The 144179-nt window shown below is 44.0% G+C and overlaps 1 protein-coding gene across 2 annotated transcripts; it reads right to left on the minus strand.

Annotated features, from left to right (window-relative positions):
• Positions 1–2965: 2965 nt before the first annotated feature.
• LOC126428250 (1,5-anhydro-D-fructose reductase-like) lies at positions 2966–65007 on the minus strand. Of its 2 annotated transcripts, none has more exons than XM_050090163.1 (8): positions 64865–65007; positions 59818–59992; positions 56380–56547; positions 24325–24525; positions 17836–18092; positions 9194–9353; positions 7964–8061; positions 2966–3188 (listed from the first exon to the last, which is right to left on the minus strand). In XM_050090163.1, exons 1-8 carry the CDS (start codon positions 64939–64941, stop codon positions 3146–3148), a joined length of 1179 nt encoding a protein of 392 aa, XP_049946120.1. In that variant the 5' UTR covers positions 64942–65007; the 3' UTR covers positions 2966–3145. The 2 variants fall into 2 exon arrangements, with proteins under 2 accessions (XP_049946120.1, XP_049946121.1); XM_050090164.1 differs by lacking the exon at positions 64865–65007 and adding an exon at positions 64618–64758.
• Between the last annotated feature and the right edge of the window lie 79172 nt (positions 65008–144179).

Here is a 144179-nt window from a genome sequence, read left to right on the forward strand (position 1 = left end):
CTTGACGTGGCAATCACATGAGGTCATGATGTCTCCACTCTGGCCCCTCCCACTCTTTGATGGCAGTCCTCCTGAGATGATCCAGTATGTGGGAAGGATTTCAACTGGTCACAAGTATGTTCCAGAGGGTTTGTGTTGGCATATATTGCAGGCCATCCCACTCGGCGCATTTCTACCTCCTGGACAAAAGTGTTCACATTGTGCTCATGCATTATTGTTTGAAAGACATATGCCTCACTGAAGTGTCAACTGCGAGGCTGGATAATTGGTTGGGGCCCCTGTCACGATGCTCCACGGTCCTCAAATTACAGAAGAGGACAAACAACCAACAAACATTGTTGTTTCTGAGCTGTTCATTCTCAGGCACTGGGCAATAAAAATTTGTCCTCTGTCACAGTTGCTTCTGTCAGTGGCATTCTCCATTTGTGGCCCCTATCATCACTAGAATGACCCCCAGTCCATCTCTGCTCCCCTCATACACTTTCCTTGCCTTGTTATGAACCCATAATGCCACCAGCTACTATTCAGTCTCATGGTGGGCAGTTGTCATAATATTTTGGCTCCTCTGTTTCATTGACTGAACTACTCATTTCTTATCATCTTATCCCTTTGACTGCTGGGAACAAGTGAACCTGTCATGCTCTGCCATTCCCCAGGTGCTGAGGACATGTTTACATGTGGCCTCTGTGTTTGCCTTAAGCACTACTGACACATTTACACATTCTGCACTGCCGACCCTCTCACTGTTGCAGAAGAGTTCTCTCTGTGAATAAAAAAAGTTTTGCTTATTTATCATACAACATACATGCCTCTTTGCATGCTACCATTTGTAAAAAATCTCTGTCATATCTGGAACCATTTACGAAATATGGTAACTGTTATGACCATATAATTCCTGATGCACAAGGACGGCATGTGGTACACCACACACAACCATGTGCCCCATATGTGAAAACCAAGATATCAAGAATGAAATAAGGTTCTGTTCTCAATTTTAAATAAAATTTTGATACCTTATCTATATTTCACACATAGTAATGTAGGAGCTAAAATCAACTTTATAAAAAGTCTACCCACCATTGCATTTTTATCTTTGCAAACTCTTTGAAATTTCATGCAATGCTTTTACTCAATTTGATGCAGCACAATAACTATGACAAATAACAAAAAGAAATTCAGTCTTTATCAAGTGAATACATTGGATGGTAAGATGAGCAAAAATCAATTTTTTTCCACCACTGTTTTCTTAAAATAAGTATTCCACAGCAGCCAGAATACCATCACTCAGAACAGGTACTAGCATTAGCCAAGTTATACACTGACAACAAAGCCACACTCCGCACAGAATACAGATATTATGTCTGCAGCAGTAAAAGTGTCAATACATTTTTTCCTCATCATCTCTGGACTGAAGCTGATACAATGCTAACTGATATACTTCTTTGACCACTTCTATGGCGTCTGTCCCCACCCACACACAGCCTTTCAGCTTTTGCTTTCCCTCATCCTCAGACCACACGAGTTGTTCTCATCTGGGGTATGACTAACTGCTCTTCCCTTTAAACCTTCCCCAATATATCACTCTCCCTGAATGAGAAAGAAATAGCTCCAAAAGTTAGGATTGCGTCATCACTTTTGCTTTCATTTAAATATATAAGCAGTACTAATATTATGATATTCCATTTCCTCAAGATATTTGTCTCTCATTATTTACACATTTTAATTAGAGGTACTAAACTTGATACTGACTTTTTAACAGCAAGAAACTGCCATGTTTGTTGCTGTAAACTCTGCCACTCTGTTACCTGAATAACAATGAACGAGCGGCAATCAAATAGTTTCTGTTTGAGGGCATTGCCACTCCATATATGCGATGAAGCGCAGCTCCGATGCAGGTGTATAAGTGCCAACATGTAGCCAACGGATTATTGCAGCATTTGTGCCTTTCTGATGTGCATGCAGTAAATTCGGAAAAGTGAACTACGATGATGTTATTACCAAATGTCTGGTACCGCGTGCCGCGGAATTTGAATCCGCACCAGACGTCATGGACGTCAAACATCATCACGCTGTAAGCCGTGGCGGCACACACCTCCTGGCCCACATTTAGTGTGATGGAACCACAGTGGAACACGTGGTCCCAGCAGCCAAAAGCGGTACCCCGATCATGTATTTAAGCGCCTGCCTCTCACTCAGCCAGCGAGTGTAATTGTTGTTTGCATCTTGACATATCACCTGTTCTTTGTTTTCATTACTAATGGACATCTTGGATTCGTTTGGTTGTCTCTGTCACTCCGTTGCTTCTTGCATGTTGTTGTCGTAAGGTCTCTCTCGATCGTTTGTCATTGATTTGTGTCCGTTCTTTCCGTTTGTTTGTTCATGGGCTGCTCTCCGTTTGGTCCCGATGTGCTTTCTCGGCCACCCCGCGACCAGAACAGTCACGGTTACAACAAAATGCATCCTAGGACCAACAGTGGTAGATAAGAATGTGTAAGGGGTAGAATGTCTGCTGAAGACCATTCCTGTGGAATGGTGTGCCAAGTTCCGTACTGGTCACAGTTTGACAGAAGGTGGCAGTTGGCCTGGGAGGCCAGCCTGATCCATTACAGGCAATTAATAGGCAGTTGATTAGTCCTGATCTCTCCCGATGTAACTGCCATGCCTTCAGACCTTTAAAAAAATCTTAAGGGCCGAAGATTCCTGTTTGACCAGAATGTGCAGCAGGCAGTTATAGACTTCTCCACACAGCAGGACACCCGGTGCATCTATGGGATGACAGCCTCAATGCTCACAGTGATTTTGCCCAATTAGCATACCTATTCTGGACTGTACAGCCTTTGAAAGAAAATTATTTGATCACAACTTACACATCACACTGTCAAATGTGAAAATGTTATATGTATCTCAAATAACAAAGAAAACAGCAGGAAATAACAGGTAATGTCACAGAATGAAAACAACTTGCTAGAAACATATATTTGTAATTTTTTCTGAAAGAATATATACATATTTATATCACTGTTACAAATTTTTGCAGGGAAGACAACAATCACAAAAAATGGAGACCCACACACATGCTATCAGGCATTTCTCCAGATTTCCCTGTTAAAGCCTTCTGACAGTACCTTTTGCGAGTACTGAAGGATCAGTATCTTTCATGGTAAGGATACTCTGGATGCTTGGCTCGTCTGGAAAAAAAAAATGAGTGAGAAGGTAATCTATATTACTTACACATACTAAATGAAACTACAAGGCATATTAGAAAATTAAAGGCCTTTCACTAATAGTAAAATATAAACTTTTAAGGCCAGAAAAATCATACTTATTAAAACAGTCTGTGCTATTCATTTGACCATAGCATAATAGTCCCAAGTATTGTAATAAGTGTAATATTTGCTGAAATTTAAATGTGTGCAACTCAGAACAATGTTGCAGTACTGTAATGCCATCTACTGCTTACTTACAGAGCCACAGAAATCATTTTGAATTAGCTTTCCACTGATGTAGGGACAAGCAAGGCAATACTGATTTAAAACACGTGGATAAAAATCCTATGGCAAGATCGCAAATTTTCTTTATGGATTACCAGTTTCGCTCATGGATGAGCCATCTTCAGATCAGTCTAAAATGTTGTTGACTGAATTACAATCTTTACTCATCATCATATTCTTATAACCAAGTTGCCCTTGAGCAGTTTTCTATAATCTCCCTTCACCTGACTAGACATTTTTGTGTTATTCTTTGACATTGTCAATGAAGAGATTCATAGAAAACTGCTCAAGGGCGACTTAATTCTAAGAATATGACAATGTGTAACAATTGTCACACACTGAACAACATTTTAGATTGATCTGAAGGTGGCTCATCCTTGAATGGAAACCAGTGATCAATAAAGAAAATTTGTAATCCTGATGTAGGACTTTTATCCACGTTTTAAATCAACAGATCGCACACTTCCCCACTAACAGTGTCAAGAATAACACAGCAGTATTGATCCTGACTTATATTGAATACACTGAAGAAAGAAAAACCAAACTTACAGCACTTAGATTAAGTGATAGCTTTTGACAAAGGTCACTAGAATACAAGTACATTCTGAAATTTTGAAGGTAGTAGTGATAAAATACAGGGAGTGAAAGGTTATTTGCATTTTTTACAGAAATTGAGTTGCCATTATAAGATTCAAAGGACAGGAAGGGAAGCAGTGGAAAAAAAGGGAGTGAAATAGGATTGTAGACTATCCCTGACGTTATTCAATCTGTACACTGAGCAAGCTGTGAAGCAAACCAAGGAGAAATTTGGAGAAGGAATTAAAGTTCAGGTGAAAGAAACAAAAAGTTTACGATTGACTCATAGCAGCGTAATTCTGTCAGACAGCTAAGGATTTGATAGAGCAGCTGAACAGAGTGGACAGTGTCTTGACAAGAGGTTGTAAGATGAACTTCAACAGAGTGTAAAGGTAATGGAGTGCTACTGAATAAAAATCAGGTGATTCCGAGAGAATTAGATTCAGTAACTAGGCACTAAAAATAGTAGAGGGGTTTTGATATTTCATCAGCAAAATAGCTGATGTTGGCAAAAGAAAAGAACATATAAAATGCAGACTGGCCATAGCAAGAAAATCTTTTCTGAAAACAAGAAATTTGTTAATATTAAATATAATATTAGATGCTATGAAGTCTTTTCTAAAGAAGTCTTAAGTGTGGCACTGCATAGGTTTCTTATGAGGACGATAAACAGTTGAGATAAGAAGAGAATAGAAACTTTTAAAGTGTGTGCTACAGAAGAATGCTGAAAATTAGAAGGGTAGACTGAACAACTAAAGAAGAGGTATTAAATCAAATAAAACACAATGCAAGAGAATATTGCCATTGATGAATCATTAACGAAATTTAAGGGGCGCTCATCCTACAAACAATTTAACCCATCAGAAAGAGCGAGGTCTGGTATTAAAATTTATAAATTGTGCGAGTCAAGTTCAGGATACTGCTATTAATTTAACATATAAAAAGGTAGTGACAAACGTGATGCTAGTGGTGGTGCCTCTGAAAGTGTAGTTCTAGAACTATCACAGTTGGTATTACACAAAGGGCATACTCTACATTTAGATAACTGGTTTTCTTCACTGAAACTTTTCAAAACTCTCCTCACCAATAAAACTAATGTGATTGGAACAGTGCGCTCAAACAGAAAAAATATGCCCACAGACTTCCTGAAGGCAAAATAAAAGAAGGGAGAATATACAGTGAGGAGTTGCTATGGCACTAAAATGGAAAGATAAACAAGACGTTTACATGCTTTCCACAAAACATTAAACAGCAGAAATGATTGCCACAGACACACCTCTCCACAATGCGTCGTGGAAACCAAAATGTGTCGTCAAATACAATAGAGGCATGATTGGAATTGAACGCCAAGATCATATGCTCGCATGCTTCCCTGTGATGAGAAAATGTATGAAAGGATACCGCAAGATATTCTTTTACCTATTTGATGTTGCTTTATTTAACACGTAAATTTAGTATTACAAAATACATTGCGGCAAACAACAGAGCCACGCAGAATATAGGATTCACATTGTAGAATCATTGTTGAAAACTACACGTTTACCGGAATATAATCGGAAGGGACGATTAGCATCCGGCGATATACCACAAAGACTGCACGCACAGCATCGGGCACATTTTCCCAAACATACTGATCCAACGCCATCAAAAGTAAATCCTGCGAGAGCTTTTGTAGTGTGCAGAAAGCATAAACGACGCAGCGGAACAATGTGGGAATGCAAAAAGTGCAGGGTTGCATTACGTGTGCCAGAAATAAAACGTTTGTGAATATACCGTTGCGTTTGAGACAATGAATGTTTCATTTCCAATGGGCAACTAATCATCATTATTTATGATACCTGTAGAAGTGTCACATTACTGGTATCTCACACAGGTACCTACAAATCCCGAGAGCGTCTGCACGACTTCGGACGCCACCAGACGTAGTGCACCGCAGACTTAGCATGTGTAAGCGCCGGGAATCGTAAGGCGCATCCGTACCTTGCAGTCACTTACGGCTCACGCTATCCGAACTTAAATCGTAAGGCAAAGGGTTAAGTGAGTTTGAACATGGTGTTATAGTTGGCGCATGAGCTATGGCACACAGCATCTCCGAAGTAGCGATGAAGTGGGTATTTTCCTGTATGACCATTTCACAAGTGTACTTTCAATATCAGGAATCTGGTAAAACATCAAATCTCTGACATCGCTACAGCCAGAAAAAGATCGTGCCCAAACGGAACGAATGACGACTGAAAAGAATCATTCAACGTGACAGAAGTGCAACACTTCCGCAAATTGTTGCAGATTTCAATGCTGGGCCATCAAGTATCAATGTGCAAACCGTCGAATGTAACATCATTGCTATCGGGTTCGAAACCAAAGGCCCACTCGTGTACCGTCGATGACTGCACGACACAAAGCTTTACGCCTCGCCTGCCACATCGTGTTGCAGCACTTCTTTGCGCTCGCGGGGGCCCTACACGATATTAGGCAAGTGTACCAGTTTCTTTGGCTCTTCAATACATGTATACATGGTGCCTGTCCCTTCAGACCTGTCCGAAAGAACAGACACTGTACAAAATCCACACCTGTGATACATATCATGTAACTGAATGTGGAGGGGGAAGAAAGGAAACAAAGGGGTAGGAACTAATGATATCAGCTGTGTTGAGACTTTACGCAGACTCAGTAGCAATGAGTAAAACTTTTACTGGACTAGGAGTCTAACTCATGATCTCCTGATTACTATAACCACTGAGCCACTCTGACACAGTGTATATTGAAAATGTGTTGACTATCTTGGCACACTCCCCGGATGACCCACATTCCCATGTAGTGCCACTTATCCACAGTCCTCCATGTTCGTTAACTGTAAATTCCTGCTAGAGGTTGAACGCATTCACGTAACTGATTCGCGTCAATGGGTAATGAATCACAACCTCCAGTGTGGATGCACATTTGTGTTTGACTTCCAGTGGGAACTTAAAATTAGCGAGCACAGAGGAAATGGATGGGACCTACGGATAGGGTACTCTAAGGTGGTAGTGGGAAACAGCTGGGGAGTGTACCGAGAGATTCTACGCATCTGCGATAAGCACTGTGCCCTTGTGACGCAGTGCTTAACTATCTAGTAAGCAAGCTATTCCAGGTTCGAGTCCTGGTCCGGCACACATTTGCACTTGTCGTCACTGATTCTGCATAAAGTCAAGATGCACCTGATACCATTAGTTCCTTCCATTCCTTTTCCTTTCTCCCCCCTGCACCTTCAATTACATAATATAAACAGGTTTACTAAGACCCACTGGTCTTGATGCAGTCACCCTCATGTCCGACAGTGCCGATTCTCTCGCCTGCAAATCAAATCCACGATGCTTGGGTGGGGAGTGGCTATGCCATCCTGACAGACTGAGGCAACTCTCTCTCCTGCCTCCCGACAACAGACTGTGGAACCTGCCTGTTACAACAAACGGCAAAGAGCATCCGGCAGATGAGTATTTTTCGATTGCTATTCACAAGATGGAGAGGATTCATTTTCTAAACTCATTACAGGCAATTAAGGTTCTGATGTGTGTTAATATTTAACCTTGTGGAAAAAAAGAAAAGACACAAGCACCAAAATCATGGCTGCCATTTTCTGGAATGAGAAAGGTTGAAAAATTTAGTGCTGTATCACAAAAAGTGTTTCTAAGTCAAAAGCAATTATCTAGAGCAGTAAAGGATGTTTGTTGAAAATCAAAACCCATTAATAAAAGCTTTTTCTAGTGGGGATTTTGTTTTCTCTTTATGACTGTACGGCACTCACTTTTTGAATATGCCTTGTCTTATTGTATAAAGGTATGAAACTACATACCACGCTGCTACAGGCACAACAATATACTTAGCAACAAATACAGCAGTAATAGGTGAATACTTACTCTGGTGCGATAACATCATTAAACATTCGGCCCTTTGGTCCTTTGTCAAGAGCATCTAGTTCATCCATATCTTCTTGCGTCAGTTCAAAGTCAAAAACCTGAAAATTTCACAAGTGGTAATGTTATACTGTCATAATCAAACAACATGTTTTCATTTAACTGATTATTTGAGTCAGAAGATGACCTCAGAAACAGCATAAAAGTGTGTACAGCAGTTCGGGGGGAAAAGAGTGAAAACTGTGCTACAATGCAGGTATGCTAGTATGGGCAGCAGTAAAAGCACAATTGTGTATGGAGTGGGGAATATTGTGCTTATTTAGAGCTTTTGAGGTTGAATACTGATCTTGTAAATGCAAGCGTTAAAATGTTCGATCAGCATGACACATCAATGTATCTCAAGTGTTGCATGTTGAGTCACAATTGGTGTGGAAAGTTTATTCACAGAATGTGGAGTACAAGAGATTATATTTTTGCATTTTGAAATATTACAGTTTTAGTGAAGGAGTTGAAAATACCAGTGTGGGAGATACAAACTGTTATTATCTAAGATTACCCCACATTTGAAGCAACTGGTACACCACACCACAACAGCCTAGTGTGGAGAACCGCATCGAAACCGTCTTTGGACTAACAACAACCATGTGGAATATTCTCTCAGCCTTATAGAGCTAGTGTGCCTACTGCAGAGTACGTGAGAGAAGATCCCTCACAGCTGCAGTGGGCTTAGTATGGTCGCTTCACACATCAACCCATCACATAATGCGATTCTGTATACATTTCTATGGGAATGCCTCAGTGTTGTCACAGCTCTGCAAGACAAGTATTTTTTTGCCTACACCTACTCGCATTTTGCAGCTGAAATGCTGACAACTGTGTTGCCAGGTGTCAGGGATTGTCTCTCAGCAACTGCACTACAGCCAGTCCCAATTATACACACGTTTGGTACAAAGCTGAGGACACTGAAGAAGTCAATGCGAGCACCTATTGCCAGGTCCCCATAGACCAACACATAATAACCCACTGATTTTGCAATGGCAGAGCAGACACTATGCACATGTTTTCTATAATTTACAGCTGCCTCCCCCTCCCCTCCCCCCCCCCCCCCCCCCCCGCGCACACACGCGCACACACACACACACACACACACACACACACACACACACTCCTTTGAGCAGCACAGCCTGTGTGCCAGTTTCTACTGCAACCAGTACACAAGGTATGATCACTTACATCAAAGTTCTGCTTGATGCGGTCAGGGTTGACACTTTTTGGGATGACCACAATTCCTCGCTGCATGATGTGTCGTAGCAACACCTGGGCAGTTGTCTTCTTGTACTTCTCTGCAATACGTGACACTACCGGATCACTCATGGGACTCAAGCTCACTATCCTGAAAAGGAAAGCAAAAGAAGGACATCCACCCATTGATCTCGTTGAGGTTTCGACTCTAAAATGTTTTGCTTTCTTACAGAAAAGCTAGTATAACAATGCCTCTAAAGCATTATCAAGGGGTGTGGAGGTGGAAGTTGAGGGTTCACTATACAGGTACAGATAACTGGAAGCACAGAGAATACCAATGCTTCAGTTACTCACTCGTTCTCTCTAACCACCCGTCCTGACCAAACCAAAGCTGCAAAAGTTTTTCTTTTTCAGTTTTTATCCCATGAAATGTGGAAATTTGTGGTAAGGACTATGAGACCAAACTACGGAGGTCATCAGTCCCTAGGCCTACGCACTACTTAATCTAACTTATGCTAAGGACAACACACACACACCCATGCCCGAGGGAGGACTCCAACCTCCAATGGGGGTGAGCCCCGTGAACCGTGACAAGACGTCTCAGACCACACGGCTACCCCGCACGGCTTTATCCCATATCAACACCTTATTTGAACCTTATATTCCATGCAATACTACCATGTAGAAGAAAGCACAAAAATAAAATTTATCTACAAGCAATATTAGGGATGGTGTGTGAGAGTACAGAATTTCTGCAAAATTAAATTCACAACTATATCCTTAAGAGTCAGATGTGTGGAGTTTACTGTACCTTTGTCACCTATCAATGAGTAAATCTATCCATAGTTAATTTTATGTTAATGGCTATGCCTTTTATGTGGTAAGGAGGCATGCAGTTTCATACATATATCATATGGTTGCAAATATTCGTTTGACGGACTCCTTGGGTGGCATGCAGTGGCTGCAGTTAGCCAGCAGTCACCTTTACATCACAGCAAGTATGGTACGGAGCTTCTGACACCGCATGGACTGCTTAAGGATGGCCTCAGATTATAAATGTTCATGGTTATAAGAACCCGATGAATGCTATTTCAAGCATATAAGTGGAAGAATAATTAAGTAATACCTGTATACTGTAACTAAACCTAGATCAAGAATGTTTTACAATTTTGCCACCCAGAACACTCTCAGGTGCTAGATTACTCTATCTCCAATTCATTTCATGGTTATTATTCCTCAATCAATCAATCAATCATAATAATTATTTTATTATAGCTATTGTTTTCTGAACAACTGTAGTATCTATTTCACAATAAAATTCAGTTATCAGTTGCATAGATACTGCTACTTTGCTTTACTGATTTCAACAAGTTTATTATCTCCAGAAACCAGCCCGATGAATCTTGGACCTTGTCGACTGTGTGGTGGCTTGCATACCTCAGCAATATAGGTATCTTTACCATAGGCACAACCACAACAGAGGGGTGTCTGTTCAAAAGATTGGTTCGTGAAGAGGGGCAGCTGACTTTTCAGTTGTCGCTGGGGCAACAGTCTGGATGACTGACTGACCTGGCCTTGCACCTTTTACCGCAACCAAAACAGCCTTGCTGTGCTGGTATTGCAAATGGCTGAAAGAAAGGAGAAACTACAGCCATAATTTTCCCCGAGGTTATGGAGCTCTACTGTATGGTTAAAATTCGACATCCTCTTGGGTAAAATATTCCGGTAGTGAAATTACTGTTGTTCGGTCGGCCGCACTTTCAAATACGCACGCCACCAATTATGTTGCTGGATTTCCTACAGCCACCACCACAACATGAGGGCACTGCCACGAACAATTAAGTCGCTGCTAATGAGAGAGATGCAGGCACCCCCTCTCCGGAACTCCAGCAACGGGTCAACTGAAGTTCAAACGTTCATGCACTGACCTCATTTGTGTGTTTGCAAGTTGAGTAACATTTACAGACTTTCATAGTGGCCAGGACTCAACACCTTCAGAATAGACATTGTACTGAAGAGTGACAAGCTTATAAATCTTGTGTGTCTACAAATATTTATACATTCAAATTTACTGTTAGCAACGTGAGCTGCAACGGAGTTATGTATTATTTTTGCTATTTTATATTAAATATAAAATAAATTAACATCTGAACTCTCTGTTCATGAGCAGCATCCGTTCCTCACTCCTGTATCCACTAAAGAATCACAGAGCATGTCAACGAAGTCATAAAAAACAGTGCTCCATTTAAATCTCCAGGCAGGGACTACTTAGGAAAGTCATCGTCAGGAGAAACAAAGGTGCCTTTCTAAAGACTTGAGTGTGGAATGTCAGATCCCTTAATCAGGCAGGTAGATAAGAAAATTTAAGAAGGGAAACGGATTGACAGAAGTTAGATTTAGTGGGAATTAGTGAAGTTCAGTGGCATGGGGTAAAGGACCTCTGGCCAGGTGAATACAGGGTTATCAATACAAAATCAGATACGGGGAACACAGGAGCAGGTTTAATAATGAATAAGAAAATAGATGTGGGTAAGTTACTATGAACAGCATAGTGAAAATACTATTGTAGCCACGTGCCGCAGCAGTACAAATTTAAATACCAACTAGCTCCGCAGAGGATGAAGAGATTGAGGAACGGTATGATGAAATAAACAAAATTATTCAGAGAGTTAGGACAGACAAAAATTTAATTGTGATGGAGGACTGGAATTAGATAGCAGGAAAATGTAGAGAAGGAAAAAAAGTAGATGAATATGGACTTGGGAAAGGAATGAAAGAAGAAACTGCCTGACAGAATTTTACACAGAGCACAAATTAATCATTGCTAACACCTGGTTTAAGAACGATGAGAGAAGGCTGTGTATGTAGAGGGGACCTAGAGACACCAGAAGATCCAAGATTGGTTATATAATAATAAGACAGAGATTACACAACAAAATTTTAAATTGTAAAGCCTTTCCAGGGGCACATGTGGACTATGACCATATTTATTAATTATGAATTACAGATTAAAACTAAAGAAATTGCACACAGATAGCAAATTAAGGAGATAGGATCTAGATATGTTGAAAGGACAAGAGGTTGTTGAGGATTTCAGAGGGAGCATTAGGCAATGGTTTACTAGAACAGGGGAAAGGAATACAGTAGACGATGAATAGGTAGTGTTAAGAGATCAAATAGTAAAGGCACCAGACGATCTAATAATTAAAAAGACAAGGCCTAGTAGAAATCCTTGGATAATAAAACACACATTGAATCTAATTGAGGAAAGGATAAAATATAAAAATGCAGTCAATGAAGCATGCAAAATGGAATACAAACGTCTAAGAAATGAGACTGATAGAAAATGCACAAATGTGGAGCAGGAATGATGGCTACACGACTATCAGTTTAATAAATTGTGTAAGACTAGCATCATATTTTACTAGTGGAAAAATAGACACTGCCTATAGGAAAATTAAAGTGACTTTTGGAGAAAAGAGAGGCAGCTGTACGAATATCAAGAGTTCATATGGAAAACCAATACGAAGCAAGCAAAGAATGGAAAACCGAAGGTGGAACGAATACATACAGTGTCATAGGAAGATGAACTTGAAGACAATATTATAGAAATGGAAGAGGACATAGATGAAGACGAGACCAGAGTTATGATACTGCCAGAAAAATTTGACAGGGCCCCCTGGAGTAGACAACATTCTGTCAGGACGTATAGCGTTGGGAGAGCCGGCCATGACAAAACTCTTCCATCCATGTGCAAGGTGTATGAGATAGGCAAAATACCCTCAGACTTCAAGAGGAATGTAATAATTCCAATTCCAAACAAAGCAGGTGCTGGCAGGTGTGAAAACTACTAGTTTAATAAGTCATGTTTGCAAAAATACTGACATAAATTATTTACAAAAAAATAATGGAAAAACTGGTAGAAGCAAATGCCAGTAAAGACCAGTCTGGACTTCGGGGAAATGTAGCAACATGCATGGCAATACTGACCCTATGACTTCTCACAGAAGATAGGCGAAGGAAAGGCAAACCTACATTTTTATAGCATTTGTAGACCCGGAGAAAGCTTTTGACAATGTTGACTGGACTACTCTCTTTAAAATTTTGAAAGTAGTGGGGGTAAAATACAGATAGCAGAAGGCCATTTACAACTTCTATAGAAACCTGAAGGCAGTTATAAAAGACGAGCAACATGAAAGACAAGCAGTGATTGAGAAGGGAGTGGAACAGGGTTGTCTGTACACTGAGTAAGCAGCAAAGGAAACCAAAGAAAAATTTGGAGTAGGAATTCAAGTTCAGTGAGAAGAAATAAAAACCTTGAGTTTTGTCACTGACATTGTTGTACTCTCAGAGACAGCAAAGGGCTTGGAGGAGCAGTTGAACAAAATGGACAGTCTCTTGAAAGGAGGATACAAGATGAACATAAACAAAAGCAAAACAAGGATAATGGAATATAGTCAAATTAAATCAGGTGACGCCTGAGGGAATCAGATTAAGAAAAGAGACACTTAAAGTAGCAGATAGGTTTTGTTATTCGGGAAGCAAAATAACTGATGATGAGTGAAGTGGAGAGAATGCAAAATGTAGACTGGCAACGTGAAGAAAAGCGTTTCTAAAGAAGCGAAATTTGCAAACATTGAATATAGGTTTAAGTGTCATGGTGTCTTCTCTGAAAGTATTTGTATGGAGTGTAGCCATGTGTGGAAGTGAAACATGGATGATAAACAGTGTAAACAAGAAAGATAATAGAGCTTTTGAAACGTGGTGCTGAAAAGAATGCTGAAGAAAAATGGTCCAAATGGCTCCAAGCCTTATGGGACTTAACATCTGAGGTCATCAGTACCCTAGACTTAGAACTAAGAGGTGCATTCAAGTTCTAAGGCCTCCGATTTCTTTCTCCAGACTGGAAAGAGATAGAAACATGTGCATTGTTTTACAATGAGGCCGCGTTCATTGTCAATACGTCCCAGAGATGGCAGCACCGTACGGCAGATGGAATTTTACCACCAGCAGCAAGAATGAGAACTGTTTTAAATACTTAAAATGGCGATGTTTTCCTTACTTGAACAGCGTGCAATCACTCGTTTTCTGAATTTGCGTGGTGTGAAACCAATTGAAATTCATCGACAGTTGAAGGAGACATGTGGTGATGGAGTTACGGATGTGTCGAAAGTGCGTTCGTGGGTGCGACAGTTTAATGAAGGCAGAACATCGTGTGACAACAAACCGAAACAACCTCGGGCTCGCACAAGCCGGTCTGATGACACGATTGAGAAAGTGGAGAGAATTGTTTTGGGGGATCGCCGAATGACTGTTGAACAGATCGCCTCCAGAGTTGGCATTTCTGTGGGTTCTGTGCACACAATCCTGCACGACGACCTGAAAATGCGAAAAGTGTCATCCAGGTGGGTGCCACAAATGCTGACGGACGACCACACAGCTGCCCGTGTGGCTTGTTGCCAAGCAATGTTGACGTGCAACGACAGCATGAATGGGACTTTCTTTTCGTCCATTGTGACAATGGTTGAGACGTGGATGCCATTTTTCAATCCAGAAACAAAGCGCCAGTCAGCTCAATGGAAGCACACAAATTCACCGCCACCAAAAAAATTTCGGGTAACTGCCAGTGCTGAAAAAATGATGGTGTCCATGTTCTGGGACAGCGAGGGCGTAATCCTTACCCATTGCGTTCCAAAGGGCACTACGGTAACAGGTGCATCCTACGAAAATGTTTTGAAGAACAAATTCCTTCCTGCACTGCAACAAAAACGTCCGGGAAGGGCTGCGCGTGTGCTGTTTCACCAAGACAACACACCCACACATCGAGCTAATGTTACGCAACAGTTTCTTCGTGATAACAACTTTGAAGCGATTCCTCAGGCTCCCTACTCACCTGACCTGGCTCCTAGTGACTTTTGGCTTTTTCCAACAATGAAAGACACTCTCCGTAGCCACACATTCACCAGCCGTGCTGCTATTGCCTCAGCGATTTTCCAGTGGTCAAAACAGACTCCTAAAGAAGCCTTCGCTGCTGCCATGGAATCATGGCGTCACAGTTGTGAAAAATGTGTACGTCTGCAGGGCGATTACGTCGAGAAGTAACGCCAGTTTCATCGATTTCGGGTGAGTAGTTAATTAGAAAAAAAATCGGAGGCCTTAGAACTTGAATGCACCTCGTACTTAAGCCCAACTAACCTAAGGACATCACACACATCCATGCCGAGGCAGGATTCAAACCTGCGACCATAGCAGCAGCATGTTTCCGGACTGAAGCGCCTAGAACCACTCGGCCACAGCGGCTGGCTATGATGAAGATTAGCTGGGTATACCACTTAGTTAATGAGGAGACACTGAACAGAATTGGCGAGGCAAGAAATTTGTGGGACAACTTGACTACAAAAATGAATTGGTTGATAGTACACATACTGAGATATCAAGGGATCACCAACTGAGTATTGAAGGGTATAGTGGGAGGGAACCAAGAGATGATTACAGAAAGCAGATTCAGAAGGCTGTAGGTTGCAGTAGTTACTCGGAGATGAAGAGGCTTGCACACGATAGAGTAGCATTGAGAGCTGCATCAAACCAGTCTTTGGACTGAAGACCACAGCAACGTTGTCTTCAGAAGCCTACAAAATTAGGGCTATTACATATCATTAGTCCTTGGCCATACATTTATGTAAAATATGAGTACTGCATTATAGAAACTAACTTATTATTGGTTTAGCAAATGTCAATATCTTCTTCACAGAAATGTAACACTATGACCTGTCCAAAACAGTACATTCTGTATGTGATTATATTGTAAGCACAGATTGATAATTTACAGCATCCAAACAACGTGTGTATACATGTCAAACTGTTGTGTCAGCAGCAAAGACACATACAAAAAGCTCAAATAATAAGTATAACTAAGGTGTAAAATAAAGTTATCTATAATACATTTGAAAAATATGGCACATAGTATTAATATCTAAAAGGAATGAGCTAATTCGTTTTATAAGACATGCTATACAATCAAAATTGTGTGTATTTTTCAATGCAGGCTGACATCCAACAAATCTTTTGAATGTAACTAGGAACGTTTAGAGGACAGACTTTCCATACGTGGTATCTGTTGTTTTGTTAACCTTTATTTTGTCAAAGTGACATAATGAATCCCCGACTATCATAATAAATAAGTATACGGGTCTTTATTTATTTTTTTTTTTTTTTGGCTTCTCCCATTCCACATCACGGTGGCTCTGTTCGCACTCGCAACTCATGCGCTGTACACTGTGCTTCACCACCTAGCTCGGCATGTGCAGTGCGGCCACTACTGGTTGTGGCTCACCCAGTGGCTCTGTGTTGTGCTGAGTTGTTGGCATGTTCTTGTTACATGGCACAGGATGTCTTTCATCGTTCAACATTTTTTTCCCTGGCTACCAGCCCTACTGACATTATGGTTTTAGCTATGACGGTTGGACATTCTATACTGTTTACAGTGTTTTTAACATTTATATGCACCTGATGATATGGCTAAAAGGCACAGAACCAGTAGTGCCTTTATAATATTGGTTCACAATACATTGTCTGCAGAGGTTTTGCTATAAAATGTACTATCATAGTGGTGGATGCCCTGAACACAGTGTCGTTTGTGGCCTACATTATTTGTTGGGTATATTTCTAACTGTCCTTTCCTACAGTTTCCGCCCTCTACAGCTCTCACTAGTACCATGGAAGTTAGTCATTGATGGCTCAACATGTCCTAACATTCTGTCCCTTCTTCTTGTCAATGGTTTACACGTTCCCCTCCTCACTGGTTCTGCAGGGATACTCCTCATTCCTTACCTTATCAGTCGACCTAATTTTCAACGCCCTTCTACAGCACCATATGTCAAACACTTTGATTCTCTTTTTTCCCATTTTTCCCACTGTTCCCAATCCATTTCCATACAATGTCTATGGAATAAGAGTGAAATTATGTGGGGATATCAAACAATATTTGTGGCTGGGTTCTCGGTAGACAAGACACAGCACGTGTCTTGGATAGTGTGTCAATGACAGCAGTAGAAGTAACGTCAGGTGTGTCCCAGGAAAATGAACATTCTCAGATGTACCTTCTTGACTATAAGTCAGATGCCAGCAGGCTTCTCTTGGCCACGAATGCTCTGTTTGCCTGTTCTAATCCACTTTTCACGTCTTCCTTGCTTTGCCTTTCATGTGTTACTTTGCTCCCTAAAAACAAACTTAAATCCACCTGAACAGGCCATGAAGGGCCAACGGTACTGACCAGCCGCCGTGTCATCCTCAGTCCAAAAGTGCCACTTATTTGGATATGAAGGGGCAGCATACCGCTCTCCCAGCTGTATGTCAGTTTACAACACCCGAGTTACTTTGCTTCCCAGGTATGAGAAATCCTTCGTTTCACCTATTTCATGGTAGTCCCCACGTTCGTTTGTCTCCTAAGCCATAGTGCATGCTCATTAGACAATTTATTCCATTTAAAACAGCCTGCAATTCTTCATCACTTTCACTAATGATAGCAATGTCATCAGCAAATCTCATCATTGACATTCTTTGACAATGAATTCTAATACTACTCCTGAATGTAACACTGGCAAAGTGTGCAATAAAGTACTGTTTAAGCTTACTTGCTAACATCACCTCCTCTCGCACGGACTAAGTTGGCCATCTGCGGAGAGCCCAAGGGAGCGTACGCACAGACTGTCACGTCGAGTGCTTTGCAAAAGGCTGCCAGCTCCCGCTGCTGGAAGTAGATGTGCAGCTCCACCTGAAGGTTGGCAGGCTTGATGCGGGCGGCCTGCCAGATGCGCTTTATCTGACTAGAGCTGAAATTTGACAGCCCGATCGAACGGGTTCGACCAGCGTCTACTTGAGCCTCCATTGCCTGGGAAATGACAAAAATCGTACAAGAATTAGTGACACACAGAATGCTGAAGTGATGTCTTTCACCCTCATGTACATTACTCAGTGTTCCCACAGAACTACGCATTTGTCAAATTTAGTGCAGTAATAATGGGCTTCGGACTCTCTTCACCAAATTATTTCGATTTCTGCTGAATGAAGAAAGTAATTAAATAAACTGCATAAAGCTGCATCTCAAATCCAGTTCATTTCACCCACATCCAGTGTAAACAGTCACATATTATTACTACAAGAACTCTCTAGAGCAGGCTGTTTACAGTCAAGCACTCCTAAACAGGCAGCTGAGTACCTGCTGTAGGTTTGCTAGCAGACTCTCAGCACACAATAAAATAATTTTGGCTAGTGAGAAGGCTATGACAGAATGTGCAACTGTAACAGAATGTATTTAAAGTTCTATCTCAATAAGAAACACCAACATTTTATTATATCTGCTGAATGCAACATTCGTTTTTATTCAACAACAAAGAAGTACTGGGAACAAACAATGTATACTGAGATTTCATGAATGATTGAAAGATTGATTATGTTCTTTTATATTATATAATTACAAAACACACTCAAATGAGTATTTTACAATGCCATAATCAATTTCAACCAGGCAGTTAGTCTAGTGGTTAGTGTTGCTGCCTCTAGATCCAGGGTCCCAATTTCAATTTCTGGCCAGGTCGGAGGTTATGTTACCCCCATCACCATCGACACGCAACTTACCAACATGGCATCAAATAAAAGGATCTGCACCCCAGATAATGTCTCCCGACCGATAATGCCTTATGCACATTCCATTTCAGTGATTATCTTCAGACCAGCACCCACTGTCATGGACCACTTCAGTGCTTCAACCCACTTCTGCAAAGCAATGACAAAAGCCAAGGACACCGACTACCCTTCAAGAACTTCGACAGAATGGGGGAATGTGGCATAATCAGCTCCAGGGCCAGACTTATCACAGCAGAGCTAAGTAATGAAGTGTAGCCCTTGTTGGACACAACTGTGAAGATGGCGAGGTACCTGTGATGCAGCTGTCAACACCATCACTGGGCCTCAAACCACTGACTGCTGCCCGACTGCCCAGGCTCTCAGAAGCACTGTACTCTGCCACCACTGTTGGTCTACTTGCAGTAGTCAAGCCAATTTCGCGTATTTTGATACTCGAGTCTAGAAGCATCCGTCCCTGCATTGCTAGTGTCTGGCACATTCAGCCACAGCTGTCAACCTGCAGGTATGGAGTATGGGTTATTGGCACACCTTGCTGCCTTCTTTGTAATGACAGCAGTCACTGCAACTAGGTCTGAATACGAGTTGGTTATTCGAGACATAGCCCAGCCCGACACAGCACCGGCAGGCACACACTGCACTAACAATGGTGGCACTGTGAGGTCAATGTGAAAGCATATTTGCCACACTCACTAAATTCCACAGAGATCGACAACTGTGGCCAAGAAGATTGAACATTTGTGAGTAATAACCAATAAAGGGCACTTGAATCTATGGACTGCTTACTTCTACTGCAGCTGCATCCATCTCTGGTAGAGAACCACTCTCCCACACCAAGCCACCCCTCACCCATACCAAGCCATCCCATCACCGTTATAATACACAGAAAGAGAACACAAAGAATCATCACAAAATCTAGAAAATCTGTCTACATATACACATACATATTCTAAGAGCCAATGCAAACACTTTTGTCAATGGATGTCCATTTCAATTCCATGTTATTGTCACATCCTAATCTTCTTCTAAATTTTAATTTTGTGTGTGTGTGTGTGTGTGTGTGTGTGTGTGTGTGTGTGTGTGTGTGTGTATATCTGGGGGGGGGGGGGGGGCCCTCTCGCGTGTATGCTCATGGTGAATATTTGATGTGAAACATGTCATCTCAACAAACATAGAACACACAAAAAAATGAAAAAAATGTTTATGTGGCTACAAGCTGACCATTTAAAAGTTTTCTCCTGAGTAAATGATTAATTACTCCTATTCAAGAATTTGTCTATGGTATGGGATAAGTTTCCACAGAGGAATATCTTTAAATTACATTTGAAAACATTTCTGCTATCTGCCAGACACTATATCCCTGGGTATATAATCAAAGAGTTTCATAGCTACATGTTCACACGTTCTGCTTCACAGTTAGATTCACTGAAGTGTAATTCAGATCATGTTTCATTTGAGTGTAGTGCTTGTGGATATCTGTCACTCCCAAACCCAGATGGACTGTAGACAACAAATTCCAAATTCCATTTGTGAAAGAATGTACTGACAGACTAAGGTTAATAACCCAAGCTGCTTAGAGATGCCTGAAAAATATACATGTGTACACCACACACGTACTTCTGATTATTTCTTTTTCAAAATAACACTTTTTGCTTAACTTACTAGTAACCCACTTTTTGCTTAACTGACTAGTAACCACAGATCATCATCCTGTAAGATATCAGTGAATGAAAATATGCAAAATATGCTTGCTTATTAACTTTTACATCCCCAAATGTGGTGGCTATTCTTACGCCAGAAGTAGCTGAACCTAAACTTTTAGCAAGTCTGGTGTCTGTTTTCTCCAAGTTACGTTTTTCTCAATATGCATCTCTAAAAACTTGAACTTTCTACCTCATTTATTGTTTCTTATTGGTATACTGTGTTAATAGGAGACGTTTGCAAACCACTGAAGTGTGTGGCAAAGGGTAACTTTCGCAAGGACATCATTTACTATTTTCTCTGTTCATGGTTGTTTATTTGGCGCCACATCAATACTTGTATCATTTGCAAAGAGGTTTAATTTTACTTCCTGCTTCATATAAAATGACACTGGAGATCATCAGCTGCAGGCCACAAGCTCTCTCTAGCACTAACTCCCAGCTAGCCAGGATGTGGTTCCTTCCTTTGCACTCTTTAGTTCCATAACAATGAACTTACTTCTCAAACATGGCATCTCTTGGCCTTGTGAAGACTGATTTGCCTCGTAAAATAATCTGTGTGCTAATTCGTGTACTCCGAACAGGGAATAATCTTTCTTTTCTTCACAAAAATCCTCATCTTACAATTTAATACCCTCTAAAGGAACATTACGTCTTTCAACAGAACTTGGAAAATCTGACACTGAAATGTCCAGCAATATCGCAGAACACAATACATGAAATTAATGTGCAACCTGATACATGGGAATATTTCATGTTCCTAATTTGTCTCTTCAGTATTTACACTGTCTTTTGGTTTTGTATGCTTAATTTTCACTTTTCATTATTTTTCCCATTGCTGATTTTGCTACAAAGTCAAACTGACTGTTCCTTAAAATGTTTTGGATTGTAATGTGGGTTGGATACTTTTTACCTGCTACAATAATCAGAAAATTGTACCAGACTGTGTGAACATTATTCCTGTTTTAGAACTGGTACCAACTGATCAATCACAGAAATCAAATAAGTACTCTAGCCACTATTTCTAATATTGTCCAGATATTAGACTGTGCCCACCTGTCAAAAGCCTGAATAACCAGCTTTTGCAGAGTTCATGCGGTTCTGGATGGTACTGACAGGGATGTGGAGTCATGCCAATTCCAGTGCTGTGGCAACTGTACCAAGTTGAGGATACGGGGTGCAAACAGCCCAATTGAGGGGGTTCCACAGATCCTCAACTGAGTTTAAATCCAAGGAATTTGGTGGCCACAGGAGTACAGTAAACTCATCCTGCTGCTCTTAAATCCATGCACACGCACTGCAAGCTGTGTGACATACTCCAGTGTCCTGTTGGTACATCTACATCTACATACATACTCCACAATCCACCATACGGTGCGTGGTGGAGGGTACCTCGTACCACAACTAGCATCTTCTCTCCCTGTTCCACTCTCAAACAGAATGAGGGGAAAATGACTGCCTATATGCCTCTGTACGAGCCCAAATCTCCCTTATCTTATCTTTGTGGTCTTTCCACGAAATGTAAGTTGGTGGCAGTAAAACTGTACTGCAGTCAGCATCAAGTGCTGGTTCTCTAAATTTCCTCAGTAGCAATTCACAAAAAGAGCGCCTCCTGCCGTCCAGAGACTTCCACCAGAGTTCCTGAAGCATTTCCGTAACACTTGTGTGATGATCAAACCTACCAGTAACAAATTGCTTCTATGTCCACCCCCAATCCGACCTGATAGGGATCCCAAACGCTCGAGCAGTACTCAAGAATAGGTCGTATTAGTGTTTTATAAGCGTTCTGTAGATGCCAGTGTGCTCAGGGAAAACAAACAGCATAAGAGGACGGTGGGGGGCAGTGGGAGAGGGGGTGCGGGAGGAAGGGCCATAGTCCCCAACAGTAGATGCTTACTTTTCTCAATCCATTATACCTTCCATAATGACAAGATTACCCAGTAAATGTCACAAAAACATTCTTCAGACTGTAATTGTTGCAAGGTGTTAGCTTTCAGACATTTCACACCTTACACACCAATGGCACCTGTTCAATGGAGCATAATACATGATTCTTCTGAAAAGGCCAGCTTTTGCCACTCAGTTGACGTCCAGTTGCAGCCTTCATTGCCGATGAACAGCAGGCAGCATAACTGCATGAACCAGGTGCCTGCTACAGAGGCCCATGCACAGCAATGTTTGCTGAATGATCTTTGAGAAGATATTGTTTGGTAGACCCTCAGTTCACCTGGGTGGTTAGTTGCTCAACAGTAGCACACCTATTAACTTGTACACATCTCTCTAGTACCTCCCGCTGCGGAAGTCGAATACACGCCAGAACACATGGACATGGCCAGCCCATAGAGGGCTCCGCGTCCGTGGCGGCTCTTCCGCGCAGCGGCTCTCGCCCAGCGAGGGCACCACTGCTACACTACGTGCAGACCACAGCCAATAGCCGCTCCCTCCGGTTTCGTATATAGGGACCCGCTCTGCCCTAGTCCAGTCAGTCTGGTACTCGCTCTAGATTGCGTCTCTATCTCGGCGGTACTGCATTCTCGTCGTTGCTCGTTGTTGACATTTGCCTGGCTCTGGTTCCGAGTGGATTTACTGTTGGTGTTTGGTGTTGTGGTTTCTACAAGCCTCCGTTGTTTACCTCTTTCTTCTTGTGTCGGTCATGGTCATTGTCAGTTGTCATTGGTCTGTCATCCGACTCGTCCTTGTGTTTACCCGGTGGTGCGTGCTCCACCGCCGGCGGCTTCCACGCCTGGCGGCTCCAATCCACAGCCCAAGGCGTTCCCGCGGTTGGTTTTGGTTACTACAAGCTCCACAGCCATCGTTCACCGCTTTCATCTACGGCCCGCAGTACACCACAGTTGCCTCAGTGCTGCTTTTGGATCGCGCTATTTTGCCACACACGGTATGCTTCGATCGCGGCACCGTGTGAACAATTTACAAACTTACCCGTACCAGAAATGCTTCCATCCTTGGCCCGAAAAACCATGATCAGGCCCTTTTGGACGTCACACAAATCGCTCCGTTTCCGCATTACAACACTGACTGCAATGTTTTCCGTGTCCTACTGACACACTATATATACCTTCAGCTGGTAGTGCTGCCACCTGGTGTTTGTTAGTGGCTATTGCATGCTGATGCTGAATAAAGGTGGTGGTTCATTAAAGTGACTGGCCTGTGTATTAGCATATTTGCTACAAAAATCTCCTTGTTGAAGAAATTCATATATTAAAGTAATTAGTTTGTGTGATGAAGTGGTAATTTGACAGAAAATTCGTGCTTTCAACACCCACAATAGAACAGAATTTGCAATAACTGTTTAACAGTAGCCATGTATGGAAGTGAAACATGGATGATAAATACTTTGGACAAGAAGAGAATAGAAGCTTTCGAAATGTGGTGCTACAGAAGAATGCTGAAGATTAGATGGGTAGATCATATAACTAATGAGGAGGTGTTGAATAGGATTGGGGAGAAGAGGAGTTTGTGGCAAAACTTGACTAGAAGAAGGGATCGGTTGGTAGGACATGTTCTGAGGCATCAAGGGATCACAAATTTAGCATTGGAGGGCAACGTGGAGGGTAAAAATTGTAGAGGGAGACCAAGAGATGAATACACTAAGCAGATTCAGAAGGATGTAGGCTGCAGTAGGTACAGGGAGATGATGAAGCTTGCACAGGATAGAGTAGCATGGAGAGCTGCATCAAACCAGTCTCAGGACTGAAGACCACAACAACAACAACAATGTGTAGCAGCAGCAGCAGCAGCAGCAGCAGTAATGAACCTTACCTTCCATAGGCTGATGAGGTCAGTTTTCATATCCAACAGAACTTTCCCATCCTTGTCTCTAGGGAAAGTATCGCCACCCACATCCTGGAAGCCCACCGGGTGGTGTATCAGGTACAAGTCGACGTAACTCAACTGCAGATTCTCCAGTGATTTCTTTAGATACTTTTCTACAGACTCCGCACGATTTCCGACAGGTGGAAGCTGAAAGACAACAAGAATTGTAAGGTCAATTTCTCACTGTGCTTAACTTCTTTGATAAGGAACAAAATCAGTGCAAGGCAGATTTCCTTGCAGGAATCCATAGAAAAATAAGTAGGGAATAGTGTTCATGGTACATTCGTTCTTTTTCACGCATTACCTGTTCGCTTTCTTCTTGGGATCTTTGGCCAAAATTTTTGTTTAATAATTTTTCTGACATTTCCCCAACAGTGGCTGGCACTTAGAGACACATTCTCTGTCACTTGTGATGACTGGAGTTGAGCCCTAACTCAGAGATTGTATGCTCTTGTCGCATAAGTGTCCGAAGGCCTTCCCCATGTCATTACCACTGTGGTGCTCCCCTTGTCTTTTCCTCATCATTACCACAGTGTTTCTCCCCTTCCTACATGCAATCGTAATTTGATGCAGCAGGGGAATCTGGGATGCATTTAGTTTGAGACTTTCTAGGATATATTTGGTTTGAGACTTTCTTGGTTGTTGATAAAACTACTGTTGCGTTTGCTTCTTAACTTGCAAATTTTATGAAGTGGTCCATCTCTCACAGCATGTGCTCTGCTGTGGCCCATTTCTTCACATATTCCAGTCCTTAATACCGTTTGTATTTGTTTTTCATCGTCCCGGTAATGACAGATTGTCCAGTCATTCCAACATAGGACTTTTCCATACGTGCACTGTATACATTGTACTCCTGACACTGTGATTCTCTTTTGTCCTTTGCCAATCTGAGAAACTCCCTGATCATCACTCAGTTAATTTATAGCCTTGTGCTTTGTGTGAACAATATAAAGGAAATTCTGTCTGTCACCCTGGGGATGTATGGCATAAAGGCCTTAGTGCTTCTGGCATAACCTGGTGTTAAAACTTGACACTTTCCATGTAATTGCTTGAGTGCTAATTGGTCCAGGTATTGCATCTGAGATATGAGATATTGCAGTTCACATGTTCACCTTGCACACATACTAGTGTATGAATCATACGGTTTTCTGAAGCCAGTAAAATCCATGAACATGATCACAGTTTCAAAAAGAAAGAGGAAGGCATCAGTGCAAACATATCAAATTTCTAAGTTTCAATGAATGAGCATTGTAAGTAGCAACAGAAGAGCTACAGCAGTAATTAACAGGAAAATGCCCAGGCCTTTCCCTCCCCTCGCAGATATGAAATATAACTACTGGCTTTTGGCTCAAGCCCTGTTCATCACCACCAACAGAGGGTGCATTCCTGCAACTTGTGCTGATGAAAGGTCACAAACATCAGTAAGCATATGTTGGCTGAAGATACTGAAACAAAAGTCTTTTTTTTTTTTTGTGTGGTTTTCGGGCGCACAACTTCAATGGTCATTAGCGCCCTGACTACTCTAAGAATGCACCGCGAGGCACAAGTTGACAACAACAACTAAAAGGGAAAACACAATAAAAGACAGACTGACAGGCATAGGATTAAAAAACATCATCAAATGTCCTTAGCGAGGTGTGTCAAATTGATAAAACAAAGAACACGAGCAGCTGCTCGTGTGTCATCCGCTAAAATGGCATCGAAAGTATTTGGCAGGTTAAGATCGAGGCGCAGTGTGTTAAGATCAGGACAGGACATTAAAATGTGTCTAACCGTCAGCAAGTGCCCACATGGGCAGAACGGCGCCGGCGCAGCCGTCAGCAGATGGCGATGGCTGAACCGGCAGTGTCCAATTCTTAACCTTGCTAAAACGACCTCCTCCCGCCGAGAAGGGCGTGAGGAGGACGTCCAAGCCACGGGAAGAGGTTTTAAGGCCCGAAGCTTGTTGTCGGTAAGTGCAGCCCAATCGGCATGCCACAGCGACACAACGCGCCGACAAATGACCCTGCTAAAATCGGACGAAGGGACACAACAAGAAGCTGTCCGAGGCTGGAGGACCGCAGCCTTGGCCACGGCATCTGCAGCTTCGTTCCCAGGGATACCGACATGGCCAGGAACCCACATAAAGCTAACCGGCGTACCGACGTCCACCAGCTGCTGAAGAGAGCGTTGGATCCGGTGTACGAAAGGGTGAACCGGGTACAGATCACTGAGGCTCTGGATGGCGCTCAGGGAATCTGAGCAGATGACATAAGCAGAATGTCGGTGGCGGCAGATGTAAAGAACAGCCTGGTAGAGGGCAAAGAGCTCAGCTGTGAAGACCGAACAATGGCCATGGAGCCGGTATTGGAAACTTTGTGCCCCGACAATAAAGGAACACCCGACCCCGTCATTGGTCTTAGAGCCATCTGTATAAATGAAAGTCATGTTTTTGAACTTCGAACGAAGTTCCAAAAAACGGGAGTGGTAGACCGAACCGGGGGTGACCTCTTTTGGGAGCGAGCTGAGGTCGAGGTGAACGCGGACCTGAGCTTGGAGCCAAGGTGGCGTGCGGCTCTCGCCCACTCGAAAGGTTGCAGGGAGTGAAAAATGAAGGTGTTGAAGGAGGCGACGAAAGCGAACTCCAGGGGGTAGCAAGGCAGAGACATACAACCCGTATTGAAGGTCAAGAGAGTCGTCAAAAAAGGAACGATAAGACGGATGGTCGGGCATTGACAGTAGCCGACAGGCATACCGACAAAGCAGTATATCGCGCCGGTAGGTGAGTGGCAATTCGCCAGCGTCAGCATGAAGACTCTCTACGGGACTGGTATAAAATGCTCCGATCGCAAGTCGTAAACCCCGATGTTGTATGGAGTTGAGGCGGCGTAAGATGGATGGCCGTGCAGAGGAGTATACGAAGCTCCCATAATCCAGCTTGGAGCGGACGATCGACCGATATAGACGAAGTAGAACGGTTCGATCCGCTCCCCACGACAGACCACTGAGAACACAGAGGACATTTAAAGAACGGGTACAACGGGCGGCCAAATATGACACATGTGGAGACCAGCTAAGTTTCCTGTCAAATGTAAGGCCTAAAAATTTGGTTGTCTCCACGATTGGGAGAGCAACGGGACCGAGTCGTAAGGACGGTGGGAGAAACTCTTTGTATCGCCAGAAGTTAATACAGACCGTCTTCTCGGCAGAAAAACGGAAGCCATTGGCGACACTCCAGGAGTAAAGACGGTCAAGAGAACGCTGAAGACAGCGCTCCAGGACACGTGCACACTGCGCGCTGCAATAGATGGTAAAATCGTCCACGAAAAGGGAGCCTGATACATCAGCTGGGAGGCAATCCATTATTGGATTGATCGCGATGGCGAAGAGAGCGACGCTCAAAACTGAGCCCTGTGGCACCCCATTCTCCTGGCGAAAGGTGTCGGACAGGACAGAACCCACACGTACCCGAAACTGTCGATCCATTAAAAAGGAATGAATAAAAAGAGGGAGGCGACCGCGAAAGCCCCATGTATGCATGGTGCGGAGAATGCCCGCCCTCCAACAGGTGTCGTAAGCCTTCTCCAAATCAAAGAACACAGCCGCGGTCGGGCGCTTCCGCAAGAAGTTATTCATAATGAAGGTCGACAAGGTAACCAGATGGTCAACAGCAGAGCGGCGCCTACGAAATCCACATTGTACATTGGTAAGTAGGCGTCGAGACTCGAGCAGCCAAACCAATCGAGAGTTAACCATTCGCTCCATCACTTTACAGACACAGCTGGTAAGCGAGATAGGTCGATAACTGGAAGGCAAGTGCTTGTCCTTCCCCGGCTTAGGAATCGGGACAACAATAGACTCGCGCCAGCATGAGGGAACATGTCCCTCAATCCAGATGCGATTGTATGTACGAAGAAGAAAACCTTTACCCGCAGGAGAAAGGTTCTTCGGCATCTGAATATGAATAGAATCAGGCCCTGCAGCGGAGGACCGTGATCGGCCAAGTGCGGTTTCGAGTTCCCGCATGGTGAATGGGGCATTATAACTTTCACAATTCGAGGAGCGGAAGTCAGGTGGCCTAGCCTCCTCTGCCTGTTTGCGGGGGAGGAAGGCAGGGTGGTAATGAGCGGAGCTCGAAACCTCGGCGAAAAAGCGGCCGAAGGCATTGGAGACAGCCTCAGGGGCCACAAGGACTTCATTCGCGACCTTCAAGCCAGAAACTGGGGAGTGGACCTTAGTGCCAGATAGCCGGCGCAGGCTACCCCAGACAACAGAAGAAGGAGTAGAACTGTTGAAGGTGCTTGTGAAAGCAGCCCAGCTGGCTTTCTTGCTTTCTTTAATAATACGACGACACTGAGCACGTAATCGTTTATAATTAATACAATTCGCCACTGTAGGGTGGCGCTTAAAGGTGCGTAAAGCACGTCGACGAGCACGTAAAGCGTCTCTACATGCTGCGGTCCACCAGGGGACCGGTACGCGACGTGGAGAAGAAGTAGGGTGAGGGATGGAATATTCAGCAGCAGCGAGAATGACTTCCGTGAGGTGTGCGACCTGACGATCGCAGCTTGTGAAGGTTTGATCCTGAAAGGTAGCCCTGGAAGAGAAGAGCTCCCAGTCTGCCTTGGAGATGGTCCAACGAGAGGAGCACGGAGAGGGAGTATGCTGCAGGAGATGGATAACACACGGGAAGTGGTCGCTCGAATATGTATCAGAAAGTGCATACCACTCAAACCGGCGTGCAAGTTGGGGAGTACATATAGAGAGGTCTAAATGGGAATAGGTGTGAGATGTGTCCGAAAGAAAAGTAGGGGCGCCAGTATTGAGGCAGACAAGATCGAGCTGGTTGAAAAGGTCTGCTAACAAGGAGCCCCTCGGGCAGGATGTTGGAGAGCCCCAAAGGGGATGGTGGGCATTGAAGTCTCCAGTTAACAAAAATGGTGCAGGTAGCTGAGCAATAAGTTGCATCACGTCTGCCCTGGTAACGGCAGACGACGATGGAGTGTAAACGGTACAAAAGGAAAACGTAAAAGTGGGGAGAGTAATGCGGATGGCAACTGCCTGCAGGCCGGTGTGCAACGTGATGGGATCGTAGTAAATATCATCCCAGACCAGCAACATAACCCCTCCATGAGCTGGGATACCTACCACAGGGGGTAGGTCAAAACGCACAGAGGTGTAGTGTGCCAAGGCAATTTGATCGCAGGGGCGTAGCTTCGTTTCCTGGAGGGCTACGACAAGCGGACGGTGCAAGCGGAGCAGCAACTTCAAGTCCTCTCGGTTGGAGCGAATGCTGCGAATATTCCAGTGAATAAGTGCCATCGTAAGAAAAGAAAGATGAGAGAAGTGGTCACCTCGAAGGCCGCTTAGGGCCTGGCTTCGAGCGAGCACTGCCGCCGCTATCAGTAGGCGGACAGTCATCGTCCATTGGGTCTATAGGGTCATCGGCCATCTCGGGAGGATGGCCGGGAGGGGGAGCTTGCTCCGCCAGTGAACGGCCAGATGTACGGCGACCAGCGGTGCGGCCAGGCGAAACGGATGACGGCCTGGGGCGGCAGCCGCTGGGTGGCGCAAGAGAAGAAATGCGCCGTGGCGGGGAAGGAGAACTGTGCTTCCTATGCGCCTTTTTGGAAGGACGTGTAGTGGAAGTACCGGTAGAAGGCTGTGAGGTCGAGGTACGGAGGAAGTCTGCACGGGATGGTTCCTTCTTGAAGGCCCGTGCATCTGACTTCGGTGTCTTCGTTTTAGCAGAAGCTGAAGAAGGTGTTCGTGTCTGTGGGGTGATGGGAGGAAGAGGAGACGTCGACCGCGCGATCTTAGCACTGGCCGAACGGACGACCGTGGTGCTGAAGGTCAGATCGCATGTCTGGGTTGCTACCTCCCGGGTAGTCCGAGGAGAGGCGAGGACAGTACTGTATTTCCCCGCTGGGAGCAGCGTGGGCTTCCTACTAGCCAATAGCTTGCGAGCAGCCGAGGTGGACACTTTCTCTTTGACCCGAATTTCCTGGATACAGCGTTCTTCCTTATAGACAGGACAGTCGCGGGAGGATGCTGCATGGTCACCCTGACAGTTCACACAACGAGGAGACGGAGGTGGACAGTCACCCTCATGGGCATCCCTGCCACAGGTGACACATTTAGCCGCATTGGAACAAGACTGTCGAGTGTGATTGAAACGCTGACACTGGTAGCAGCGCGTAGGTGTCGGGATATAGGGGCGAACAGAAATAACCTCGTAGCCCGCCTTGATGCGCGATGGCAGCTTAACACTATCGAAGGTCAAGAAAATTGTCCGGGTCGGTACAAGGTCATTGTTGACCTTTTTCATGACCCTATGGACAGCCGTCACGCCCTGCTCAGCGAGGAATGATTGAAGCTCCTCGTCAGTCAATCCGTCGAGGGAGCCAGTATAGACCACACCACGAGACGAATTCAAAGTTCGGTGGGCCTCCACCCGGACAGGGAACGTGTACAGGAGGGTGGCCCGAAGCAGTTTTTGTGCCTGAAAGGCATTCTCAGTTTCCAGTAATAAGGTGCCGTTACGCAACCTGGTACAGGATTTGACAGATCCGGCTATGGCATCTACGCCCTTCTGAATAACGAAAGGGTTGACAGAGGAAAAATCCTTTCCGTCCTCAGTTCGAGAAACTACGAGGAACTGTGGGGCAGGCGGTAGTACTTTTGTCACTGTTGGCTGGTCACGTTTCCGTTTTTGGGTCGAAGTCGAAAGAGATGGAGTAGAATCCATTGCGGAGGAATCCCCCATGATTGCCAGCGTCTCCGATGGCGCGCTCCTTCCTTGTGGGGACCCTCTCAGAGGGCACTCCCGCCTTAGGTGAATGTTTACACCTCAGGTCACACCTCCCGAGAAACAGACGGAGGGACCAATCGGCATGGTCAGAAGGTATCAGCTCAGGCAATCACCCCTCCCCGGGCCTGGCCTTTACCAGGGGGTACGCGCGTGCCTTACATGTCTACCCAGGGCGGGGACTTACGCGTTACCCCGTCACCGGCTACGCGTGCGAACGCGTGGGTCGGCCTTCAGGCACGCACAGGGAGGAAGGAAGAGGAGGAAAAAGAAGAGAGAGAGGGAGAAAGAGGACAGACTGTCTCAAACGCCGAGGCGGAGACCAGAGAAGGCAAGGAGAAGAAGGCAATGAGAAAGCAAGGGGAAGAAGGCAATAAGAAGGCAAGGAGAAGAAGGCAATGAGAAGGCAAGGAGAAAAAGGCAATGAGAAGGCAAGGAGAAAAAGGCAATGAGAAGGCAAGGAGAAAAAGGCAATGAGAAGGCAAGGAGAAGGCAAGGGAAAGAGTAAGGAAGACAGTGAGGTGGAGAAGAGCAAAGAAAGGAACCAACAAAAGGAAGGAAGAAACGAGAAGTGAAAAAACCAAAAGGACCACGATGATAGGTCGTGGAACCGTCCGTCTCCGGACGCAGGCGCGAACTACCCCCGTGAGGGGGATGGACTCCTTTTAGTCGCCTCTTACGACAGGCAGGAATACCGCGGGCCTATTCTAATCCCCGGACCCGCAGGGGGGAAACAAAAGTCTATAGGCATTATGTGAAAAAGTGATCATTAAAGCCACACCAATATTGTATCCTTTTTTTCTCATATCTAACCTTCTAATTTAATTACATAATGCAATTGGATAGGTAAGAAATCTACTCACCAAGTGGTGGCAGAACACACATATAAAAGGTTATAATTAGACAAGCTTTTGGAGCCACTGGTTCCTTCTTCAGGCAGAAGGGTTGAAGGGGATGGAGGACGGATGAAGGAAAAGGACTGAAGAGGTCTAGGAAAAGGAGTAGATTTTGGAAAAGTCAGTCAGAAGTGTGGGTCAGGGGAGGCTTACCGGACGGGATGAGAAGGACACACTGATTGTTGGGGAGTGCACTGGACGAGATTTAAAAACCTGAGAGCTTGAAGGTGGAAGACAGGGTAATATGCAAGATTACTGCTAAAACACAGTGTATGATCTAATAAAAGTGAAAAGCTAAATGCACCACCTTCTTTTATGCATGTGTCCCGCCACCGCTTTGTGAGTAGGTTTTTTATCAATACAATTGCATTATATTGTCAAAAATTCATTGTTTTTGTTCTTCTAATTTAAGTGGCAGAATTCCCCTGCCTCCCCGAAGGATTACAGTTCGACATCTGTTCTGAACTGCCACTTGAATTGCTGTATTTACTATTTATGAGAAAAATAAAATTGGTAGTGGCTCAGTACCTTGTTTGGAGCATAGTTGCTGACCGTAACATAACACAAGTACACTGAAGTGACAAAAGTCATGAGATAGCGATATGCAGATGGCAGTAGTATCGCGTACACAAGGTATAAAAGGGCAGTGCATTAGCAAAGCCGTCATTTGCACTCAGGTGATCCATGTTAAAAGGTTTCCGATTTTATTATGGCTGCACGACGGGCATTAACAGAGTCTGGACACACAATAGCAGTTGGAGCTAGACGCACGGGATATTCCATTACAGAAATCACTAGGGAATTCAATACTCAGAGACCCGCAGTGTCAAGAGTGTGCCAAAAATACAACATTACAGGCATTACCTCTCACCACGGACAACGCAGTGGCCAACGGCCTTCACTTAACATCCGAGAGTAGCAGCCCTCGTGTAGAAATGTCAGTGCTAACAGACAAGCAACACTACATGAAATAACCACAGAAATCAATGTGGGATGTACGACAAATGTATCTGTTAGGCTAGTGCGACAAAATTTGGCATTAGCAGGCTATGACAGAAAGACAACTGATGTGATTGCCTTTGCCAACCGCACATCACAGGGTGTATACGGGGACAAGGAAAAAAATTCCCAGATTTCCCGGTTAAAAGTACACTTTCTCCCAAGTGAAAACACACGTTTTCTCTGTTTAAGTGGCAGTAAACTTTCCCTCAGAACTGTAAAATTTATCAATCTTTGAATGGTTTAGGTTTTACAGACCGGCGTAGAACTTCCTGGCACTTTTAGAAAACGAACACACACTGAGGTGAAAAAAAACTGCGCGTTTTGGGACAAGCTTCTACGTGCAGCAACATGTACACTGCCTATTTTCGTATCACGAAAGTGTATATTTGAGTTCCACCAATCAAAGCAGTTTAGTGAAATCGAGATTGCGATGCTTTTGTAAGTCAGTCATAGCTCGTATCACATGATCTCGCCAGCAGATGACAGCAGATCTTCAGAGGACAGGGCACGTCATGTAGTCAGCCAATAGCAACATCAGTGTTAACACACAAATAGGAAAAGTTAATGGTTTAAATTAATGTACACAGTGTAGCTACAAGAAACGCTAAGATTTCACGTATAGTATTTGTCTTCTTCATGTGTGTTACACTTTAAGATACATCACGCAAATGTGCCAGTAAAATTTTAAATAATGACGTAAATGTTTGGCCTTCAAAGTGTTAAGCTTTAAATGAGAGTCAAACGCTCTGTGATTTAAGAAACTCAAAGGACATTGTTGTACGTAACATAATTCATTTCGCATAAAATTATATTTATTTTGAAAGTAACACTTTTCAAACCACCATTCGCAATATTTTCCTGTGACCTGTTAGAATTCATTTCACCAACTATCAGACAACACCAGAAAACAGGTGTTACTGCCCATGCGCAACTACGATGATGTAGGAAGCCCGTATGTTCCTTTACAGATCTTGCATAGCATTAAGAGATCTTAAATTTCATCATAAACGAAACAGGACATCACATGATACTCCAAAAACATTGGAATTTCGTAAATAATACTAAAATACGTAATTCGGCTTAAAGAGTGTCCAGATTCACAAAGATGTAGGCCCCAACCTGATATAAAGTTTTCGGGATGCAAATTTTCTTGGAGTACCAGTACTGTATTATCTCATGTTTGGTTCTTTATTATGGCGTAATGCTATATGTGCCAGAAGATGAAATTTTGCAAATAGTTGAAACTAGCCAATGGTGTGGAATGAAACACTTTGTTTCAAATAAATTTACTGCCTCTTCAAAAAAGACTAATAACAGACAAATTTCTTTAGCAGATTGACAAAAATAACTTCACTGTTCAGCAAGGCAATTAATGCTTAACTGCCAAAAACGTGGAAATAAAATAAAATCGGAAAACTGAAACTAATAACATATTTTAGCCTTCCGTATTATGTGAATTATTTTAGTTCACTTGATAGCTCCCGGCCACAGAATTATATTTTGTTTTCATTTAACATGAGAGCTGTAAATAAAGAGTAAATAGCAAAATCACTAAAAGTGGAGACTATTGCCCCACCCCACTAAAACTCTGACTGCTCTGCGCACGTGTGAATTTAGTAGCTTGCGTTCGCTAGAAAAAATTTTCCCGGTAGCGTCTGGCAGCTTGTTGGTACTGCTGATACAGCTAACACTCCTCCAGTCACACTTCAAGTAGGCACAAGCGGTAGAAGGTACTGCTCACATGCAACTCAACAGCGCACGCGCAAGAGCCCGCTAGCAACTCTTCAAACGAACCTGATGTGAACAGTTGTGACGTCACGGTCATCAGAAGCAGTTTGTTGTTATGAAGAACTGCATAGTCTTCGTCCTACAGCCTTTGGCACATTTCACTGTTGGCAGACACTTGTGTGTGCAGTGTTTCGTTGCTGTAAAGGGCGCATTTCCTTTGTAACTTAGGTTTTATTTTAATATTTTTGTCTCGTTTATGCTTTGTGGCAGCAGTATTGTTCTGCAGTCGCAGCATACAGTAAAATTCTTTGTCACAGTGTCAGTTCTTACCAGTCAAAATTACAAAAATTTAACTGAAAACTAAAACAATGAAAAATTCCCGAAATTCTAAAAAATTCCCGGATTTTTCCCAGTTTTGTCTCGGATGAAAAAATTCCCGGGTTTTTACCAGTTTTCCCAGTTGCCCCAGAGTGTATACATCCTGCATCAGCACCTGCAGCACCTCTCCTTGCCTTGTGTCTATATCGGTTGGACCCCAGACAACTGGAAACCGTGACCTGGTCAGACGAGTCCCGATTCCAGGCTGGTAAGAGCTGCTGCTAGGATGCTAGAGTGTGGCTCAGACCCACAAAGTCGAGGAGCCAAGTTGTCAACAAGGCACTGTGCAAGCTAATAGTGGCTATATAATGGTGTGGAGTGGACTGCATCCTGGTTGTGTTCAGTTACTTGGAGACCATTTGCAGCCATTCACGGACACGATGTTCCCAAATAACGATGGAATTTTCAGGCACGGCAATGTGCCACGTCACCAGGCCACGACTGTTCATGACTGTTTTGAAAAACATTCTAGATGATGTGGGAGAATGATCTGGCCAGCCACATTTATTGACATGAATCCATCAGACATCTTTGGGACATCACTGAGAACCAGCTCTTGCACAAAATCCTGCACTCACAACATCTTGGCAATTATGGATGGCTATAGAGGCACCATGGCTCAATATTTCTGCAGGGGACTTACAAAGACTTGTTGAATCCACATCACATCAAGTTGCTACACTATGCCCGGCAAAAGGAGGTCCGACACGATATTAGGAGGCATCTCGTGACTTGTCACATCATTGTTAAGCTCTTTGTGTGAACAGTGTATCCTATTCATGTCAATTTCTGGTGTTATCGCTTTTTTTTTTATTTCTTTCAAATCATCACGTCCCCTTAGCAGATATTTGTCACAGAAATGAGAAAAATACAGCACTGTAAAACTGTTACAATAATCCTACACAAAAAATATCTAAGATAGAAGAAACTGTACGTAAAAGCGGGTTTCGCTTAAAACCTCTTTCTATAGTACAACTGAACAGAAATCTTAGTTATATGTATATAGCCCTAACCATTTACATAATTGTTTAGTTTATGGATTTCTTCTTTTGTACTTATATTGCACTTTGTATTTCTTTCAGTGATCATTTGATGCCTCATTACTTCAAGATTTGTCATACACAAAAATTTATCTCAACCTAATGTACCAGCCATTTGTCACTCTGTCTGCTTTTATTTATCGGCAGTTTGTGCGCTTCTGTTACGCATTTCTCTACCATTCTTTACCATGCATAATACATGTTCTATGGCAAATTTACATATAATGAGGCACGAGTTGTGGACTGAAAACTTTAAATGCTGTCCAAAGAAAAGTAAATAATGATACTAAAATGCAATGATACTAAAATGTAATGCACGCATCTCTTTCGAGTCCTGACTGTTGAACAATGGTCAAAGTGGATCCGATCAAGAAATAGTGAAATCAACTTAAATTGTGTGAGGGGAATGAACTGTGTGTTAATTCTGTCAATCATGTGCTTTCTTATTTTTACGTATCTTGTGGGATACTTAAGGACAATGTGCTTCTTCCACAATCAGCATACACCCTCCTTACCAGGTGCGTAAACCAAAATAATATTGCTCACTATGGTGCTGCTGCAGAAGCTCTGTGGGCTCTAGTATTCATGCATGGAAGAGCACCAAATTCCCTGCTGGCTATCAGCAATAAAAATTTTAGGAAACAGTAGGCTGACGGATTGGAGATATAAAGGTAGCTCATGTTTGGATCTGGAGGAAAGACTAATGGATAATACATATGAAATGGTTTAACTAGTTAAAGAAAACACTAATCATCATCATCAATTACAAAACAAATTAACAAAACATGCTGAAGAAACATATGCACAGAAACAAAACTTTATCAAGCCATTCATGCACAAATAATGCTGTATTGATCACATCATTAAATAATATCCTCATGGAAATGGAACAAGTCAAGGAAAACATTATCAGATGAATGCAGTTATTAAACATTTCCTCTCTACATTATTACTCCCTCACTCCAAGAAGACTCTCAGCACTGTAGCTGATTGGATGCGCTAGATCTACATTCAATCATTCATTCACCATGTTTGGTAGTGCCCATCAAGAAGGATCACAAGCACGGATATGGAATGAGAGTACGCATTCATTACGAAAATGAGTAAATTAATAAGAAAGATGCTGCCTCCTCAGTCATACTCTATAACAGCTGTCCACATGCTAACATTACTTTATTACAGAAGTAATTATCAAAGAAAGGATTCCTATTTACAGGACATTTCTACTTGTCACGCAACTTTACAATGAACTCTACATCTTTCCATGTAGCTCTCAGAACTTTTGAACTCTGAATCTAGACATTCTTAGGTGCACTGACCCAGAAGACCCTTTCCATGATACAACAGGGAGGAGCAACTTGCTAAATAAGCCAACACTCGTGCCTTTAGTCAATGCAATGAGAGATGCTTCTGAGGGGATAACATGCTTGACTAGCCTCTGAAGTGTTACGGGGCATTTGGGCAAAGAACATTTCACACTCCTTGGGTAGTATAAGGAAAGATGATCACGAGAGAATAATATTAAGTAGGGAGTAATTCGTGCGACATATACTCTATGGGCATGTTTGTTTGTTTGCTTACTTTTGCTCAATAGGCACGTGGAAAACAGGCTAAAAAAACACAATACAGAAATAGAGGCCCAAAACTAAAAATTAAATGGCCTTCACCATATTGCTTCGGTGGATAAAAAGTAAAACGTGGTTGACAGCCCGCCTGTCATTCACTAAAACAGCTGATAAATCAGACGGCAAACCCAAGCTGAAACATAAATGGTTGAAAAAAGGGCATTCCAGTAGGAAGAGGCGGACAGTTAAAATTTGGGCATAACGTGTACAAAGTGGTACGGTAGCAACACTTAGCAAATGAAGATGGCTAAAAAGGCAGTGCCCAATACACAGCCAAGTTAAAATAATCTCCTCCCGGTAGGAGGGCCGAGAGGAGGTTGTCCGAGGCGCAGGGGGAGGCTTAATAAGCCGAAGCTTACTCCCGTGAAGGGAGGACCATTGGTGATGCCAAAAGGGACACCACCTCCTGACAGACGGAAATGCAGAGATCATCGGAGGGAATACAGGTACTCGCGAGCTGAGGTACGAGGACTGCAGCCTCGGCAGCAGCGTCAGCAGCCTCGTTTCCTGGCAGGCCGACATGACCAGGGCCCCACAAAAATGTGACACCAGTTCCACGAAGACTGATCAAGTGACAGTTTTCCTGGACCCACTGCACTAAGGGATGGCAGTGTACAACACACACTGGAGGGCATTGAGTAAGTCTGAGCAGAGGACAACTGGAAAGGCTGTACCGCCGGATATACTCCGTGGCTCGATACAAGGCAAAGAGCTCGGCTGTAAATACTGAGAGTGTGCCGGAAGGTGATATCGAAAGACACGGGTGCCAATGACAAAGACACACCCGACCCCATGGTCAGTCCGAGAGCCATCAGTGTAGACAAATGTACTATTGCCAAGTTCCATGCGAACGTCATGAAACTGGAGGCGACAGGCCGAGGCTGGAGTAGTGTCCTTAGGAAGTGAATGCAGGCCGAGGTTCACATGGGCTGCTTAACGAAACCAAGGTGGTAAAAGGTTCACACACACTGGGAAAGTTAAAGGTAGTGTGAAGTTACGCCATCGTAGCCAGTGGTGAAAGCCGACTCTAGGAGGTCACAAAGAAGAGCGGTGAGCCCCATACCAACGGTCAAAGGAATGATCAAAGGAGGAGGCATAGAAGGGGTGGCATGCATGGCAGACAAACAGCACGCATACCTGCTGAGGAGGTAGTCACGGCGGTAGGATAGTGGTAGCTCAGCAGTTTCAGCATACAGACTCTCAACCAGGCTGGTGTAAAAAGGCACCCGTGGCCAAACGGATGCCACGATGGTGGATAGTGTTGAGATGGCGTAAGAGGGGTGGGTGTGCAGACACATAAACAAAGCACCCATAGTCGAGTTTCGAACGGACAAGGGACCGGTACAAACGGGGGAGGGTGGTTCGATCGGCACCCCAGGAAGTACCATTCAGGACACGTAGGACATTGAGGGACCGTGTACAGCGGGCTGCCAGGTTAGATACATGGGAGGACCAAGAGAGTTTCCTATTGAGCACGCGCTTGGGCACGAGCACCAAGAATTCAGTAGTTTCAACGAACGGAAGAGCGAGAGGCCCAAGATGTAGAGATGGTGGGAGAAACCATTTGCGCCGCCAGATGGTTTTGTCAGGGGAAAAGCGAAAGCCACTGTCGATGCTCCGGGAGTAAAGATGATAGATGATCAAGACAGTGCTGAAGATACCGCTCAGTGAAACAGGTCCTCCGCGGATGGCAAAATCAACAACAAAAAGGGAGATGACCGGTGGGAGACAGGTCACGATAGGGTTATTGGCGAAAGCAAAGAGGACGACACTCAGGACAGAACACTGAAGCACGCCATTTTCCTGGATAAAGGTGTCTGACAAGGCAGAACCCACATGCACCTTGAAAACTCAAGTCTTTTAAAAATGATTGAAAGAAACAGGGCAGGCAGCCACAGAAGCCCCCACGTGTAAAGAGTACGGAGGATACCAGCTCTCCAGCAGGTGTCTTAGGCCTTCTCCAAATCGAAGAACACGGCCACAGTCTGGGATTTCCACTGAAAAGTCATTCACGACAAGGGTGGACAAAGTAACAATGTGGTCAGCTGCAGAATACCATGCTCAAAATCCACACTGTGCATTCGTCAGTAAGTTGCAAAGACAACTGGTACGAGATGTCGGGTAGTAGCTAGAAGGAAGGTTTTTGTCCTTGCCTGGCTTCACACCAGCGTCCAGGAAATGTACCCTCTGCCTAGATGCGGTTGTACGTGTTAATCAGAAAGTGCTTGCCCGCAAGAGAAAGGTGCTGCAACACCTGAATGCAGATGGCGTCCAGTCCTGGGGCGGAGGATCGGGATGAACCGACAGCATGATTAAGCTCCTTCATAGTAAAGGCGGCATTGGAGCACTCACGATTTGGAGAAGAAAAGGGTATCGCCCAAGCCTCCTCCACTTGTTTCCGATGCAGGAAGGCAGGGCGATAGTGCAAAGAGCTCGAAACTTCTGCAAAATGGTGGCCCAAGGTGTTGGAGATAGCAATAGGGTCCACAATAACATCGTCTGCTACTGGCAGGCCGGAAATTGGGGAATGGATCTCGGTCCTAGAGAGCTGCCCGAGAGTTGGCCCACACGACAGAGGAAGGGGTGGAACTGTTAAAAGAGCTAGTGAATGAAAGCCAGCTAGCTCGTTTGCTATCGCGAAGGACGTGACGACACTTTGCACGCATCTGTTTATAATTAATGCAGTTTGCCATTGAAGGATGACAGTTAAAAATGTGGAGAGCACGTCTCCGTGCACGAATTGCATCATAGCATGCCTCAGTCCACCAAGGGACTGGAACATGGCGTGGTAAAGACAAAGTGTAAGAAATGGAACATTCTGCAGCAGTAGGGATAATGTTGGTGAGATAGTCCACATGGTCATCACAACTGGGGAAATCTTGTTCTGTGAAGGTCGCCAGGGAGGTGTAAAGCTGCCAGTCAGCCTTAGTAAGCTGCCATTTGAGCATGCGTGCGGACACAGTAGGAATCAGCAAACATAGAGCACACAGGAAATGGTCACTTGAGTAGATGTCACAGACGATCTAAGGAACCATAACTGATTTAATGAGCCATTCGCAGTTTCACCTTAATATGGCTTGCACTGAGACATGCACGGCTTAATCTTCGAGACAAGCATATGACTACTGGCAGGATCAACTAGGGAATGGGTGTGTTTGTTTTCGTGTGTGCAGACATTAAATGGGAGGTGTGGAATATGAGAAAATGGCAAGGTGTGACAAGTAAACTGGTTCACCTGCTGTGGGCAGGGTCTTTTATGTTTTGGTGTCGCGGCTTGGCAGTAGTTTGACCACCAAGGAGCAAGAATGAAAATAAAAGCCAACATAGTTTTGTGACGAGGGTTGGAACTTAAACAGTGGCAACTATTTATTCACAACCCATACAAAAGAGTTACATGTTTGCACCTGTTACTGTCCTTCAAAGTAGTCACCAGCGTTGCGTAGAACCCGTTGCCAGGAATTTGGAAGGCACAGTATACCGTTAGCAGAGCCTGTTCTGTTAATGGTGCGAATGGAGCAGTCTAAAGTTATGGTGATTCTCGTATATGACTGATGGTGTTATCCCAACGCGTTATGTTCCTCCACAGCAGACTGTCAATGCACAGTATTACTCTTCGTTTTTGGAACATCACCTGCAACCAGCTTTGCGAAAGAAGCGGCGACACTTTCTGCGCAACCCACCCATCATTTTGCACTACAATGCGTGGGCGCAAACAGCACAAGCTGTGGCTTCTCTGTTCAGTCGGTGGGACTGGGAAGAACTGTACCATCCACCATACTCCTCGGACTTAAGTCCTTGTGTCTTTGATTTGATTCCGCACATGAAGGAACCACTTCATGTCATTCGCTTCAGAGCTGTTCCAAAGATTCGAAAAGCAGTAGACGGCTCCATTCACACCAACAACGGAACAGGCCTGTTAATGGTACACTACACCTTCCACATCGCTGGCAACAGGTCCTACACACTGCTGGTGACTACTTTGAAGGACAGTAACAGCTGCAAACATGTAACTTTTTTGTATCGGTTTTGAATAAATAGTTGCCACTATTTAAGTTCCAACCATCGTATATTGCAATCTTGAACATTATTTTGAGTCTTTGAGGTGTATGTCATATGAAAAGTTGTGTTCTACTCTAATCCCCAAGTTACTCTAATGATCTGTACACTCATTCAAGAAAATATACGTACGTAAAGGAAAGTAGTGGACGTGCTTTTTTGTGACATGAGTGGAAGTTATCTTCTTTCTCTGCAATAGCAGCTGCAGAGCGTGAAGAAGTCAAGCCTTTCCTTGGGCACACATGATATTTCAGAAGCAACGATTAGCAGGACCTCTATTTCAAGAGAATCAACTATGACACCCAGATTAAAAGAAAAAAGATAAATACATCAGATGTTACATTTGGTGACAGATCTCATCAAGTGTTCTGACTCACCTTAAAACACCAAGGAAAGCCAGCAGCTACATAAAACCCTAAACCAACAAGTAAAACACTTCACCTCAGTTTATCTGCGTGTTGACTTCATTTGACATTGTTATCTAACTGAGAAATTTTATATAGTGTATGTCATTTACCATACGACCATTAATATCTGCTCCCAGTACCAACAAGTTTTTACTGCTGACCTGAAATTACTTAATATGATTGAGACAAATTGTAAGCTTTGAGCCACTTACATAAATCTTCAGCTGTCAGTTGAGATCTGTCTGGTAAGGTGCAGTTTGAACACCTGGTTGGTCTGCATGTCATATCAACCGACATCACATTTTTTTAGCCACCCTTTAAAGTTGCTGAACGATCATTTACACAGGTTGCAAACAGGAGTAGACAAAGTACCCATACTTTTGACACTCCATATATTTTGTCCCCTCATTATAAGGTTATTTTCATGCCTGACACGAGATACAGTCTGTTAATGAGACACTTTGTTTTCTGTGACAAAAGTAAGATAAGATCCCATCCATGTGAGTGTGATGTCATTAATGCCCTAACATTTTAGTCTGCAAAGTAGAATTTCATGACCCACATGATCAGAATATATCAATAGAATAATTGTTTCAAAAAAAGAAAAAGAAAAAGGGATTTAGCAATCAGTCACAAATACACTATGTATTTTTTTTACTGCAATGTAAATTTCAGGTATAGTACAGGGTGTCCCAGTTATCTTGTCCACCCAAAATATCTCTGGAACAATAACAGCTATTGGAAAACAACTTTCACCGGTATCAATGTAGGGCTGGGGCCCATGAACGTACATATTTGGAAACATTCTAAAACGGAAGCATGTGTGTTTTTTTAACACAACCTTATGTTTTTTTTAAATGGACCTCCTATACTTTTTCTTCGGACCTCCTATACTTTTTCTTCAGCAATCCATAGCATGACAAAGCACATATACAATGGCGTTGATTGCATCACAATATTCCCATTACATCCCGAGATATTGAGACGCGAAGTTGACGCTTGAAACACCCGACATGTGCTGCTAGCGCACGTCCTGAGGCTCAGGCGTGAACCCCATGCTGCCCGTAATCGCGATGTGATTGACATGTGTAATCACACCTCCATACTTATCAAGAGGTCCGAAACGAATAATACGGTCTGCTGCGATTACGGGCAGCATGGGGTTCACGCCTGAGCCTCAGGGCGTGCGCTAGCAGCGCACGTCGGGTGTTTCAAGCGTCAACTTCGCGTCTTAATATCTCGGGATGTAAAGGGGATATTGCGATGCAATCAACGCCATTGTTTATGTGCTTTGTCATGCTATGGATTGCTGAAGAAAAAATATAGGAGGTCCATTTAAAAAAACATAAGTTTGTGTTAAAAAGCACATATGCTTTCGTTTTAGAATGTTTCCAAATATGTACATTCATGGGCCCCAGCCCTACATTGATACCGGTGAAAGTCGTTTTCCAATAGCTGTTATTGTTTCAGAGATATTTTGGGTGGACAAGATAGCTGGGACACCCTGTATAGCTCGCTTCAGTGTATTTGAATCAAGTTGTACACACACATCAAGCTTTTGACGACATGTTGTTATATCACATGCTATGTGATCAAAAGTATCCAGACACCTGGCTGAAAATTATGTGCAAGTTCATGGTGCCCTACATCAGTAAAGCTGGAATTCAATATGGTGTTGATCGACACTTAGCCTTGATGAGAGCTTCCACTCTTGCAGGCATACATTCAATCAGGGGCTGGAAGGTTTCTTGGCAAATGGCGGCCCATTCTTCACAGAGTGCTGCACTGAGGAGAGGTATCGATGTTGGTTGGTGAGGCCTGGCACGAAGTTGGTGTTCCAAAATATCCCAAATGCGTTCTATAGCATTCAGGTCAGGACCATGTGCAGGCCAGTCCATTACAGGGTTGTTATTGTCATGTAACCACTCCACCACAGCCCGTGCATTATGAACAGGTGCTCGATCGTGTTGAACGACATTCCCGAACTGCTCTTCAACAGTGGGAAGCAAGAAGGTGCTTAAAACATCAATGTAAGCCTGTGTTGTGATAGTACCACACAAAACAACAAGGGGTACAAGCCCCCTCCACAAAGAACACGATCACACCATAACACCACAGCCTGCAAATTTTACTGTTGGCACTACACACAATGGCAGATGACGTCCACCGGGCATTCACCATGCCCACACCCTACCATCGGATCGCCACATTGTGTTCCGTGATTCGTCAGTCCACAAAATGTTTTTCCATTGTCCAATCATCCAATGTTTACGCTCCATACACCAAGCGAGGCGTCATTTGGCATTTACCGGCGTGATCTGTTGCTTTTGAGCAGCCGCTTGACCATGAAATACAAGTGTTATCACCTGCCGCCTAACTGTCATAGCACTTGCAGTGGATCCTGATGCAATCTGGAATTCGTGTGTGATAGTCTGGATAGATGTCTGCCTATTATGCATTATGACCCACTTCAACTGTCGGTGGTCTCTGTCAGTCAACAGACGAGGTCAACCTGTACGCTTTTGTGCTGTACATCTCCCATCACATTTCCTCTTCACTAACACATCGAAAACAATGGACCTAGGGATGTTTAGGAGTGTGGAAATCTCACGTACGGACGTATGACACAAGTTACATCCAATGACCTGACCACGTTCATAGTACATGAGTTCCGCAGAGAGCTCCATTCTGCTCTCTCACGATGTCTAATGACTACTGAGGTCGCTGATATGGAGTACCTGGCAGTAGGTGGCAGCACAATGTACCTAATATGAAAAACTAATGTTTTTGGGGGTGTCTGGATACTTTTGATCACATAGTCTACATGACAGTTAGAATCTGACCATATACACCCTAAGATCATAAAAGAGCATGATTTCAAAAGGTTGACTATATGATTCAGTTTAAATGTATTGAGGAATGACTCTTAGCCTACAGTCCCTGTCCGCAACAGTTGCAATGGAATTAAAATTTGGTTAGGATAACTTTTTCATTTATACTACTACAGCTGGAGTGCACCTAAAGGCACAAACAGCCCCCACCCCAATCTCTGAAGTGGGCGACACTCACGTGCCCCTAGGACATCAGCCGTCAGTGCATCTGACAATTTGACGTACTGCGCTCGTTGGGTTGGTTGGTTGGTTGAGGTTTAAGGGACCAAACAGCAAGGTCATCAGTCCCTTGTTTCAAATATGCGCCATTCCGCTAATGGGACAACTCAGTAAAGTCAGAACAATAAAACGGAAAAAGGGAAAAATGTAAAAAGGCAGTCATGTTGTCATTGGTAAAAAACAAAATGAGGGAAGTTGGCAAGAGAACGGACCCAACACTATGCTGAAGCAGCATAGGCAAGACCACCTGTGACTTAAAAGGTACAACTGCTATAATGTAGAAAGTACGAATGGGAATAGAAAGACTAACCAAGCCTAAAAAAAAAAAAAAAAAAAAAAAAAAAAAGGGATAAAAACAGAGTAAAAGGGGAAGAAAAGAGGAATTCGGTCAGGGAGGTGAATCAGGAATCTCCGAACACTGCTTACAGTGGGAGACACCCAAACACTCACCGCCCCGCCCCAACACCAGAGAGAGATTAAAACCCTTAAAACTGAGAATAAAAACCACTTTCCCGGAGGAAACCGAGAACCAGAGAGACCATCTGGGAATCGTCAGCCAATATCAAAGGTAAAGTGTGGGGGAGCCTGTACTTAGCACGCAGAGCCAAAAGAAGGGGGCATTCAACCAAAATGTGGGCTACTGACTGGAAGGCTCCACAACCACATAGTGGGGGTGGCTCATCACGCAAAAGAAAACCATGGGTCAACCGAGTATGGCCATTGCGGAGACAACACAGTGTGGTCGAGTCCTTTCGGGAGAGGCGAAAGGAAGAACGCCACGGGCCTGGTGTCACCTTAATTGCACGAAGTTTATTAGACAGGGGAGTAGCCTCCCAAGAATTGGCCCATGACTGTGCGAAGTGGGATTTGATGTGAAGCCGTAAATCCGCTGCAGGAGGGGCTACAGAAAACGGGGGGGTAAGTAACTGCTCCCCCAGCCAAACGATCAACGAGCTCATTACCCGGGATACCCACATTGCCAGGGACCCAAAGGAAGTCAATAGAACAAGCAGCATGGTGAATATCAGCGAGATGGTCATGGATGGCAGAGACCAAGGGATGGCGCGAAAAACACCGGTCAATAGCAAGAAGGCCACTCATCGAGTCCGTGCATAACAAAACGCGGTTGTGTTGGGACTGTTTAATAAAGGTAAGGGCCTGGGAAATTGCCATCAATTCCGCAGTAAACACCCCACATGTAGGTGGCAGCAGATGACTTTCCGTTCCAACAGAGGATGTGAAGGCATACCCAACATGATCAGCAGATTTAGAGCCATCAGTGTAAAAAACAACAGCATCCCGAAACTCCCATAAAATTTGGCGGAAAAAGGAACGGAACACCACCGGGGGGGATGGAATCTTTCGGACCGCGGCGGAGATCCATCCGAAGTCGAGGCCGAGGAACTAACCAAGGAGGGGTGGATGGGAGGGAGCGAGGAAGACAGGACAAAGAAGGAAGCTGAAAATCACGGCAAAGAGACGCAAGGCGCAGCCCAACCAGTAAACCAGCCCGAGGGCTGGAGTCGGGTGGGCGACGTCCATGGTCTGGGAACAGGATAGAATAGGAAGGATGAGTGGGAGAGGAACGGATAGTGAGTGCATAAGACACCAGAAGCTGGGACCGCCGAACAGAAAGGGGAGGGATCCCAGCTTCAACCAGGAGACTATCAACAGGGCTAGTAGGGAAGGCACCGGTGGCCAAACAGATACCACGATGGTGGACTGGATCCAGCACGTGCAGTGTGGAAGGAGCAGCTGAACCATAAACTTGACAACCATAGTCCAAGGGAGACAGAACTAGAGCACGATAAAGACGGAGGAGGAGGGAACGGTCCGCACCCCAAGACGAGTGGGCAAGGAAGCGAAGGACATTGAGTTTACGGAAACATCCTACCTTCAGGATGTCTGATATGGGGCAGCCAAGTGAGCTTGTTGTCGAAAAGAAGACACAGGAAACGAAACTGTGGGACCACAGGCAATCGTTGTGCAGCGAGATAGAGCTCTGGATCAGGGTGGATCGTAGTACGGTGACAGAAGTGGACCACTCGCGATTTTAAAGGAGAGAATTGAAACCCGTGTGAGAGGGTCCATGCAGAGGCACGCCGTATAGCTACCTGGAGCTGCCGCTCTGCAGATGCCATTGAGGAGGAACTAACCCAAATGCAGAAATCATCCACATACAGGGCAGGGGTGACCAAGGGACCGACACAGGCCACAAGTCCATCGATAGCAATGAGGAAAAGAAGGACACTCAAGACAGAACCCTGTGGGATGCCCGTCTCCTGGGTCCGTGGAGAACTAAAAGCAGTACCAACTCGAACTCTGAATGACCGATGGATCAGGAACTGGCGGATAAAAATCGGGAGTGGGCCCCGAAGACCCCACTGATGAAGGGTAAGTAAGATGTGATGGCACCAGGCCGAGTCATAGGCCTTGTGAAGGTCAAAAAACACTGCAACCAAATGGCGGCGCTGGGAAAAAGCCTGCCGAACTGCGGATTCCAAGCGAAGTAAATGATCGATTGGAGACCGTCCCTCTCGAAAGCCACACTGGTAAGGGGACAATAGATCCCGAGATTCGAGGACCCAATTGAGCCGACGGGCTACCATCCGTTCAAGTAACTTACAAACAACATTGGTCAAACTAATTGGCCGATAGCTGTCAACAGATAGGGGGTTCTTACCAGGCTTAAGGACAGGAACCACAATGCTATCCCTCCACTGAGAAGGGAAGTCACCCTGGAGCCAGATACAACACCCGAAGAAGATGTTGGCGTTGTGGAGCACTGAGATGTTGAAGCAGTTGGTTATGAATGGAATCTGGGCCAGGGGCCGTATCATGAGAAGAAGATAGAGTAGAAAGAAATTCCCATTCAGTAAAAGGTTCGTTGTAAGATTCCGACTCACAAGGGGTGAAACATAAGGTGGAAGCTTCAGCCAGCTGTTTTTGATGAAGGAAACCAGCTGGATAGGAGGCTGACGCTGACGCCACTGCAAAATGGGTCGCAAGATGTTCTGCAAGAACTAATGGGTCCGTACAAATGCCATCTGGGAGGTGAAGGCGTGGGAGGGTGGACTGCCGATGGCAACCTTGGAGAGAGCGAAGTGTAGCCCATACCCACGACAGAGGGACAGTAGAACCAAGGGAAGAAACGAATCGTTCCCAACATATCCGCTTACCCTGTTTGATTAAATAACGGGCTTTAGTACGGAGGCGTTTAAAGGTAGTAAGGCTGGCAACGGATGGGTGCCTCTTAAAGTGTTTAAAGTGTTGCAAAGCTCGACGGCGATCATGGATGGCAATGGCAATGGCCGTATTCCACCACGGGACTTGCCGGCGACGAAATGGTCCAGATGAGCGCGGGACAGCAAGGTTAGCAGCGCGAACAATCGCGTCAGACACGTCACGTAGGACGTCATCAATTCAACCCGACAAAGAGGGAGAAAACTTGACCTGTGCAGTGTATAGAGGCCAATCGGCGCGGTGGAAAGACCAACGAGGTAACCTGTCCATCGGGGAGCGGGAAGGGAGCGTGATAATCAACGGGAAATGGTCACTATCACAAAGGTCGTTGTGTGGCGACCAGCGTAATGAAGGGAGGAGAGAGGGAGAAGAAAGATAAAGATCAATGGCAGAAAAGGTACCATGACCGGCACTGAAATGAGTAGGGGAGCCATCATTAAGAAGGCACAGGTCGTGGTCTGCAATAAATTGGTCTATAAGAAGACCTGGTCTAGATGGAAAGGCACTGCCCCACAAAGGATGATGAGCATTAAAATCCCCAAGGAGGAGGAAGGGAGGAGGAAGTTGCTGAAGAAGGGTGGTTAAGGCAGCAGGTGTAAGAGTCCTGTCAGGAGGGAGATAAAGATTGCAAACTGTGACTGCAGAGTCTAAGTGGACCCTAACAGCAACTGCTTCCAATGTAGTTCGGAGAGGAATCCACGTGCTAGCAATGTCTGTACGGACCAACGTACAAACGCCACCAGAAGCCCGCAAGGGTCCGACCCGATTTCGACAGAAAACACGGAACCCACGGAGGGTCGGTGAGCGAGCATCAGTAAAATGAGATTCCTGGAGAACCACACAAGCTGCAGAGTAGGACGAAAGAAGGGATTTCAATTCCGGAAGGTGACGATAGTATCCATTACAATTCCATTGGAGAACCACAGAACGATGGTTTAAATGAGGGCTGAACACGCTAAATCCAGTCATACCGCCGGGTCCCCACCCGTCACCGACAAGGAGGGGGCGACATCCATGAACGACAGGTCAGAATCCGGTTGTGAAGTCGGGGAAGGGACCTCCGGTGACACCAGAGGCTCTTTGTCCCGGGACTTATGTTTCTTCTTCTTTTCAGGCTGAGATCGAGGAGGGCTGTGTGGCATAAAGGAGCCAGCTGCAGCAAGATCAGGAACAGAAAGAGACCGGGCGACCTGGGGGCCGATAGACCGCGGCTCTCGCGGTTGCCGCGCGGCAGCAGACCTTTGACCTGGAAGGTGCCGGGGAGGGGCATCCCGGGAGAGGCGCACTTGACCGGCAGACGCCGAAGGAGTGGGACACTTCTCCGGCTGGGGAGGGGGAGCAGCGCCCATAGGAGAAGGTGTGGGAGCCGCAGGGGAGGGGGGGAGGAGAGGGGTCCGGGATGGGGGTAAGGAAGGGGGAGGAAGGGATGAAGAGGTAACCAAGGCGTAACTAGATGTCATGGACACAGGGTGCAGTCGTGCATATTTCTTACGGGTCTCTGTGTAGCTTAAACGATCGAGGGACTTATACTCCTGTAATTTTTTTTCTTTCTTATATACTGGGCAATCTGGTGAACGTGGAGAATGACTACCATGACAATTTACACATACAGGAGGGGGAACACAGGGACTCCCCTCATGGAGTGGACGTCCACAGTCACCACAGATAGGATCCTGGGAACAGCGAGAAGACATGTGGCCAAAACGCAAGCACTTAAAACACCTCATAGGAAGTGGGATGTACGGCTTCACATCACAGCGATAGACCATAATCTTAACTTTCTCAGGGAGGGTGTCCCCTTCAAAGGCCAGGATAAAGGCACCAGTATCAATACGATAATCTTTAGGACCCTTCTGAACATGCCGAACAAAGTGAACACCCCGCCGTCCGAGATTGTCCCGAAGTTCCTCATCAGTTTGAAGGATGAGGTCCCTGTGAAAAATCACACCTTGTACCATATTTAGAGACTGGTGAGGGGTAATGGACACAGGAATTGTGCCAAGATGGGTACAGGCACGAAGGGCCGCAGATTGGGCAGCTGAAGCAGTTTTTATCAGCAACGAACCCGACCGCATCTTGCTCAGGGAGTCCACTTCGCCAAACTTGTCTTCAATGTGTTCCACAAAGAATAAAGGTTTGACACTGGTGAAAGTATCTCCATCAGTCCTGGTGCAAACTAGATAACGGGGGAAAGGTTTTGCCCCTAGACGACAGGCCTGACCCTCTTCCCAGGGGGTAGCCATGGAAGGGAAGGCCGAAGGGGCAAGAGAAGCAGCACTTGAGGAATCAGTTCCACGCAGAGAGACGGCCGCAGAAGAACGGCCAGAGTTTTGGACCCGTATGCATTTCATCTGCATAGCGTCCGCCCTGATACCACCCACTCCGATCAGGGGCTCTCCTCACGGGCGCCACCCAGCCACAGCAAGGGCCGTCTGGCACGGCGGCCATTGCCGGGAGTTCCGATGCTCCGGGATGACGAGCAACCACTCCAAGGCATGCATGAGGTGGTCCCAGCTCAGGTCTCAGAAGTGTGATCCCTGTGTGTTCAGGGGGCTCAACCAAAAGGGTACATAGCGACTCCACCACACGGGCAGGCTACCGTGCTGGCAATGCACCCTAGCATCAGACAATGACGTGAAAGAAAAGGTGGAATGTCCTAGGAGGGCGCACATTGGAGACACTAGGTAAGGTGCTCTTCCCCAAATGGCTCACACTACGGAGGAGAAATTTTGTAATGGAGGTCAAACCCCAGAGGGGGACCACGGAATGCCAAAAGGAGGAGATGATTACGCAACAAAGCCGGAGTGTAAAACCAACAGAACCAGGAGGATAGCGGGGGCCAACATAAGCAAGGACACCAATAGAGGGAGAGGAGAGGGCGAGGGGAAAGGAGCATGGAGGGGAAAGGAGGGGAAGGGAAAGGAAATGCAGCCCGGGAGAGAAAGAAGGCTGCAATGGCTCGGGGCCCCGTGCTCGCCACGCACGTGTCCACAAAAGAGTTGTGGACCCCCCCGGGGGGGTGCTCGTTGGGCACTGAGAGCAAAGCAATACACATGTGGACTGTTCTGCCAACAAACACACCAGCAGCTACAGAATCAAAAACATATTTTGCTTGTCTTTTCTTTTTGTTGTGGCCGGCAAGGGATCAAGTGCCAACTTCAGTTCATTCTTATTTGGAGTTTTCTTCTCCTTTAACATTATTTTGGGACCTAGGACTTTGCAACCAGCCAAACGATATACAGGACAGCCCTGACATAATTCCGCAACTGGCTGCTGAAATAGTGCTGGTGCAACACCTTACAGGGCAGCATTCTGGCATCAGTGGATGACTGTGTCGAGGAGAATAAGGGGGGGGGGGGTTAGAGGAATGGCTGTTTGAAACAAAATGGAGAAATAATTCACTGAGCTCGGGATCTATTTTCTCAATGATGAGGAACACGAGGACTCGCCCAGGGGAGCAGAAGTTACAGGATACTTACCACGGATTTGAGCCTAACTAAAGGAATAAGAAGTGGACAAGATGGCAGTCCCTGTCTATGCAGCTAGTGGCAAGTCCTGGTGAGCATTGACAAAGGTAGATGGAACTAAATCATCTGCTCTTGAGTCTGTAAACTTAAAGAGGCATGTGCTCTGGGTTAAGTATGGATTATGAGACACAGAGACAGAGAGAGAAAAAATGAGAGAGAGAGAGAGAGAGAGAGAGAGAGAGAGAGAGAGAGAGAAGCGATTGTGTTCTGCTCTCCAGGACCCTCCAACGACCACACGTCACCCCGCATCCCACACTCGCTATTGCTAAACCAATGGCATGAACTCACCAGAAAAATTCAGCATACAGTTGAAGTCATCTCATTTCAGCAGCCTCAGTTTTGAAAGACACACAGCCTGGGTCACATACGCACAGCAGAAGCTACACCGGGAGAAAACTTGTAAAGAGTTGGCTGGAGCCTTTGGAATAAAATTTTTAAACTAAATCCATAAATATTTGCCAACTAGCTAGCATCTTATAACACTACACAGTGCAGCTCAAAACATTGTTTCCACAGCTGACTACCCGACAGGAGTCTACTATTGTTGCAGCGCACTTGGCCAGAGTATGAGAGTGAAGTGATTTTTCTTGTTGGTTTAGGGTTTTATGTAGCTTCTGGCTCTCTCCTTGTAGTTGAAATTGAGGCAAAACACTTCACAAGATCTGTCATCTGACGTATTTACTATTTTTTTTTTAATCTGGTCGCCATAGTTGATTCTCTTGAAGTAGAGGTCCCACTTATCAGTGCCTCTGAAATCCCATGTGCAGCCAAGGAAAAACTTGATTTATTCACATTCTGCAGCTGTTATTGGAACAAAAGAAGATAACTTCTACTCATATCACAAAAAAGCACATCCACTACTTTCTACTTTCCTTTTACAAATGTATATTTCCTCGAATGGGTGTGCAGATCATTAGAGCGACTCGTGAATTAAGAGTAGAACACAACTTTTAATACTACATATGCCTTGAAGGCTCATCATGACATTCAAGATTACACTATACTTTATTTGTCAAAAAAACCATCTACTCTTTAGTTTTCATTCTTGGACAGTGTGGATGCTTCTTGACAGTCAAGCCACCACCAAGCCGCGACACCGAAACTTAAAATGCCCCCTCTGTCTACAGCAGGTGAAGCTGTTTATTTGTCATCACATCTTGCCATTTTCTCATATTCCACACCTTCCGTTTAATGCCTACACATAGTGAATAGTATTTTATTCGTCTCATAACATACAATTTCTAATCATATGATTAGTGTACAGGAGACACGTCAAAAAAATGGATAATGCAACTTAGGCCTAATTGGTACAAGGAATTTTAACATTAATGTAACTTTTATTTTTCTTTCCTCCCTTTTGTGAAGGACAGCTACATTTACACACAAGACTATATATAAATTTATCCTGCTCAAATGTTCAGTTCATCCTTCATGAACTCCTCAACAGTGTAGTAGCAGTGTTTGACAAGTATATCATATAGCTTTGTTTTCAGTGTCTCTAGGTTCATACTCAGAACATTCTTTCCTTTTAGCTTGTTATGAATTTTCATTGCCATATACTGAGGAGACTGCGCATATAGGTTTAAGCAATGTGTGGGAAGCATAAAATTGTCTTGGTTTCTCATGTTATACGTGTGATTGAAACAGTTTTTCTCGAATAATTCTAAATTGCTGTGTAGAAAGATGATAATATCATAGATGTATAAGGAGGGAACTGTTAATAACTGTTGTTTTTCAAATAGTGGGCGACATGATGTCCTTGGATGGGCAGTACACATGTTCCTTAATATTCTTTCCTGTAACTTTAGTATGCACAATATATTGCTTGAATTTCCCAAAAAATAATACCATACCTTACGACTGATTGAAAGTAGCTGTGGTATGCAATTTTCCTTGTATTCATGTCTGTTGCACCAGCTAATATTTGCATAGCAAATGCAAAGCTACATAATTTGTTTAACAGGTAGTCAACATGTTCATTCCAATTAAAATTTTTATCTAGGTACCATGTACCACACAAGGAGTGTGAAATGTCATTTGCCTAAACAAGATGTGGCACTTCATGTGTTTCCAGCTCAACTGGTAGCAGATTCCCTTCGGTGTTGTACATTCGACCGGTGGAGTCTCCATATTAGTTATGTCAAATGCACGGCTAAGCTTCTCTGGCCTCATCGAGAGGTCCCCCCCAACTAGACACTGCTGCCGAACTGTGAGACTTCAGCTAGTTGTGACGACGCCAGGATCTGCTGAGGCAAGACCGCACAATGCGTGCTATCGCCTGACTCACTGGCAAGTCCCCAAGGGTCCCGAGTCTGACATGACACGTTAACTCACCAAACTGGCAAAGCGACTAAAGGAAATAGATTAGCTGCAGTGTTAAATGTGACAGCTTATCAGTTGTGTACTTTGTATTCCATCTTCATACGCACAGCTGTGAAAGTCTATATATCATACAAATAAAGTATAACAATGTTTTTAGCAACGGTAAAATGTGTCTTGGTTCACAGGGTAGTGAGAAGTCCACAATTGCAATAATTTTGTTGACAAGTGACTACCATGCAAAACAAAGGTTTTTTTATGTCAACTGCCTAATAACCAGTGTTGTGATAGCGGAACTGTCAGTATTATTGGTAGCTGCTGACCTCTAGTGGTCACCTCAAGTATTCTGTTGAACAGTATACATTTCCCACCTTCCCTACATTTCAGATTACTACTACAGCTCAAGCCAATGGTCTTGCCACAGTGGTCACATAGGTTCCCATCACATAACATGGGTGACCGTCGTCTGGGAATGCCAAGAACTGTTGGCCAGTGGGGTGCACTCAGCCCCTGTGAGGCCAACTGAGGAGCTACTTGATTGCCAAGCAGCAGCTCTGGTCACAAAAACTGACAATGGCCAGGATGTTGGTGTGTTTACCACGAGCCCCTCCAAGTCTCCTACCAGTGACGCCTGTCAGTTGAGGATTACACAGTGGTCAGTCGGTACCGTTGGGCCTACTGAAGTCTGTTCAGACAGAGTTTTGCAGCTCAAGATTCTTATGTGCACCTCAGTCTGCAAGTTGTTACTTGTTTGATGGCTACAAAGTTCAGAGAACTTCAGTTTATGTTGACGGTAAGGATTGATATGTGTCTAAAATTATGTTCTGTGCGTCAGAAGACACCACTAGGCATCAAGTTTCATACTAGACAGATAATCGTGCATGGCTTCAGTACATAAACACTAACATGCAGGGGTCAATCCACTGCCCCTTCTCAGCAACGGGATCATGGAATATGCACCAGAACGAGAAATTCACTCTGCAGCGGAATGTGCACCGATATGAAACTTCCTGGCAGATTAAAACTGTGTGCCGGACCGAGACTCGAACTCGGGACCTTTGCCATTTGTGGCCAAGTGCTCTACCAACTGAGCTACCCAAGCACGACTCACGCCCCGTCCTCACAGCTTTACTTCTGCCAGTGCCTCATCTCCTACCTTCCAAACTTTACAGAAGCTCTCCTGCGAACCTTGCAGAACTAGCACTCCTGAAAGAAAGGATATTGCGGAGACATGGCTTAGCCACAGCCTAAGGGAAGTTTCCAAAATGAGTTCGAGTCTCGGTCCGGCACACAGTTTTAATCTGCCAGGAAGTTTCATATCAGCGCACACTCCGCTGCAGAGTGAAAATCTCATTCTGGAAACATCCCTTGGGCTGTGGCTAAGCCATGTCTCCGCAATATCCTTTCTTTCAGGAGTGCTAGTTCTGCAAGGTTTGCAGGAGAGCTTCTGTAAAGTTTGGAAGGTAGGAGACGAGGTACTGGCAGAAGTAAAGCTGGCAAATGTCCCGAGTTCGAGTCTCGGTCTGGCACACAGTTTTAATCTGCCAGGAAGTTTCACAGAATATGCACATTACTGATCTGACCAGTGAAATGCTGTATCAGCCAGTGGATGAATTACCAAGTGATCATAAGCTAGTAACCTCCAACAGAGACAAAGCAAGTGAAAAGGTAGCACACACAATGGTGTCATCAATGCCAGTAAAATATTTGGCAAATTTATTGCAGATGATATGACAGAGTTTGAACACGTTGTTGCAACTGTAGGTCATGTGGTGGCATCAAGGCATCAAGAGAAAATGGCACACTATGCACCAACTGTTAAAAACAGTACATCTCACAAGTTGACCAAGTACACGAAACTGAAATGCTGACTTATTACTCACCTTAGTCACAATAAAAAGGTCTTCACGTTTCAGTTTCCCCGAGTCAAACCATTTCTTTAAAGCTTGCCCTATTTCTGCTTCATTTCCATATACGTAAGCTGTATCAATGTGCCTGTAGCCGGTTTCCAAGGCAACGTCAACAGCTTGCCCAACTTCACCCTTGGAAGACTGTAAAAAGCATACGATTGCAATGAAAAGTAGTTCCAGTTTTTAAATATTAAAAATACAACTAGTACGTATGCACACCAGATTATGTACTCACAAAAGTTTTACAAATATAATGACTCCTAATTTCATTAATACAGTATACAATTTGACATACATTAAGTCCCATTTTTATTTATTCATTCATTCATTCATTCATTCATTCATTCAATCATCCATCCATTACATTCTCCAGAGCCTGTCAACAAGGATAATCTTTAGGTATATGAAAGGAATCAAAATATACATTGATATAAGACAAAAACATCATGACTGAATCTGTATATCACTGTGGTGACTTCCTTAGTTCGCCTCCACTAACAGCAGCAGGTTACATGCAGCACAGGCCAAAATTAGCGAAGCTTCTCCTGGGCAATGTATCACCGTGTTCTCCAATGCCCAAACTGGTCACTTCCACTGCAGGCAGATCTTTGACTGCCACATTTTATGGGAGCAACAGGCTCTCAACCATAACCAAGAGGCTCATGTCATAGCACCCATGCCTTACTGGAGTTTGCGTTAACAGCAGAGTTTCATGCCTGTATTCAGTTTCTGTGTTTCCTCACAGTCTGGCAGATGGGAGAGGTTATACCGTGCCTCCCATGCCCCTTTGAGTTTCGTTTCCTTGAAGATTTAATTGCAGTTCTTTCAAAATCTGACAGACACCGGTCCGTTCCCCCAGTATCAGCCCCTTGATTACCAAGTGCAGTGAAATGTTTGCCAATGCATTGAAGTCTAGTGAGTGCCGGAAGTAGTACCAGGCAACTTTCTTACCTGACCGTTTTGTCATCTCTCTTCTACCAAGCACGCTCAGAAATGAGTTTTTCTTTTTCCCAACCCTTCACCACCAAGTGAGTCCATCTTTGTCTCAAGCCCCCCCCCCCCCTTTTATGTGTATATATTTCGCCTATATGAACATTGTTCTAATAATACCTTGTAGAAACGTCTCTCCTCCAGTGTTTGTTTTTTGAGCCTTTAGACATTGCTATGTCAAACCTCTGAGTAGCTTTGCCCTGTTTAAAAGACTCCAACAGGAGCAAGGGCTTCTCTTAATTCAGGAATTTAAATTCATTTTACTTTGTTGTGGTAGTTAGTTTTTAGGAATAAATATCTAGTTTTTATTTATTCTTGCCAAATTTGTGTAAGCCTAGAAATGCAATATTAAGAACTGAAGAAAGGGCTGTCTACATAATGCCAGTAATTCGAGAGTGTCCTTCACCATAAGCAAAATTACATATTCTGATGTTTGTTTACATCGCAAATGCCAATATCCAGCCAAAAACACATGTGCAGAAATAATGTCAGTTATTTGTATCTTCTGGCTAACAGTGTTATTTGCTCTACATACGCCTGTCTCCAATTGGATGCCACGAATCGCACATGCACAGGTATTGCCCACATTTGCACTATACCATAAACAAGAGCAGCACATGGATGGCCTATAGTGAAATTTAGCCCTGGACTCGTTTGTTCCATGTGTTTTAGTTCTTCAACATGTGCAGAACTTTTGTGAAGTATGGAAGGTAGATGAGGTACTGAGGAAGTAATCCTGTGAGGGTTGATTGCAGGTTGTACTCTGATAGCTGAGTTGGTAGAAATCTGACCAGGTGGGCACCTGAAGACACATGTAAACTATTCCATGAAAGTCTACTTGCAAAGTTTCAAGAACCAGCTTTGAGTGAGTAATTCAAGAAATGTACTATAATACATTGTGTATTGTCCTATGTGAAGAGAATGAAACATAGTAACAGTAATGAGGCTAAAGAGGAAAAATGCAAATGTACACAAACATGGAAAAAAAATTACATAGATCAATGTAAGCAAACAACAATGGTTGAGAAAAAGAACAGGGATTAGGTAAGTAAGCTGAATTCAGAAGGGTGGCTGGAAGAGAAGATGTCAGAGGACAAGATCCCATATCTGGGCTTCAGAACAACTGCTGGATGGGAGGATACAAATGGGTAACAGTACAAATTTAAATGTCTAGCAGGCCCAATGTTAGTGCCTTTACAAACGACACTACGTAAACTAGCTCACTAGGAAGATGTGACCAACAAAGTTTGTAAGTATCCTTTCAAACAATGTACACTCACAGTACTATAAAAAACTGCCTACACTACCATAGTCCATCCTCTTCTGGAGTGTTACATGGCATGGGAGCCTTGCCAGATAGGTTTGAGGACCACTGAACAACTTTAAACAGGGCAGCTTATTTTGTAGTATCGCAAAACAGAGGGAGGAAGTCAGAATATGATAAGTGAGTTGGAGTGTTAGTCATTTAAACAAAGCCATTTATTGTAGCACTGAGTTCTTTTCACGGAATTTCAGTCACCAACATCCTCCTCCAAAAGACATAATATTTTGTTGACTCTCCGCCAAGTACAGAGAAATGACCATCATGATAAAATAAAAGCAATCAGAGCTCACTTGAAACAAATTAAGTGTACATTTTTCCCACATGCTCCTCAAGAGTGGAACGGTCTGCAAACAGTTTGAAAGTGGTTCTATGAACTACCTGCCAAATATGTTCCAGGTAGTCAAGTATTTATAACAAAAGACTGCAAAGACAATTTTTATTCTCAAACTGCAACGAACTGTTGATAAATTTTACAAGTGTCTGAATACATGTACAATGAGGGTGTGCTTGAATATAATAGGTCCTGTTTACACCACACCCTGTAGGAGCTGGTAGCTGTTTCACTCATTATTTCAGTATAGAAGTGAAGAAATTAGTGTAGTGTTTACTAAAGGTAACTGCACAACTGCATCAATGCCCTAAAAATTTAATCTTACTATAACTAATCTGAAAAATAACCAAGAACAGTTAGCCTAAATCCAAAACTAAATGTACAAACTAAAAGAATTATTACACCACATTGTTTACTTACAAGAAAATGGAATTATCTTTGTTTTTACAGTATTACAGATAGGAGGAGTAGATTATCTACTCAGCTGTACCATATTATTTATATGTAAGTGAGATACACTGTATTTTCGTAATTGTTTCCAAAAATTTCTATCATACATTCAAGACTGAAAATAAATCTTGAAATTTTTTATGGAGAATAAATAAATAAACAAAACACACAAATTTTGGCTTTACTCCAGTTTAAACAAACATTTCCACACATTTTACACCTCAAATCCAAAGGTAATACATTAAAAAAAGCTTATATTTTTCTGCAATTTGTCTCTTACAGCAATAAGTTTCAGGATAAACTTCAGTCACCTCACCTGCCAGGTTCCTAGGCCAACAATAGGCATTTTATGCCCATTGAAGAATGTCACATCATCCAACTTTGGCGCCATCTTTTTTGTGACAAATGTGCTACTCCAAGCAACGCTGGAACATCCACCCCACCAGCAACTGGACTGCTGGAACTTGCGAGCAGCTGCTGAATTTAGCCCACTGCAAGATAACAGTATATTACATAACCCACTCATCTACTAATCCACATGATTCAGATGCTTGACAGTCTTATCATGTTTACTGTAGGAGTAACTTGAGTTACTGCACAGATTTAACACTAGAGTCATTGACCATCAAGTGGATACATTTTAGGAATCATCTCTACCTCCAGTTTGAATGAAATTTTGCACAAATGTTCACTAAAACATGAAATCAACCTATGAAAAATCTGATTCTGAATTAAAAAAAGAAAAACTTTTGGTTTTACAAGTGATAGGCAGGTTGCATAATTTCATGCAAGCTGTACAATATTTTCACCCAACTTTAGGACAGATTAAAACAAACTAATGGACACCTATGGTGGATACCTAGATCAAATGCACAACTTTTTGTTACCAACACACAGTTGAACTTGCAAGACTACACTTTTCGCCATTTTCATGCTGCAAGTTTGGGAAAAAACAGCCATGGAAAGTTTTCCAACTTTGGTGACTGCAATAATTTGATGAACGCATGTTTAGTGTCCTTTACTAGCTCTGCAGAGAAGTTAGCATTTACCACTGCTAACAACGTGCAGTAATCATTTGTGTATATTCTAGAAGAAAAATCTTAAGGACATTAAAATCCAGGGAGACATTTTATGATTTGTCTTGCACATTTTAATTCTGCCAGAGTAGGCAAAGGACTTGTAAGAGCAGTCGGACAGAATAGATAGTGCCTTGTTGGTTATAAGATGAACATCAAAAAATGTAAACGAACAGTAATGAAACATAGTCAATTTAAATCGGGTGACATGAGGGAATTACAATTACAAAATGTGACACTAAAATAGTAGATACAGAACTCAGACTGAAATAGCAAGGAAAGTATTGGGTCAACGGAAGCGTCTGATTCCACCCATCAGCTTTGACTCGTGACGTAAGGCTGCTGTGGTGCGTGACGTCATGATGGCACGGAGTTTAGTTTGTGAGTGTGGTGTGTTTGTAAGTGTCGTTTTGATATGATCAGTGGTGCTCTCTGGTGGTGTGATGTTTTTGGTTTAGTTTGCGTGTGTGGCGTGTTTATAGGTGGCATATTTTTGTGGTCGGTGGTTCTCTCAGGTGGCGTGTTTATGGGTAGCATGTTATGTGGCGTATGGGGTTCATTTGCGTGGTAGCATTGCACATGTGTGGTATCGGTGGTGACTGTGCTTTCAACGGAATATTGTTCAGTGAGTTAACGATTTTGGTTTTGTTATGTCGACATTATTGTAGTTTTCTTCCTGTTCATCACGTGTGAATTTTGGTAAATTGCTTTGTTTATGCCTTTGATAGGTGTGGATATGACTGACAAGGTCAATAGTTTTCGGGTGTCAGCAAAGATGCGTTGTGTCTAACAAAATTTCTTCAGCTATTCGGCCTGTTGGCTGAAGTCGTGAAGTGTTCAGTGTGTTGTGAAGAAATGAGGCTTACTAAAGTTCCGGCGTTCGGACCAGGGAGAGCTATATGTGGAGATGTCTTAAGGATAACAGGTCAAGGGAAGTGTTAGATTCAAGTTTTGATTTTATAGGTATTTTTTTGTGGTAGGGTTAAGTGTGGTATCAGTGGTTGCTGTTAACCTATATAGGTCAAGGGAAGTGTTCGATTCAAATTTTGATTTTCTTGGTTTATTATTATTATTATTATTATTATTATTATTTTTTTTTTTTTTTTTTTGCTAATATTTGTAATTTTTTTTCTTTCTTTTTCTTTAAATATTTGTATCCTATTTTTTCCTGATTTGGTTAATTTTTAAATTTCTTATTTTTTGTTTCTAAAAGTTTTATTCTTGCTTGTTTATTCACTTTTTCTTTGTATTATATGTAAGTTTTGTTACACTAAATGTTCTTTTTGCAGTAATTTGATTTAATTATCAAGTGATTTTGGATTTAGCAATTGATTTAATATCGGCATAATTCGAGCCAGCAGCTGTGGTTATACGATTGATACAAGTGAATATTATTGGTGAAATTTCTGAGATTTCTAGTGTGGTATCGGTTGTTTCTGTTGACCTATATAGGTCAAAGGAAGTGATCGATTTCAGTGGATTTTGTGTGTAATGGAATTTGGGAAGGTTGTGAGGTCTTGTTATTTTAGTGTTTTTTGTCATTTAGTGTAGTGGTGTGTGTTTATATTTAGTTTGTCCTGACCCAAAAAACCCCAATTTCCCCCGCTTGTCCTGTTAGTTTCATTATATTTTTGGAGGAATATCTGTTTCGTGGTTTTTTCGATCTATTTTCGTGTTTGTTGTCATGTTTACATGATGACGTCATAGGAGCGGTATGGGAGTTGTTGTGAATGGTCGTTTCCGTCATATTGGCGGCGTCACTGGTCAAAGCAGAGGGGTGGAATTGGACGCTTCCGTTATTCCAAAGTATTTATGAAAACTAGACATCTGTTAGCATCAAATCTACATTTCAGTGTTACCAAGTATTTGTCAGGAGTTGTATAGAAGTGAAATGTAATTAACAAAAAGCACAGACAAGAACAGAACAGTAATTTTGAAGTGTACTTTGTAGCAGTGGTTATGCAGAGGTGAAGTTTCTTCCTCAGCATAGATTACAATGGAGCTACATCAAATCAGTCTTTGGACTGAAGGCCACCACCACCACCAGCACCAAATAGTCGTTTTGACATGGGACAACACAGCAGCAGATGTACTCTTGATATCCTCAGTACTCACTATGTAACCAAACATATCCACAAAAACCTGAACACCACATACATAGGGTTAATTTTTTACCTTGCTTCCATAATTAGGCAGTTGGATGGCTATTTGAATGTACACACCTCTAATCTTGGGTAGCATATGAAAATCTCTGTGACAGCTCAGTGTATACTTCAGCCCTCACCCCTTTGCCACAGAACAGGAATACTGTTTATTTACAAAAGTTATTTCTCTGGTGGGAAACAATAATTGAGGAAAAGAAGAAACTTTATGTTCCATCAAAAGTGAAGCTATTACAGATGAGGTACCAGTTTTGAATGTGCAAGGACATGGTAAGAAAGTGGATTGACAGAAGTCTTCGATAGTGTTTCATCAACCAAACTGCCACCTTTTAATCTAACCTAGACATCAGGCTACACTACTAATCAGCATAACATCACATATAACATTTTGTATTCAGTGTCATTGGTTTTGCCAACTCCCAACCAAACTGTCAGCTTCCAGCCTAATCAAGGCCTTGGGCTATGCTACAGACCAGTCTGTCAAAATCTACACTGCAAAATGTAATATCTATGACACAAGAGAGTTAGTGTCAGTGTTCTGTCCTTATTCTCTTTGGGTACATATGATGTTACATGTCAGATTATCGTGACATTGCAGTACAAAGCCAACATCAGGTACCAGTAGGTTCAGTTGGTCCAAGAAACTCCCCACGTCCCAGCTTCCACATTAAATTTTGAGAATGATGGAATAAATTAAAGTTGTACTGTTGTACTGGAAAACCCTTTTTTATAACTGTGGAGCTAATACCTTAATGAGTACACAACCTACAACCCACATGTCCATCACTTTTGCTCTGGTTACACGCATTAATTTTCTGTCTTCCTTCATTTTATTTATCATTGTCTATATGTCTGGGTAATTTTTACAGGTGACGAAAATGACAGTTGTTGTCTAAATAACACAGTAAAAACACTTCAACAATCATCTTGATGTAAACTACTTCAATATAGAGCTTGGCAGAGTTCTTTGGGTACACATTCAGATTTAAACTGGCTCCTGTCTCCAGGATTGTAATATTTATAAAATGCATTAAAATATATTACACAATCTGGCTATGGCTGCAGAACTTAAATCTGAAAATTATTTGCCGTTATGAAGGATTATATTCTGTCACAAACATGTCTACTGACTATAGGGGAAAAGACATTAGGCCCTGATTATCAATGCACTTTACAAATTCTAGGTGATCCATAAATGGAAGCTTTGGATCCCACTCATGTAGTGTCCAGTATGTACGGACTTTTTGAAAACGACCATTATTCATACTATATTACTACTCAAAAAAAAATTTCTCTCTCAGTATTAATATTACCTTTACTACACACGGAAAATTTATTTTCTGGCTATGAAAACTAGCCGCCGCACTCACTGCCCAACTAAATCAGGTAAGTACTACAGTTTAAACAGATGTACAAAAAAAGTGACAAACTGCGTGGAGTTAAATTAAAAATTGTAGACCCAATTATTTCGAAGGGATATTTGTAGAACTGCTGAATTCTTGGTAAAGATAATAAATAAGTGACGATGATTTTCTCTGATTTCATTTGAAACTGCGTATCAGCAATTACATAACACCAGAACGTATTCTCCAGAAGAAGAAGAAGAAGAAGAACAAGGGAGTGGAAAAAAAACTTTTACGTGACTCCTCGCCAGGGTGTGGAAGATGCACAGTTGACAAAGAATTCATTCCGGCTGTCTGAAATTTGCTTACATTTACGTAGGCCACATACGACTCATCTGGCCTACTCTCGACGTAGTACAAACTAGACTAAACATCACACTGCAAAATTCGTTTCGATTTGAAAAAAAAAAAAAAAAGCAATTTGAGAAAACTAGTAGCTGCAGGTAACCCAAAACGCACTCTGAAGGAAACGCACCAAATATTTTCACTTCTACAAAAGCACAGCACCTCCTCCTTCGCTCTTTTCAGAAGTGCCGATTACCACTACACCATCAAACACTTTCAAATTATTATCTCAGTCACTCTTTTGTTTATTCGCGGTGTTCGGCTGCAATTAGCTGCCAACGTAACGAATGTGATTCAAGACGGGGCAACGAAATTTTGCTGCTCTCTTACAATTACGGAAGTGAGTTTACAGTGGGAACTGTTAAAGATTATCACACCTTCGCAGTCCGCAATTAGTCCAGCCAGTAATATGAACGAGCTTAGCAACTGAGTTCTTCCAATGCAAGGTCACCATCTCTATAGGTTACTTCCACTGTAAAGACAATCGCCAACTGTTCAGCATATGTACCATACGTCAACTGTGCAGTAGTCGACCGCAATTGCGAAATATGATGTAACATTGCCTACATTGAAGATTCATGGAATACACCTTAGATAATTAACAAGCATTGAAGTATCCATACGAAAAAACAAAATGACTGTGTCACATTCGAAATTTACTATTTAAAACGATGACTTGTGAAATAAAAATTATTCAACGTAGGGGGCTGTGCAGATTGATGATAATGCATTGCAGTGTTCGGCGGATTTAAACAGTATACGGAATTTTGATCAGATCTTCAGACTGCTGTGAAGGCCATTTCATCTTACACACTCAAAGCTCGATTTCAAAGTTCCGAGGCGCATCGGAAAATCTTCCGAATTTGGCAGTTCACATGCGTTAATCCTACTCCGCATGTCACCTAAAATGCATAGCAGATGGTACTTACTTTGTAAACACTTATTAAAGTTTCTCGTTTGCATATTAACGGTTGCAAGTTGGCAATATGATTGTTTGTACGCCTCTTGAGTGAGTTGACCATTGTATCTTCCCATTCTTATGGACTCAGTAGGGCTACATAGAGAGAGACGAACAGATTGTAATTAGCGCATAATCCCGGTTCCTTAAGTTTTACGAGATATTAGTCATCAATCGTCCAACCTCTGTAGTTTTCCAAATATTCAAACCTCAAAATTCAACATGGTCTTTGCTCTGTACGGCATGTCGTAGGGTTTAAATGTTGCTCACCAGTCGAGGGTTTATTACCTTATCATCAAGACAGCTTACAACTCTCCGGCCAAACAAATGTGTCTGAGCCTCAATCATTTTGGGCGCATGCATGCGACACAACCGTTTTTCTGCTCAGTCGTACTGGGAAGTCAAGTGTTCAACGTAAAACACATTCTGTCGACCGCTGTGACCGAGTAGTTCTAGGTGCTTCAGTCCGGCATCGCGCTGCTGCTAAGGTCGCAGGTTCGAATCCTGCCTCGGGCATGATCTGTGCGATGTCCTTATGTTAGTTAGGTTTAAGTAGTTCTAAGGCTATGGGATGACCTCAGATGTTAAGACCCGTAGCGCTTGGAGCCATTTGAATTTAAAACATATTTCGAATTGTGGACTGGCAAATCGTTTAACAGTTTTAGCTATCTACGCATATCTGGATCAAAATGCTATGTCTATTTGCCAAAGAAATTTCGTTCTAAGTTCGATGACAAGGCTATACCTGGGCATTTCATTGGCTACGTGAATGACAAAGCTGGTTGCAAAAGTGTGAATTCCATGGAAACATCGTGTGATGAAATCACGAAATGTTGATTTTCAACCAGAAAAGCAATGTACAATTGGAAATTTGATTGAATTGGAATTTAATTCCGTATCTGAAGAAACAGGAGAAAAACGTGAAATCGTTGTTGATCAGATTGAAACTACTGACAAAGAATATTCGAATCAGTTACCAAATCGACGTCCAGTTCGTGAAATACGTCCCCCAGTAAAATTTAGTAGCTATGAATTAGGATATAACCCTTACCACTCCCAAGAATCAAATGTGTTAGTTAACCTGAGAAAAGCAATGCACGAAGAGCTTGCACCAACAAACTTCAACGAAGCTATGGGAAGTAGTAATTGCAATCAATGGTTTAATGCGATGAAAGAAGAAATGAAGGCATTTGAAGAAAATGATACCTGGGACTTTGTAGAACTGCATAAAGGAAAACGTGTTATCGATAATCGATGAGTATTTTGTATTAAATATATATCAAGATGGATCGATTGATCGATACCGTGCTCGTTTGGTTGCGCGCGATATGTTTTAACGTGCCGGACTTCAGGACTTGATTATGATGAAACTTTTAGTCCAGTTGCTCGTTATGACGCTATTCGTGCTGTAATAGCGGTTGCAGCAGAAGAAAATCTGAATCTTGGTCAGTTCGACGTTAGAACTGCACTTTTATATAGTGACTTGGATACAGAAATAAACATGGCTCACCCAGAAGGTTTCGATGACGGGTCAGGTCGTGTTTGTCGCCTCAAGAAATCATTGCATGGAGTTATGCAATCACCTCGTTGCTGGAATAATACGTTTGATTCATTCATGACAAACAATGACTTTATTAGTTCGACAGCAGATACTTGCATTTACATTCGACAATGCAAAACAGAAAAATTGCCGATTGCTATTTATGTCGACAATGAACATATCGCAGGAACAACTGAAAGCGCAGTGAATTCATTTTTTAGATATGTTGAAGTCTGGATTCAAAATAACAGTGGGAGTATTAGACTCATTTTTAGGTATGCAAGTAGAGGAAGGAAAGTCTGTCTTGTTTATTTCACAGCGAGCATACACAAAGAATATTCTACATCGTTTCAACATGGCTAATTCAAAACCATTAAAACACCCTGTGATAATGAAAAATTAGACAGTGAATATAGCAATACTCTTGACAATAACATTCCTTATTGTTCGGTTGTGGGGTCATTGCTGTGTCAGGCATGATCTACTCGTCCAGATCTCGCTTGTGATGTTTCAAAACTTGCTCGATCTGTGGCTAAACCCACTTCTGATTGGAACGCTGTAAAACGCATTTTGAGATATGTTCGTGGTACTTCAGACTTAGGTCTCTTCTATACTTCATCTGACGGTAAACTTTGTGCCTATGCTGATGCTGACTTTGCTGGCAACACTATAACAAGATCAACAAATGGTTTTGTTTCAATGATTGGCGACACGCCTGTATCGTGGACACCTCAACTGCAGAAATCAGTTGCACTATCCACCAGTGAAGCGAAGTTTCGTTGCTGCACGTTAAGGAACCAAGGAGTTAGTATGGTGTATGATTCAACAGATTGCTGTTGGAGATCAGAGGTAAGCGAAACATGTTCACATTGTTCATTGACAATGCAAGTGCCATTAAATTAGTGAAAAACGCAGAGTTTCATAAACGCTGTAAGCACATCGAAGGACGGTATTATTTTGTGCGGGAACTCTATCAAATTGGGTATATCAACGTAGAATATGTATGTTCTGAAAATCAACTTGGTTATATGTTTAAAAAGCCTTTCAAATTAAACAAATTGAAAGCAAATAGGACTTCGTAACTAATGTGTTTTGACTTCTTATTTTTTATTTAAAAGTTGTTCAGAGCCCCACAGTTTGATTTGGGGGAAGTGTTAAAGTAAATAAATCATAACTGTGTGTTTCCTCTGCTGGTGGTGCTTGGTTTTATGTTGTGTGAATTTCTTTGCTCATAAGAGTTTCTTTTATTTTCTATGCTTTTACTCTATGGAGTTTTTTGTTGTTGCTGTGAGTCATCTTTTAGATATTAAAGGAAGAAGATCACTATTCCTAAAAGTGTTGTGTTCTTGCTATAAAATTATATCCTAAGTTCACCGACAACACCGACAGGTGGCGGCGCTGTAAGTAGCCTTGAACTAGCCGCTAATAGATGTGTGTTCCAAAGAGAGACCTGTCCTTGAGTTGCTTTTGGCGAAAAACCAGAGCATCGCAGATATTTATAGACGCTTGCAAGATATTTACAGAGACATGGCTGTGAACAAAACCTCAATGAGTCGCTGGGCGAGGCATCTGTCATCTGTAGCAGATTTAGGGTGGAGGGGGGGGGGGGTCGAAGAAACTTAAGTTCTCACCCCCCCCCCCCCAATGATGTGGGTCCACTTCTAACAAATCTCAAATTAAACTTCATATTATCCTACTTTCTTAGTTTTGTACTACCTACAGTACAATTTTCATCAGTTATCCTTACTTAGTACATCTTAAGTAGGTATAATATGTTACCAAATTTTAAATTTCTTCAAGAAGCTGTTTACGTGACAAGTTTCTAATCCACAGGCCACTCATTCGAGATGCAGCCACACACACGCCCATCTTTTGTGACTCCAATCAAGCGCCACCGCACGCCCATTACTTGGTCGCGTGTGGTATTTCAGGTATGAGTGTGTGGTTTGCGAGTAAGCGCGCAGCTCTGCCTTTGATACGAGGGTAATCCCAAAAGTAAGGTCTCCTATTTTTTTATAAGTACAGAACTCTGTTTGTGTGGCAGGTGGTCGCACTGCTGTGTGTAAACATGCGCATGCCGCGCTGTGTCTTGGCAGCCGTTGAGAATGGAGCTCCAGTTGGATGTTACCGCCAAGTGCGAATTTGCGCGCAGTTATTCGGTTTTTGAACGCAAAGGGCACTGCGCCGATTGAAATCCATCGCCAATTGACGGAAGCGTATGGTGACTCGTGCATAGATGTCAAAAATGTTCGTAAATGGTGTAGAGTGTTTGCAGCTGGTCGGACCGAAATTCACGACGAACAAAGGAGCGGGAGACCGTCAATTTCTGAGGAGACATCTACATCTACATCCATACTCCGCAAGCCACCTGACGGTGTGTGGCGGAGGGTACCTTGAGTACCTCTATGGGTTCTCCCTTCTATTCCAGTCTCGTATTGTTCGTGGAAAGAAGGATTGTCGGTATGCTTCTGTGTGGGCTCTAATCTCTCTGATTTTATCCTCATGGTCTCTTCGCGAGATATACGTAGGAGGGAGCAATATACTGCTTGACTCTTCGTTGAAGGTATGTTCTCGAAACTTTAACAAAAGCCCGTACCGAGCTACTGAGCGTCTCTCCTGCAGAGCCTTCCACTGGAGTTTATCTATCATCTCCGTAACGCTTTCGCGATTAATAAATGATCCTGTAACGAAGCGCGCTGCTCTCCGTTGGATCTTCTCTATCTCTTCTAACAACCCTATCTGGTACGGATCCCACACTGCTGAGCAGTATTCAAGCAGTGGGCGAACAAGCGTAGTGTAACCTACTTCCTTTGTTTTCCGATTGCATTTCCTTAGGATTCTTCCAATGAATCTCAGTCTGTCATCTGCTTTACCAACGATCAACTTTATATGATCATTCCATTTTAAATCACTCCTAATGCGTACTCTCAGATAATTTATGAAATTAACTGCTTCCAGTTGCTGACCTGCTATTTTGTAGCTAAATGATAAGGGATCTATCTTTCTATGTATTCGCAGCACATTGCACTTGTCTACATTGAGATTGAATTGCCATTCCCTGCACCATGCGTCAATTCGCTGCAGATCCTCCTGCATTTCAGTACAATTTTCCGTTGTTACAACCTCTCGATACACCACAGCATCATCTGCAAAAAGCCTCAGTGGACTTCCGATGTCATCCACAAGGTCATTTATGTATATTGTGAATAGCAACGGTCCTACGACACTCCCCTGCGGCACACCTGAAATCACTCTTACTTCGGAAGACTTCTCTCCATTGAGAATGACATGCTGCGTTTTGTTGTCTAGGAACTCTTCAATCCAATCACCCAATTGGTCTGATAGCCCATATGCTCTTACTTTGTTCATTAAACGACTGTGGGGAACTGTATCGAACGCCTTGCGGAAGTCAAGAAACATGGCATCTACCTGGGAACCCGTGTCTATGGCCCTCTGAGTCTCGTGGACGAATAGCGCGAGCTGGGTTTCACACGACCGTCTTTTTCGAAACCCATGCTGATTCCTGCAGAGTAGATTTCTAGTCTCCAGAAAAGTCATTATACTCGAACATAATACGTGTTCCAAAATTCTACAACTGATCGACGTTAGAGATATAGGTCTATAGTTCTGCACACCTGTTGGACGTCCCTTCTTGAAAACGGGGATGACCTGTGCCCTTTTCCAATCCTTTGGAACGCTACGCTCTTCTAGAGACCTACGGTACACCGCTGCAAGAAGGGGGGCAAGTTCCTTCGCGTACTCTGTGTAGAATCGAACTGGTATCCCATCAGGTCCAGCGGCCTTTCGTCTTTTGAGCGATTTTAATTGTTTCTCTATCCCTCTGTCGTCTATTTCGATATCTACCATTTTGTGATCTGTGCGACAATCTAGAGAAGGAACTACAGTGCAGACTTCCTCTGTGAAACAGCTTTGGAAAAAGGCATTTAGTATTTCGGCCTTTAGTCTGCCATCCTCTGTTTCCATACCATTTTGGTCACAGAGTGTCTGGACATTTTGTTTTGATCCACCTACCGCTTTGACATAAGACCAAAATTTCTTAGGATTTTCTGCCAAGTCAGTACATAGAACTTTACTTTCGAATTCATTGAACGCCTCTCGCATAGCCCTCCTCACACTACATTTGGCTTCGCGTAATTTTTGTTTGTCTGCAAGGCGTTGGCTATGTTTATGTTTGCTGTGAAGTTCCCTTTGCTTCCGCAGCAGTTTTATAACTCGGCTGAAGGTTGAGCAAAGCACGTGTGAAGATCGGCGGATCACCCTGGATGATCTCTGCACGTTGGTTCCTGAGGTTTCCCGATGCACCGCTCACAGAATTTTAACGGCAACATTGAACGACCGGAAGGAGTGCGCAAGATGGGTGCCACGCATACTGACTGAGGACCACATGCGGCAACGAGTTGATGCTTCCCGCGCATTTCTTCACCGCCTTGCAGCTGAACAGGACAACTTTCTGAACTCAATTGTCACTGGTGACGAAACCTGGGCATACCACTTTACACCTGAGACCAGGCAACAATCACGCCAGTGGCGACATCCTTCTTCGCCAAAGTCGCGGAAATTCAAACAAACACAGTCTGCCGGTAAAGTCATGACAACCGTTTTTTGGGATCGGAAAGGGGTATTGTTGGTCGACTTTGTGCCCACTGGGCAGACATGGTGATTATGTTGAAAAATAGGTAAATGTTCAAGCTGACAGGTACTGTGAGACTCTGAAAAAACTCAAACGGGCAATTCAGAACCGGACAAGAGGAATGTTGAGCAAGGGCATACACGTTCTGCATGACAACGCTCGCCCACACATCGCTCGGCAAACCGTTGCTCTCCTGCAAGAGTTCCAGTGGAACATAATCACCCATCCACCCTCTAGTCCTGACTTGGCGCCCAGTGACTATCACCTGTTCCCTAGGTTAAAAGAATATTTAGCCGGAAAGCGATTCAGCTCTGATGACGAGGTGAAAGAAGAGGTTCGTAACTTTCTGAACAGCGTGGCAGCGAGCTGCTATGACATGGGCATACAAAAACTGCCACAGCGTCTACAAAAATGCATCGACAGAAATGGTGATTATGTCGAAAAATAGCTAAATGTTCAAGCTGTAAACTGATGTAAACCATTGTAGAAATACAGTTCTATGTACTTATAAAAAAATACGAGACCTTACTTTTACCCTTGTATATAATCGAACGCAGTAGAATGAGCTATCAATCTTTTTTAATTGTTATCACGGCATTCTTTTGTTTTTGTCAAATTTTGAATAAGTAACATCGAAGCATAAACAACGAGGTCTTCGTTCATTTTTATTTACTGAAAAGAAAGAGAAAAGACTCAAAATCGAGCGAGAACGAACCAGTATTAGCGGGAAACAATAGCAGCCACTTTTCATTGTCGACTCAAGTTCATCCGGTACATCCTTCTGATTATTTTGTATGCACCTAAACGAAACTCATGTAAAGACGATTAGCTGAGTTCGTGACTCTTTTTATTCGGCTGCGTTCATTGGTCTTTCGGCCAGTGTGGAGTGGGTGGCTGTGGACTGGACTCTGGGTCGATCCTCCTTGCCTGCCCTGAAGGGTCAGCGTGAAGTAATATTTAACGTAAATAATGTAATATAAAGCTACTGGCCATTAAAATTGCTACACCAAGAAGAAATGCAGATGATAAACAGGTATTCATTGGAGAAATATATTATACTAGAACTGACATGTGATTACATTTTCACGCAATTTGGGTGCATAGATCCTGAGAAATCAGTACCCAGGACAACCACCTCTGGCCATAATAACGGCCTTGATACGCCTGGGCATTGAGTCAAACAGAGCTTGGATGGTGTGTACTGGTACAGCTGCCCATGTAGCTTCAACACGATACCACAGTTCATCAAGAGTAATGACTGGCGTATTGTGACGAGCCAGTTGCTCGGCCACCATTGGCCAGACGTTTTCAATCGGTGAGAGATCTGGAGAATGTGCTGGCCAGGGCAGCAGTCGAACATTTTCTGTATTCAGAAAGGCCCGTACGGGACCTGCAACATGCGGTCGTGCATTAACCTGCTGAAATGTAGGGTTTCGCAGGGATCGAATGAAGGGTAGAGCCACATATGAAATGTAACGTCCACTGTTCAAAGTGCCGTCAATGCGAACAAGAGGTGACCGAGACGTGTAACCAATGGCACTCCATACCATCACGCTGGGTGATACGCCAGTATGGCGATGACGAATACACGCTTCCAATGTGCGTTCACGTCGATGTCGCCAAACACGGATGCGACCATTCTGATGCTGTAAACAGAACCTGGATTCATCCGAAAAAATGACGTTTTGCCATTCGTGCACCCAGGTTCGTCGTCGAGTACACCATCGCAGGCGCTCCTGTCTGTGATGCAGCGTCAAGGGAAACCACAGCCGTGGTGTCAGAGCTGATAGTCTATGCTGCTGCTAACGTCGTCGAACTGTTGGTGCAGATGGTTGTTGTCTTGCAAACGACCCCATCTGTTGACTCAGGGGATCGAGACGTGGCTGCACGATCCGTTACAACCATGCGGATAAGTTGCCTGTCATTTCGACTGTTAGTGATACGAGGCCATTGGGATCCAGCACGGCGTTCCGTGTTACGCTCCTGAACCCACAGATTCCATATTCTGCTAACAGTCATTGAATCTCGACCAACGCGAGTAGCAATGTCGTGATACGATAAACCGCAATCGCGATAGCCTACAATCGACCTATATCAACGTCGGAAACGTGATGGTACGCATTTCTTCTGCTTACACGAGGCATCACAACAACGTTTCACCAGACAACGCCGGTCAACTGCTGTTTGTGTATGACAAATCGGTTGGAAACTTCCCTCATGTCAGCACGTTGTAGGTGTCGCCACCGGCGCCAACCTTGTGTGAATGCTCTGAAAAGCTAATCATTTGCACATCACAGCATCTTCTTCCTGTCGGTTAAATTTCGCGCCTGCAGCACGTCATCTTCGTGTTGTAGCAATTTTAATGGCCAGCAGTGTATAAGATCAGTCATCGGGTTTGTTCGGTTTTTTATTCTCTTTAAACTAGCTTTCTTCGCACGTGCCACGCTGCTGTGAATTTCGTAGTTTTATACCGCGTTATTTACCTAAAATCGGTTAATAATCTCTTAGGGGCAATGATCTCACCAATAAGCACGATCTTATTATGGGACCAAGTTTTAAATCGGAAGAAAAAGCCAGTTGTTTCAGACATTTTGACCAAGTAGCTTAACAGATAAGTAACTTTTATAGGGAATAGATAATTTTTTTTCGTGATTTCGAAGTTGCTCCCATACTAAAAATGCTGTTCTTATTGATTGATGGGTATTATTGTCACGTCGTAAAGTCAAGCGCTGGCACGCCTGTCCGGAACGATAGAGAAGGGATGACTGTGAGAAGATGTCAGTAAATCGCAAGCTGATCGACCCCTCTCCAGGATGACAATGCGACAGCCTTGATCCCTATGTGAAGAGGACATAAGCGCCGCGACTGACTATGGACAACACACGAGACATTCGGAGTCGCGCTCAAAATGCCGTTCGAGGAGCATCGTGTTACTGCGAAAGGCTTGGGGGATCGCTGCCCGGGGGAGCCAGCTCAGGCGACTGGGTCAGCCCCATCGGCGGCCCATCCTGCCACCCTCTTATGATGGATAGGCAGATGACTCAGGTTTACGCATCGGACTACCCACATGACTTTCGCGAGCTCTCTGTCCCGGAGCTATTCCTCATTGTTGACAGACTGGCGCCTGCCATGCCCACGCCCATGATGAAAGGCGCCATCACTCCTATAAGATGTACCAGTTGCCACATGAGTTTCCCCTGTTGCCACGCGACCTGCCGTGCGCGGCTATGCAAGAGGCGATTGTACCATCGAGAGCCCCACCGGACGCAACAACTCAAGACGTTGCTGTTCCGCCAGAGGCAGCCCCGAAGGTTGTTGCGCCTCCAAAACTGGCAAATCAAGTAGCCAGTGCCCTGCTGGTTGCCCCATAGGTCAATCCCAGCTAAGAAGCCGCTACCACACAAGTTTGTGCCACACAAGGACAGACTGACCAAGAATACACTGACTGAACAGGACAAAATTCATCTCAAGGTGCACTGGATATTCCAGAGGCAAATCTGGAATCACCTCTATCGCGAAGACGCCTGGTTACCACTGACACTGATAATTCAACCACTTCCTTACATGACAGGAGACAAAACAACAAGAAGGCTGCCACATCAGATGACCCTACAGCGCCCACAGCAGCAACTGAAGGAGGTTTCACTGCCCCCAACCAGAGGTGCGCTGTCAAGCCCAAATGGCTTGACCCCTGTCCCTAACTACGACAAATCGATTTGCATAGGCGCCTGATGAGGGCATGGAAGATGAGCCCACTCCTCAGGTGCGAAAGCTGTCCTGACTATGGCCAGTAGTCATGAAGCGGTCAGAGGACTTCGTGAACTTCGGCGGATGACGTGAAGTCATTCAACATTACTGGGAATGACCTTTACAAGGCCATTCCCACCTCCATTGATGAACACAAGAAGCTCATGGACTTCATTAGGGCACAGAGGCTGCATTGCTACATGCATAATGCAGAGTCCATTAAATTCCTGAACATGGTCATCAGCCACCTCCCCCTTAGGATGGACTCCAATCTCCTGAAACAAGAGCTCACAGACCTGGGCTTTGCCACCTGCACTATTGAGCAGATGACGTCCCCCAGGATACACAAGAAAATGACGTTGTTCCTTGTTGTCCTGGTTGACAACAAGGACAACTGCAAGATCTTCCAGTTAGAGTCAACCACGGACATATGTTTCGGTAGAACCCCTCTGGGCCAAAGGCAAGAGGCCGCAGTGTTACTCTTGCCAGGGCCTGGACCACGTGGCCTACAACTGTATCATGCCTGCGTGCTGCGTTGAGTGTGCAGGCCTGCACCAAAGTAAACAATGTTCCAAAAAACGTGAAGATCCTCTACCAATGCTGAAGATTAGATGGGTAAACCACATAACTAATGAGGAGGTATTGAATAGAATTGGAGAGAAAAGAAATTTGTAGCACAACTTGACTAGAAGAAGAAATCGGTTGGTAGGGCATATTCTGAGGCATCAAAGAATCATCAATTTAGTATTGCAGGGCATCACGGAGGGTAAAAATCGTAGAGGGAGACCAAGAGATGAATACACTAAGCAGATTCAGAAGGATGTAGGTTGCAGTAGGCACTGGGAGATGAAGAACCTTGCGCAAGATAGAGTAGCATGGAGATCTGCATCAAACCAGTCTCTGGACTGAAGACCACAACAACAACAACCTCTCCCAATGCTGCAACTGTAGTGAGCCATATGTGGCCAGCTACAGGGGCTACACTGCTTTTAAAATACGCAAACGTCGCGAGGGGGCACGGAAAGTGCAGCCTGGGGTTAGTTTTGCGACTGTTCCTAAGGGGCAGACCGTGGAACAGCAACCTCCACCCTGCGGCGAGCGTCGCAGACCTTCCCACCCATCCCTACTGGCCGAAAGTTCAGAGCCTGTTTCTAGCGCTGCCAGGTCACCCCCTCCTCCCCCAGCCAGTGCTGGGACGCACGGGCCGCTCCTACTACCCAGAATTTTGCTCATGATCAGAGCCAGCCTGGCCCTGGCTCCCAGGCACCTGCACCCCCCCCCCCTCCCCCTCTCCGCACTCACGGCCACGGGGGGTGTAGCCGAAGATCTGCTGCAGATCTTAAACAGAATTATGGTTCAACTCCCACCATTTGCCTCCGCAGTTGCGACGGTCCTTCAGGCCGCCGTGTAGTCCCCCAGCCGTGGCAAATAATTACAGCATTCATGGCCTGACCGTCTGCATTTTCAACGCTAATAGTCTCCTACTTCAGCAGGGGGAATTTCGCGAATTTCTTCACGACGAGGCAGTAGATATCTGCCTTGTCTGTGAGACATTCCTAAGGGCGGTATTACACTTTCAAATTTCTTTGTCCAATATCTTTGTCGAATACCTTTGTCAAATATCTTTGTCAAAGAAATTTGATGGTGTAATAGTGAACTTTGCCAAATGTCGTCAAATATTTGATCAAATCTAGGGCCTGGCTGTAGAATTGATCAAAGAAGTCACTTGTCTTCTGTTCACTGCAATGTGACATGTTACCACGTGGAGCGCTAGCATCGCTGCAGCATTCTGTCATCTCTAGTGTTTTACAAACACTGCCGGTAAATACAATTGGTGTTTACGGACAACTACAAAATTAATAGAGATGTATGAAGCTGATGAGACGCTTTACAACGTGAGGCATCCTGAATAGAAAAACAGATTAAGAAGATTGGAGACCTGACATGTCCTAACCTAACCTCACCTAACCTAACGTAACATAACCTCTCTCCTGTAGCAAGGAATCAGAGTGTTACAGTGATCCTGTCTTCTGCAGATATAGCAGTTCTTAAGTGAGTATTGTGCTTTGTGAGATGAGGATACACTTCACTGAGCACATACAGAAATGTATGCTCATCCATTCTTAAGTAATTGATGTACGAATTGACGTCCTCCGCTATAAGCTCACGTAACAAGTTTTGTTTGATGCTTTTATCGTGTCGTCGTAAAACCCACGGCTCCACCCAGGTACGTTTCGTTTTTTTTTTTGCCCTGCTTCTCTTCCTCGTGTGCACACAGTGAAATTGTGGTACATGGAACTGCTGCAGTTAATAACAAGTTGTTGTTGTCAGCCATCTTGAACTTTGACGAAAAATATGATGACAGTGTAATACCCCTTTTTAGCGCCACGTCAAAGATCTTTGTCAAATATATTTGACGAATATTTGATCACATCTTTGATCAAATCTTTGACAAAGAAATTTGATAGTGTAATACTGGCCTAAAGCCAGGTGTTCATGTTAAGGCAACAAACTACTGCTGCTGTCACACGGACCAGCTGTCTGCTGGTGGTGGTACAACGATATAGTAGTCATTGCGGCACTTCCCTGTGCAACTGCCCCACCTAGACAACCTTGAGGCCACTGGTGTGATAGTTTACAATGCAATCGGCAAAATCACCTTTGTGTTGGCCTACCGGCCTCCCCAGGGTATACTGCAAGAAGCTGACTTTGACGCCCTGCTGGCCATCGCACAGGACTTCATTGCAAAGTCCATTCCATGGAACTCTGGCCTCACCAATGTCAGCGGACGCCGACTAGAACGTGTTGCTCTGTAACATGGAGCCATTATTTTTGGGTCCTTTGACCCCACTGTCTACCCAGTTCATGGACAACCTGATGTGCTCTACATCGCCATTCTGAAGGAGGTCAATCAGCTTATGTCTGCCACAATGAGGACAGCTTTTGTCATCTGATGACGTACCAGTGATTTTTGACATAGACGTCATTGGTGCGGTGGTAGAGGCTGTCTGTCTGACCTACTGAAAGGTCGATGTCGAGCGCTTCCAAACCGAGATTTTGATGTACCTCCCTGATGCACCTGATCCTGTGGAGGCGGGAGCCAAAGTGGCCATTGCCTTTCTAAATCAGGCAGTTCTACGTGCCACAGACGTCACCACTCCTGGATGTCCTCATCACCTGTGGGTTAGGACTTGATGCCTCCAAATATCAATTCTATAGATTGTGGCCAAAACCGCCTTTTTCGTGAGTGGCATCTTACGAGGCAGCCAGTGATGAAACGCATAAACCACATTTGAAGTACCATCTCCATGGTGGGCTTAGCACACTGCAGCAAGGCATGAGCAGCCCTTGTTAAGTTGTGTGCGGCATCCTGCGCCACAGGCAGCACATGCCCCCACTGCAGTCTGACCAAAATTATCCCTGTGAGCCGGACGCCAAGGCCAGTGCCCTGGCGGACACCTTTGAGGCTAACTTCAGGCCTGTAGTTGACGTTGTTGACAAGGCCCACGTCAGGCTCGTGGCAGAACGTCTTACAACCTTCCTTGCTGCAAGACAGGAAGATGACGTCATTGACTCCATTACCACAGAAGAGATCGCTTTGCTACTTCGGATGCTTAATGCCTGGAGAGCTTGTGGCAACGAAGGCATCGCGAATTTACTACTCCGAAATCTGCCTCCCGAGTTTCATCCGTATGTGGCCAATATTTTTAACCAGATACTTGCTTTGGGTGTCTATCCTTCCGTATGGAAACATGCGGAAGTGGTGGCCATCTCAAAGCTACAGGTCCATAAGCCTTCTCCCATCCCTCTCGAAAGTACTCGAGAGGTTATACACAAAGCGGCTCCTTCAACACATAAATCAGGAACATCTTCTCCCAGATGAGCAGTTGGGGTTTCGTGGCGGACACATCACATCCCACCAGCTGCTCCGTCTAGTGGAGCCAGCGATGAGGGCGTTGGAGACGAGGGAATACCTCGGGGTGGTATTCCTCGACGTCTCCCGTGCCTTTGACTCTGTATGGCACAACGCTCTTGTCTACAAGTTGTTTGTGCATGGGGTGCTGACGTTGCACGGGGTCCTCTCGAGGACATATCTCTTCAACAAGACTTTCCACGTCCAAGCAGACCAGGGAACGTGCACCATCAGGCCCACCCATGCCGGAGTACCGCAAGGGTCTGTACTTGGCCACCTGCTCTGCTAGCTCTTCACGGGTAATGCAATGCGAGTGGACAGAGTGGAGCTGGCCCTTTATGCAGACGACACCGCCCTGTTCACTCCCAGTATGAATGTGCGCTACATGGGACGCCACCTCCAGCAAGTCTGTGAAGCACTTTGTGCTTGGGCCACCAACTGACGTCTCAAATTTAATCCTAGGAAGAGCCAGGCAGTTAGCTTCACAAGGCAGAAGGTACCTCCCAATCTGGAACCCCTTCACATCGTGGGGGCCCCATCCTGTAGTCCAAAACTGAGACATGTGTGTGACTGGATCAGTGGCTTACCTGGGTCTCACATATCCAATGGGTCAGGAACAGGGCCATAGGGAGACTTCACGCCCTATCATGATCATAAACTAAAGACTATTCCTTGTCGATTTAGCCACGTCCCTCTCTCCATTGTCATCCTCTTCAATTCTTCATACGATTTTATCCCCATATCTTCTTTGACGTTATTAAAATACGTTGCTCTTGGCCTGCCTCTTGGTTTTTTCCCTAAAACTTTTCCTTTAAATACATTCTTTAGGAACTGGTTGTGTCTCATTATGTGTCCTATCATTTTTTATTTTCTTCTTCGCCATATAATTCAGCAGCGTTCTGTTCTCATTCACTTCTCTTATGATCTGTTCATTACTTTTTCTATCTACCCAGCTTGTTTTCGTCATTCTTCTCCATATCCTCATTCCCATTGCTTCCAGTCTCTTTTTCTCTGCCTTTCCTAGAGTCCACACTTCACATCTGTATGTTATGACACTCCAGACAAAAGCTTTGGCAAACTTTCTCCTACTTTCTAGGCTTATTTGATTTTCTGTTAGTAAATTCCTTTTATTTTAGAAAGCTTGCTTTGCCAAGGCTATTCTTCTCTTTATATCTGTGATACATTTATTGTCGTCAGTGATTGTGCTCCCCAAATAACAGAAGTTCTCAAACTGTTCTAGAACATCATCTTCTAGTTTAATATTAAATTTACCATTTTCTTTTGTCTTCCCTATTACCATAGTTTTTGTTTTCTTCTTATTTATTTGTAGATTGAAGTCTCTTAGGATTTTGGCAAATTTTAGCAACATAAACTCCATTTCCTTGCTGATTCAGTAAGTACTACTATATCATCTGCAAAACGGATACAATGTATTCGTTCCCCGTTAATTTTAATTCCCTTGGTTATTCTTTTCATTTTTCAATGGTTTTTTCAATAAATAAGATGAACAAATATGGTGATAATGGGCATCCTTGCCTTACTCCCCTTCTTATTTTTGCTTTCTTCTTCACACCATTCACTTCTATTTCTGCGTCCTGCCCTTTATACAGGTTCCAGATTAATTTTATGTCCCTCCAATCAAGATTTATTTCCTTCATTGTTCGGATTAACAATTTCCAATTAACCATGTCAAGTGCTTTTTGTAAATCTATTTAAGGTCAAGTAGGTTTTCCTATTAACTCCAATTCGTCTTTATAATACCATCCTCAGAGCTAGTATTGCCTCCCTAGTTCCTTTTCTGGATCTGAAACCGAACTGGTCTTCTCCTAGGTTTGCTTCTATTTTCTTTTTTATTCGATTTTTTATTACGTTTAACTTTATTTTGGAAGTGTGGCATAGCAAGGATATAGTTCTATAGTTCTCACAGTCCAGAGCATTTCCTTTTTTTCGACTTTTTACTGTTTTGCTGTTAAGCAAATCTGTAGGTGGTTCATTTCCATCTTCATAGCACTCTTGAATAAGTTTATATAAGTACTCTTTTGTTGATTCTCCACTTTCCTTCAGTACTTCTGCTGGGAATGACTCTCAGTTTTGCACTTTACCTCAAAACTGAGAGTCATTCCACATTGTATTACGTCATGTTCGGAAAAGCAACTTACTCATAGTTAAGGAGTGCACGCGCGACGAAGCCACATGTGCACACGCCAGGCAAGGAATCTGTTAACAAAGGAGAAATGTAATTTGATGGAGAAATCTTTTCTTTGCTTTTATTTTCTTTATTTTAAACCGACGATTACATATTACTGCTAAGTAAATTTCATTTCCAAATCACTTATCAGAGACGTTCTCATTCAGAGGTCACAGATACCGTTTATCTATGCTCCGCAGTTGTGATGTTACTTTTAATTTCCGTTTACGCACGTTCTACTGGACGACAGCCCGCAGCACTAACTAAATCAGTGTTTTGATTGATACTCTATCGACACACAATGTTTGGTACCGATCTGAGTGTCTGACATCCGGAGGTTTGGGTGTTAAAGTAGGGGTGACCAGGTCGAGAACTGAAGAGTGCTCAGCTTCCGAAAAGCGACTCTCAACTGTCTCAATACAAAATCGATGAAAGGAAGGAATACATACAGCACCAAACGAAACACGACATGACATTTTCCTCCAGCTCGAAAGAACATAACAGAAAAGACAGGAATGCTATATCAAACAAAAAACATGTGAGTGTGTATTAAAGGTTTATTTTACCTGTGGTATTCCTTAGCATCATGGCTTCTGTACTTGGGTGATGAACTGAATGTTTGGCGGTTCTGACTGTCTGCACTGAGATGTCCAAAGGTTCTAAAATACGACACGCCTCTTGGAAAACATCTTGATATTTAGTTTCTCTGTACCTTTCCAGTGTTCTTGTTGCTCGTCTACCATCTCACAGCAAAGGTTAAGACTAACGCAACAGGCAGAAGTTGCAGTGAAAGCGGAACAGTAATTTAGAATACAGTGGCGGTTACCGTCAAATGTAAGCCAGAGTCGAATCGCTAAATAGAACCCAGAAGACTTTCATTTTCCGATGACGAAGAAGTTCGGTCCAATTCTTCAAGGAACTGCACGACAGAATCAAAGGGCTCTATGAACTGTAGAAGTGCATCAAGTCTTTCAAGCCAGCGTGTACCATCAAGACTTTGTAATTTCATTTGCCTCTCGATGCTTTTCAAGCATAGCTCGCTCCATATGCTCCAGTTTTTTTCCTCACGCGCAAAACTGGTAATCCAACTCCATCACATCACGAACACTAGGCAAGCTGCAGGCCTTAGGATAGCTGGGTTTAGTTTCTGTGCTACGCAATGCATATAAGTCGCCAGTGGTTGGAGGTACTTTATTCGGGATTATACGCCACTAAACTTCTCAGACACGTTGACACGTCGTAACCTTGAAACCTCAAATTCTCAACTTGTAGGCCGACTTGATTTAATTCTTGAACGATTTGATCGATTAATGGAGCACCACTCGTCAGTTGCAGACAGAAAGCATATGAACTCTTCGTGTACTGTGCTCTTTTGTACATCTAGATGAAATGAAATGTCGTGTAGCTAGGACCTCCCGTCGGGTACACCGGTCACCCGGTGCAAGTCTTTTGAGTTGACGCCACTTCGGCGACTTACGTGTCGATGACGATGAGATGATGATGATGATGAAGACAACACAACACCCAGTTCCAGAGCGGAGAAAATCTCCGACCCAGCCGGGAATCGAACCCGGGCTCCTTTGCAGCTATCGAGGTGGACTATATCCAGAAATCTGACACACACACTGAACTGTTCTGTTCCACTGGCATCGGTTGTTTCGCCGCCAAGAATAGCATAATATTTTGCTTCTTTGACCTGATTATCTTCTTCCATATAACAGAATGGCAACAATTAATCAGTTAATTCTGAGTTGTTCGGCGCTGTCTCTAAATGTTTGAGAGATGTATCACGTGAGTCAATGTGAAATTTTAAAATTGCTCGAAATTTTCCTTGGCCGATTTCATCACTTAATGCACCATCATCTCGGTTACTTCTTAACTGTATATTTTCTCGACCACATAGGGTGAACGTCTTAACTGTAGGCATCAGCGCTCTACTTGATTTAACCATTTTCAGTTTCTCAGTTTTAATTAAAATATTAACAGCCTTTTCCGAGTTTTCATATGAACTTTAGAAACGTGTAGCTACTTTTTAACACCACCATATTGTGATAATCGGTACGGGAATGGTTTCTGAAGGTTTGTAGTACTTTTTTATACACTCTAAGACAAAACACTACGCACCACGAAGGAGTTACGCAAATTGCTCACAAATTGTTATTCATGTAGATACCGATAGAAAATGCGAAACTATAAACTTTGGCAGCCGAAGGTTGAATGTATGACGCTGCAGCGCATAGACCATGACGTCATTTTACTGAAACCAATTTCTAAGTCACGTGACTAGGGGCACGAAGCCGGGTATGTCATTACGCATTTACAGCGCACATTTTATGACATTTTCTTACAGATCAAATGTATTGCTGTTGTGCTTTCTACTAGGTGCAGAAGTAAAGACCACATATGCTCAGATAAGTCCTTTTTTGTATCCTACAGATTAGGTAAAGTGACGAAAATCTCAGTTGTGTAAGTGAATTACTTTAAAAATTTGCAGAGCTATTTCCATAAGTTGAAAGTTAGGATGGGTGTTGGTCCTGGAATGTAAAACTTAGTTAATGACTAAGCCTTTGAGACGACATATCGATAATATGTAGCTCACTACAACAGTATAATCAACATTTTGTAACAGATTTCGCTTCCTATCTTGATATCTTTTCGGTGTCTGTACTGGATTAAGCAAAAATGATAAAACGTATGTGCTTATTTTACGTAAATACCTGATATTATGCACATAAACGAATTTCCTTCCTTACAAAAGCTTACTAAAGCACTTCACACATATTCTTGTGGAATCGTTAGAAAACTGATTCTGCGTTCGAAATGGTTATTTTGTCTTCCACTCCTGTGGAAGCGGTGTACAACAAGAACTCACGGTGCAAAAAAGAAAAAAAAGGAAAAAAAAAGTATTCAATAAAGGAAAGTGAGTCTGTCGCTTGTTAAAAGAACTGTCAATACGCTTCAACATGGCCACATGTAAAAACGATAACAACTTTAACATCAGGAATTTCGGAGAAATTATGTAAATAGCACTAGTTCATATGTAAGAGTTGCACTACAGTTCGTTGAATTGTCAAAATCAATGCTTTATTTCAGCTGTAAATGTGACTGTCAGCTCTACTTCACCCAGCGTGTAAAGACAGGAACTCAGCTTTCTGCCCCGAGTTACGTGACTTTGTTGGTTTCGAGCGTTAACACGGCTGAGATAGGGACATGCGCGGTCTATGTAATACATGGTCTACGCTGCAGCCCAATTTCACTGCGCAACTGGCAAGAATAGTAAATAGGAGACGTGTCGATACCAGGGAATGAAGTCTTTGCGAATTTCGTTTCGTGTACTCAATTGGGGGTAACGGCCTTGCCGCAGTGGATACACCGGTTCCCGTGAGATCACCGAAGTTAAGCGCTGTTGGGGCGGCCGGCACTTGGATGGGTGACCATCCAGCCGCCATGCGCTGTTGCCATATTTCGGGGTGCCCTCGGCCTAGTGATGCCAATTGAGGAGCTACTCGACCGGATAGTAGCGGCTTCGGTCAAGAATACCATATTACGACCGGGAGAACAGTGTGCTGACCCCACGCCCCTCCCATCCGCATCCTACACTGAGGATGACACGGCGGTCGGATGGTCCCGGTAGGCCATTCGTGGCCTGAAGACGGAGTGCTTTAAGCACCCAGTTGGACAGTAACTACGCTTCGCAGACAGGCACGTGAGAGAGGACGTGTAGTTGGGGTCCAAGAAGTCGGTTGGAGCAATCGGCGAATCGCTTTACATTTGTATAGGGGAGATGCCACTGTTCCACGATGTTGGCAGCAATGGGGAATCATAGCCGAACACACTGTCAAGAGTGAAGTGGACGTCCTAGAATGTGGTGACCGTGCAATCGTCAGAGAGACACTGAGGGCCCCGAATTCATGATTATCATCGATCTTACGTGCAATTGGTGCTTCAGTGACCACAAGGGCCATTAATACGTGGCTCACAGATAGGGGGCTGAGTTCGCGGCCCTTCTTGCACCTACTGCCATCGACCTCTGTACACCAACAAGCCCGTATGCAGGGCTGTCCGGCACATTCGGCCTGGAATCTCATTGACTGAACTGTCTTCAGTGATGAGTCCTACTTCGAATCGAACTCCAGTGATCATCGAAGACATATCTGGAAACCTGACTGTAGTCGGACATATGGCCTGATAGTCAGGGATGATGATGTGCACCGCCGTTTCATTTCATAGAAGGATCCCTTTGGTTGTCATCCGTCGCACCCTTACACAGTGACATATCGACGATATTCTACCATTTTGTTACCATTCATGGCAAGCTATCCTGGGCTTACGTTTCGGCAATATAATGCCCACCCTCACACGGCGAGTGTTTTTACAGCTTGTGTTCGTGGTTGCTAAACCCTACCTTGGCCAAAATGACACCGGCTCTGTCACCAATTGAGAACATTTGGAGCACTATGGCCAGGGCCCGCCAACCACCTTGGGATTTTGACGATCTAAAGCACCGATCGGGTATAATTTGGCACGATATCCCTCAGGAGATCCAAGAACTCTGTCAATCAATGTCGAGCCATATAACAGCTTGCATAAGGATCAGAGGCGCACCAACTCATTATTGACTTGCTCAATTTGTGAAGTAATTTGTCTTGAATAAACCATCCAATTTTTCTGAAACTGAAATCGTTTGTTTGTCTGTACATGTTGTCCCCTTCAAAGTAATCCCCCTCAGATACAATACACTTGAGCCAACGTATCTTCCAATCCTCGAAGCACTTCTAGTAATCACTTTTTGGTACAGCCTTGAGTACTTCCAGCGATGCAATTTTCATTTTCTCAATCGTTGAAAATCTTCGTCCTTTCATATGTCTCTTGAGTTTTGGGAACAGGAAAAAGTCGCGAGGAGCCAGATCCGGTGAATATGGTGGCTGAGGCATGATTGTCGTGTTGTGTTTGGTCAAAAAATCTCTCGCAAGCAATGATGAATGGGCAGGTGCATTGTCGTTATGCAAAAGCCACGAATTGCTGTCCACAATTCCGGACGTTTTTTGTGTATTGCTTCTCGCAAACGGCGCATAACGTCAAGGTAATACTCCTTACTGACCGTCCGACTTTGAGGCAAAAATGCATGATGCACAACGCCATGGTAATTGAAAAAAAACAGTGAGCAAAACTTTGACATTTGATCGAACTTGGGGCACTTTTTTCGGTCTTGCCTCACCGGGATGCTTCAGTTTGGACGATTGGGCTTTAGTTTCGACGTCGTAACCGTAAACTCATGTTTCGTCAACAGTTATGAGTCTTTTGAGCAAATCGGGATCATTATCGACGTCATTCGAGAGCTCCTGAGCGACGGTCATGCAACGGTTCTTCTGATCAAAATTGAGAAGTTTTGGGACAAACTTCGCTGACACACGTCTCATGCTCAAGACATCCGGAAAAATTGCGTGACACGAGCCGACAGATATGCCAAGATCCTCAGTATCTTCTCTTACAGTAATTCGACGGTTTTCTAAAACAAGTTTCTTCACAGCTTCGACATTATATCATCTGTTGTTGATGTGCTGTGGCCTCCAGAGCGAGATTCGTCACTGGCATCTTCCCGGCCATCTTGGAAGAGCTCGAACCACTTGTAACTTTTTTTTTTTTTTTTTTTTTTTTTTTTTTTACTTAGGGTCCACTGTTTCCGATGTGATAGTGAAGCAGGAGGAGGAGGAGATTAGTGTTTAACGTCCCGTCGACAACGAGGTCATTAGAGACGGAGCGCAAGCTCGGGTGAGGGAAGGATGGGGAAGGAAATCGGCCGTGCCCTTTCAAAGGAACCATCCCAGCATTTGCCTGAAGTGATTTAGGGAAATCACGGAAAACCTAAATCAGGATGGCCGGAGACGGGATTGAACCGTCGTCCTCCCGAATGCGAGTCCAGTGTGCTAACCACTGCGCCACCTCGCTCGGTGTGATAGTGAAGTGGAAACATGAAGGGACACGTAGGCCTACACCACAAAAGCGTATAGGTTGACCTCGTCTGCTGACTGACAGAGACCGCCGACAGTTGAAGAGGGTCGTAATGTGTAATCGGCAGACATCTATCCAGACCATCACCAGGAATTCCAAACTGCATTAGGATCCACTACAAGTACTATGACAGTTAGGCGCGAGGTGACAAAAGTTGCATTTCATGGTCGAGCGGCTGCTAATAAGCCACACATCACGCTGGTAAATGCCAAACGACGCCTCGCTTGGTGTAAGGAGCGTAAACATTGGACGACTGAACAGTGGAGAAACGTTGTGTGGAATGACGAATCACGGTACACAATGTGGCGATATGATGTGGGTATGGCGAATGCTCGTTCAACGTCATCTGCCAGCGTGTGTAGTTCCAACAGTAAAATGCGGAGGCGGTGGTGTGATGGCGTGGTCGTGTTTTTCGTGGAGGGGGCTTGCACCTCGTCTTGTTTTGCGTGGCACTATCACAGCACAGGTCTACACTGATGTTTTAAGCACCTTCTTGCTTCCCAATGTCGAACAGCAATTCGGGGATGGCAATTGCATCTGTCAACACGATCGAGCACCTGTCCATAACGCACGGCTTGTGGCGGGCTGGTTACACTACAATAACATCCCTGTAATGGACTGGCCTGCACAGAGTCCTGACCTGAATCCTAAGGAACAGCTTAGTGCCAGGCCTCACCGACCGACATCGATACCTTTCTTTGGTGCAGCACTCCATGAAGAATGGGCTGCCATTCCCCAAGAAACCTTCCAGCACCTGATTGAACGTGTGCCTGCGAGAGTGGAAGCTGTCATCAAGGCTAAGGGTGGGCCAACATCATATTGAATTCCAGGATTACCGATGCAGGGCGCTACTAACTTGTAAGTCATTTTCAGCCAGGTGTCCGGATACTTTTGATCACATTGTGTATCTCTAAAAAACAAACGAAGCGTGCTGTACATTGAAACTGTGAACATATGTTCGAGACATGTGTACCCACGTAAGACAAAAAAATCGATAATCGATTGTACGTTGCCCGCGAAATTTGAAAAGTCACCTTACTTTTTGAGCAGCCCTCTTACATCTCCTGAGGCGATTACGATCTTACAATGAAATAATGGAATGAATAATGAATGTCATGTGCGTCTTTAAAGTGGAGTTCAGACGGCTCTTGGTCACTCTCGAACGATTTTCACTTTAATGGTATGAGTCGTAACATTTTTAAGTTGGTCAAGCTCTGTAATATCGTTGGTGTGAATAAACGAAGTTAAAAAGAAAAAAAAGTTCGGTAGAGCGTCAGGTCGTTGTACTGAAGCTCATGAGTTCGAAACCAACTGATGACGATTTTTTTAACAGATTACGCGTTAACTTGTTATTTGGGAGAACATTTCCTGCCATATAAAAGTACGTTTCAGAGTTTGTAGCAATGTTCTTTTGGCAGTCTGCTTTCGCTTCGTTAGTTGAAAGTAGCAAACATATAGAGTACATTTGTGTAGATATGTGTGGTGATATATAAAAATGTACGCTAGAGGTTGGCTTCTACTGGACGACTGCACACAGCACAAACTAAATCGGTGTTTTGATTGATACTCCATCGACACTCAACATCTGGTACAGATCTGAGTGTCTGACACCTGGAGGTTTGGGTGTCAGTACCATCGTAAAAGCAGAAAATCTGAACCCGTTAGTGGCAACTTCACTTGTTTACAGCAGCCACTTGTCTGATCCTTTTCATTATCGGGAGAAATACCTCTTTAGAAGAAGATTCGGAGGGACAGGGAACATCCTGCCCCCCATTCCCAAACAGCAGCAGAGGCGCACCAAGATGCAAATGAGTTTTTTTCCAGATACATAAATTTATTTATAAATTCTCGCTACATTACCAATATCCACTTGCAGTGTGGAGCGCAGCTTCTCTTCGCTTGCACTAACGTAATCATATTTTTGTACGACAATGACTGAAGACAGATTGAACTGTTTGGCGGCCATTTATAATCACCGAGAGGTATCTGGAAGCCTACAAAGCGTCGAAATCATTGAAGAATTTGCAAGCAGTTATCCGAGGAGACTTGCTATGTGTTGAATGAGCAAAGTAAATTCTGTGTGCTTTTTTAATGTTTTAGTGTTCACATTGCAAAGTCTAACCTTAGCTGGGTCAAGTGCCTTCCGTTTAGTTTAGTTATGTCATATTCCGTAGATAATTTTCACGATTACTTTATCGATGTGATGTGGAACAAGTCAGATTACAACATACATATACACACATGAATAGTGCTAATATTAACATTACTGAAATTTTTAGTTCTACACATGCAACTGCATTTAGAGGTACAATTTTTTTTATCAGTTCTGAAACAGACTCGTCCATGGAATAGAAGGAGTTGTTCAAAAGAAATGATTTTAAGCTAGATTTAAAACTTGATCTGCTACCTGCCAGACAGACACTTTATGTTGTTGGGCAAATGATCAAAGATTTTTGTTGCTGAATAATGTACTCCTTTTTGAGCAACTGACAGCTTCAATAACGGATAGGAATGGTCATTTTTCCCGCTAGTGTTGTATGTATGAACATCACTGTTCTTCGCGACTTGAGATGGATTATTTATAACGAATTTCATTAGCAAATATATGTGCTCTGATGGTGCAGTTAAAATATCTAACTCCTTGAATAGGTGCCTACATGACTTCCTTGGGTGAACACCACTAATTATTCTCACTGCTCTCTTTTGTGCAATCAACACTTTATGTCTAAGTGGTGAGTTACCCCAGAAAACTATACCATAAGACATTGTTGAGTGAAAATATGCAAACTAAGTTAGGAGGCTGATCTGTTTATTACCAAGAATTATTATACGAAGAGCGAAAGAAGCTGAAATTAATTGTTCGAGAAGCTCAGTAATATACTTCTTCCAGTTCAAGTTGTCATCAACGTGAGCACCCAAAAATTTGGAGAAATCTACCCTGTTAACTGAGCCCTGTTCATATACTTCATTAATTGTCGGTATGACTCTGTTCGGTGTACAGAACAGGATATAGTGAATTTTTTCAAAATTAAGGGAGAGTCCATTTTCTGAGAACCACTTAATAACTCTTTGAAAGACATCCTTAACAACAGCTATTTTTTCTGGAGTGGAATTTATTGTAACACTTGTACGATCTGCAGAAAGTACTAGTTCTGCTTGCTGAACGTTAAATGATAGGCCATTCACATGAATAAGGAACAGCAGAGGACACAAAATGGAGCCCTTTGGGACTCCCTTTGTGATAACTCCCCATTCACTATTACTTACCACCCTCCCAACATTATTTGTAGTATTCAGCACAACTTTTTGCTTTCTGTTCGTTAAGTATGATTCAAACCTGCTGTGTGTATAGCCTTCAATTCCATAAAACCTGAGTTTTTCTAAGAGTGTGACATAGCCCACACAGTCAAATGCCTTGGAAAGATCATAAAAAATACCAACTGGTGATAATTTGTTATTTAGGGCTTGTACTATTTGATGGGTAAATGTGTAGATAGCATTCTCAGTCGAGTAACCCTTCTGGAATCCGAATTGTGACATGCTGAGTAAATTATTTTCAATTAAATGTGCGGCTACTCTTGAATACATATCTTTTTCGAATATTTTAGAAAATGAAGTCAGCAATGAGATTGGTCTATAACTATTTAAGTCACTCTTGTCTCCTTTCTTATTTCAGTATGTCTAGAAAAATTCCTTTGGATCCACTACTGTCTGTCATCATTGGAACGAAGTGGGGCAAACCTGTCCAGTCTCCCATGTGCTGGCAGGCTGTACACAGATGTGACTTCAGCAAAGTTGGAACGTGTGGACACTCTCATTCGAGGTGACCGCAAGATCACAGTCAGACACCTCGCTGCTCAACTGGACGCCCCTCTTAGTAGTGCAGACAGACTCGCCCACCAGTTGGGAGAAGACGTCTAAGAGAAGACATAAAGAGCAATGAAGGCTCACTTGTGCAGAATTGCTTCGCGTTAGGGGGCTGATTGTGACAATTTTTGTCGAACATCGTCATAGGCGATGAAACATGGGTTTATCACTTCGAATTGTAAGCAAAGCGACAATCAATGAAATGGTGACACACCACCTCTCCTCCGAAAAAGAGTTCAAAGCGGCACCTTCATTCGGTGAAATCATGGCGACGGTCCACTGGGACTCTGAAGGGGCTATTCTGTTTGATGTCCTCCCTCATGGTGCAACAATCAGCTCTGAAATGCACTGTGCTACCCTCAGAAAATTGAAGAAACGAGTTCAGCCACAAAAATGCAAACAAACGTCTCCTTTCACATGACAGCGTAAGGACTCACACACCAGAGAGGAGCTCACAGAACTTGGACTGTTCTTTCTCATCCGCCATATAGCCTGAATCTCGCACCGTTCGACTTCCGTCTGTCTGGCCTAATGAAGGAGTCAGTCTGTCGGAAGCGGTACATGGATGATAGGAAGGTTATTTGATGCACCGAGATTATGGATCCAACGTCGATCAACAGATTGGTAACTTATGAGCACACAGGCAGTAAGGCGATATAAGGCAGTCGAACTGGATGGAGGTTACGTTGAGAAATAGGGTTCCGTTACCAAAAGAGTGGGGAATAATATGATGTACTGGAATCCTGAATAAAACCAACCTGCTTTCAGAAAAAAATGTTGCATTACTTATTGAACGCCACCCATAGATTAAATTTCTTACAGGATAAAATATTACCCGTGTCCCCCCCCCCCCCCCCCCCCCCCACACCACCCTTAAACGAGGAACAGGGCAATTTGGAGCACTTAACTGTGAATGGCATAAAAATCGTGCCAGCTGATCATGTGATACTATTGGAGTTATCGTGTGAGGAAAGTGTAGTTCCAATTGGCAATGGTTCTGCAATATTTTGGAAGTATTTTTTCGTACCTACCGTGATTCGTGCCCACTCCTACAGGTTACTTTGAACGTGAACCAGGATGTTTGTTTCAATATTCTTGGTGAGTAAGTGTTGCCATTTCTTCTGCACTGCCCAGTCATAATACTGTAACCACCAGTCAAAAGCTTGGACAACCACCTTTTGCATCATGGATCACTGCAAGATATGCAGGAAGAGAGCCAGTGAGGTTCAGGAAGATACTAGTTCGGATGTGGAGCCAAGCTGACTCTAATGCCATGGCTAGCTGTAGTAGGTTTCTTGGCTAAGAATCCATGGCACGATTGGCCTAATCAAGGTGGTCCAACAGGTACTCGATTGGGTTTAAATCCGACGACTTTGGTGCCCAGGGAGTACAGTGTACTGGCAATTTCTGCCACCGAATGTATCAGGATGACCAAATGTAGCAGGAAGAGGTAGACGGCACCGTATTAAGACTCATTCCAGTTTTCCAAGTGATTTATTGTTTCCAACTACAGTGCCCCCATTCCTCTTGATCTGTGTCACCAGGCCCTGCAATGCTGAGGACAGCACTTCGCTGCCAGCAAAACGGCTCGGCACAGAATGGCTGCTTCAGTGACCCATGCATGCAGTGTGTTTTGGCCTTGTATGGTAGTGGAGTTGTGTCATCGTCAGGATGCCGCCTGTTGACCCAGTGGTCTGCATCCCTGCCAACCAAGCACTACTCGATGTGAGCTGCAGGCAGCCAGCTGCATGCTTCTTGCCAGCGTGGCTGAGATCGCGGGGACAACAAGTGCCCATGATCCAGTGTCCAAATCTGCGGCCCTCGCCTTGGGATGCCTCTGGCGTGTGTTGGAAGTCAGGACAACTGCCCACGGTAGCGAGCCACGGAATGCACCGCCGCTGGCTGGCTACAGACCCCACATCGGCCTCAGAGGGTCGAACCTGCGACCCGCTGTGGACTGGAATTATGGCGCCCCATCTGCTGCTGCGTGTAGCTGGTGGTGTGACATGCCCCGCCATCCAGGAGAGCTGCCACACTTGAATGAATCTCATTAGAAACCCACACCTATTTTTACGCAGCTGTGCACCTCTGTTTTGCCATACACACTGCTTCGTGTCATGTACTCATAACACACTAGGTTGGCCAGCGGGCCCCTTCTGCCTGTGATTTGCGACATACAAAACCACTACATATGCTCTTTCAGCAATTTTACGGCCCAGTGGCCTCTATTCTACTTCGCAACTGTTGGTATGCATAACTCACTGCAATCCAGCCCGCACCTGGTTGTAACTTGTGGTCAGAATATTGCAGAAAACTAACTTTCCCTATCCTAAACGGTGGTGCTGCTACAACAGTAAACTCATCCTTGTGCTCTTTGATCGACACAAGTACACTGCGAGCTGTGTGACATGTATTGACCTGCTGGTAGAGGCCATAGTGCCAGGGAAAAAGAAAATCCATATAGGGATGGGCGTGGTCCTCGAGGATAGATGTAGACTTGTGTTGATCCATTGTGCCCTCCAGACTGACGAGATCATCCAGGGAATGCCACGGAAACATTCACTAGACCCTTCTTATGATTGTCCCAAGGTGTTTGCTCTCAGATGTCTAAACCCATTCACGACGACAGCCATCTGCCCAACAGAGCATAAAATCTGATTCATATGAAAAGACCACTAGCACCACTCACTGAATGTGTAGTTGCGGTTCTGCCATGCAAATTGCAGCCTTCGACGTCGACGAATAGCAGTCAGCATGGGTGCATGAGCAAGGTGCCTGGTGCGGAGCCCTATATGTAGCAGCGTCAGGGCAGTAGCTAGGTGCTTTACAGACCCAAGTGGGAATTGAAAAATTACGCCACCCTTTTTTACTACCATCGTTCTCCACGATATCCCCTCTCCCTTCACCATCACCAACATCCAATGCCACAACACTGTAAATCTGCTATCATATTGCATGGGGGCTTAATTATTTTTTAATGAAAATATTTTTTAGTCGCAGTGTGTCCGGTTACGAAGTCTCGTAAACGGTTGGCCCTGACTAGTATTACTCCGCAATCTGACTGCATAGAATAACAACAAAGAATGAAAGGAAATTTCCGTTAACACAATTAATTAATTAAGTCCCCAGCAACTATAAGAGCTACGAAACAACAAAGCACAAGTGCAACTGTTCTGTGTGTGGAAGTGTGATTCAACGTACACATCTGGCACGGTTCTTCCTCAATACGACAAGATGCTTTAAACGTCATTTACAATGAAGTAATTAAAAAAAACAGAAATACTGTGATTGCACATAGAAACCAGAATTACACTCTAATACATGAACACAAGCCAGATGCTTTGTTGACTGAACCTGTGACCAAGAGACATTGTTAGTTCGGAAATTTGAAGTAAAAAAAATGCTTTTTTACCTTCACATATATTGACAAAATATACACTCTGATCATTACAACATCCCCAATCGAACAGCATCGGCTGTCTAGCCCATCAGAGCAACTGCAAACGACATGCTCACAACTAGTACTGCTATCGACATCCTCTCAACACGCACTGAGTGGTTCAAATAGCTCTGAGCACTATGCGACTCAACTTCTGAGGTTATCAGTCCCCTAGAACTTAGAACTAATTAAACCTAACTAACCTAAGAACATCACACACATCCATGCCCGAGGCAGGATTCGAACCTGCGACCGTAGCGGTCACGCGGTTCCAGACTGAAGCGCCTTTAACCGCACGGCCACACCTGCCGGCAACAAGCACTGACCACGGCAACCTCCCAACTACTACTTCCCACAGCAACTTCTGAACAAGCACTGCCAGTGGAGGCGGCGGAATAAAACTCTTTGGCGCAATCTCTGGCGCTGTGACTCAGTGTAGCCACCTTTCAATATTTCTGATCATTGATCTATGGTGGCCAAACGTCCTCATTTTCTGAGGACACTCCACAATTTTCATGCTTTGTACGCAATTCCTTCAAAACTGACTGAAGAAAACAAATGTCTCAGTTTCTTATTTTTGTCCTCAATTTTTGAAGTTCTAAGAAGAATGTGCAGAACATTTTCAACTAAAACTCAACTGCGTACACCAGTGCAACCAAATTTGGCATTACCTATTAATTTTATTTAATTGCAGGAATTACTCAATAGCGACTGCTTTAGTGTTGAGGTAGGTAGACTAATTAAGCAACTGTTCCCTATGATTTTGAAAACAATTCGGTGTTTCAATGTTTCCCTTTTTTCGTTTTTTCTCATCACTTACACAATTTTTTCGCAACTGCAACAATGCTATGTCGCAGACTTTGAAGAGTGTCAGGCATAGCGGGGATAAAAACGCGGTCTTTTACGTAACTCCATGGATAAAAGCCACAAGATGTGAGGTCTGAAGTCCTGGGAGTCCACATGCAATGAAGGTTATCTTCCGCTCATCCTCTTCCAAACTAAAGTCGTGTAATGGGGAGCCAGCCGCAATGGCCGAGTGCTTCTAGGCGCTCCAGTCCGGAACGGCGATACTGGTACGGTCGCAGGTTCGAATCCTGCCTCGAACATGGATGTGTGAGATGTTAGTTCGGTTTAAGTACTAAGTCTAGGGGACTGATGATCTCTGGTGTTAAGTCCTCGTACTGCTTAGAGCCATTTTTTTGTAATGGTGTGTTCTGGGATAAAGTCAAGCGCCGGGAGGCCAGGCGGGAACGTTAGAGCAGACACGGCTGTGACAAGACGTCAGCGGACCGATCCCTCTCCAGGACGGCAACGCGACGGCAGCGGCCTCCAGGCGAAGAGGACATAAGCTCTGCACCCGACTGGCTGCACACAGGTCTGCGACTTCTACAGAAGCATCAAGAGCGGCGACCTGGACAGAAGCTTCCACTGTACTACACTACTGGCCACTAAAATTGCTACACCACGAAGATGACGTGCTACAGACGCGAAATTTAACCGACAGGAAGAAGATGCTGTGATATGCAAATGATTAGCTTTTCAGAGCATTCACACAAGGGTGGCGCCGGTGGCGACACCTACAACGTGCTGACATGAGGAAAGTTTCCAACCGATTTCTCATACTCAAACAGCTGTTGACCGGCGTTGCCTGGTAAAACGTTGTTGTGATGCCTCGTGTAAGGAGGAGAAATGCGTACCACCACGTTTCCGACTTTGATAAAGGTCGGATTGTAGCCTATCACGATTGCGGTTTATCGTACAGCGACATTGCTGCTCGCGTTGGTCGAGGTCCGACGACTGTTAGCAGATTATGGAATTGTTGGGTTCAGGAGGGTAATACGGAACGCCGTGCTGGACCCCAACAGCCTCGTATCACTAGCAGTCGAGATGACAGGCATCTTATCCGCATGACTGTAACGTATCGTGCAGCCACGTCTCGATCCCTAAGTTAACAGATGGGGACATTTGCAAGACATAAACCATCTGCACGAACAGTTCGACGACTTTTACAGGGGAATGGACTATCAGCTCGGAGACCGTTGCTGCGGTTACCCTTGACGCTGCATCACAGACAGGAGCGCCTGCGATGGTGTACTCGACGACGAACCTGGGTGCACGAACGGCAAAACGTCATTTTTTCGGATGAATCCAGGTTCTCTTTACAGCATCATGATGGTCGCATCCGTGTTTGGCAACATCGCGGTGAACGCACGTTGGAAGCGTGTATTCGTCATCGCCATACTGGCGTATCACCCGTCGTGATGGTATGGGGTGCCATTGGTTACACGTCTCGGTCACCTCTTGTTCGCATTGACGGCACTTTGAACAGTGGATGTTACATTTCAGATGTGTTACGACCCGTGGCTCTACCCTTCATTCGATCCGTGCGAAACCCTACATTTCAGCAGGATAATGCACGACCGGATGTTGCAGGTCCTGTATGGGCCTTTCTGGATACAGAAAATGTTCGACTGCTGCCCTGGCCGGCACATTCTCCAGATCTCTCACCAACTGAAAACGTCTGGTCAATGGTGGCCGAGCAACTGGCTCATCACAATACGCCAGTCACTACTGTTGATGAACTGTGGTATCGTGTTGAAGCTGCATGGGCAGCTGTACCTGTACACGCCATACAAGCTCTGTATGACTCAATGCTCAGGCGTATCAAGGCCGTTATTACGGCCAGAGGTGGTTGTTCTGGGTACTGATTTCTCAGTATCTATGCACCCAAATTGCCTGAAAATGTAATCACATGTCAGTTCTAGTATAATATATTTGTCCAATGAATACCCGTTTACCATCTGCATTTCTTCTTGGTGTAGCAATTTTAATGGTCAGTAGTGTACTTCACTTGTATTGGAAATGTTATACTGAAGGACATTCATTATATTGCATGTCGCCCTTTGCTTGCGACACATCTCTGTATTTGTGAAAGTTAAGTATTGTCATTCATTTTCCGTAATAAATTTCACAAATACGGTTTGCTGGAATTGTTGTCTAGCGATCCGAGAAAGCAGGTTTCCTAGACACCCCGTATTTGACGAATAGACAGAATACAACATGGTATCATTCAGAACACATCGGACATGCTCAGGGAAATTTTGTAAGCACTTCTGACGTTACCTGAGTGACACCACTCCAGGCTCTCGAATTGGAAGAGATGGAACAGAAGATGTAGTTCATCGCCAGTGGCTTCCCAGGTGTCCAGACGTCACACCTTGTGACTTTTACCTGTGGGGTTACGTAAAAGACTGTGTTTTCATCCCCCCTATGCCAGACTGTCTTGTGAAGTCTGCGACATCGCATTTTTGAAGCTGTGTATTCAGTAAAGAGAGACCAGCTCCTTCGTGTGTGGCAGGAAATGAGTCACCATTTTGATATTTGTTGTATAACACGTAGTGCTCACTTTGAATGCATAAAAATTTGATCTTTTCTCTTTACGGGAATTTTGGAATAGTGATTCCGTCTTTTGCAGTTTGGAAGCAATAAGTGTCTGAAATCAGTTCCTCCATTTTGAATAGCCCTGTATATTCTCCACTCCTAGTGCTGCTACCTACCGTCTGCGAGTGGTTATTGCATGTTGAAGTCGAACATGACATTAATGTGACTGGACCTTATCGATCTTCAAGATGAGTGCTGTTGATCCCAGTATCTTCCAGGATGAGAGCAGCTGCGTTCACAGGGATGAACTCAGACTCTCCTGATTTGCCGAACACCCATGCGCCCTATCGCATCTTGACTGGCCCACTAAATCACCAGATCTTAATGCTGTAGAAAATGTCAGGGATTACTCGAAACAGCATGTGAAACGTAGCAATCAAAATCCACGCAATTTGCTACGTCTGTGGGATCTAATCATCAATGAATGGCTTTAGCTGGATTTGGATACCTGAAGAAACTTGTGGGCTCCCTTCCGCGCTAGATTGAGACCATTGTCAAGGTTAATGGTGGTGTTACATGGAATCGACGTATCTCCTGTGGGTGACTAATTATTTGTACTGCGAATTTAGTTTGTTGTATGAGAAGTAGAGTGATCGAGGAAAAATTTTTATTTACTACACTGAAGAGCCAAAGGAACTGGTACACCCACCCAATATCGTGTAGGGCCCCCGCAAACACGCAGAAATTCCTCAACATGACGTGGCACGGTCTCGACTGAAGTCTGAAGTAGTGCTGGAGGACATTGACACCATGAATCCTGCAGGCTTGTCCATAAATCCGTAAGAGTACGGGGGAGTGGAGATCTCTTCTGATCAGCACAATGCGAGGCATTCCAGATATGGTCAATAATGTTCATGTTTGGGGAGTTTGGTGGCTAACGGAAGTGTTTAAACTCAGAAGTTTGCTCTTGGAGACACTCTCTAACAATTCTGGACGTGTGAGATGTCGCATTCTCCTGCTGGAATTGCCCAAGTCTGTCAGAATGCGCAATGGGCATGAATGGATGCATGTTACCAGACAGGATGCTCACGTACGTGTCACCTGTCAGAGACGTAACAAGACGTATCAGGAGTCCCCTATCACTCCAATTGCACACACCCCACACCATTACAGAGGCTCCATTAGCTTGAACAGATCCCTGCTAACATGCAGGGTCGATGGATTCACGTGGTTTTCTCCATTCCCGTACACGTCCATCTGCTCGATACAATTTGAAGCGAGACCCGTCCGACCAGGCAACGTGTTAACATTCATCAACAGTCCAATGTTTGTGTTGACGGGTCTAGGCGAGGCTAAAGGTTTGTCGGCGAATGTATGGAACACAGACACTAAAGTGACAAATAATTGGCGGTAAAATATGGAAATATTAGAATAACTCATAAAGTCAAATCCTTAGCAGAATGGCTCCAAGACAATGGGCTGGATAAAAAGGATAGCCAGAAAATTAGGCGTTGCTTACAAACACACAGAGAACAGGTACAACAAACTAGCGATATCCTACAAGGTGAAAATGAGGCACTGTGGTTCAGTTATGAAACTAGAAGTATACTATGCTTTTGAACGTCTTATTCTAAACGAAAAGAGGCAGTTGGAAGCACTTGGCCGGCCGCTGTGGTCGAGCGGTTCTAGGCGCTTCAGTCTGAAACCGCGCGACCGCGACGGTCGCAGGTTGGAATCCTGCCTCGGGCATGGATGTGTGTGATGTCCTTAGGTTAGGTAGGTTTAAATAGTTCTAAGTTCTAGGGGACTGATGACCTCAGATTTTAAATCCCTTAATGCTCAGAGCCATTTGAACCATTTGAAGCACTTGGAAAGAAAGATTGGCTGAAATGGCTCTGAGCACTATGGGACTTAACATCTGAGGTCATCAGTCCCCTAGAACTTAGAACTACTTAAACCTAACTAACCTAAGGACATCACACACATCCATGCCCGAAGCAGGATTCGAACCTGCGACCGTAGCAGTCGCACGGTTCCAGACTGAAGCGCCTAGAACCGCTCGGCCATACCGGCTGGCAAAGAAAGATTCTCAGGCAAATTCTGGAACCTCAGAAGACTACTGGTTGAACTTGGAAGAAAGTGTAACTCAGTGATTTTATCAAGAACGTGACAAGGCCACATCATCTGTCCACACCAGTCCTCACCACAAGGAAGAGAGAGAAATTGAATTATTCCTTCAATTCTGATCACAGATTCGAACTCCATATAAAATTTAGACTAAACTGATACCTAACTCCGATCAGTCGAATAATTAATTAACAATTCATCAAACCTGATCATTATATTAATACCATTGCGGGGGGGAGGGGGGGGGGGTTAGGAGGTAGGACGTCAAACGGGCCGACTTGGAGCAGTAGAGGCACCACAGGACATTTTAATTTCCACTGTCTATACCTTCACAAATAAATTCATAAAACTTTGTCGTTATCTCTAGGAAGGATTCGGGATTCAGACTCATAGCAGAGGAAATTCAAAAATATAACAAAATCAACTTTTTAACATTTGAAATTTCATTTTTTCACTTACTACTGGCTATATTTGTTGCTATAGGTACACTTTTCTTCATGAGTAAGAGAGATTCTTCGATAAATTTTGCACAGCATACAAACCCTACATACATGTGTATGAAACTTTAGAATTTATTTAATTTATGAAAAAATGAATGAGCTGTTACATTTTAAACTTCATTTTTAGAAAAAACTCAAATTTTATAGTTAATTATCTCATTTTTACCACAATTTTTAATAGATTTGGAAAATTCTGGAGTTTTGCATTAAGGAGTTTGTGTTCAATTAGCATACCAAGTTTGAAAGTAATAGGATATTTATTTTGGATGTTGCATGTGCCTAAGTAGAGAAATTTGTGTTTCGGAGAAAATAGCCATTAATGTTTCTGCTCGTATTTGGCATTCTTTTGGAACTGTCCACCCCCATAAGCAGGTTCTTTTTCATTTTCTAAATCAATTTTCTCCCTTTTCACATTCCCATGATGCATTCTTCTTGGTTTTATGAGCTCCAAAAATGATTTATCTGCTTTCACTACATGCGCTCTCTCTATCGCATACAAAGCTTTGATGCCGTTCACTCCGGGCTTAATTCCCATTTTCTCTAAAACATATTTCCTGCTTTTCATCATTACAACACGAAACTGCATCATAAACACCAATAGAAAGTGCATTTCTTCCCACAAAAATTATTTTTGGCAATCTTTCCCATACACATTGGTTAAAACTTTCATTTGGGTTTTGGGTAGCGCCGTGAAGACATTTCTTCAGTAAGTTTTCATCTGCAAGGTCCCTGAATGTAGGTTTTATGGCTTCCATTACAGCAGTTGGTAGAGAATTCCTGTGATGATATTCTTCTCTTGCGTGTGACAGAAGAATGCTGTGCAAAGGGGTGTGGCGCGGCATCTTGGTACACTTAAGACCAAATAACATGCCTTAGAATCTCGCAAATACATACGTTTTGTATATCAAACTATTCAGGAAGATGTGCGCTACAAAATAGGCATATTTTTGAAAAATCGAACTTTTAAAAATTTTTTGACGTCCCCCCCCCCCCATAAATTAATTTTCCTGAGACGACGCTACCGAGCAATTGTCTGCATAGAGAACTATTGGTTAGAGGGGGCAGAATAATTTTAGCATTTCCCATTTAATTAATAAAGAAAACGCTCAAAATGGCGAAACGTAGCATGCTGCTCTGGCCGTTATTTCAAATCGTCTTTGGAGCGGAGGCACACACAGTTCTCCTGACTTCTGAGAATTCTCGCCAGTTCAAGGCACCCAACGTGAAGGTCGGAACTTTACCACTCCCGGGGCCCAGAACAGCAGGAATGGTCCCACATCTCACTTCCGTTAGGTTGGCTATGGCGACCTTTTCGCGGAGCGCGGGGGTGCATTGTAGCTAATCGACCGAGCCTTTAAATAACCTGTAGAGCAGTTCTCCAGCCGCATTTGGTCGCAGTTTCTAGAGAAGTGAACATCGCGAAGGTCAGAGTACGGCAGTTACCGCCGTTTAATGGCCAGTGCTTCCCATTGGCCTGGGAACTGCATAGGTTTAGTCACCCGGGAACAGCTCGTTGTGTTCCTGAAGCACTCAGCAATTGCAATGGCTGCGAATGCGTTAGTGCTACGTCTGTACAGAGAGATACTAGCACTGCAGAGCGGCATATAACGTAGAGAGCTGTTTTGGCCGACCCGCTTTGCTGTAGCTTGACTCATGGTTAGTTTCTCGGGCTATGGTGATACCCGCTATTTCATTTCTGTGAAGTTTCGGAAACTTTCACGATTTGCAAGGCTGCAACTTTTCAGAGGCAATTTTGTGCAAAGTTATTATACCCACATTCGGAATTTCCAATGGTGAGGTTGCAATTGTGAATCGCCGGTCTTCATGACTTTATTTGTCCACTGATTTGACCAAATATTCTGAGATGACTGACTGTCGGCCTGACCGCGGTTCTTCTTGGACATTTTCCCATCCGTCGTTGAAAGCTCTCACTCGCTTACGAACTTCGTTGTCACTCATCTTATTGGGGCAAAACACGTCAATTAGCTGTCGATTAATTTCCGCCACTGCAGCGTTCCTTGCTGTCAAAAGGCGAATTACAGTCCGTATTTCACAGTCGGCGGCTTCATCAAATGTTTTAAACATTTGAGACTGTAAACAGAACACTGGGGCAATACCATTACAAATGGCATCGTTTGACGAACGAGGCAAGACGGAAGTCGGTGCACATGAGAATCCAATGTTCGTGCAACATCCGATTGCCTACGGCGATTCGTACCTTGTTATTGTGGTGGTCTTCAGTCCTGAGACTGGTTTGATGCAGCTCTCCATGCTACTATATCCTGCGCAAACCTCTTCATCTCCTAATAACTACTAAAATCTACATCCTTCTGAATATCCTTACTGTACCAATCTCTTGGTCTCCCTCTACCATTTTTATCCCCCCCCCTCCCCCCCCCTCCGCACACTTCCTTCCAGTACTCAGTTGGTGATCCATTGATGACTCAGAATATGTCCTACCAACCAGTCCCTTCTTTTCGTCTTTTTGTGTCACAAATTTCTTGTCTCCACAGTTCTGTTCAGTACCTCCTCATTAGTTACATGGTCTACCCATCTAATCTTCAACATTATTCTGTAGCACCACACTTCTAAAGTTTCTATTCTCCTGGAGTCTAAACTATTTATCGTCCATGTTTCTCTTCCATATGTAGGTACACTCCAAATACCCTCAGGAAAGGCTTCCTAATACTTAAATCTATGTTCGATGTTAGCAAATTTCTCTTCTTCAGAAACGCTTTTCTTGCCATTACGAATCTACATTTTATACTCTCTCTACTTCGGCCATCATCAGTTATTTTGCTGCCCAAATATCAAAACTCATCTACTTCTTTAAGTGCCTTATTTACTAATCTAATTTCCTTAGCATGACCTGATTTAATTCGACTACATTCAATTATCCCTGTTTTGCTTTCGTTGATGTTCATCTTATATCTTCCTTTAAAGACGCTGTCAGTTCCGTTCAACTGCTCTTCTGAGTACTTTGCTGTCTCTGACAGAATTACAATGACATCGGCAATCCTCAACGTTTTTATTTCTTCTCCATGAACTTTAATTCCTACTCCAGTTTTTTTTTTTTTTTTTTTTTTTTTGCTGCTTGCTCAGTATACAGATTGAATAACATCAGAGATAGGCTACAGCCCTGACTCACTCCCTTCTCAAACACTGCTTCCCTTCCATGCAACTCGACTCTTATAACAGCCATCTGGTTTCTGTACAAGTTGTAAATAGCCTTTCGCGCCATGTATTTTACTCCTGCTACCTTCACAATTTCAAAGAGAGTATCCCTATGTGTTCACAACCTGTCCCAACGACATCATTTACGTTTTCACTGGGTATGTGAGCATCAATATTAATCCGTGCATCAAAGTAAACGTGTTGTTAGATTTGTTGAATCACATTACTTGTTATACAAGCTCGATAATCAAGTCTGGATAAGCTATAATGCAAACGGACGGCTGCTCGGAACATGCTCCACGTCACAGACACAGATGCTGGGGCAGTATTACGCCATGAGCAACATTTATGTGGGCTTCCATGAGACCTGTGACAGTAATGAAAGTACCATGACAGCCGTGGACTACACGGACTTTACTGCAGGCCATCATCCCAATAAATATTGCCACTTCCTTTGGACTTTTCGATGGTGGACGTACCCTTACTGCCTGAGTTCAACTTGAGTTAACCTTAACTCCATTCCCAGACACCACATGCTTCGAAAAGTTTATGCGTTTCAGATTTTATGTTAAACCCGCTCTCCTTAATCTAGCATACACTTTTCTCCTAAGGCGTACATGCTCGATTAGATTAGATTAGATTAATATTTGTTCCATAGATCATGAATACGACACTTCGTAATGATGTGGAACGTGTCAGGTTAATAAAATATGCCTGTACAAGATATTACATTACACAAAATATTGCATGACACTAATATTTAAGTTGGTTTTTTTCCCCTCCCTTAATTTATATCTAAAAATGCAGCCAATGAGTAGAAGGAGTTGTCATCTAGAAATTCTTTTAATTTATTTTTAAATGTTAGTTGGCTATCTCTCAGGCTTTTGATGCTGTTTGGTAGGTGACCAAAGACTTTTGTGGCAGCACAATTTACCCCTTTCTGTGCAAAGTCAGATTTAACCCTGCATAGTGAAGATCATCCTTTCTCCTGGTGTTATAGCTATGCACACTGCTATTACTTTTGAACTGGGTTGGATTATTAACAACAAATTTCATAAGTGAATATATGTACTGTGAGGTTACTGTGAGGATCCCTAGATCCTTAAATAGATGTCTGCAGGATGACCGCTCCTCTCAATTGTGGCTGTTGGGTCCAACTTTACACTATTGTCAACCTCTTCATTTACCTGGACAGAAGCAAACAGAAACTCCATACAGTTCAAAATGAAAAGCTGTGAAACCTACAAAATTTAAGTGTAAAATATTGTCCTCCCACCCATTCGGACCAACCCAATACTGAGGATAACGCCAGAACAGAAGGAAATCGAACCATGTGTGATGTGGCGCTACAGAAGGATGTTGAAAATTAGGTGGACTACTAACATAAGGAATGAGAAGGTTCTCTGTAGAATTGCTGAGGAAAGGAATATGTGGAAAACACTTACAAGAAGAAGGGACAGGATGAGAGGACATCTGTTAACACATCAGGGAATAAACTCTATTGTACTAGAGGGAGCTGTAGAAGGTAAGAAATGTAGAGTAAAACAGAGACTGGAATATGTACAGCAAATAATTGAGGACATAGGTTGCAATTGCTACTGTGAGATGAAAAGGTTGGCACAGGAGAGTAATTCGAGGCGGGCCACATCAAACCCGTCAGAACACTGATGAGTCAAAAAAGACTGAGCCTCAACTACTGATAATCTGTCGCAGCGGTCCCTTATTGTTAGAGGGCCCGCACAACCGACACACAAGATGGGTTGCCGACCCCTTCCAGGAGCGTGGAGAGAAAAATCGCCAGCGGACAGAAACAATAACAGACTTTCCAAATAAACATGGAACTACTTCGCCAGACAGCATGTAACAGTATTCCACCGATCGAAACTCATATGACTCATGTAGCGCTCCGCCGACTCTGCTTTATAAGCACACCCAGACAGTCAGATCGGCCCTCTACACCTCCCGCCGTCTTGCACCCCCTCACCCCCTGGTTGCTCCTCTCCTCTCCCATCCCCGCCCCCTGCCACGTCTTCACTGCTATGTCCCCCCTACCCTCCACCTCAACACCCTCCATCTCCTTTCCCAAGGTGGCTTCCATCAACTCCCCCTCCCGGATGATGCCCTCTCTCCCTCCATTTATCCCTCCTATCAACTCTGATCCTCACTCCTCCTCCTTTCCTCTGTCCTTTCCATGGGCTCCCTCTTCCCCCCCCCCCTTCCGTCCTGTTTTCTCCCCACTACATCTCTCCCTCCCTCCCTTCTTCCCCCCCAGTCCTTTTGCATTCCCCTCCTCTGCCTACCCCCCTCCCTGTCGCGTCTGCCCCCCACCCCTCTTATGGGTCCTCATCCTCCTTCAGCTCCTTTCCCGGCTCCCCCCCTTCGCTTTTCCTCTCCTTTCCCCCCTTTTTTGTTTTCCCATCTTCTGTCCAGTTTCCCCCCACCTGCTCTCGACTGTGGTGTCACATTTGCCAACTTTTTAGTGCAGTGTTCCAGTGCCTATTCAGTGTTGTTTGTCTTTCTCGTGTTGCGAACAGAAACCATGCTGTCGCTAGGTATGAATTTTATGTCCTTTGCGAACAGAATCCAGACTGTCGCCGTGTTTTTTTTTTAAGTGTCTATTGTTTTCCCTGTCTGCTTCGTATGTATTTTTATTAGCGTCATCATCCCTGTGTTGTTGTTTAAGTTCCACGATTTCTTTTCGCCTTGTTACTCTCAAGTCTCCGATTTTATCGCCTGTTTTTCTTATTTGTTCTCTTGATCTTTGTCACAAAATCTGTCGGCTGAAGAGCGGCATACTAAGCTGCTGCCAGCCCGCCCCCTTCGGGGGGAATTGAAATTCAATAAATGAAAAAAAAAAAAAAAAAAATCAGACCGGCAGTGTTTACCTACCGCTAGGAGCAGCACGGCCAGTACTTGTGCCGGCCCTAGGATTGTATTCATTCGCTGTAGTATTTTAGTAGCACGTTGTATTTTCTATTTTGTAGTGTAGATTTTGGTGAGGTTTTTTTCCTGTTTGTTCTTGCATTTAACACTTGGCGTATGCCAGGGAGGCAGTTTTCTTTAATTATAATAAAGTGGGTTCAAATTGACAGCTAGTTCTTTCCTGCAGACCGCAGGACACTACATAATCTAATAGCCCAAGTACCGCGTCAAATGAACAGTTTGACTGTCACCCAAGTTAACATGCACAATGGAGTGGAAGAGGGAAATTAGCAGTAATGTGTGACATATGCTGTAGCATCCGGTTACAACAGAGTCCACCTGTGCACAGGTTGGTGGAATCAGATACAGTTGTCTTCCAAAAAGGTAAAAGAACTAGCAGTGTCTAAAAGAACACAAAGTGACTCATTAATTTCGCACCATGTGAACGGGGTCTGATTCTGCTGCTGAGCCTGCATCCCTTTCTTCTCACCTACAGCTGCGAGTAATCCGTTCATTTAAGTTTCGACGTTGCGGAACAGTTGTCTTGATTCTCCATTATCGGCAGCGCGGGGTAGCCGCACAGTCTGGGGTGCCTTGCCACGGTTCGCGCAGCTCCCCAAGTCGGAGGTTCGAGTCCTCCCTTGGGCATGGGTGTGTGTTGTCCTTACCGTAAGTTAGATTTGTGTAAGCCTAGGGACCAATGACCTCAGCAGTTTGGTCCCATAGTCCTTACCAACAATTTCCAATTCCTCCATTATCCCATTTTCATTGAGGACAACAACCACATCTAAAGCGTCCTTGGCTCCACAAGCAAGACAACTGACTTGTCTCATGCCCTATGGGCGCTGCCTTCTGGGGCACCCGATCGAGGATTGCTGCTTCACTCCCCACTCCCTTACAATGATCAACACACCTAAACCCACGGGTACTAGAGCACACGGTACGGACCACGAGGTCTATGCGCAGAAGCAAACGCGCTGCTGGCGTCTGAGTGAATCCAGTGAAACCTGGTAGTCAAGGGAAGTCAGGATTCGGTTACGATTGTGAACGGGGCCGTAATCAGTTACTATTGGTTGCCTTTTACTGTTACACACAATTTATTTTAAACCAGTAATTCCAGACTCAACAATAAATAAAAATATCACATGTTATTAATGAAGTGAGTTACAATTTAGCAAATCACCATTAAATACAGATACAGCAGATAATGTTTTAAAAGCAAGCTACTGTGATCTGGGCGGAAGGCCTTACACGCCAGGAATGGCAATAAATAAAGAATTGTTTAAAACTCGCAGCAACTTACAAATTAGGTATTGAAATATTAAAGGCAAGTCGCCACAAACACAGCAGAAGGCATTAGACGCCAGGAATGGCAGTAAATAAGGTTTTAAGGCTTACTACTAAAATGCAAATACCAAATTAGAATTTTAAGGCAAATGAACACACTCACAGGTGAAGGCCTTACACGCCAGGAACAGCAATAATATAAAAAAATTAGACACCTGCTGTAAAACAGCAAATACAATAGCAAAGGTTAATTAAAAAAACAAGCAACTGATCACAGAACGGGTTAAATAAGATGATGGTAAACTTTTTAACACAATTCTTAACATCCACTGAACACTACACTGCTAGATTTATTCCAGAAGGCGACCTGAACTATTAACTAGACATATATAACCTTTAATGTAGGCATTACAAGGTATTGTGATAAATAATACAATAATAAAACACAAGGACCAGTACATAAGTTCCTTAAAGGGTACTGAGGCAGATTATACCCGCAGAAGGCGTGGGCTGAAGGAGCGTTACACTGAACTACGGGCCATCAGACCTCCTCTTAGAACACACACGTCTTACAACAACCAAGGGGCCACCGACGGTGCTCCAGGAATCGACCTCTGAGAAGGCTCGGCAACAAACACTTTCGCGAGCAAATAGATAGGCAGCTAAGAGCCGCATTCACTCCACAAGATGGTAACTCAGACTAGTGGCAGTCTAACGAATGACATAATCTACCTGACGTCCGATAAACCAAATGCAACGATGGAACAATACGCCAAAGCCGGAACCGGCGGTCTGCATTACGTCCCCAGAATACTGTGTTTAGAGCACCTGGAACGAGAAGGGAATCTCTACCACCAGAACAGAAGAATCACCAACCAGCCTACAATCAAGAAAGCTGTCAAAACTACACGCCTTACCGGACAGCAGCGGCAAGGCGAGTAAACGTACTCTGCCGTTACATAGACTAACCCCCAGGGCAGGTAACTGGGGCGTTAGCGGCCACCAGGGAAGAAAAATTACCGCTGGATAAACTTAACAAATCGTAAAAAGTCGAACGCAGTAAATAGTAATAAGAAGTCGAGGGAAGCTAATCAAACCCGCCTTCCCCAAGCATTCCAATTCGCTGCTCTTCGCCTCGGCGACACTACGATCAGCAACACGAACCCAAGTCATTGGAGAATCGCGAGATATCACAATGGTGGAGGTTTCTCTACTTGGAGTGAAATGCACTCGTCTTAAAGCTTGCTGGGTCCGGTTTACGACGGGGTCGTGCACCCTCGTGACCACAACCTTTGCATCTGGCAGTCCGCGCACTGTGCGGACGCGACTCCTCCTGAGTCCCCAACCGAATTCTCCCACTCACACGACCTGGCCAAAACAACGACGTCGCCCCAAAGATAGGACCACCATTACTACACATCGATAACCGCCGCTGCTGCCACTAGCGGACAGGCAAGGCTTGCGAAACCTAGTGGCGCCAGTCAACACGAGAAGAAGACAAACAACCGCAGCCACGCCAACTAAACGATACAGCCCGGCCTCCAACAGAGGGCGGAAACCTACAAACTGCACCAACGCTAGCTGCAGCATGGCTCACCCAGCCAGCTCTCTGTAGCCCGCAGTTCCCATAATGTATTGTGATGTAATTGCGTGTAGGAGAGAAAACACGGTTACGAGTTAAAACGGGATTGTTTACGGCAGTATGAATTTTTATTAGTAACTGGCGATTGAGTACAGTGTAACGCTGTAATTATCAGTACATTAGATTTTTAAAATAAGTTTTAAGTGCAAAGTAGCGGTTTGCTGTGCAACTGCCTCTTGTACTAACCACAGCAGATAAATAAATAAATGATGACTAACTGACAACCTCAGCTGCCGACAGGTTTTGTTGTTATACGTCGATGTGGACAGCTGAAAATGTGTGCCCCGACCGGGATCTCCTGCTTACATGGCAGACGCTCCATCCATCTGAGCCACCGAGGACACAGAGGAATAGCGCGACTGCAGGGACTTACCCCTTGCACGCTTCCCGTAAGACTCACATTCCCAACTGTCCACAATTCTACATATGTATTGTACCTTATAGACATTTGCCCACCCACTCATTACTCGCGCACGCTTTGGCGATTCCCGTAAGAATTTGGGCAACCTGTGCGCATTCGTACAGACGAAGGTCATTGGCTGGGTAGCCTTTAACTATATATTAGTCTGTGCGAATGCGCACAGGTTGCCAAAACTCTTACGGGAATCGCCAAAGCGTGCGCGAGTAATGAGTGGGTGGGCAAATGTCTATAAGGTACAATACATATGTAGAATTGTGAACAGTTGGGAATGTGAGTCTCACGGGAAGCGTGCAAGGGATAAGTCCCTGCAGTCGCGCTATTCATCTGTGTCCTCGGTGGCTCAGATGGATGGAGCGACTGCCATGTAAGCAGGAGATCCCGGGTTCGAGTCCCGGTCGGGGCACACATTTTCAGCTGTCCACATCGACGTATAACAACAAAACCTGTCGGCAGCTGAGGTTGTCAGTTAGTCATCATTTATTCCAAGGAAAAGCTGCACGGTCATCAGCAGTAACTGTTCTTTCGAGAACAAGGTACTGTCTTCAAAAATATATAAATAAATAAGTTAGAAAATAAGTTTCATGCATATCTTAAGAACAATGAGGCGAAACGAAAATCGATAAATGTTTGTAAACAAGCAGTTCCGTTTTCAGTTGAAAATGCTCAGGTCTAGTTGAAAATTCTCGTGTCTGCTAAACACATTTTACTGAATTGGATTATGAAAGGGATTTGAAAGGTGAACTGTTGAATATTCACTCGGCATGCAAGTCGAAGACTAATGCTGTATTCAGTCCTAAATGTACCATACTCCATTTGCCGCATCATGTCCCTCAGTCTGTGGTATGCTATGTGCATGACACAAAATAATTGCAGTTCACTAGGACATATCAGCATTACACCAAATGTCACTGGAACCACTAAATGCTGCAATAAAATGGTTCTCCTATAACAAACTGCTGTGTAATCCTGAAAAGACCCAGAATCTTCTGTTAGGACTATCTAATGACATAGAAACTAGAACAGTTAAACTTGTATGATTCCATATTGACTCCAGATTGAGCTGGGGATACCATATCAGTCCTATTTGCAAAAGATTATCAAGGGTAACATAGCTAATGCGGAAACTGAGAGGTTTATTTACTCCTAACTATTTAAGACTGACATATTTTGGACTGTTCCAGACACACATTTCTTACGGACTGCTGGTATGGGGGCACTCCACACATGTAGCTGATATACTTAAAGACACAGAAAAAACAAGTCGTAAGAGAAATGTGTAGGGCTGGACCAAGAGATCACTGCCGACTTCTGTTTAGGAAACTCAATATACTTACAATTATATGTATATATATATATATATATATATATATATATATATATATATATATATATATATATTAAAATGGATATTCTGAGACACAGACTACTAAAAACAGCCCACTCATCCAGTCATCCCCCTCATAATCTTTAACAAATTATCACCCTCAGCATGGGCCATGTCTTTTAAACTATTTCAAAGAAAAGTGAACAGCTGGCTGGCTGAAGATCCATTTTATAATGTAACAGAATTTTCTGATGAAAAAAATGTGAACATATGTTTAAATTGAAAATATATGTCTAAATGATTGTAATTGTGTAGGTAAATCAGTATAAACGCTGGTAATCGTCTATATAATTAAGTATAAATAACTGTGGTTGAGCATGTCATAAAATATACGAAGCATATGTTAAAACTTACGCGTGTATAGAACTAAACATATCAGTATTATGTTCAAGACATAAAGCCAATTCCGTTATCGGTCAATAGCGAATAAAGATGAATACTTCAATGACAGAGATATATTTGGGCACAAAAACGAAGCAACTGTAAAGAAGTGGAAGATATTTCATAGGTAACTGACTAATGAAGAAATTGCTACTATTAAACGTTAATAGTGAAAACAAACACACCTGTGAATGTGACAATGCGTGCTTACGCGAACAACTAGAATTTATGGGAACAGAAATAAAACAGCTTAGGCAAAAGGAAGCAGATTTACAGGATTGTCTCTCTCTCTCTCTATGTAGCGCCGAGTTACTGAAATTAAAATATGTTCAAAATGAGATTCAGCGCTCTTTTTCTGTCAACAGCAAGTGATTATGGAAGTCCGGTGCAGTAACTGGTTATCTGAAGATATTGCAAAGGCTAGGACTTTACGTCGCCTATCTTGCAAGGCCTTATCTTTAGTCAGGACATTGCAGTATCGCGTTTCTGAAGGCCACTCATCCAGCCGTGCTGGATCCCAACGGCCTCGTACCACTAGCAGTCGAGATGACAGGTATCTTATCCGCATGGCTGTAACGGATCGTGCAGCCACGTCTCGATCCTTGAGTCAACAGATGGGGTCGTTTGCAAGACAACAACTAGCTGCACGAACAGTTCGACGACGTTTGCAGCAGCACGGACTATCAGCTTGGAGACCATGGCTGCGGTTACTCTTGACGCTGCATCACAGACAGGAGCGCCTGCGACAGTGTACTCAACGACGAACCTGGGTGCACGAATGGAAAAACGTCATTTTTTCGGATGAATCCAGGTTCTGTTTACAGCATCATGATGGTCGCATCCGCGTTTGGCGACATCGCGGTTAACGCACATTGGAAGCGTGTATTCGTCATCGCCATACTGGCGTATCACCCGGCGTGATGGTATGCGGTGCCATTGGTTACACGTCTCGGTCACCTCTTGTTTGCATTGTCGCCACTTTGAAGATGGACGTTACATTTCAGATGCGTTACGACCCGTGGCTCTACTCTTCATTCGATCCCTGCGAAATCCTACATTTCAGTATGATAATGCACGACCGCATGCTGCAGGTCCTGTACGGGCCTTTCTGGATACAGAAAATGTTCGACTGCTGCCCTGGCCAGCACATTCTCCAGATCTCTCACCAATTGAAAACGTCTGGTCAATGGTGGCCGAGCAACTGGCTCGTCATAATACGCCAGTCACTACTCTTGATGGACTGTGGTATCATGTTGAAGCTGCATGGGCAGCTGTACCTGTACACACCATCCAAGCTCTGTTTGACTCATTGCCCAGGCGTATCAAGGCCACTATTACGGGCAGAGGTGTTTGTTCTGGATTTATGCACCCAAATTGCGTGAAAATGTAATCACATGTCAGTTGTAGTATAATGTATTTGTCCAATGAATACTCATTTATCATCTGCATTTCTTCTTGGTGTAGAAATTTTAATGGCCAGTAGTGTAGGTTGACGTCATTCGGTTGCTTTATGCTAGCAATTCACCGGCTTTAGAAAACGTAGTCTGATGTAAAGCTTAATAATAATAAGTACGTACATTAAAATATGGAAAATCTCGATTACATTTATACAGGCATGTGAGTTAAACACGTGTGCCAATAAGGTCCACTGCTGTGCGGCATGGCAAGAGGGTTCACAGTGACGTCACAATTCACAACCCGCCTGCGCGTGTCGCCTACCGTGTATTCTACTGTCCGTGCCTACAGCCTTAAGTCCATGAGGCTTGTAAGTCCATGAAGCTCTCAAGAGGTTAGGTGATAATGATTCGCAACCAGTTGATTAATTCCCTCTATTGTGTTCGACATCTACAAGGTGCGTTCCATAAGTAATGCGACCAAATTCATAAAAAATCATTTATTGAATATATTCGTACAAATAATCAAAAATTTTCAAAATAGCACCCACTTCCGTCGATACACTTCTGGAGACGGTGTTTCCATGCCTGGAAGGCATCCTGGAATGCCTTTTCCGGAATGTCCTTTAGAGCTGATGTAACATGCGCCTCGATGTTTTCAATCCTGTCCCAATGTTTTCCTTTCACGAGTCCTTTTAAACGAGGAAACAAAAAAAAGTCAGCGGGAGCTAGGTCAGGACTGTAACTAATGGGGTCTCGATCCTGGCCAGGAAGTCGTTGACAATGAAGGCGCTGTGACTCGGCGCGTTGCCGTGGTGAACTTTCCACGTCTCCTCGATGTCGCTTCGGCAGCGCGAGACCCTCCTTTTCAGTCTTTTGAGCACTTCCAAGGAGAAAGCTGAGTTCACTGTAGTCCCGGTAGGTACGAATTCGTGGTGGACAATGCCTCTGACGTCAGAGAAGACAACAAGCATGGTTTTGAGCCTGGACTTGCTCATGCGTGCCTTCTTGAGACGGGGCGACGGTGGGGTGTTCCACCCTGAACTCTTCCTTTTTGTCTCAGGGTCGTACTCAGAAATCAACTTCTCATCACCAGTGACAAGTCAGTTTAAAAAGTGAGGATGATTTTCACACGTTTCCAACATATCTCGGCACCGAAGCACTCGCATGTGCTTGTGTTCGTCAGTCAACACTTTTGTGACGAGTTTGGCACACACCTTTCTCATGTTCAAATCTTCGGTCACAGTGCGGAAAACGGTTGTTTTTGACATGTGTAGAGTTTGTGCTATCAATTGAAGGCTCAGCCGTCTGTCAGAGTTCAACCAGTCGTGCACACGTGTCACATTTTCGTCGACTCGTGCGGTTGATGGCCGTCCACTGCGAGGTTCGTCGGTGATCTCCTCTCGGCCCTCTGTGAACGACTTGTGCCATCGGAAAACTTGTGATTTGGACAAGCAATCAGTCCCAAAGGCATGCTGAAGTAATGGAAGCGTTTCGGTGCCGGACTTCCCAAGTTTAACGCAAAAATTTGATAGCGATCCGTTGCTTTACAGAATGATCCAATGTGCCGTGTTACATAAACTCAAAACGGGGTTGACGGAAACGCACGTCCTGACTCTCCGGCAGCCCGCAGCCGAATGACACAAAGCGCGTTTCGAAGCTGACACTCCCCTCCACTTAGCCCAGCCGGTTGCAACACGCTGTGGTGTACCGTTGCGTCAGAAAAAAATGGTCGCATTACTTATGGAACGCATTCTGTAGATCAGCGTGTATTCTCTGCAAACGTCTGTGAAGTGCATGGCAGAGGGTCCCACATTACCACTTATTAACGTTTCTCTCGTTCCATTCACACATGGAGCGCTGGGAGAATGACTGTTTAAATGCTTCTGTGCAGTACTGTAATAAATCTAAGCTTGTCCTCAGGATCCCTGTGTGAGCGATATACAGGGGGTTGTAGTATTTTCCGAGAGCCAGCATTTAAAACTGGTTCTTAAAACTTTGCAAGTAGGCTTTCTCGGGATAGTCTCCATCCATATTCAAGAGTCTGCCGGTTCAGCTTCTTTAGCATCTCTGTGACACTCTCTCGAACGTCAAGGATACCTGTGACCACCCATAATGCCCTTCTCTGCATAAGTTCAATATCCCCATCTAGGCCTATTTGCTATGGGTTCCACGCACTATATTCATCAATGTTCTACGATTTGTCACACGAGTGATTTGTAAGCCATCTCCCCTGTAGAGGACTGAGACCAATTGAAAAATATACACTCATGCTCATAAATTAAGGATAATTGCAGAATTGGTGCCACACAATGTGGCACTATACAAAACTGGCGCTAATAGCGTAGGCTCATAGGGAACACACACGACACAGATCTGTAAGTCCACGGTATTGGTGATAAGTTGAGAAAACCGTCCAGAAACACATGCTACAAAACGCCATTGTTTCCTGCGCATGTACCCCGACATCAATATGGGATATGATCACCATGCACGCGTACACAGGCCACACGACGGGTTGACATACTCTGGATCAGGTGGTCGAGCAGCTGCTGGGGTATAGCCTCCCATTCTTGCACCAGTGCCTGTCGGAGCTCCTGAAGTGTCGTAGGGGTTTGAAGACGTGCAGCGATACGTCGACCGAGAGCATCCCAGACGTTCTCGATGGGGTTTAGGTCTGGAGAACAGGCTGGCCACTCCATTCGCCTGATACCTTGTTTCAAGGTACTCCTCCACGATGGCAGCTCGGTTATCATCCATGCATTATCATCTATCAGGAGGAATGTGGGACCCACTGCACCCCACAAAAGGCGGACATTCTGGTGCAAAATGACGTCTCGATACAACTGACCTGTTACAGTTCCTCTGTCAAAGACGCGCAGGGGTGTACGTGCACCAATCATAATCCCACCCCATACCATCAAACCACGACCTCCATACAGGTCCCTTTCAAGGACATTAAGGGGTAGGTATCTGGTTCCTGGTTCACGCCAGACGAAAACCTGGCGAGAGTGTTCTGACTATACGTGGTCTCGTGAACGTAACATGGGACCACTGTTCCAATGACCATGCAGTGTGTTCTTGACAGCAGGCTTTACAGGCTCTCCTGTGACCAGAGGTCGGTGAAATGCGCCTTGCAGGTCTCTGAGCGAATAAACCGTGTCTGTTCAGTCGTCTGTAGACAAATGTTGCAGTGGCTGCGGTAAGGTCCCGAGCGAGGCTACCTGCAGTACTCCGTGGCCGTCTGTAGGCACTGATGGTGAGATATCGGTCTTCTTGTGGTGTTATACACTGTGCATGTCCAGTCTGTAATGCCTGGACACGTTTCCTGTCTCCTGGAATCGTTGCCATAATCTTGAGATCACACTTTGTGGCACGCGGAGGGCCCGTGCTACAACCTGCTGTGTTTGACTAGCCTCCAGTCGCCCTAGTATTGTACCCCTCATAACGTCATCAATATGTGTTCTTTGAGCCATTTTCAACACACAGTCACCATTAGCAAGTCTAAAAACGTCTGCACACTTACTCGCTGCACCGTACTCTGACATGCACCAACACACCTCTGCGGATGTGGACTGCTGCCAGCGCCACCGTGCGACGACCGCAGGTCAAATGCACCGCGTGGTCATACCGCGAGGTGATTTAAACCCGCAAACCGCCCACCAGAGAATTGTTTCTCCGTGTGTCAGCATTATCCTTAATTTATGAGCATGAGTGTATATATATCTTTTCATTTCATACCCCTCTTTTCATTTCATACCCCTCCAAAGTATTTTTTTGAATTTACCGATTACAGCTATGACTTGTTGACACTGTGTTTTCGTTTTATGAAGTGCAGCTTCAGATTCAGAACATTTGAAGCAAGCTGCCAATCTTTGTATTACTGAGATTTGACCTGGTGACTTTAGAACAGTTGAAATGCTCCTGATAGATTTGTTACCCAGCTGACATCCAGCGACCAGTCCATGTTCGATGTCACTGACCTCTCCTGATTGACCTTTTCTGCTGTTACTTCTTCTCTTCTCATCTCCAACTACATCTACACTGATGAGCTAAAGAAACCGGTACACCTGCCTAATACCGTTTAGGGCACCCGGGAGCACGCAGAAGTGCCGCAGCACGACGCGGCATGGACTCGACTAATGTCTGACGTAGTGCTGGAGGGGACCGACACCATGAATCCTGCAGGGCTGTTCATAAATCCGTATGACTACGACGTGGTAAAGACCTCTTCTGAACAGCACGTTGCAAGGCATCCCAGATATGTACAGTGTCTGGGAAGTCTGGTGGCCAGCGGAAGAGTTTAAACTCAGAAGAGTGTTCCTGGAGTCTTTAGCAATTCTGGACGTATGGGGTGTCGCGTTGTCCTGCTGGGATTGCCGAAGTCCGTCGGAATGCACAATGGACATGAATGGATGCAGGTGATCAGACAGGATGCTTACGTACGAGTCAGCTGTCATAGTCGCATCTAGACGTATCAGGGGTCCCATATCAATCCAACTCCACACGCCCCAGACCATTACAGAACCTCCACCAGCTTGAAGAGTCCCCTGGTCACATGCAGGGTCCATGAGGTCATGAGTTTATCTCCATACCCGTACACGTCCATCCACTCGATACAATTTGAAATGAGACTCGTCTGACCAGACTACATGTTTCCAGTCATCAACAGTCCAGTGTTGGTATTGGTGGGCGCAGGCGAGGCGTAAAGCTTTGTGTCGTGTAGTTATCCAGGATTCATGAGTGGGCCTTCAGCTCCAAAAGCCAATATCGATGATGTTTCATTGAATGGTTCGCACGCTGACACTTGTTGATGGCCCAGCACTGAAATCTGCAGCAATTTGCGGAAGGGTTGCACTTCTGTCTCGCTGAACGATTCTCTTGAGTCGTCGTCGGTCCCGTTCTTGCCGGATCTTTCTCCGGTCGCAGCGGTGTCGGAGATTTGAAGTTTTACCGGTTTCCTGATACTCACGGTACACTCGTGAAATTGTCGTACGGGAAAATCCCCACTTCATCGCTACCTCAGATATGCTGTGTCCCATCGCTCGTGCGCCGACTATAACTTCACGTTCAGACGCGCTTACATCGTGATAACCTGCCATTGTGGCAGCAGTAACCGATCTAACGACTGCGGCAGACACTTGTCTTATATAGGTGCTGGCGACCGCACGCCGTATTCTGCCTGTTTACAACTGTCTGTATTTGAATACACATGTCTGTACCAGTTTCTGTAGCGCTTCAGTGTATTTCCTTTCTCCACCATTAGATTCAATACTGCGTCATTAGTTACTCAATCGATTCATTTAATCCTCAGCTTTCTTCAGTAGCACCAATTTCTGCAGCTTCTATTCTTGTCTTGTCTAGACTTTCTGTTGTTCACGTTTCACTTCCATACAGGGCTACGCTCCAGACCAATGGTTCTCAAACTTTCAGATGACACAGACCCTCTCTTTATTCGGAAAGTGATCTGCGGATCTCCTTCCAATACTATCTGAATTTCACATAGTATATGAAAAAAAAATGCCAATTAGAGTTTCCACAGACAAGAAAGATGTAGAAAAATACCATAATAAGTAATTTGTTTTAAAGACACGTCTTTGTTGGCTAGTAAACGAAATTTCAATTGAAAATACAGTAATACAGTAGCAGCACAGTAACAGAAAATACAGCAATACAGAACAGTTACGTACAGTACAGTAAGTATAGTAACTGAAAATCAGTGTTGTTTTTTTAACGTAATCCGCTTGATAAACAATGTTCTCAAACGTGGGTAACTAATGTGAGGAATGGAATTCTTTGTTTTGTTTCATCATTCCATTGATATCTAGGATAAGTTTCTCAGTATCAGTCTTAGGTCCGATTCCACATTAAGACGATTTCGCTTTAAGGTTTTTACACTGCAAAGAGAAGAAAAGGTCTGATCACATAGGTAAGTGGTAGGGAAAGGCATCAAATGTTGCAGTGCCTCTTTAGACAACTCTTCATACTCACAGCTCACATGCAACCAAAATCTACAAACTTTATATTCTTTGAAAACATTTTCACTTGACATATTCCAGGATAGTTTCAATAGCTGTTCTTATATTGTGTCCGAGAGATTCATCATTGTATAGTTTTTCACCTGAAGAATTAATAAAGTCTGTGATAGTGGAGCTGATAGCGGAGAGTGCATGTATTCCTCGACTTGTGGTACATGTTAGGTGATCTTTGCTGTTTGTTTTAAATATCAATGAACGACTTTTTGAATCATATAATGATATGTAGTTGCCAATACATGCACCTCCCACATCAACAGCCGAGCTTTTCCATCAGAATAATAAAGTAAGGAATGTACCTCCCTCTGTAGCAGCTCAGTACAGACTGCGTCATTCTCCTACCAATTCACAAGTGGGGAATTGGGGGAAGGGGAGGGAGAGTGGGGGAGTCTGGCAGCGCCCTCTGGTGGTGGTATTATGAACAAGGTCAGCAACTGGAAGCAGTTAATTCCATAAATTATCTGGGAGTATGCATTAGGAGCGATTTAAAATGGAATGATCGTATAAAGTTGATCGTCGGTAAAGCAGATGCCAGACTGAGATTCATTGGAAGAATCCTAAGGAAATGCAATCCGAAAACAAAGGAAGTAGGTTACAGTACGCTTGTTCGCCCACTGCTTGAATACTGGTCAGCAGTGTGGGATCTGTACCAGATAGGGTTGATAGAAGAGATAGAGTAGTTCCAACGGAGAGCAGCGCGCTTCGTTATAGGATCATTTAGTAATTGCGAATGCGTTACGGAGATGATAGATAAACTCCAGTGGAACACTCGGCAGGAGAGACGCTCAGTAGCTCGTTACGGGCTTTTGTTGAAGTTTCGAGAACATACCTTCACCGAGGAGTCAAGTAGTATATTGCTCCCTTCTACGTATATCTCGCGAAGAGACCATGAGGATAAAATCAGAGAGATTAGAGCCCACACAGAGGCACACCGACAATCCTTCTTTCCATGAACAATACGAGACTGGAATAGAAGGGAGAACCGATAGAGGTACCCTCCGCCACACGCCGTCAGGTGGCTTGCGGAGTATGGATGTAGATCTAGATGTAGAACTAGGGATCCAAAATTTGAAATCCCTACCAGTTTTGAATTTACCATCATTATGAATGTAATTGATGTGAATAATTAATTTAACTAATTTGCGTACCAGTTTAATTGTGATCTTGTCTCATCTACACACCAAGGAGGGAGGGTACAGGACCGGCCAAGAAGAGCAGCCATCTTGAATAAATTTGGCAACAATGGAGATTCCGCCAGAACGAACTTTGCTCCCCTACTATCCTTGAGCACTGGAAATAACGACTAGGTATTGCTTTGTACTCATACTGCCCACGCCTGCTCTGTACCTTCAACTTAACTCTCGGCTTGGATGATATTAACATTTCTTCCTTGCACACATGATACGTTCTTTGAGGTAGGAGAAAATATCTACCAAATAGGCCACTTTGCACAACCAATCAAAATCACAGTTTCTCGCTTCAAAAAGAATGTTGCTTGACTAAAAAATTATTTTCTTTTTACCAACTGAAAAAATACTTCTTATATAACAGCTGTGAGTTCAATTTGATTACAACACATTTCAATTTCTAGGTGTTGCGGACCCACGGGCTAGGTCCCCAGAGATCTGTGGACCCCACTTTGAGAAACACTGTGCAAGAAAAACACCTTCAGAAAAGACAATCTAATATTTAATTTATACATGGTCCAGCCCCAGATCTACAATATTTCCGAACAGTGGCAAAAAATTGACAGTGGCGCCACCCTCCCCCTCGAGGGTTTGAGACAGGATGTCAAAAATTTAAAAAAAAATCTGTTTTTCAAAAATATACTCATCTTGTAGCGCATATCTTTCTGAAAAGTTTGATACGTAAAACATACATGTTCGTGGAAATGTAAGACATGTTATTTGGTTTTTAGTGCGTCAAAGTGCAGTACCATGCCTTTTCACATAGCATTCTTCTGTCACACGTCACTGTATTTCGCCCTGTGGAATTTAAACGTGTATATTTCGTAATGGAAGCCATCAAACCTACATTCGGGACAGTGGAAATTAAAATGTCCTGTTGTGCCTCTTCTGCTCGCAGTTGGATGGTCTGAACCCTACACCCCTGAAAAAAGCTCACAATTAATACTGGGTGGTATTATTTGTAACCTGGATAATATCAACTATTCAGAAAATCTGCACTATTTATTGCCTATTAGCTCACTTTGCGTGAGATAAAATTAGATATAGGAAACATCAAACCAGTAAAATCCAGAGACATGCCAGACAGTACACATTTCTTCCATCCTCTGGTCCCAGCATTTTTTTCTATCTAGTCTTGCTACGGCTTTACAAGATGTGCTTTCCTTTCTGCGAAAGAATCTATTACCTCATCAAAGTTCCTCAAACGCTTTTGCTGCATGAAAAATGAAAATGTCGTTGACTAATACTGAAAAACTTGTTGATATGTATAGTACCCAAGCCTAGTGTGGTTTCCCTGATTACCTGTATTTTGGCGCTGTCTGCTGGAGTAAACGAAACAGGTCTTTCTAACATTGCGGCAGTTGTAACACAAGCCAAACAAACGAGACTTTTTTGTCATAAATGGTCATTTACATAAATAACACGACAGAATATAATTCACAATGTACCAATATCAAATACGTATTAGGCCTATTACAACCTAAAAGTTTTGTATTAGGAAATAGTTTCACATTTCATTCATACGCTCCAGTTTCTAAAGCATGAGACCGAAAATTAGTAGTACGAAACATTCATATAAATTTGGAATCGTCATATTCTTGCACATAATTTGTGTTATGTCCGCATTTCTTCTCCTTCCTCAATCTAACAGGCAACCGTGTCTTCACTAATTCTGCAACTATTCCTGCCATTGTCAAAACTTATCCTCCAGGTAACTTCACTAACCCTGCCAGAATCAGCAGTTCAGTTATACCGCGTTTATTCTCCGGTTGGGCGTTACCGCTTGTTCGTACGAGGGTTGGAACTTTAGTAGTGGCAACTATTTATTTACAGCTCGTACAAAATAGATACGAGTTTCAGAGTTTTACTGACCTTCAGAGTAGGCACCAGCATTGTGTATAACCCGTTGCCAGCGATGTGGAAGTCGTAGGATACTCTTAGCAGTGCCAGTTGTGTTGACAGTTCGAGCGGCACGGTCTATTGCCCGACGAATTTGTAGCAGTTCTGAAGTGAATGCAGTGAAGTGTTTCCTTCAGTTTAGAAATCGAGTTGAACTCACGAGGGCTTAAGTCAGGGGAAGTCAGTAGATGGTATAGCACATAGCAGCCCCATCAGTCAAACAAATCAGTAACAGCTTGCACTGTACGTGCTTGAGCATTGTCCTGCAAAATGATGGTCATCATTTTGCAGGACAATGCTCAAGCACGTACAGTGCAAGCTGTTACTGATTTGATTCGCTGACGGGGCTGCTAAGTGCTATACCACCTACTGCACTCCCCTGACTTAAGCCATCGTGAGTTCAACTCTGTTTCTAAACTGAAGGAAACACTTCATGGCATTCGCTTCAGAACTGCTCCAAATTCGTCGGACAATAGCCCGCGCTGCTCGAACTGTCAACACAACTGGCACTGCTAAGAGTATCCTACGCCTTCCACATCGCTGCCAACGGGTTATACACAATGCTGGTGCCTACTCTGAAGGTCAGTAAAACTTTGAAACACATATCTATTTTGTACGAGCTGTAAATAAATAGTTGCCACTATTAAAGTTCCAATCCTCGTACAACACATTTTCCACGCTGTTCCGAGAATAGAACTTACGCGACTGTGAACCGGGGAATGTACAACTGGTCCTTGGTAGTGTAGCGATGTGGCAAAAATTATTTGCCAAAATTCCATTTTCTTGGGTAGACCGAGAAGATAACACGTAATATTTCTTATCTGTTATTCCTATTAGTCGTTTATTTCCGCACTGGTAGTCTGAATCTATGGATTTCGCTAATAATTATAACAAAGTTGTCATTTGCACACTCGGTCACCCACATCAACAAACAGCGATTGGCATTCCCCTTTTGTCTGTGGGTAAGTTTTTTTATTCTAGATGCGACGGGGACTGCCGTGGCAGAGACATCACGTAGACTATGCACGCATTCGAAATTCAGCTTATGATTTGATTCGTTCAAAAATCAACTTAGAATTTGTTCAAAAACCAACAGGAATGCATTTCAAAAGCATATGAATAATCGATAGACCAGCATGCGCTGGGTGCTAGGCGCTTTGTGAAACAATGTTGTTTTTTTTCTTCAAAAATATGAATTTGGCATCTCCTGAAATCGTGACATTGCCACTCGGAGTAGACACCTGGTTTGCCCCGCTGTCACACCCTCCTCACCCAACCCCTCGCTTGAGCCAGACCTAACATGGTCATGTTACTGTGATCACTGTCCATGTTCGACGTGAACATGCAATAACCACTTACAGACAGCGAGTGGCAGCATTGACAGTGGAGGGTACGTGCCCCCCTTCTAACAGTCGTGTACCGCAAGTCTCTAGAGGAACGGAAGGTTCCAAATGATTGGAAAAGAGCACAGGTAGTCCCAGTCTTCAAGAAGGGTCGTCGAGCAGATGCGCAAAACTATAGGCCTATATCTCTGACGTCGATCTGTTGTAGAATTTTAGAACATGTTTTCTGCTCGAGTATCATGTCGTTTTTGGAAACCCAGAATCTACTCTGGAGGAGTCAACATGGATTCCGGAAACAGCGATCGTGTGAGACCCAACTCGCTTTATTTGTTCATGAGACCCGGAAAATATTAGATACAGGCTCCCAGGTAGATGCTATTTTTCTTGACTTCTGGAAGGCGTTCGATACAGTTCCGCACTGTCGCCTGATAAACAAAGTAAGAGCCTACGGAATATCAGACCAGCTGTGTGGCTGGATTGAAGAGTTTTTAGCAAACAGAACACAGCATGTTGTTATCAATGGGGAGACGTCTGCAGACGTTGAAGTAACCTCTGGCGTGCCACAGGGGAGTGTTATGGGACCATTGCTTTTCACAATATATATAAATGACCTAGTAGATAGTGTCGGAAGTTCCATGCGCCTTTTCGCGGATGATGCTGTAGTATACAGAGAAGTTGCAGCATTAGAAAATTGTAGCGAAATGCAGGAAGATCTGCAGCGGATAGGCACTTGGTGCAGAGAGTGGCAACTGACCCTTAACATAGACAAATGTAATGTATTGCGAATACATAGAAAGAAGGATCCTTTATTGTATGATTATATGATAGCAGAACAAACACTGGTAGCAGTTACTTCTGTAAAATATCTGGGAGTATGCGTGCGGAGCGATTTGAAGTGGAATGATCATATAAAATTAATTGTTGGTGAGGCGGGTACCAGGTTGAGGTTCATTGGGAGAGTGCTTGGAAAATGTGATCCATCAACAAAGGAGGTGGCTTACAAAACACTCGTTCGACCTATACTTGAGTATTGCTCATCAGTGTGGGATCCGTACCAGATCGGTTTGACGGAGGAGATAGAGAAGATCCAAAGAAGAGCGGCGCGTTTCGTCACAGGGTTATTTGGTAACCGTGATAGCGTTACGGAGATGTTTAATAAACTCAAGTGGCAGACTCTGCAAGAGAGGCGCTCTGCATCGCGGTGTAGATTGCTCGCCAGGTTTCGAGATGGTGCGTTTCTGGATGAGGTATCGAATATATTGCTTCCCCCTACTTATACCTCCCGAGGAGATCACGAATGTAAAATTAGAGAGATTAGAGCGCGCACGGAGGCTTTGAGACAGTCGTTCTTCCCGCGAACCATACGCGACTGGAACAGGAAAGGGAGGTAATGACAGTGGCACGTAAAGTGCCCTCCGCCACACACCGTTGGGTGGCTTGCGGAGTATAATGTGGATGTAGATGTAGAAGCACGTCGGGGGATGCGGAAAAAAGTGCAGTCACTGTGGTACTGCAGAAATGGAGCGAATTATCTGACTTTTGGACGAAGCATTTCTGAAAGTGCTAATTCTGTAAACTGTTTGCGTGTTCCCGCGATTAAAATATGCTGTGAAGGTAAAATGGCACTATCCAAAATCGGCGCTGAGGCAACTGGGGTGGTCCATGGGCCATGGCAGACTGAATGATGGCTGCAGAGATGTGTACTGTTGAGCAATTGACCGCCCAGATGAACCAACAGTGTCTTCTAAATGACCGTTCAGCAAACGGTGCTGCATATGGGATTAGCAACAGGCACCTGGTTCACACACCCATACTGACTATTAATTGGCGACGTAGCCTGAAATACGCATGCCAATACCGCAATTGGCCGTCGACAGGGTGGTGACAGGTGACCTTTGTCCTGGAGTAAACTGTCGCCAGCACACTGGGAGGCAAAGATGTAGTGCGCAAATCGATAGTAGGCGCTGGATCAAGCGCGCCTATCAGCAGAGAGGCCAGAGACACACCGACAAGCAACACGCCGCCAACGCCCTCTCGACAGCAGGTATTTAGGCCGCCACCGCTGACCGGACGGCCTCAGTCACTCAATCACTGGCTCACTGACTCACAATCCGTTTTGGCATCTGTCAGTCCACTCGCAGAGCAGGTTACCAGCTACGATAGTACATAGCGACCAGAATTGTGACAATAGCCCAATTACCGATATTGTCTGTAAGAGGACTATTACTGATGAGCCTGTGCCATGTAACGTGGACTCTATTCCAGTTAAGTTAAACTTACAGTCCATGTGTGCATTTTTGTTGTAGAAAGAGGATACTGGCCACCCGTAACATTCTCTCCCTTCTCTCCTACAGTACAAGACACTACAACCTTTACAAATGAAATATTTTTTACTCTCCATCAAATAGATGGCTGCTGATGTGTATGGCGTGAAATGTCTGAAAACAAAAACAATGCAAGAGGGTCCAACCAAGAGATGGGAGTATTATTGTCTGGGGAATGTTTTCGTAATGTTCTCTGGGTGACTCGTCATTCTGGAAGCCACACTGGTTCAACGCGAGTGTGCATCTATCCGTGGAGACTATGTCCATTCCTCTGCACAGAGTATTTTTCCTCGGCACAGTGGCATCTACCAGCAGGACAACGCAGAGTGTGACATCTTGCAGTGTACGAGTGTGTCAAAGACCAGAAGTCTGTGTTTACTCCACTCCCCCGACCACCTAACTCCCTAATTTAAGCGCAGTCGACAATATTGTGGGACCATCGTGATCTGGCTCCTCAACAAAGAAACATAGCACATCTGGCAACGGCAGTGAATCCACATCCCTGTCGGTACTTTCGAAAGCCTCATTGACTCCCTCTCTGCCCGCACATCTTATGCTTCAAATGGCTTTTGACAGGTGGATGCATTAATGTGACTGGACGTGTACTAAGGTGTTAAAAAAATCCCCTTTTTTGAGAAACGCTCTGTTCACTGCAACCAGTTTGCATTTTGTATCCTCTCTACTTCAGGCGTCCGCCCCGATAGCTGAGTGGTCAGCGTGACGGATTGCCGTCCTACGGGCCCGGGTTCGATTCCCGGCTGGGTCGGGGATTTTCTCCGCTCAGGGACTGGGTGTTGTCTTGTCTTCATCATCATTTCATCCCCATCCGGCGAGCAGGTCGCCCCATGTGGCGTCGAATGTAATAAGACCTGCACCAAGGCGGCCGGACCTGCCCCGCAACGGGCCTCCCGGCCAATGACGCCAAACGCTTATTTCCATTTCTACTTCAGGCACCATGAGTTAATTTGCTGTCCAGGTAGGAAAAGTCACCTACGACTTTTAGTGTCGCATTTCCTAATCTGATATAAAGAGAGTGCATTTAACATTGTTCTACTTTATGTTAATAATTACAACTTTAGGTTCGTCTGATTAGTCCGGAATGAAAGAAACTTGTCATTCTGTACATATTTCGCGTTTATTATTTGAAAGGCCACTTCGGTGGCCTGATATATACAGGGTGGTCCACTGATAGTGACCGGGCCAAATATCTCACGAAATAAGCGTCAAACGAAAAAACTACAAAGAACGAAACTTGTCTAGCTTGAAGGAGGAAACCGGATGGCGCTATGGTTGGTCCGTCAGGTGGTGCTGCCACACGTCAAACGGATATCAACTGCGTTTTTTTAAATAGGAACCCCCATTTTTTATTACATATTCGTGTAGTACGTAAAGAAATATGAATGTTTTAGTTGGGCCACTTTCTTCGCTTTGTGATGGATGGCGCTGTAATAGTCACATACATATCGTTCACAATTTTAGACGAACTGTTAGTAACAGGTAGGTTTATCGAATTAAAATACAGAACGTAGGTACGTTTGAACATTTTATTTCGGTTGTTCCAATGTGATACATGTACCTTTGTGAACTTATCATTTCTCACAACGCATGCTGTTACAGCGTGATTACCTGTAAATACTACATTAATGAAATAAATCCTCAAAATGATGCCCGTCAACCTCAATGCATTTGGCAATACGTGTAACGACATTCCTCTCAACAGCGAGTAGTTCGCCTTCCGTAACGTTCGCACATGTATTGACAATGCGCTGACACATGTTGTCAGGCGTTGTCGGTGGATCACGATAGCAAATATCCTTCAACTTTCCCCACAGAAAGAAATCCGGGGACGTCAGATCCGGTGAACGTGCGGGCCACGGTATGGTGCTTCGACGACCAATCCACCTGTCATGAAATATGCTATTCAATACCGCTTCAACCGCACGCCAGCTATGTGCCGGACATCCATCATGTTGGAAGTACATCGCCATTCTATCATGCAGTGAAACATCTTGTAGTAACATCGGTATAACATTACGTAGGAAATCAGCATACATTGCAACATTTACATTGCCATCGATAAAATGGGGGCCAATTATTCTTCCTCCAATAATGCCGCACCATACATTAACCCGCTAAGGTCACTGATGTTCCACTTGTCGAAGCCATCGTGGATTTTCCGTTGTTCAATAGTGCATATTATGCCGGTTTACGTTACCGCTGTTGGTTAATGACGCTTCGTCGCTAAATAGAACGCGTGCAAAAAGTCTGTCATCGTCCCGTAATTTCTCTTGTGCCCAGTGGCAGAACTGTACACGACGTTCAAAGTCGTCGCCATGCAATACCTGGTGCATAGAAATATGGTACGGGTGCAATCGATGTTGATGTAACATTCTCAGCACCGACGTTTTTGAGATTCCCGATTCTCGCGCGTTCTGTCTGCTACTGATGTGCGGATTAGCCGCGACAGCAGCTAAAACACCTACTTGGGCATCATCATTTGTTGCAGGTCGTGGTTGACGATTCACATGTGGCTGAACACTTCCTGTTTCCTTAAATAACGTAACTATCCGGCGAACTGTCCGGACACTTGGATGATGTCGTCCAGGATACCGAGCAACATACGTAGCACACTCCCGTTGGGCATTTTGATCACAATAGCCGTACATCATCAACCCGATATCGACCTTTTCCGCAATTGGTAAACGGTCCATTTTAACACGGGTAATGTATCACGAAGCAAATACCGTCCGCACTGGCGGAATGTTACGTACTTATACGCATGTGACTGTTACAGCGCCATCTACATCTGCATTTATACTCCGCAAGCCACCCAGTGGTGTATGGCGGAGGGCACTTTACGTGCCACTGTCATTACCTCCCTTTCCTGTTCCAGTCGCGTATGGTTCGCGGGAAGAACGACTGCCGGAAAGCCTCCGTGCGCTCTCGAATCTCTCTAATTTTACGTTCGTGATCTCCTCGGGAGGTATAAGTAGGGGGAAGCAATATATTCGATACGTCATCCAGAAACGCACCCTCTCGAAACCTGGACAGCAAGCTACACGGCGATGTAGAGCGCCTCTCTTGCAGAGTATGCCACTTGAGTTTGCTAAACATTTCCGTAACGCTATCACGCTTACCAAGTAACCCTGTGACGAAAGGCGCAGCTCTTCTTTGGATCTCCTCTATCTCCTCTGTCAACCCGGCCTGGTACGGATCCCACACTGATGAGCAATACTCAAGAATAGGTCGAACGAGTGTTTTGTAAGCCACCTCCTTTGTTGATGGACTACATTTTCTAAAGACTCTCCCAATGAATCTCAACCTTGCACCAGCCTTACCAACAATATATTTTATATGATCATCCCACTTCAAATCATTCCGTACGCATCCTCCCAGATATTTTACATCAGTTACTGCTAACAGTATTCGCAATACATTACATTTGTCTATGTTAAGGGTCAGTTGCCACTCCCTACACCAATTGCCTGTCCGCTGCAGATCTTCCTGCATTTCGCTGCAATTTTCTAATGCTGCAACTTCTCTGTATACTACAGCATCATCCGCGGAAAGCCGCATGGAACTTCCAACACTATCTACAAGGCCATTTATACGTATTATGAAAAGCAATGGTCCCATAACATTCCCCCTGTGGCACGCCAGAGGTTACTTTAACGTCTGTAGACGTCTCTCCATTAAGAACAACATGCTGTGTTCTGTTTGCTAAAAACTCTTCAATCCAGCCACACAGCTGGTCTGATATTCCGTAGGCTCTTACTTTATCAGGCGACAGTGCGGAACGGTATCGAACGCCTTCGGGAAGTCAAGGAAAATGGCATCTACCTGGGAGCCTGTATCTAATATTTTCTGGGTCTCATGAAAAAAAAAAAAAAAAAAGGAGTTGGGTCTCACACGATCGCTGTTTCCAGAATCCATGTTGATTCCTACAGAGTAGATTCTCGGTTTCCAGAAATGATATGCGAGCAAAAAACATGTTCTAAAATTCTACAACAGATCGATGTCAGAGATGTAGGCCTATAGTTTTGCGCATCTGCTCGACGACCCTTCTTGAAAACTGGAACTACCTGTGCTCTTTTCGAATCACTTGGAACCTTCCGTTCTTCTAGAGACTTGCGGTACACGGCTGTTAGAAGGGGGGCAAGTTCATTCGCGTAATCTGTGTAGAATCGAATTGGTATCCCGTCAGGTCCAGTGGACTTTCCTCTGTTGAGTGATTGCAGTTGCTTTTCTATTCCTTGGACACTTATCTCGATGTCAGCTATTTTTTCGTTCGTGCGAGGATTTAAAGAAGGAACTGCAGGGCGGTCTTCCTCTGTGAAACAGCTTCGGAAAAAGCTGTTTAGTATTTCAGCTTTACGCGTGTCCTCCTCTGTTTCAATGCCATTATCATCCCAGAGTGTCTGGATATGCTGTTTCGATCCACTTACTGATTTAACGTAAGACCAGAACTTCGTAGGATTTTCTGTCAAGTCGGTACATAGAATTTTACTTTCGAATTCACTGAATGCTTCACGCATAGCCCTCGTTACGCTAAATTTGACATCGTTTAGCTTCTGTTTGTCTGAGAGGTTTTGGCTGCGTTTAAATTTGCAGTGAAGCTCTCTTTCCTTTCGCAGTAGTTTTCTAACTTTGTTGTTGAATCACGGTGGGTTTTTCCCGTCCCTCACTGTTTTACTCGGCATGTACCTGTCTAAAACGCATTTTACGATTGCCTTGAACTTTTTCCATAAACACTCAACATTGTCAGTGTCGGAACAGAAATTTTCGTTTTGATCTGTTAGGTAGTCTGAAATCTGCCTCCTATTACTCTTGCTAAACAGATAAACCTTCCTCCCTGCAGGCCGTAGTAGCCGAGCGGTTCTAGGCGCTACAGTCTGGAACCGCGCGACCGCTGCGGTCGCAGGTTCGAATCCTGCCTCGGGCATGGTTGTGTGTGATGTCCTTAGGTTAGTTAGGTTTAAGTAGTTCTAAGTTCTAGGGGACTGATGACCTGAGAAGTTAAGTCCCATAGTGCTCAGAGCCATCTGAACCTTCCTCCCTTTTTTTTATATTCCTATTTACTTCCATATTCAGGAATGCTGCAACGGCCTTATGATCACTGAATCCCTGTTCTGCGCTCACAGAATCGAAAAGTTCGGGTTCGTTTTTTATCAGTAGATCCTAGATGTTATCTCCACGAGTCGGTTCTCTGTTTAATTGCTCGAGGTAATTTTCGGATAGTGCACTCAGTATAATGTCACTCGATGCTCTGTCCCTACCACCCGTCCTAAAGATCTGAGTGTCCCAGTCTATATCTGGTAAATTGAAATCTCCACCTAAGACTATAACATGCTGAGGAAATTTATATGAATTTAGTTGTTCTGCTACTAATGCTGCTGAGTCGGGAGGTCGGTAAAAGGAGCCAATTATTAACCTAGCTCGGCTGTTGAGTATAACCTCCACCCATAATAATTCACAGCAACTATCCACTTCTATTTCACTACAGGATAAACTACTTTGTCAAAAACAATCGAAGTATGCTGTGCACTTGAAACTGTGAACATATGTTCGGGACATATGTTCCAACATAACAAAAAAAAGTTATCGATAATCGATTGTACGTTGCCTGCGCAATTTGAAAACTCGCCTTACTTTTGGAACAGCCCTATATATTGAAACTTTGTCAGTAGAATTATTCGCGATAGGATAGTTTCCGTCTGTCTTCAAGAGCCTGCCAGTTCAGTTCTTTCAAAATCTCTGCGACATTCTCCCACTACACACACATGTAGCAAATTCGTTCTGCCCTTCTCTTTATACGTTCTATATATCCCCTGCTCGTGCTACTTGGTATGGATCCCACACATTTGAGAAATATTGGAGAATGTATCGCACGAGTGATTTGTTAGTATCTCCCATTGTCGACTGACTGCATTTTCTTAGTATTCTACCAATAAGGCGGCTCACCACTGAGCATTTCGCGAGCATTTCACGTCCCAGCTACGAATTACACCCAGGTATTTGTATGAGTTACCGGTTACGCCTGTGACTCACTGATATGTTCATAGTATGCTACGTCTTTTCGTTTCCCTGAAGTGCACAAATTTTGCGTTTTTGAATATTGAATATTTAATGGAAGTTGCCTATTTTTGCACCATTTTGTAATCTTATCAATGTCATCTCACTGAATATTTGTACAGCTTCGTTCAGACTCTACTGCGTTCTAGACAACTGTATCATCTGCAAAAGGTCTGAGGTTACTGTTAATTAATATACAACATGAACAGCAAAGGTTTCTGTTGTGTCTAGACAAGACAGTCTAGACACAATGAGAGGAAGCCGAAAGGCACGCGCTTAAACTCACGGAGGCTGGCGTGAGGTCTGAAACAGGATACGTAATGAATGCTATAAAGAAAAGTACGTAGCTGCTGGAATACTTAACTTTAATCCACAATTGGTGAACATTGGTCTTGTTGATACAGTATTATCATCTCAATATAACTTGGTGATGGCGCCTTGCTAGGTCGTAGCAATTCACTTAGCTGAAGGCTATGCTAACTATCGTCTCGGCAAATGAGAGCGTATTTGTCAGTGTAGCGTCGCTAGCAAAGTCGGCTGTACAACTGGGGCGAGTGCTAGTACGTCTCTCTAGACCTGCCGTGTGGTGGCGCTCGGTCTGCGATCACTGACAGTGGCGACACGCGGGTCCGACGTATACTACCGGACCGCGGCCGATTTAAAAGGCTACCACCTAGTAAGTGTGGTGTCTGGCGGTGACACCACAGTTTCAGCACACTTCTGTGCGCTATCGGTATACCAGAAATTAATCCATGACCGATGACAATTCTGCGGCTCCTCTGTGTCTCTCCCATCCCGCGGGCTCCCGAATGGCCAGGGCACCAGATGGGTGCAGGAGGTGGCGCAGACTGTATGCAGCTGCACTTGCGCACCACTCTGACGTCACGCCAGACACCAGACAGTTGCCCCCTCCCCCCCGCCCCCCCTTCCTCCTAGACGCTCGATACGGCGGTGCATCGGCCTTGCAGCGTCTCGCAGTCCAGACGTAACTGCATTCCTGTCCACGTAACCCCCCCTCCCTGCCTCTTCCCCTCGGCCCATTCAACCGTCTGGCGTCTGCAGGGCCAGACAGAACAGCCTTCTCTCCCCACCCCACCGCCCTCCCTGCGCAACACTGTACCCGTCTTATGTCGCCAAGACGCTGTCCCATCCACTCTAAAGGTAGATTCACACTTGCCGCATCGGCACCTTCACGTCGAAAGATTCTCCTCTGTAGTACAAATGATAGATATTCACACACGCCGTCACCGGAACGTCATCGACAGGTCACTTCAGCGTCACGTCAAGGTTTCTGCGCAAGAACGCTTCAACAGGCCATACTGTAGCCTTCCTGACGAGCAACTGTTAAGTACAAAGTGTGAACTAAACGAAAGTATTCCGCACTGACTGCTATTGCAAAAAGGTCTTAATATGTACTGGAAGACAATGCTAAGATAACGTATTTTATTTGACACACGGAAGAAATACATTACAAAATAGCGATACGTTTCTAGTCCAACGTGCTTAAAGCATGATTTTTCCAGTGGAATAGCGAAAAGAACCGGGAGTAAAGCTGATGCGGCATGCAGAAGTTTAAAATAAGATTCGTAATAATTTAACGACGAACAGCCGGTACCAGAGATATTCGTAAACATAGCTCAAGCTTACAAAACGCCCTATATTGATATGTTGTTGTTGTTGTTGTGGTCTTCAGTCCAGAGACTGGTTTGATGCAGCTCTCCATGCTACCCTATCCTGTGCAAGCTCCTTCATCTCCCAGTACTTACTACATCCTACATTCTTCTGAATCTTCTGCGTCTCTTGGTCTCCCTCTACGATTTTTACCCTGCACGCTGTCCTCCAATGCTAAATTTGTGATCCCTTGATGCCTCAGAACATGTCCTACCAACCGGTCCCTTCTTCTTGTCAAGTTGTGCCACAAACTCCTCTTCTCCCCAATTCTATTCAATACCTCCTCATTAGTTATGTGATCTACCCATCTAACCTTCAGCCGGCCGGAGTGGCCGTGCGGTTCTAGGCGCTGCTGTCTGGAATCGAGCGACCGCTACGGTCGCAGGTTCGAATCCTGCCTTGGGCATGGGTGTGTGTGATGTCCTTAGGTTGGTTAGGTTTAAGTAGTTCTAAGTCTAGGGGACTGATGACCTCAGCTGTTAAGTCCCATAGTGCTTAGAGCCATTTGAACCATTTTAAGCTTAAAATTTGTATTGTCTACCCCACTCCCTTAAATGGCACAAAATGCATGTACTATACCTGTAGATTTATTCATTCGTATTCAAGAATTAATCTATGGTATAGAAGGAGTTGTCAGGGAGATATGATTTCAATTTATTTTAAAAAACTGTTACTGCTGTCTGTCAGAGATTTTATTTCATCTGGTATATTTATCGAAAAGTTTTAGAGCAGCTTATTTTACCGCTTTCTGTGCCAAAGATATGTTAAGTAGAGGATCCATTAAGTCTTTCTTTCTTCTGGTATTATAATCCTGAATATGGCTGTGGTTTTTAAACTGGTCCGTGTTGTTGAGAACAAATTTCATTACTGAGTAAATGTAGTGTGAGGCTGTTGTAATGATTCCTAACCCATTTACAGAGATACCTACAAGATGAGTGACTATGAGCTGTACACATTATTCTAACCACTTTCTTTTGAGCAGTGAATACTTTTTGCCTAATTGTTGAGTTACCGCAAAATATTATTCCGTATGACATCAGTGTGAAGGTATGCAAAGTACGTTAGGTTGCCAATATCTATATCCTCAAAAAGATCAATTATTCTGATTGCAAAAGTTGCTGAACCTAGTCGCTTTAGAAGATCTAAAACATGAATTTTCCAATTAAGATTCTCATCTATACGTACACCCAAAACTTAGTATGTCCTACCCTGGCTGTTGATATGTTATATTTATTGGAGGAACTGTACCCTTTGCAGTAGAAAATTGGATGTATTGTATTTTCTCAAAGTTCAGAGCAAGCCCTTTCGTAGAAAACCAGTCAATAACTTTTCCAGAGACGTTATTTGAATCATTTTATATTGAAGTTTATTTTACTGGATTGATAATGATGCTTGTATCATCAGCAAACAGTGTCAGTTTAGCTTATTGTTTCATACTCACATACCAAGAACAGGTATGGTCAAGAATTCCTCTGACGTCGACGTTAGAAAAGTTGACGGTTATTTTTGACATATCAATACATCTGAGGAGTTTGGTGGCCAGCGGAAGTGTTTAAACTGAGAAGAGTGTTCCTGAAGCCACTCTGTATCAAGACTGAACGTGGGGGATGACGCATTGTCCTGCTGGAATTGCCCAAGAGCGTCGGAATGCACAATCGACATGAATGGATGCAGGTGATCAGACAGGATGCTTACGTACATGTCACCTGTCAAGAGTCGTATCTGGATGTATCAAGGATCTCATATCACTCCAACTGCACACGCCCCATACGATTACAGAGCGTCCACTAGCTTGAACAGTCCCCTGCTGACATGCAGGATCCATAGATTCATGAGGTTGTCTCCATACCCGTACACGTCCATCTGCTCGATATAATTTGCACGACATTCGCCTGACCAGGCAATATGCTTCCAGTGCAACAGTCCAATGTCGATGTTGATGGGCTCAACCGAGGCGTAGGGCTTTGTGTAATGCAGTCATGAAGGGTACACGAGTGGGCCTTCAGCTCCAAAAGCCCATATCGATGATGATTCGTTGAATGGTTTGCACGCTGACACTTGTTGATGACCCAGCATTGAAATCTGCAGCAATTGGCGGAAGGGTTGCACTTCTGTCATCTGGAACGATTCTCTCCATTCGTCGTTGGTCTCATTCTTGAGGATCTTTTTCCGGCCGCAGCTATGTCGGAAATGTTTTACAGGATTCCTGATATTCACGGTACACTCGTGAAATGATCGTACGGGAAAATGCCCACTTCATCGCTACCTCGGAGATGCTGTGTCCCATCGCTCGTGCGCCGACTATAACACCACTATGAAACTCACTTAAATCTTGATAACCTGCCATTGCAACAGCAGTAACGAGCTAGTAACTGCGACAGACACTTGTCTTATATAGGCGTTGCCTACCGCAGCGACATATTCTGCCTGTTTACTTATCTCTGTATTTGAATACGCGTGCCTATACTAGTTTCTTTGGCGCTTCAGTGTATGTTGTATTATACCATCTTTAATACAATGAACTAATTAAAATTGTGTGTCGGACCGAGACTCGAACTTGGGGTGTTTCCTTTTTGTGGAAAAGTGCTCAGCACCTGAACTACCCATAGACGACGCACGAGCTGTGCTCACAGCTTTACTTGCGCCAGTATCTCATCTCCTACCTCCCTAACTGCACAGAAGATCTTCAAATATTACTCTGACTGACTTGACTCTCTGTGCTAGGCGCCTATACACAGCTTTCTCAGGGGCTTCTGGCAGTGTTGTTTTGCCCTGTTGTCGCTGAAAGTCTTCCTAACCACCATCTCTTACCAAAACCTTAAAGAAGCTTCTCGAATAGTCTGGAAAAGCCGAATCTCAGCTGGAACGACTCTCAAGCACGCCGTCCTTACCAGTCCATGTGTTTCGCCTCGAGTGGCTCGCTGTGGCGAGTTCGTGTTGTTGCCCCGGGAGTGATGGCAAGAGTGACGTTCCACTTTCACTATGGCTTTAATATAGCTCCACAATACGGATTCGCATGTATTCAGATCTGGAGAATATGGCGGCCAATCGAGGCCCACACCAGTGTCTCATTCTACATTCTACATTGATACTCCGCAAGCCACCCAACGGTGTGTGGCGGAGGGCACTTTACGTGCCACTGTCATTACCTCCCTTTCCTGTTCCAGTCGCGTATGGTTCGCGGGAAGAACGACTGTCTGAAAGCCTCCGTGCGCGCTCTAATCTCTCTAATTTTACATTCGTGATCTCCTCGGGAGGTATAAGTAGGGGCAAGCAATATATTCGATACCTCATCCAGAAACGCACCCTCTCGAAACCTGGCGAGCAAGCTACACCGCGATGCAGAGCGCCTCTCTTGCAGAGTCTGCCACTTGAGTTTATTAAACATCTCCATAACGCTATCACGGTTACCAAATAACCCGGTGACGAAACGCGCCGCTCTTCTTTGGATCTTCTCTATCTCCTCCGTCAACCCGACCTGGTACGGATCCCACACTGATGAGCAATACTCAAGTATAGGTCGAACGAGTGTTTTGTAAGCCACCTCCTTTGTTGATGGACTACATTTTCTAAGCACTCTCCCAATGAATCTCAACCTGGTACCCGCCTTACCAACAATTAATTTTATATGATCATTCCACTTCAAATCGCTCCGTACGCATACTCCCAGATATTTTACAGAAGTAACTGCTACCAGTGTTTGTTCCGCTATCATATAATCATACAATAAAGGATCCTTCTTTCTATGTATTCGCAATACATTACATTTGTCTATGTTAAGGGTCAGTTGCCACTCCCTGCACCAAGTGCCTATCCGCTGCAGATCTTCCTGTATTTCACTACAATTTTCTAATGCAGCAACTTCTCTGTATACTACAGCATCATCCGCGAAAAGCCGCATGGAACTTCCGACACTATCTACTAAGTCATTTATATATATTGTGAAAAGCAATGGTCCCATAACACTCCCCTGTGGCACGCCAGAGGTTACTTTAACGTCTGTAGACGTCTCTCCATTGATAACAACATGCTGTGTTCTGTTTGCTAAAAACTCTTCAATCCAGCCACACAGCTGGTCTGATATTCCGTAGGCTCTTACTTTGTTTATGAGGCGACAGTGCGGAACTGTATCGAACGCCTTCCGGAAGTCAAGAAAAATAGCATCTACCTGGGAGCCTGTATCTAATATTTTCTCACAGCTAGAATGTGGTCCTCAAGCTGTTCCTCCAGGACGTCAATCTCCTGCATCGATGGGGTCGAGCTCCGTCTTGCATGAACCACTTCTCGCCGAAATCAGGGTCACTTTGGATAACGGGTACGAAACGCCTTAGTTAAACCAAAAAATATGCCTAGCGCCACAATGGGCATATGATTAGCCAACCTGAACAGTTTAGATTTCTAGGTGTTTAGATAGTAAACTGTCGTGGAAAGCCCACGTTCAGGATCTTGTTCAAAGAAATGGTTCAAATGGCTCTAAGCAATATGGGACTTAACATCTGAGGTCATCAGTCCCCTAGACTTAGAACTACTTAAAGCTAACTAACCTAAGGACATCACACACATCCATGCCCGAGGCAGGATTCGAACCTGCGACCGTAGCAGCCGCGCGGTTCCAGACTGAAGCGCCTAGAAACGCTCGACCACAACGGCCGGCCTTGCTCAAAGACTTAACGCTCCCATTTTTACTATTTGAACGGCATCTGAAGTAAGCGATAGTTCGACACGAAAATTAGTCTGCTTTGCTTATTTTCACTCACTTATATCGTATGGTATTATATTCTGGAGTAACTCTTCCCATTCTAAAATGGTATTTTTGGCTCAGAAACGGGAAGTTCGGGCAATAAGTGGTGTAAGTTCGCGAACCTCTTGTCAACCCCAATTCAGTAGTCTGAAAATTTTGACATTACTCTCTAACTATATATATTCTTTACTGTCATTTCTTGTTAAAAATATCAACTTATTCCCAATATTTAGCAGCTTTCACTCAGTTAATAGTCGGCAGAAATCCAGTCTGCACTTGGAACGCACTTTTTAAACTTTTGTGCAGAAAGGTAAGCAGTATACTGCTGCATCCATTTCCAATAAGCTACCACAAGAATTCAAAAATCTTAGCAGTAATCTACGCGCTTTCAAGTCGAAACTGAAGAGTTTCCTCACGGTCATTCCTTCTATACTGTCGAGGAGTTCATTGAAAAATTAAGCTGATTCTTATGTTATATTGTTGATTGCGTTCACTTAAACTTATGGCTTTACTTTTTTGGATTCATGAACATTTTATTTTATCTGTTATTACTTTTATGTTGTAATTTCATGTACTGACACGTTCCATGACCTTGGAGGTTTGGTCCTCAGTTTGGTCTTGCGGAACTTGACGTGTAAATAAAATAAAACAAAAATAATCTTCCAATATCTTCACGTACCGTTCGGTAGTCACCGTGTTATCAAGGAATATCGCAACGACTCTTCCGTGACGGGACATTGCACACCGCACAGACATCTATTGGGGGCGAAGAGACTTCTCGATGGCGAAATGTGGATTTTCAGTTCCCCAAATGCGCAAATTTTGCTTATTGACGAACCCATCCAGACTAAAGTGGGCATGCATGCGCATACTATTTCCCGTCATGGTTCAAAATGGTTCAAATGGCTCTGAGCACTATCGGACTTAACTTCTGAGCTCATCAGTCCCCTAGAACTTAGAACTACTTAAACCTAACTAACCTAAGGACATCACACACATCCATGCCCGAGGCAGGATTCGAACTTGCGACCGTAGCGGTCACGCGGTTCCAGACTGTAGCGCCTAGAACCGCTCGGCCGCCTCGGCCGGCTATTCCCGTCATGCCTCACGGCCAACCGAGCAGTTGGAACGTTCAATCCAAACTGTTCAGAAGTTATGACGATTTTATTTCACACAGTTCAATAATAGTCACCCTGTATGTAAGGCTTTGGAAAATATAGAGCCTTTAAAACGAATGACTCAATTTTAGCAGCCCTGTGCTGTCAAAGCTTGTTACTCTCGATATCGCCGACCGAAGCGACCTCTTTCTCAGGTGCAATAACATTGTCGTTCACTAATTTATTTTATTTACTCGTATGGCTCAGATGCAGTGTAAAAATATAGGCATATAAAATTAGTATATGTATATAACAAGAATACAGGAAGACAAAACTATATACAAAAATAACTAAATGTCAGTATCTGAGTTGCTAATCCATATAAGAGCTGTATCATCAGCTTTCATGAGGTGGCTCCAACTCCCCTGATAGGAACGCAAGTAGCATTCATATCTAATGTGCTTGATTGTCTGGTTCGGAGCCTCACAGTCACAGACAAGAGACTCCGTAGCACCGGATTTGGAAAGTGAGTCGGCGCTTCGACCATGCCCTGTGCGAGCTCTGCTGACCCATATTTTCCTGTCGAGTTCTGTGCCAGCAGTAACACAGTGGCACGTGTATATTTCTGAAACTAATAAACACGTAGAATGACTTTTGTTTTTTGATGAACGGGAAACTCAAAAGTTTTTTTTTTTTTCATACCTTCTCATAAGTGTTTAATATGCCCCCTTGAGATGCACGGCGTCTCACGAAATAAGCATCAGACGAAGAAACTACAAAGAACGAAACTCGTCTAGGTTGAAGGGGGAAACCAGTTGGCGCTATGGTTGGCCCGCTACATGGCGCTGCCATAGGTCAAACGGATATCAACAGCGTTTTTTAAAAATAGGAACCCCATTTTTTATTACATATTCGTGTAGCACGTAAAGAAATATGAATGTTTTAGTTGGACCACTCTTTTCGCTTTGTGATGGATGGCGCTGTAATAGTTACAAACGTATAAGTACATGGTATCATGTAACATTCCACCAGTGCGGATGGTATTTGCTTCATGATACGTTACTCGTGCTAAAATGGACCATTTACCAATTGTGGAAAAGGTTGATATAGTGTTGATGTATAGCTATTGTGATCAAAATGTCCAACAGGCGTGTGCTATGTATGCTGCTCGGTGTCCTGGACGACATCATTCAAGGGTCCGGACCGTTCGCCGAATAGTTACGTTATTTCAGGAAACAGGAAGTGTTCAGCCACATGTCAAACGTCAACCACGACCTGCAACAAATGATGATGCCCAAGTAGGTGTTTTAGCTGCTGTCGCGGCTAATCCGCACATCAGTAGCAGACAAATTGCGCGAGAATCGGGAATCTCGAAAACGTCGGTGTTGAGAATGCTACATCAACATCGATTGCACCCGTACCATATTTATATGCACCAGGAATTGCATGGCGACGACTTTGAACGTCGGGCTGCGACAAGTGGAACATCAGTGACCTTGGCGGGTTAATGTATGGTGCGGCATTATGGGAGGAAGGCTAATTGGCCCCCATTTTATCGATGGCAATCTAAATGGTGTATTGTATGCTCATTTCCTACGTAATGTTCTACCGATGTTACTACGAGATGTTTCACTGCATGACACAATGGCGATGTACTTCCAACATGATGGATGTCCGGCACATAGCTCGCGTGCGGTTGAAGCGGTACTGAATAGCATATTTCATGACAGGTGGATTGGCCGTCGAAGCACCATACCGTGGCCCGCACGTTCATCAAATCTGACGTCCCCGGATTTCTTTCTATGGGGAAAGTTGTAGGATATTTGCTTTCGTGATCCACCGACAACGCCTGACAACATGCGTCAGCGCATTGTCAATCCATGTGCGAACATTACGGAAGGCGAACTACTCGCTGTAGAGAGGAATATCGTTACACGTATTGACAAATGCATTGAGGTTTACGTACATCATTTTGAGCATTTATTGCATTAAGAATCCCCCCCCCCCCCTGAACCATGGACCTTGCCGTTGGTGGGGAGGCTTGCGTGCCTCAGCGATACAGATAGCCTTACCGTAGGTGCAACCACAACGGAGGGGTATCTGTTGAGAGGCCAGACAAACGTGTGGTCCCTGAAGAGGGGCAGCACCCTTTTCAGTACTTGCAGGGGCAACAGTCTGGATGATTGACTGATCTGGCCTTGTAACACTAACCAAAACGGCCTTGCTATGCTGGTACTGCGAACGGTTGAAAGCAAGGGGAAACTACGGCCGTAATTTTTCCCGAGGGCATGCAGCTTTACTGTATGGTTAATGATGATGGCGTCCTCTTGGGTAAAATATTCCGGAGGTAAAATAGTCCCCCATTCGGATCTCCGGACGGGGACTAGTCAAGAGGACGTCGTTATCAGGAGGAAGAAAACTGGCGTTCTACGGATCGGAGCGTGGAATGTCAGATCCCTTCATCGGGCAGGTAGGTTAGAAAATTTAAAAAGGGAAATAGATGGGTTAAAGTTAGATATAGTGGGAATTAGTGAAGTTCGGTGGCAGGAGGAACAAGACTTTTGGTCGGGCGAATGCAGGGTTAGAAATACAAAGTCAAATACGGGTAATGCAGGAGTAGGTTTAATAACGAGTAAAAAAATAGGAATGCGGGTAAGCTACTACAAACAGCATAGTGAACGCATTATTGTGGCCAAGATAGACACGAAGCCCACTCCTACTACAGTAGTAGGAGTTTATATGCCAACTAGCTCTGCAGATGACGAAGAAATTGAAGAAATGTATGATGAAATAAAAGAAATTATTCAGATAGTGAAGGGAGACGAAAATTTAATAGTCATGGGTGACTGGAATTCGGTAGTAGGAAAAGGGAGAGAAGGAAACGTAGTAGGTGAATATGGATTGGGGGTAAGAAATGAAAGAGGAAGCCGCCTGGTAGAATTTTGCACAGAGCACAACTTAATCATAGCTAACACTTGGTTCAAGAATCATAAAAGAAGGTTGCATACATGGAAGAAGCCTGGAAATACTGACAGATTTCAGATATATTATATAATGGTAAGACAGAGATTTAGGAACCAGGTTATAAATTGTAAGACATTTCCAGGGGCAGGTGTCGACTCTGATCACAATCTATTGGTTATGAACCGTAGATTGAAACTGAAGAAACTGCAAAAAGGTGGGAATTTAAGAAGATGGAACCTGGATAAACTGAAAGAACCAGAGGTTGTACAGAGTTTCAGGGAGAGCATAAGGGAACAACTGACAGGAATGGATGAAAGAAATACAGTAGAAGAAGAATGTGTAGCTTTGAGGGATGAAATAGTGAAGGCAGCAGAGGATCACGTAGGTAAAAAGACGAGAGCTAGTACAAATCCTTCGGTAACAGAAGAAATATTGAATTTAATTGATGAGAGGAGAAAATATAAAAATGCAGTAAATGAAGCAGGCAAAAAGGAATACAAACGTCTCAAAAATGAGATCGACAGGAAGTGCAAAATGGCTAAGCAGGGATGGCTAGAAAACAAATGTAAGGATATAGAGGCCTATCTCGCTAGGGGTAAGATAGATACTGCCTACAGGAAAATTAAAGAGACGTTTGGAGAAAGGAGAACCACTAGCATAGCCATCTGGTTTCCCCCTTCAAGCTAGACAAGTTTCTTTCTTTTTAGTTTTTTCGTTTGACGCTTATTTTGTGAGATGTTTGGTCCTGTCACGATCAATGAATCACCCTGTATAGGTCAGCTATAGTATGGAATACAAATTTTATGTATGCCGTTCTTTTCGCCTTTCTTAGTACTAGTATCAGTTGAAGAATAGGGCACTAGTAATATTAGAAAAGAAGAAAAGGAACACCTGTTAAATTTGTATCCCGTACTTTTTGGTTGACCTACATAGGTCAACTGAAGTGACAGCGGAGGTGAAAAAGTCGACATACGCTAAATTTTTATCCCTTACCCAATTAGCCTATACAGATCAACTGCTGTTCGGGAAACAACTCATACATGTCAATTGATGTAGCCTATATCCCATACTTTAGTTGAGCTATACAGGTCAACTGAAGAATGGGGTACTAGGACTCAAAGAAGCGACATACTTAACATTATGTTCGAAATATGAATTTACGTGATGTATGTCGACTATCTGTTTTCTTTGTCCTGCACTCTTTTGTTTCTCAACATTCGTCTTTGCTGTTAAATCTGTGCAATATATCGTCTCTGGTAATTTCTGACATCATTGGTTAATGCTGATGGGTTGTATCGCATTCTTCAGTAATCCTTATTATCTGTACATAGGCTGCCGCTGTCTTACGTTTACATTTATGTCCAGTTGGAAGTGAGGACAATATTGCATCTATATTAAAGTCTTCCTATCATGTCTCGCTCAGTATAATAG

This window comes from Schistocerca serialis, chromosome 12 (assembly GCF_023864345.2).
Source record: "Schistocerca serialis cubense isolate TAMUIC-IGC-003099 chromosome 12, iqSchSeri2.2, whole genome shotgun sequence".
NCBI classification, from domain to species: domain Eukaryota; kingdom Metazoa; phylum Arthropoda; class Insecta; order Orthoptera; family Acrididae; genus Schistocerca; species Schistocerca serialis.

Excerpts from the sequence above, each read along its gene's own strand:
- LOC126428250 (XM_050090163.1), bottom strand. The coding sequence starts at position 64,941 with ATGGTGACCTTGCATTGGAAGAACTCAGTTGCTAAGCTCGTTCATATT. Across the intron at positions 18,093-24,324 it reads ACCTCATCAGCCTATGGAAG|GCAATGGAGGCTCAAGTAGA; the intron begins GTAAGGTTCATT and ends GTCATTTCCCAG. Across the intron at positions 3,189-7,963 it reads AATGATGTTATCGCACCAGA|ACGAGCCAAGCATCCAGAGT; the intron begins GTAAGTATTCAC and ends TTTTTTTTCCAG.